The sequence below is a fragment of the Anomaloglossus baeobatrachus genome, chromosome 9 (genome assembly GCF_048569485.1).
Source record: "Anomaloglossus baeobatrachus isolate aAnoBae1 chromosome 9, aAnoBae1.hap1, whole genome shotgun sequence".
In the NCBI taxonomy this organism is placed as follows: Eukaryota; Metazoa; Chordata; class Amphibia; order Anura; family Aromobatidae; genus Anomaloglossus; species Anomaloglossus baeobatrachus.
Genome location: NC_134361.1, coordinates 37,105,060 through 37,249,238, shown reverse-complemented (window position 1 = coordinate 37,249,238; position 144,179 = coordinate 37,105,060). Strand labels below are relative to the sequence as shown.

Below are 144,179 nucleotides of genomic sequence, written 5' to 3'. Positions count from 1 at the left end.
CAATCGTCTGGGTCTCCCAATAGGAGCTAGAAGAAAAGGAATTTACGGTAAGTAACAAAATTCCCTTCTTTGTTTAGGATTCATACATGGACCATGGTCTTAGGATTGTAGCTGACCGTATAGAATAGATGCCACCCCACCTCATAGCCCAGAGTCACACTTGCGTATGACTCTGCGAGTCTTGCGTCGGGATCACTCGGGGCAGCCGCACACTCGCAAGTGTGACTCTGGCCATACACAGACGCTCATGCACGTGGCTTATACAGTGTGTCCACCCATATCCTGTCCACCGCCATTAACTTGAGAACGGCGGCAGCTATAGGCATAGAAGTAGTGTCTAGGTATAGTAAAGTATCCATGCGCTACGCAATGAAATCACCTATAGCGCCACCTGGTGGAAAACAACGGAGTTAGCATTTTTATCTCAAAAAACAGAACGAGAGAGAAAAAACGTGAACTAAAAAATTGTAGGGCATCATCAATTCAATACGAATCGACACCTTGCATACAGAAATGCTATGCTTAGAAGGTGTAAAACTCACAAGGCTGCGGACGTGAAGCGATACCTCATGGAGACCTTCCTACAAGTCATTGGGTATGGTGGCTGCGTGGAGTGGCCTCCACACTCACCTGACCCCATTGGACTTCTTTCTGTGAGGTCACATCACACAGCAGGTGTATGCGACCCCTCCACCAACATTGCAGGACCTACGACGACGTATCACAGATGCTTGTGCAAACGTGTCACCTACCATATTGCACAACGTGCAGCAAGATACAGTATGCTGTGCAGAGGCCAGATGTGCATTGCAGCTGACGGGCGACACTGAGCATCAAAGTTAAATGAGCGCCATATGCGTGACCAGCATTCAATGTTTGGGGGGGATCATGGGTTTCATATCATAGCATTTCTGTATGCAAGGTGTCGATTCGTATTGAATTGATGATTCCCTGCAACTTTTTACTTCACTTTTTTCTCGTTCCGTTTTCGAGATAAAAATGCTAACTCCGTTTTCCACCAGTTGGCGCTATAGGTGGTTTCATTGCGTAGCGCATGGCTACTTTACTATACCTAGACACCACTTCTATGCCTATAGCTGCCGCCATTCTCAGGTTAATGGCTGTGGACAGGATATGAGTGGACACACTGTATTAGGAGAGGGGGGTCGGGCCAGCTGTTGGAGACGGTTTATCCTTCTGAACAATCCTACACCCCGGACCCTATACACATCCCTGAACAGATAAGATGGAGCCTGTTTCATGCTCCAGATTACGGCGCCGAATTATTGTCAATGTCTATAGTCTTACGCAGCCTCGTACTTAAAGGGCACCATCACTTTTTACTAATATGCACTATAATCAGCTCAAAGTTGAGCACCTACCCCAAGGGACAAACCCCGATGACCTCAACCACTTTAAAAAAACACTGAACATGCGCTATATCTAAGATGTCCTACAACATCAATGGTCTGTTATCTCCTCGTATAGCCTTACTTTAAAGAAATTTCCACACTTCCAAAAATAAGCTCCTCCTTCTGAAGATCGACGGCGTGTACAGACCAGTGTGACCCCCCGAGAATCCAGCCCAACAGCTGCGGAGATGTATAGGACAGATTGTTAGGGTGTAGAACGGCGGCTGCATCTTACGGGGGCAGAGGATGACGGCAGGTTCCTTTTTCAAGGGGTTGTCTATTACTGGAACACTTACTAAAAAGACCCAAGGAGGAAAAAAAAAGAAGAAACAACCTTCCACACTGGCATCTGTCCTCCATAATCCGAACTGCATCTCCCATCGGTCTCCAGCCATCAACAAGGTGTGGTGATGGTACAGCAAGGACATTACAGGGTAGTGATACAGCGCTGGACATTACGGGGTGGTGATGGTACAGCGAGGACATTACAGGGTAGTGATACAGCGCTGGACATTACGGGGTGGTGATGGTACAGCGAGGACATTACAGGGTAGTGATACAGCGCTGGACATTACGGGGTGGTGATGGTACAGCGAGGACATTACAGGGTAGTGATACAGCGCTGGACATTACGGGGTGGTGATGGTACAGCGAGGACATTACAGGGTAGTGATACAGCGCTGGACATTACGGGGTGGTGATGGTACAGCGAGGACATTACAAGGTAGTGATACAGCGCTGAACATTATGGGGTGGTTGTCACAAACCACCGGGGGGGGTCACTCAGAAATCCCCCGCGCTGGCTACCAGTACGTCACAATCGGGGGGTAGCAAGGGGGTGTCACCCCTCCTTTATACCTCCCGACAGACAGAGCACATGACGCGCTCTCTAGCGCCCCTCTTATAGTCGGGCCAATTATGGAATTGCCCGACAATAAGCAAGGAGGCCGCTATACTACTTATGCCGATTATCGAAGGGTCCCCGGTGAGAGTAAGGTATATATTCCCCCGACCTCCGCGGGCGGAATATATAATATCTTCCCGAATCTCACTGGCCTCCCCACAATAATCCTTGGCACAACTCGCTGCCACCAACCGATTTACGGTAACTATTAGCCGAACACACAGACGTGGGATTCTAGATCGAGATAACAGAACAGCCCAAGATTAATTATATAATTTAATCAGCCTAAAGCACACTAGAACTACAATATATACAATAGGGAATCTACAGAATATACATATGTCAGAGTACAGTTACAGATAAAGCATGGGTTACAAACAGGTATACAATTACATCAGTTACCTTGTGTGTCTGGCCACAGGGGGGCGCTGTAGACCAGGTTTCTAGGATTCTTCCCACAGATGTTTCCCAACCAGGCCCCCGAGCAGAAGAACACTGGAAAATGGCCGAAGTAGGGTTATCAACCTGGGCAGATCCAGGTCCCCTCCTACCTTAGTGACCTCACAGGGAAGCACTGCCACTCCCCCTGCATGGATCAGAATTATCCAGCAAAGGGGATATTGGCCATAACTTTGCCTGGGAGCGTCGTAGGCAGACGCCAATGCTCTCATTGTGACAGTTATGAATTTAGCTACAGAACGAGGGGACTCATGACCTGTCTACGAGTTCCCATATGGCTGATATCACGCCTGGGGTATTTCCCAAGCTCCCCCTTCCATAAAAAAGGTGTGCCAGCATCGTCCGCCTGCGCAAACACCATTTTTATGGTTGCCATATTTATCGGAGATATGGCTTGCGAGATATGAACCATTTTTTACTGGAGTCGTTCTGTCTGGCTACTTCCAAGCCTTGCTAATGAGATACAACTCTTGTTACAGGGTGACGGCAGGGAGTCATCCTGGGTCCATTGTCCTCACATCATCTCATCTCCATATCAGAGGAGTTGGCTGTTGGAGGTGTAAGTGGGATGTGACACCTTCACAGATGCTGGACATTTGAGCACAAGAAGGGAGGGGGGCACTGCCAGGGAGTGATGAGAGCAATTATGACTTCTAGTCATAATTCCTCTTCATATCCCAGGATTTACCTCACACCTCCCCCCTTTTGAGGGCGCTAGGGGGCAGCACACTCCGGTGTTCCCCCGTGCGCCCGTCCGCGACCTCTCCTTGTCGGGACAGCCCGTCTGCGTTACCGTGGTCACGGCCCCTTTTGTGGCGAATGGTGAAGTCGTATTGCTGGAGCGCAAGGCTCCATCGCAACAATCGCCCATTCGTCCCAGAGACGGTGTGCAACCAGCTGAGGGGATTGTGGTCCGTCTCCACGATGAAGTGGCGCCCGTATAGATAGGGTTGCAGACGCTGCAGGGCCCACACTATGGCCAGGCACTCCTTCTCCATTGTAGAATAGGCCACTTCCCTTGGTAACAGCTTCCTGCTCAGGTACAGGACTGGGTGCTCTTGGCTCGCAGAGTCCACCTGGCTGAGCACCGCACCGAGGCCGAAGTCACTGGCGTCGGTCTGTACTACAAACGGCCGCGTGAAGTCGGCTGCCTGTAGCACGGGCGGGCTGGACAGGGCGTCCTTTAGGGCCCGGAAGGCTGTCTCGCAGTCCACTGTCCAATCGACTGCAGAGGGCAGCTTCTTCTTGGTGAGGTCCGTCAAGGGCTTTGCCAGGCTACTATAGCGTGGAACAAACCTCCTATAGTACCCAGCGGTCCCCAAGAAGGACATCACCTGCTTCTTGGTCCTGGGGGTGGGCCAGGATGCGATGGCCCCCACTTTCTCAGGCTCGGGCTTCAGCGTTCCCCCACCTACCCGGTGACCGAGGTACTGGACCTCGCTCATGGCCAGCTGACACTTTCCCGGCTTGATGGTCAAACCTGCCCGGTGGATCCGCCTGAGCACCTGTGCTAGATGCTCTAGGTGGTCCTCCCAGGTGGGACTGAAGACGGCAATGTCATCCAGGTACGCGGCCGCGTACCCTTCAAGTCCCTTGAGCAGGGTGTTGACCATCCGCTGGAAAGTGGCAGGGGCATTCCTCATCCCGAATGGCATCACCGTGGACTCGTACAGTCCAAATGGGGTAATAAAGGCAGAGCGTTCCCTGGCCTTGCGAGTCAGGGGGATCTGCCAATATCCCCGGCTCAGGTCCATGATGGTCAGGTACTGAGCCCCGGCCAACTGATCGAGCAGGTCATCGATGCGTGGCATTGGGTACGCATCGGCGACCGTGACAGCATTGAGCCCCCTGTAGTCCACGCAGAACCGAGTGGTTCGGTCCTTCTTAGGGACGAGGACTACAGGCGAGGCCCAAGCGCTGTTGGATGCCTGGATCACCCCCAGCTCCAGCATCTCGTCAATCTCCTGGCGCATGTGTTGCTGCACCTCCAGGGAGACCCGATATGCTGAACGCCGGATCGGGGGATGATCCCCAGTGTCCACGTGCTGGACAGCCAAGTCAGTCCTTCCGGGCTGGTTGGTAAACAACCCCCGGAAGGGGAGGAGGGTGGCCCACAGCTGGGACCGTTGGTCCTCCAAGAGCTGGTGGCCAACCTCCACATCCTCAATGGATCCGCCTGCCCTAACCTGGGCTAGCATATCCAAGAGGGTTTCCGCTTCTCCCTCCTCGGGCAGGTTGCACACGGGGAGCGCACATGCCTCCCGCTCATGATGTGCCTTCATCATGTTCACATGGAAGGGCTTTCGCCTTCCACGGGCGGGGTCCAGGGTGACCAGGTACGTTACAGGGTTGAGCTGCTGGTACACGAGGTATGGGCCTTCCCAGGCTGCCTGAAGCTTGTCCTGTGGTACGGGGACCAGTACCCACACCTTTTGACCCACTTGGTAGGTCCTCTCACAAGCGTTCTGGTCGTACCAACGCTTCTGATCGGCCTGGGCTTGAGCCATATTGTTGTGTACCAGTTGCGTCAAGGCCTGCATTTTGTCCCGGAAGCGCATGACATACTCGATGACCGACACTCCAGGGGTGGCCAAATCCCCTTCCCAAGCCTCTTTCACCAGAGCCAGGGGGCCCCGCACACGTCGCCCGTACAGGAGCTCAAACGGTGAGAATCCTGTTGAGGCCTGTGGAACCTCCCGGTAAGCAAATAACAGGTGTGGGAGATACCGCTCCCAGTCACGCCCATGGGAGTCGACCAACATCTTAAGCATCTGCTTTAAGGTGCCATTGAACCGCTCGCACAGGCCATTAGTCTGTGGATGGTACGGGCTGGCCACCAGATGTCGCACCTGGACTTGCTTACAGAGGGTCTCCATCAGCTGGGACATGAATTGGGTCCCCCGGTCGGTGAGCATTTCCTGGGGAAAACCCACTCGGGAGAAAATCTCCAGCAATGCGGTGGCCACCTTGTCAGCCCGAATGGACGACAAGGCCACTGCTTCTGGGTACCGGGTGGCATAGTCAACTACCGTCAGTATGAAGCGTTTCCCGGAGCTGCTGGGGATGGCCAGCGGGCCGACCAGATCCACAGCCACCCTCCTGAAAGGCTCATCGATGATTGGCAGAGATACTAGTGGGGCTTTGGGGTGTGGCCCCGCCTTCCCCACTCTCTGACAGGTTTCACACGAACGGCAGTAGGCAGCCACATCGGCCCCCATTTTTGGCCAGTAGAAATGCTGGTTTAACCTGGCCTTGGTCTTAGCGATCCCTAGGTGTCCGGCCATCGGAATCTCATGTGCGATCCGCAACAACTCCGTCCGGAACGGATAGGGTACCACCAACTGTCGGTCCCTGGGCCACGCCTCCGGTGAACCCTGCTGGACCGTGGCCCGGTACAGCCGTCCTTGGTCCCAGACCACTCGCTCCGGGTCCGAGTCCGAGGGAGGCTGTGCCGCCTGCTCCTTTAGAGCTTTCAGGCTGTCGTCAGCTTCTAACGCTGCCTGAAACTCCTGACTAGATGTGGCCAGAATCGACGAGACTGTCACATCTTCAGTCAGTACCCCGGGACCTGTGTCCTGGCCTCCACCTGACTCGGCTGCCACTTGGTCAGAAGGGGAAGAGCTATCGGACCTCCGGGAGGCCCCTTGGCTTCCAGCACTCCCACTGCGGGTGACAGCGGCCACAGCCGCTGCGACCGTGGGTCGTGCCTGCTCCTCCTCCGTTCCTGACCAAGTCGCCGGTTCAGGCAGACCTACCTGGCTTCCTGACACCCCGGTTGTGGGGGAACCATGCACCGAGATCTTACCTGGGAGCACTTCCGCTCCTGGACCGGCCCCAATCTCACCTGCCTGTTCCCCTCCTGCAGCAACAGAACCCCGGTGTGAAATCTCTGGGGACCCCACATTTGCTGTGGTAGCCCCCACCCCACACACTGGTCCTCCCCCTGCAGCACCCTGCTCTCTGCTTATCCCTGCAGAGGGCAACAGATCCCAGCTCACAGGCTGGTTACTTGTAGAGGCATTGTCACACCTTTCTCTGACCCCCTCCCCTGTCACAGCTGCAGCTGTGTGTGTGTCTATGGTGTCTGTGCAAGCAGAAATATCAGAGTTCACTCCCTCCTCCCTTACATCATTCATAGATAACACATTAACATTGTCCGGAGGCACGTCAGCACTGGCTGAAGGTTCAGCCTTTGGGGCGGGGCCAAACTGGGAGGTTATTTGCCCCAAATCTGTCCCAAGTAGCACGTTTGCAGGGATCCGATCAGTTACCCCCACCTCCCTCACCCCTCGCCCTGCGCCCCAGTCCACATAAATGTCAGCAACAGGCAGCGCCGGGTCAATGCCTCCAATCCCGGAGACAGCGAGGGTTTTTCCAGGGATCAAGTCTTGGGGGGACACCATCTCAGGCCGCACCAGAGTCACCTCCGAGGCGCTGTCTCGCAGTCCTATGGTCACAGACTGGCCGACGGTGACAGGTTGGAAGCTGTCCAGGGACCTACCACCACCCCCACCCACACAATACACCTTGGGCGGCCCTTGGGACGGGGACGGAGCCGGGGCCTTGGGACGCTGAGGGCACATGGCCTTGAAGTGTCCAGGTAGGTTGCACTGGTGGCACCGTCTTGGTTCTGCCACGGGCCTGGAGAGGGGAGTTGAGGGGGACACCCCCTGCAGTCTAGGGGCAGGTGGGGCAGTCGCAGAGTTCATCTTACCCCCTCTCCAGGTGCTGCTGGTGGCTGCTCTCCTGGCTTCAGGAGCCCGATTGTTGGTGTAGTCATCTGCCAGGGCAGCTGTAGCCGTGGATCCCTTTGGCTTCTGGTCTCGGATGAACTGGCGGAGATCCTCAGGGCAGTTCCACAAGAGTTGCTCCGTGATGAACAAGTCCAGGATCTCCGGTCCGGTGGAAAGCTGCAGGCCTTGGGTCCAGTGGTCGGCAGCTCGGGCAAGTGCCCGCCGGTGGTCAGCCCAGGAGTCCTTTGGTCCCTTCTGCAGCGTCCGGAACTTCTTGCGGTAGGACTCCGGGGTGAGGTTGTACTGTTGGATCAGGACCCGCTTGATGGTGTCGTAGCCCTGATCCGCCTCAGCAGGCAAGTCCCCAAGGATATCCAGGGCCTTACCCCTTAAACGGGGGGTCAGGTATTTGGCCCACTGGTCCTTGTTCAGATGATGCTGCAAGCAAGTCCGTTCAAAAGCAGTCAAGAAAGAGTCCAAGTCTCCATCCTTCTCCAGCACTGGGAAGTCCTCAACACGGACCTTTGGAAGTTTGGTGTCTGGAAGGTCACGGGTGGCTGATGAGGGCCGGAGCTGAGCTAGCTGCAGCTGGTAGTTACGCTCTGCCTGGCGCTCTTCACGCGCTGCTTGCCGCTCACGCTCGGCCATGAGTTCCTTGTAGCCCTCCCGGTCTCCAGCCTGGCGTAGGGCCATAGCCATTTGAAGAAGGCTATCCGAGCCTCCCAGGCTCGGTGGAATGGCACGTGGTGATCTGCGGCCCGCTGCGGAGCCTGGTGATTCACTGTCCATTGCAGAGCGGAGGGCTGGCATCTGGCTCGTTGAGGACCCTTGGGCGAGCTGCTCCTCATCTTGTCCAGCAGTGCCCGGTTGTGCAATGTCCTCTGCAGAGCTGTTTTCTGGCGTCGAGCTCCTGGAGGACTCGTGGGCAACCTCCTCATTACTGTCCACAGCACCGTCCTCCAGTCTCTTCGGGGGCGTGGGTTCGAATCCCACCGCTGCCACCAATATGTCACAAACCACCGGGGGGGGTCACTCAGAAATCCCCCGCGCTGGCTACCAGTACGTCACAATCGGGGGGTAGCAAGGGGGTGTCACCCCTCCTTTATACCTCCCGACAGACAGAGCACATGACGCGCTCTCTAGCGCCCCTCTTATAGTCGGGCCAATTATGGAATTGCCCGACAATAAGCAAGGAGGCCGCTATACTACTTATGCCGATTATCGAAGGGTCCCCGGTGAGAGTAAGGTATATATTCCCCCGACCTCCGCGGGCGGAATATATAATATCTTCCCGAATCTCACTGGCCTCCCCACAATAATCCTTGGCACAACTCGCTGCCACCAACCGATTTACGGTAACTATTAGCCGAACACACAGACGTGGGATTCTAGATCGAGATAACAGAACAGCCCAAGATTAATTATATAATTTAATCAGCCTAAAGCACACTAGAACTACAATATATACAATAGGGAATCTACAGAATATACATATGTCAGAGTACAGTTACAGATAAAGCATGGGTTACAAACAGGTATACAATTACATCAGTTACCTTGTGTGTCTGGCCACAGGGGGGCGCTGTAGACCAGGTTTCTAGGATTCTTCCCACAGATGTTTCCCAACCAGGCCCCCGAGCAGAAGAACACTGGAAAATGGCCGAAGTAGGGTTATCAACCTGGGCAGATCCAGGTCCCCTCCTACCTTAGTGACCTCACAGGGAAGCACTGCCACTCCCCCTGCATGGATCAGAATTATCCAGCAAAGGGGATATTGGCCATAACTTTGCCTGGGAGCGTCGTAGGCAGACGCCAATGCTCTCATTGTGACAGTTATGAATTTAGCTACAGAACGAGGGGACTCATGACCTGTCTACGAGTTCCCATATGGCTGATATCACGCCTGGGGTATTTCCCAAGCTCCCCCTTCCATAAAAAAGGTGTGCCAGCATCGTCCGCCTGCGCAAACACCATTTTTATGGTTGCCATATTTATCGGAGATATGGCTTGCGAGATATGAACCATTTTTTACTGGAGTCGTTCTGTCTGGCTACTTCCAAGCCTTGCTAATGAGATACAACTCTTGTTACAGGGTGACGGCAGGGAGTCATCCTGGGTCCATTGTCCTCACATCATCTCATCTCCATATCAGAGGAGATGGCTGTTGGAGGTGTAAGTGGGATGTGACACCTTCACAGATGCTGGACATTTGAGCACAAGAAGGGAGGGGGGCACTGCCAGGGAGTGATGAGAGCAATTATGACTTCTAGTCATAATTCCTCTTCATATCCCAGGATTTACCTCACAGTGGTGATGGTACAGCGAGGACATTACAGGGTAGTGATACAGCGCTGGACATTACGGGGTGGTGATGGTACAGCGAGGACATTACAGGGTAGTGATACAGCGCTGGACATTACGGGGTGGTAATGGTACAGCGAGGACATTACAGGGTAGTGATACAGCGCTGGACATTACGGGGTGGTGATGGTACAGCGAGGACATTACAGGGTAGTGATACAGCGCTGGACGTTACGGGGTGGTGATGGTACAGCGAGGACATTACAGGGTAGTGATACAGCGCTGGACGTTACGGGGTGGTGATGGTACAGCGAGGACATTACAGGGTAGTGATACAGCGCTGGACATTACGGGGTGGTGATGGTACAGCAAGGACATTACAGGGTAGTGATACAGCGCTGGACATTACGGGGTGGTGATGGTACAGCGAGGATATTACAGGGTAGTGATACAGCGCTGGACGTTACGGGGTGGTGATGGTACAGCGAGGACATTACAGGGTAGTGATACAGCGCTGGACATTACGGGGTGGTGATGGTACAGCGAGGACATTACAGGGTAGTGATACAGCGCTGGACATTACGGGGTGGTGATGGTACAGCGAGGACATTACAAGGTAGTGATACAGCGCTGGACATTACGGGGTGGTGATGGTACAGCAAGGACATTACAGGGTAGTGATACAGCGCTGGACATTACGGGGTGGTGATGGTACAGCGAGGATATTACAGGGTAGTGATACAGCGCTGGACATTACGGGGTGGTGATGGTACAGCGAGGACATTACAAGGTAGTGATACAGCGCTGGACATTACGGGGTGGTGATGGTACAGCGAGGACATTACAAGGTAGTGATACAGCGCTGGACATTACGGGGTGGTGATGGTACAGCGAGGACATTACAGGGTAGTGATACAGTGCTGGACATTACGGGGTGGTGATGGTACAGCGAGGACATTACAGGGTTGTGATACAGCGCTGGACGTTACGGGGTGGTGATGGTACAGCGAGGACATTACAGGGTAGTGATACAGTGCTGGACATTACGGGGTGGTGATGGTACAGCAAGGACATTACAGGGTAGTGATACAGCGCTGGACGTTACGGGGTGGTGATGGTACAGCGAGGACATTACAGGGTAGTGATACAGCGCTGGACGTTACGGGGTGGTGATGGTACAGCGAGGACATTACAGGGTAGTGATACAGCGCTGGACGTTACGGGGTGGTGATGGTACAGCAAGGACATTACAGGGTAGTGATACAGCGCTGGACGTTACGGGGTGGTGATGGTACAGCGAGGACATTACAGGGTAGTGATACAGTGCTGGATATTACGGGGTGGTGATGGTACAGCAAGGACATTACAGGGTAGTGATACAGCGCTGGACGTTACGGGGTGGTGATGATACAGCGCTGGTCATTATAGGGTGGTGATGGTACGGTGAGGACATTACGGGGTGGTGATGGTACAGCGAGGACATTACAGGGTAGTGATACAGCGCTGGACGTTACGGGGTGGTGATGGTACAGCAAGGACATTACAGGGTAGTGATACAGCGCTGGACATTACGGGGTGGTGATGGTACAGCGAGGATATTACAGGGTAGTGATACAGCGCTGGACGTTACGGGGTGGTGATGGTACAGCGAGGACATTACAAGGTAGTGATACAGCGCTGGACATTACGGGGTGGTGATGGTATAGCGAGGACATTACAGGGTAGTGATACAGCGCTGGACATTACGGGGTGGTGATGGTACAGCAAGGACATTACAGGGTAGTGATACAGCGCTGGACATTACGGGGTGGTGATGGTACAGCGAGGATATTACAGGGTAGTGATACAGCGCTGGACGTTACGGGGTGGTGATGGTACAGCGAAGACATTACAAGGTAGTGATACAGCGCTGGACGTTACGGGGTGGTGATGGTACAGCGAGGACATTACAAGGTAGTGATACAGCGCTGGACATTACGGGGTGGTGATGGTACAGCGAGGACATTACGGGGTGGTGATGGTACAGCGAGGACATTACAGGGTAGTGATACAGCGCTGGACATTACGGGGTGGTGATGGTACAGCGAGGACATTACAGGGTAGTGATACAGCGCTGGACATTATGGGGTGGTGATGGTACAGCGAGGACATTACAGGGTAGTGATACAGCGCTGGACATTACGGGGTGGTGATGGTACAGCGAGGACATTACAAGGTAGTGATACAGTGCTGAACATTATGGGGTGGTGATGATACAGCGCTGGTCATTATAGGGTGGTTATGGCGCAGCGAGGACATTATGGGGTGGTGATGGTACGGTGAGGACATTACGGGGTGGTGGTGATGATGGTATAGCGACGACATTACGGGGTGGTGGTGATGATGGTATAGCGAGGACGTTACGGGGTGGTGGTGATGATGGTATAGCGAGGACGTTACGGGGTGGTGGTGATGATGGTATAGCGAGGACATTACGGGGTGGTGATGATGGTATAGTGAGGACGTTACGGGGTGGTGGTGATGATGGTATAGCGAGGACATTACGGGGTGGTGATGATGGTATAGCGAGGACGTTACGGGGTGGTGGTGATGATGGTATAGCGAGGACATTACGGGGTGGTGGTGATGGTATAGCAAGGACGTTACGGGGTGGTAACGGTACAGCGAGGACATTGCAGGGTGGTGATAGCGCAGCAAGGACAACAAGGGGTGGTGATGGTATAGCGAGGACATTACGGGGTGGTGACGGTACAGCGAGGACAATTCAGGGTAGTAATGACGCAGCGCCGGACATTATGTGATGCTGTTGCCTTATTTTACAGCTCCAGCTTAAAACTGGTTTTTCAATTTCAGAAAACTTGTCCTCACTCACATTGTTTAACTCACTCTCCCCCGGTCCAGCAAAAAGTCTCCACTGCTGCACCCGGTGTCTGTTATTGTATGTAGCACTGATTTCATGTCAACAGCGCTGCATCCAATCAGGAAGCTCAGCAGCTCTGGACTAGTTGACGGCATGAGCCTCTGCGCTGATTGGCTGCAGCGCCATCTTCAGTGCTGCAGACCATTATCTGTCTTGTGATGTAAACTTGGGCAGAGGTCCCTGATTGGCTGCAATGCTTTCAAAGCGACATCACTACTGCAGACTATAACACATGGCAGAGACCTGATGCTGGGGGTGGGGAGTAAAAACTAGTTTGATTGGTTTTTTTTAAAAAAACAAACTGCAGTTTTCCAAAATACTTGAAACAAGCAGTCTGATGGGCCGAGTATCCGAGTGTGATGGAAGTCAATGGGGGCTCAAGCAACCTTCTGGAAAAATGCTTGTTTCCCGTTGACCTCCATTATACTCAAGTGCTCCTGTCGCGTCCATCCAGGGCCGGATTAAGGTTGGTGGGGGCCCCTGGGCAGAAAATCTGGTGGGGGCCCCATAACGTTAACAAACATTTTTAGCCATAACAGTAAAGCGCGAACTGTAGCATTTAGATATAAATCCAATGAACATGTGTCTTATCCTGTTCTGCCACATTCAGATTTACAGTACTACAATACAGACACAGTCCAGGATCACTCACAGCTGTCCACTTACACACAGAAAGATCGAAGATCGCGCTGTTCCCTGCCGCCATCGGTGGCCCCTTGACACGATCACGGGAAGTCGATGGTTGCTATGGTAGCGGCGGGCCATGTAATGACCCCTGTTGCTATCATGACATATTTCTTCGGCGCTCCATTGGGAGACCCAGACGATTGGGTGTATAGCTACTGCCTCCGGAGGCCACACAAAGCATTACACTAAAAAGTGTAAGGTCCCTCCCCTTCTGGCTATACACCCCCAGTGGGATCACTGGCTCACCAGTTTTCTGCTTTGTGCGAAGGAGGTCAGACATCCACGCATAGCTCCACTGTTTAGTCAGCAGTAGCTGCTGACTATATCGGATGGAAGAAAAGAGGGCCCATATAGGCCCCCAGCATGCTCCCTTCTCACCCCGCTTGTGGTTTGTAAGGTTGAGGTACCTATTGCTGGTACGGAGGCTGGAGCCCACATGCTGCTTTCCTTCCCCATCCCCCTGAGGGGCTCTGAGGAAGTGGGATCTTACCGGCCCCAAAGCCCTGAGGCCGGGCTCCATCCACAGACCCATTGAACCTGCTGGATACGGAGCTGGGTACCGTTCAGGGACATGGCCCTGCACCATTCAGGTACTCTGTGTCCCCGTACACACAGGCACAGCACACTCCAGACTTGCTGGGTGTGCTAGTGCGCCGGGGACAGTAAAGGGTTACAGTCACTGCAGCCTAGCTGAGTGACTTTATGTATTGGGAACTACCGCGCCGGACGCTCCGGGAGCGGCGGCGCGGCTGGGACTTGTAGTGCGCCGGGGACTTAGCGCCGACCGCGCTTTTACGGCGGCGGCGCTTTTAAATCCAGTCCCCGGCTTTTGCGGCCTAGCTCCGCTTCGTTCCCGCCCCCACCCTGTCAATCAGGGTAGGGGAGAGACGCTGTACAATCAGCAGCGCCGAGGGCTGGAGCCTTATTTACATGCTCCAGCCCTCTCACTGGACACTGTGGGACGCCGGTTTCCCGCTCTGACTTGGGGCACGCCCACGGCCCGCCCCTACTCACACGAGCTGGAGAAGGACGCCGGCAGCCATTCCTGCAGTCCGAGCTGAGAGAACGGACTCTGGGCAACCAGGCACAGGACTAGGGCGACCACACACCCGCTTATAGGCGGGCGGTAAGCGGCACCTGAAGTGCTGACCCCACTAAATACCGCAGTTGTCCATTTGTATTTTATGCTTACACTGCATAGGTCGCTATTTTTGGCTATATGCCCTCTTAGATGGCGACACATCAGCAGCAGGAAAGCAAGGGTGCTAAGGCACAGGCTTTCTATGCTGCTTGTATTGCATGTACTGAAGTGTTCATGTGTATTTATGCTTGTCTGCTATACACTGCACTGTACGGTCGCTAGTCTTGGCTATTTTCGCCTAGAATGACTAGACTACAGCAGCAGAAAAGCAAGGGTGCTGAGGCACAGGTTTTTTCTATGCTGCTTGTATTGCAGGGGTTGCAGTGTTCATTTGTACTTATGCTTGTATGCTATACATTGCACTGTATGGTCGCTATTCTGGGCTATATTCCCCTAGATGGCTAGTCTACAGCAGCAGAAAAGCAGGGGTGCCAAGGCACAGGCTTTCTATGCTGCTTGTATTGCATGTGCTGCAGTGTTCATTTGTACTTTATGCTTGTATGCTATACATTGCACTGTACGGTCGCCATTCTTGGCGCTATATCCTAGATGGCTAGTCGGCAGCAGCATATAAGCAACACAGGCTTTCGATGCTGTTTTTACGGCATGTGATACTGTTCCACGGCACTGAACCCCATTGTGTGCAATGCTCCCCTGTAGCACTTGGTCAGCCGGGGTCTCTACTAGACGTGGCCAAAGGAACCACCTGTCAACCCTGTCCAAGGACAGGGACGGAGTTGCAATGGGATAGAGACTTGCAGTCCGGACAGGCCATGGGCAATCTGGATCATTGCTCCCTGGCCACCCTCATTTGGAGTAAAATCGGTGCTCCGGGGGGGGTCCCAGGAGGCTCTCTGTATGATGAGGCAGACGTAGCTCATCAGGACTTTGATCCTGACACCGCTCTCAATCCGGATACACCGGATGGTGACGCCATAAGGAATGATCCTATAGCGTGCATCAATGGAATGTTGGATCTTCCTCCCTCAGGAGGAGTCAGCTTCACAGCAGGAGAAGTCCCATTTCAGTAGCTCAAACGTATATTGAGTATTTTTCTGGCCACGCTGACTTCAGAGCAGCAGTCCAGGAACACCACGCTTACCAGATAAGCGTTTTCTCCAAACGTATTAAGGATACACGTTATCCCTTTCCCCCTGACGTGGTCAAGCGCTGGACCCAGGGTCCAAAGGTGGATTCTCCAATCTCCAGGCTTGCGGCTAGAGCCATAGTTGCAGTGGAAATGGGACTTCACTTAGAGATGCCAGACAGATGGACTCTGGTTGAAATCTGTCTATGAGGCTATCGGCGTGTCGGTTGCTCCGGCATTTACAGCTGTATGGGCACCCTAAGCTTTTCAGCTGTTTTTGCACAGCTGGTCTTGAGCATATGTACATTGTGCCGCAGGGGCGTCCGTAACCTCGCAATGTCTGCATTGCGACTTACCCTATTAATGCTGTCCTGGAAGGACAGTCGAGGTTTCGGTCCTTCCCAAGCTCGGGCAGGTCCCAATTGTCCTCGTCCAAAAGAGCTGAAAAGCCTCAGAGGGGCTCAGCTTCCGGCCGGGCTCAATCACGCCCAAGGAAGGCAGCCGGAGGAACCGCTACCAAGGCGGTCTCCTCATGACTCTCAGCTCTCTCATCTCTCCGCATCGGCGGTTGATGGCAGACTCGCTCGCCTTTGGCGACATTTAGCTGCCACAGGTCATAGACCGGTGGGTGAGGGACATTGTGCCCACGTGCACAGGACAGAGTTCTGTTCTCGTCCTCCGACTCGATTCTTCAGAACGTCCCCACCTCCCCACCGAGCCGATGCTCTTCTGCAGGCAGAAGGAGTGGTAATCCCTGTTCCTCTTCAGGAACAAGACACGGTTTTCCTCCAATCTGGTTGTGGTGCCAAAAAAGGATGGCTCTTTCCGTTCCGTTCTGGACCTAAAACTGCTCAACAAGCACGTGGAGGCCAGGCGGTCCAGGATGACACCCTCCGCTCCGTCATTGCCTCAATGTCTCAAGGAAATTTCCTAGCATCAATAGACATCAAAGATGCTTATCTCCACGTGCCGATTGCTACAGAGGACCAATGTTTTCTACGTTTCGTGATAGGAGACGACCATCTTCAGTTCGTAGCTCTGCCATTCGGCCTGGCGACAGCCCCACGGGTGTTCACCAAGGTCATGGCGGCAGTGGTAGCAGTCTTGCACTCACAGGGACATTCTGTGATCCCTTACTTGGACGATATACTTGTCAAGGCACCCTCTCCAGAGGCAGGCCAACTCAGCCTGAATGTTGCGCTAGAGACTCTCCAGACGTTCGGGTGGATCATCAACTTCTCAAAGTCAAACCTGTCACCGACCCAATCACTAACGTATCTTGGCATGGAGTTTCATACCCTCTCAGCGCTAGTGAAGCTTCCGCTGGACAAGCAGCGGTCACTACAGACTGGGGTGCAGACTCTCCGTCAAGGTCAGTCGCACTCCTTAAGACGCCTCATGCACTTCCTCGGGAAGATGGTGGCGGCAATGGAGGCGGTTCCGTTTGCGCAGTTTCATCTGCGTCCTCTTTATTGGGACATTCTCCGCCAATGGGACGGGAAGTCAACATCCCTGAACAGGAAAGTATCCCTTTCACAGACGGCCAAGGACTCTCTGCAATGGTGGCTTCTTCCCACCTCTTTATGACAGGGAAGATCCTTCCTACCACCGTCTTGGGCGGTGGTCACGACAGACGCGAGTCTCTCAGGGTGGGGAGCGGTTTTTCTCCACCACAGGGCTCAGGGATCGTGGACTCAGCAGGAGTCCACCCTTCAGATCCATGTTCTGGAAATCAGAGCAGTGTATCTTGCCCTCCTAGCCTTCCAGCAGTGGCTGGAAGGAAAGCAGATCCGAATTCAGTCGGACAACTCCACAGCGGGGGCATACATCAATCACCAAGGAGGGACACGCAGTCGGCAAGCCTTCCAGGAAGTCCGGCGGATTTTGATGTGGGTGGAAGCCACGGCCTCCACCGTATCCGCAGTTCACATCCCCGGCGTAGAAAACTGGGAAGCAGACTTCCTCAGTCGCCAGGGCATGGACGCAGGGGAATGGTCCCTTCACCCGGACGTGTTTCAGGGAATCTGTAGCCGCTGGGGAAGGCCGGACGTCGACCTAATGGCGTCCAGGCATAACAACAAGGTCCCAACCTTCATAGCACGGTCTCGCGATCACAGAGCTCTGGCGGCAGACGCCTTAGTGCAAGATTGGTCGCAGTTCCGGCTCCCTTATGTGTTTCCACCTCTGGCACTCTTGCCCAGAGTGCTACGCAAGATCAGATCCGACTGCAGCCGCGTCATACTCGTCGCCCCAGACTGGCCAAGGAGGGCGTGGTATCCGGATCTGTGGCATCTTACGGTCGGCCAACCGTGGGCACTACCAGACCGACCAGACTAAAGGCCCTGTCACACACAGAGATAAATCTGCGGCAGATCTGTGGCTGCAGTGAAATTGTGGACAATCAGTGCCAGGTTTGTGGCTGTGTACAAATGGAACAATATGTCCATGATTTCACTGCAACCACAGATCTGCCAAAGATTTATCCGTGTGTGTGACAGGGCCTTTACTGTCCCAAGGGCCGGTTTTTTCCATCGGAATTCTGCGGCCCTGAACCTGACTGTGTGGCCATTGAGTCCTGGATCCTAGGGTCTTCAGGATTATCCCAAGGGGTCGTTGCCACCATGAGACAGGCTGGGAAGCCCACGTCCGCTAAGATCTACCACAGAACGTGGAGGATATTCTTATCCTGGTGCTCTGCTCAGGGAGTGTCTCCCTGGCCATTTGCATTGCCTACCTTTCTTCTTTCCTGCAATCTGGGTTAGAAAAAGGTTTGTCGCTCGGCTCCCTTAAAGGGCAAGTCTCGGCACTATCCGTCTTTTTTCAGAAGCGTCTAGCACGACTTCCTAAGGTGCGCACGTTCCTGCAGGGGGTCTGTCATATTGTACCCCCGTACAAGCGGCCGTTAGATCCATGGGATCTGAACAGGGTACTAGTTGCCCTCCAGAAGCCGCCCTTCGAGCCTCTGAGGGAGGTTTCACTTTCTAGACTATCACAGAAAGTGGCTTTTCTGGTAGCGATCACATCTCTTCGGAGAGTGTCTGAGCTAGCAGCGCTGTCATCCAAAGCTCCTTTCCTGGTCTTCCACCAGGACAAGGTAGTGCTGCGCCCCATTCAGGGTTTCATCTTAATCAGGATATCTCTTTGCCTTCTTTTTGTCCTCATGCAGTTCATCGGTATGAGAAGGATTTACATTTGTTAGATCTGGTGAGAGCACTCAGAATCTACATTTCCCGCACGGCGCCCCTGCGCCGCTCCGATGCACTCTTTGTCCTTGTCGCTGGTAAGCGCAAAGGGTCGCAGGCTTCCAAAGCCACCCTGGCTCGATGGATCAAAGAACCAATTCTTGAAGCCTACCGTTCTGCTGGGCTTCCGGTTCCATCAGGGCTGAAGGCCCATTCTACCAGAGCCGTGGGTGCGTCCTGGGCATTGCGACACCAGGATACGGCTCAACAGGTGTGCCAGGCAGCTACCTGGTCGAGTCTGCACACTTTCACCAAACATTATCAGGTGCATACCTATGCTTCGGCGGACGCCAGCCTAGGTAGAAGAGTCCTGCAGGCGGCAGTTGCCTCCCCGTAGGGGAGGGCTGTCTTCGCAGCTCTAACATAAGGTATTTCTTTACCCACCCAGGGACAGCTTTTGGACGTCCCAATCGTCTGGGTCTCCCAATGGAGCGCCGAAGAAGAAGGGAATTTTGTTACTTACCGTAAATTCCTTTTCTTCTAGCTCCTATTGGGAGACCCAGCACCCGCCCTGTTGTCCTTCGGGATTTTTGGGTTTTTTCGGGTACACATGTTGTTCATGTTGAACGGTTTTTCAGTTCTCCGATGTTACTCGGAGTGAATTTGTTTAACCAAGTTATTGGCTTTCCTCCTTCTTGCTTTTGCACTAAAACTGGTGAGCCAGTGATCCCACTGGGGGTGTATAGCCAGAAGGGGAGGGGCCTTACACTTTTTAGTGTAATGCTTTGTGTGGCCTCCGGAGGCAGTAGCTATACACCCAATCGTCTGGGTCTCCCAATAGGAGCTAGAAGAAAAGGAATTTACGGTAAGTAACAAAATTCCCTTCTTTCTGTCAGTCACAGTCGATAGAGCGCCGACTCACACAGGAATGCTGTATTTCTGCTAATCAGAGCTGTATAGCTCTGATCAACAGGGATGCACAAGCGATCAGACTGCTGATCCTTATAGCTCTCAAGGGGACAAGTAAAATAAATACAAAATGTAAAAAAAATAAATAAAAAGTTCAAATCATGCCTCATTCGCCCCACTGAAAATAAAACAGTTAAAAAATATACACATATTTGATATCTCAGAGTTCAGAAATGCCCGATCAATAAAAATATAAAATCAATTAATCAGATCGGTAAATGGTGTAGCGAGAAAAAAATCCAAATGCCAAAATTATGTTTTTGGGTCGCCACAAAATTTTTAAAAAGATCCAATAACGGGCGATCAAAAAGTAGCAACTACATAAAAATTGTATAATTGAAAACACCAGCTCAAGACGCAAAAATATTAGGAGTCACTGGGCCTCACATCCCAAAAAATTAGAACACTACGGGTTTCATAAAATGGCACCAAAAGCACAATTTTTTTTTTAACAAACTTCTGAATTTTTTTTAACCCCTTAGATAAAAGTAAGAGTATACCTGTTTGGTATCTATGAACTCGGCATCATACTGACATGGTAGTTTTACAATATAGTGAACATGGTGAATAAAATAACCCAAAAACAATCGTGCAATTGCACTTTTTTTGCAATTTTATGGCACTTGGATTTTTTTCCCTGTTTCCTAGTACAATATATGGTAAAACTGATGATTTCACTCAAAAGTACAATTTGTCACGCAAAAAATAAGCCCTTATATGGCAAGATTGATCGAAAAATAAAAAAGTTACGGCTCTCAGAAGAAGGGGAGAAAAAAAACAAACAAAAAAAACCCGGAAAATCGGGGTGAAGGAGTTAAATTTCGAGTACTATAATACTATGACAAAAGTTTATGAAGTCAATATGAATAACAAAACTGATAGCTGTCAGTGAATGGCACTCAGCAATACGTCTGGCACATGTACATGGAAAGAACACATTAAACTCCGGGGGGGGCATCATTTTACTGCAAGGGGTGTATGTAATTATACTCCAGGAGGCGGTTATATCACAATAAGGTAGTGTATGAATATACTCAAAAAGGGGATAATGATTATAGTCAAAGGGATGGGGGACATTGTTCTATGATTATACTCCACTCTAGGGAGGGGGCGTTATTTTATGATTATACTCCATTAGTGAGGAGTTTTACTCTATTATATTCCAGGGGAAGGGGGGGGGCATTATTTTATGATTGCTCTCCATGTGAGGGGAGTGTTATCCTATGATTATACTCCAGTGGGGGAGGGGGCATTATTATATGATTATAATCTCTGTGGGGGCGTTATGCTATGATTATATATTAGTGTGGGGAGGGTGTTATTGTATAATTATACTCCAGTGGGGGAGGGGGCATTATTATATGATTACAATCTAGTGGGGGAGGGGGCATTATATGATTATAATCTAGGGAAGGGGCTTAAGGCCCCGTCACACTAAGCAACATCGCTAGCAACATCGCTGCTAACGAACAACTTTTGTGACGTTGCTAGCGATGTTGCTGTGTGTGACATCCAGCAACAACCTGGCCCCTGCTGTGAGGTCGTTGGTTGTTGCTGAATGTCCTGGGCCATTTTTTAGTTGTTGCTGTCCCGCTGTGAAGCACAGATCGCTGTGTGTGACAGCGAGACAGCAACAACTAAATGTGCAGGCAGCAGGGAGCCAGCTTCTGCGGAGGCTGGTAACCAATGTAAACATCGGGTAACCAAGAAGCCCTGTCCTTGGTTACCCGATATTTACCTTTGTTACCAGCCTCCGCCGCTCTCACTGTCAGTGCCGGCTCCTGCTCTGTGCACATGTAGCTGCAGGACACATCGGGTTAATTAACCCGATGTGTGCTGTAACTAGGAGAGCAAGGAGCCAGCATTGTGCGCTGCTCCCTGCTCTCTGCACATGTAGCTACAGCACACATCATCGGGAAATTAACCCCATGTGTGCTGTAACTAGGAGAGCAGGGAGCCAGCGCTCAGTGTGCGCTGCTCCCTGCTCTCTGCACGTGTAGCTCCGTGCGGTGGTAACCAAGGTAAATATCGGGTTGGTTACCCGATATTTACCTTAGTTACCAAGCGCAGCATCTTCCACGCGGCGCTGGGGGCTGGTCACTGGCTGCTGGTGAGCTCACCAGCAACTTGTGTAGCGACGCTCCAGCAATCCCTGCCAGGTCAGGTTGCTGGTGGGATCGCTGGAGCGTCGCAGTGTGACCTCTCACCAGCAACCTCCTAGCAACTTACCAGCGATCCCTATCGTTGTTGGGATCGCTGGTAAGTTGCTTAGTGTGACTGGACCTTTACATTCTGATTATATGAAAAGGGAACAGTGTAATTAAGGAGGTGTAGGTAGGTTTAAACAATGATGGGTGTCAGTGACTATACTGCAATGTAGCTCCTATGTAGGTCGTTCATACACACTTCACCTCTTGCAGTAAAATGACCCCCCCCCCCCAAACTCCAGGAACAAAATATACACCACTTGCAATAAAATGTCCCTGTCTCCACCTTTCATGCACAGCTATATGCAGTTATTCCCCCTTACTGATAGCTCTGTTTTGGAGTTACTTGGAGGGCACTGTGGCCCCCTCTACATCCCCCTGCCCTGCTCAGTGACCTTACTCTCACAGCTGCCATCGTCCTTCTATCACAGCCTGCATCTCTCATGGACGGTGCAGGCTCTAGCTGCATCCACAGCAGCAGAATGGCCGGTGACACATCAGAGACGATGAATTTCCCGCCCCCACAATCCTCTCGGGCAGATAACAGCCGCGGCAGAGAGGAAACTGAAAATCAAAATGACATCTGTCTCCCTGCACCGCCCCCCTCTGGAGCCTGGCGGACGGCACCCTGTGCAACTGCACTACTCACATATAGATAAAGCCAGCTATGATCATGGGGGCCGCCAACACAGGGAGCCGAAGACAGATGGTGGTGGGGGCCCCCTTGAAGGCTCTTGTGGTGGGGGCCCCTGGGCGGCAGCCCCGCCTGCCCTGCCTATAATCCGGCCCTGCGTCCATCCGAGCATCAACTGCTTATTTCGAGTACAGTGCCCCGCTCATCACTAGTTACGAGTACCGAGCATGGTAGTGCCCGCTCATCACTAGTTACCAGTACCGAGCATGGTAGTGCCCCGCTCATCACTAGTTACGAGTACCGAGCATGGTAGTGCCCGCTCATCACTAATTACCAGTACCGAGCATGATAGTGCCCCGCTCATCACTAGTTACGAGTACCGAGCATGGTAGTGCCCGCTCATCACTAGTTACGAGTACCGAGCATGGTAGTGCCCGCTCATCACTAGTTACGAATACCAAGCATGGTAGTGCCCGCTCATCACTAGTTACGAGTACTGAGCACCCGAGCATGGTAGTGCCCGCTCATCACTAGTTACGAGTACCGAGCACCTGAGCATGGTAGTGCCCGCTCATCACTAGTTACGAGTACCGAGCATGGTAGTGCCCGCTCATCACTAGTTACCAGTACCGAGCATGATAGTGCCCCGCTCATCACTAGTTACGAGTACCGAGCATGGTAGTGCCCGCTCATCACTAGTTACGAGTACCGAGCATGGTAGTGCCCGCTCATCACTAGTTACCAGTACCGAGCATGGTAGTGCCCGCTCATCACTAGTTACCAGTACCGAGCATGGTAGTGCCCCGCTCATCACTAGTTACGAGTACCGAGCATGGTAGTGCCCGCTCATCACTAGTTACGAGTACCGAGCATGGTAGTGCCCGCTCATCACTAGTTACGAGTACCAAGCATGGTAGTGCCCGCTCATCACTAGTTACGAGTACTGAGCACCCGAGCATGGTAGTGCCCGCTCATCACTAGTTACGAGTACCGAGCACCTGAGCATGGTAGTGCCCGCTCATCACTAGTTACGAGTACCGAGCATGGTAGTGCCCGCTCATCACTAGTTACGAGTACTGAGCATGGTAGTGCCCGCTCATCACTAGTTATGAGTACCGAGCATGGTAGTGCCCGCTCATCACTAGTTACGAGTACTGAGCATGGTAGTGCCCGCTCATCACTAGTTACGAGTACCGAGCACCTGAGCATGGTAGTGCCCGCTCATCACTAGTTACGAGTACCGAGCACCTGAGCATGGTAGTGCCCGCTCATCACTAGTTATGAGTACCGAGCATGGTAGTGCCCGCTCATCACTAGTTCGAGTACAGAGCACCTGAGCATGGTAGTGCCCACTCATCACTAGTTACAAGTACTCAGCACCCGAGCATGGTAGTGCCCGCTCATCACTAGTTCGAGTACAGAGCACCTGAGCATGGTAGTGCTCGCTCATCACTAGTTACGAGTACTGTGCACCCGAGCATGGTAGTGCCCGCTCACCACTAGTTACGAGTACCGAGCACCTGAGCATGGTAGTGCTCGCTCATCACTAGTTACGAGTAATGAGCACCCGAGCATGGTAGTGCCCACTCATCACTAGTTACAAGTATTGAGCACCTGAGCATGGTAGTGCCCGCTCATCACTAATTACGAGTACCGAGCATGGTAGTGCCCGCTCATCACTAGTTACCAGTACTGAGCACCTGAGCATGGTAGTGCCCGCTCATCACTAGTTACGAGTACCGAGCATGGTAGTGCCCGCTCATCACTAGTTCGAGTACAGAGCACCTGAGCATGGTAGTGCCCGCTCATCACTAGTTACCAGTACTGAGCACCTGAGCATGGTAGTGCCCGCTCATCAATAGTTACCAGTACTGAGCACCTGAGCATGGTAGTGCTCGCTCATCACTAGTTACGAGTACCGAGCACCCGAGCATGGTAGTGCCCGCTCATCACTAGTTACAAGTACTGAGCACCCGAGCATGGTTGTGCCAGCCCATCACTAGTACCGAGCATGGTAGTGCCAGCCCATCACTAGTTCGAGTACAGAGCACCTGAGCATGGTAGTGCCCGCTCATCACTAGGTACGAGTACTGAGCACCTGAGCATGGTAGTGCCCGCTCATCCATAATTTTCACAAATCCCGATTTTCCTACCAGAATCCCCCTTTATAAGGATTTGTAAACCATCCCCTACAATAATGGCTCATGCCATGCACATGACCGATCCGTTTGTCCTGGTCAGTTCCTGTTTTTTGCAGACCCACGGACAGGACCATATTTTCAATGTCTTTTGTGTAGGATCGGATGGAACATAGAAGCACTTCCGTGTGCATCCGATCCTACAAAAAACCACATCGGATGCAACATGTCTGTTCCGTTATTACGGAACATGTCCTATTCTGTTCCGTAATAATGGACCGTGATTCAATACAAGTCAATGGGTCCGCAAAATCCCCGGAATCCGCAAGGAAGCACTTCCGTGTGACCTCCGTCGGGTGCCCGTGCCCTCTGTGTCCCGCTCCCCCGCCAGCCCCATGGCTGCTTGCACAGCAGTGTGTCAGCATTTGCCCGCACTGCAATGTCAGCATTTGCCCGCAAGGCAGTGCGAGCAGCCGCTGGTTTGATGAGTGTTGCCGTCAGGAGGTCAGTAAAGTTCATTAATTGTGGTGATGAAGTCCTGCCCTCCTGATATCACCGCTCATCACTGACTGACGCATTCTCACATCTTTTCTCGCGGGTGGCCTGAGACTGTGACTAGCGGTGATGTCACAGGCTGCTCGCGAGAGGTGATCTGAGAACGCGGTGGGCATAGAAGTCAGTGACGAGCGCTGCCGTCAGGAGTGCAGAGGCTTCCATCACCGCAGGTAATGCACATCGCTAAACTCCCGAAGTCAGTGCTGGTCATGCCCTGCAGTGACCTGGGCTGACCTCATGATGTTAGCTCGGGTCACTGCACTGCTCTCCCAGCCAATGGGGAACGTTCTGTTCTTCATTGACTGGAACAGTGACTATGGTACGGATCGTCATGGGACCTCCTTATTGGATTACGCCGGACCCGGATTTGTTTTTATTGTTTAATAAATTGGTGAAAGAGGGAATGTGTTGAGTTTTTTTCCCCAAATAAATTATTATTTTTTTTTTTTAAATTATTGACTGGGTTATTGATGTCGGGTATCTGATAGAAACTATAAAATGCATACAGCTGCACACTGAAAAAGCCAAAAATTACAAGGGAAAATATGGCACTGTTACTGCAAAAGAGAGATATTTAGTTTATGTATTGGCCAATACATAGACGCCGTGACATCATAACCCCAGGGCTTGATGCTAGGTGACATTACACATCTGGTATCAACCCAATATATTACCCCGTTTGCCACCGCACCAGGGCATCAGGATGAGCTGGGGCAAAGCTCCAGGATTGGCACATCTAATGGATGCGCCACTTCTGGGGCAGCTGCGGCCTGCTATTCTTAGGTTGGGGAGGGTCCAAGAACCGCAGATCTCCCTAGTCTGAGAATACCAGACCACAGCTGTCCGCTTGACCTTTGCTGGTGATCCAAATTGGGGGGGGGGCCCACGTTTTATGTTTTAAATTATGTATTTAATTTAAAATAACAGTGTGGGGTGCCCTCTGTCTTGGATTACCAGCCAAGGTAAAGCTGCCAGCTGTGGTCTGCAGGCTGCAGCTGTCTGCTTTACCCGAGCTGGCTACAAAAAATAGGGGGGGACCCCCCACGTCATTTTTTTTATTTTAAATTTAAATTATTTATTTTTTTGGCTAAATACAAGGCTAAGCACCCTTTAGTGCCACATGAAAGGCACCAAAGGGTGCAAGATTACAAAATGCTGGGGAGTGGGACATTACATGTCTTTCCCATCTATTATCTATCTATCCCTCTAGCTATCCCTCCATTCATTTATCCATCCCTCTATTTATCCCTCTATCTTTCTGTCTCTCTATCCATCCCTCTATCTTTATCTAGCTATCCATCTGTTTATGTATCTAGCTGCTTCCGTGTTTTGCGGTCCGCAAAGAAAAATGGAAGACAAACGGATGACACACGGCCTGTATATGGAACGGATGTCACACTGATGCATCCATGAAAAATACGGACCTTGTTTTGCGGACCGCAAAAACGGACCGGTCATGTGAATGTAGCCTTAAGGAAACTTCCTGATCACAGAGACTTCCGCAAACCCCTGTAAAATTACTGACTGGGTTAGTGATGTCAGGTATCTGATAGACGCCGTGACATCAGAACCCCAGGGCTTGATGCCAGGTGCCATTACACATCTGGCATCAACCCCATATATTACCCCGTTTGCCACCGCAGCAGGGCATCAGGATGAGCTGGGGGCAAAGCTCCAGGATTGGCACATCTAATGGATGCGCCACTCCTGGGGCAGCTGCGGCCTGCTATTCTTAGGTTGGGGAGGGTCCAAGAATAAGAGGGTCCAAGAATCGTGGACCTCCTTAGTCTGAGAATACCAGACCACAGCTGTCTGCTTTACCTTGGCTGGTGATCTAAATTGGGGGGGACCCCACGTTTTATGTTTTAAATTATTTAATTTAAAATAACAGTGTGGGGTGCCCTCTGTTTTGGATTACCAGCCAAGGTAAGGCTGCCAGCTGTGGTCTGCAGGCTGCAGCCGTCTGCTTTACCCGAGCTGGCTACAAATGATAGGGGGAAACTTTCAATTCTTGAATTCCCCCTGTAAGGCCATGTCTATATGGAGGATTTTACAGACCTACATTCTCGTGGATGAAAATTTGCAAGACCTCACACTGTAAAGTGTAATTGATCTTAATATCGTTCACTGCGATCCTACGACGGGGAAAGGTAGTGACAGTGCCTGATTACCAGATTTTCTGGATTAGGATAAATCCACAGGAAACAGATTGTGTATATACTCAAAATGCTGGTTTTGTTGCAAATTTCATTTTTTTGCGGATAAAAAAAGTCAAGAAAATGGCCAGGAATAAAGAGGTTTATCAAAACTGATGCAGGTACACAAAAATGGAGGCGTCTCCCATAGCAACCAATCAGATCCCAGCTTTCATTTATTAGAGGTCCTTTTGTAAATGAAAGTCACGATCTGATTGGTAGCTCAATGTTTCCTTTACACAAGGGAGAAATACTAAAAGGAAAAACATGAGTAATGTATTTTATATTTTAATAAACTTGCCAGGTAAAAACTAAAACTGGCAAAGATTGGGGTGAGGTAATAGTATATGATTTACTGATATAAAATCACCAACAAGACGAGACCCAGCGGCCGCGGAGGAAATGGGAGTAGCAAGGTGGCGCCGGCTTAGCTATATCATTTCCTGGGTGTAGCAAGATGGCCGCTGTCGAACTTCCGGTTATATAAGGGCAACATCCGGGTGGAGAAAGATGGCGGCGTCCAGGCCGGCCTGTCAGGAGGTGGCTGAGAAATTGGACTCAGAAGCAAAAAATAAAGAGAAGAAGGAGACAGACGGTAAGTGAGGAGCTCAGGCCTCACCATGGAGGGTGGAGCCCAGGAAGCGGCGGACACTGCAGAAGTATGGAGAAGTGTCCTCGCACATAATGTATCCTCCATAGGAGTCCAGATACATCCACTTGTGTGGAGGATGGAGCAGCCTTCATGGGGCTGAGGGGAAGATTCGAGCGTCACATCTATAGTACACCGAAATTAGGGAGCTTTAATTTCACACTGGCCACCAGGGCTTCATTAGTGTCCTGCTACCTGTCATTCCAGGAGGTTTCCAGCACTGTCCTTATCATCTGAGACAGGGTTACAGTGACTGATTACACCTCTATATTTACAGTAGATACTAGAGTATTGATACTAGGTGATGTCACAGCTCACCTCCTGCTGATAACATCTCTATATACAGTGAATAATACAGGATCCACTGTTCACTATAGATGTCACAGCTCACCTCCTCCTATACAATGACTGATAACACCTCTATATACAGGAGATCACACAGGAGCCGCCATTCACAATCAGTAATATCGGCTCACTTCCTTCCCCTGTACTATGACTGATCACACCTCTAGTAGATAACACTGGATACACCATTCACAATAGGTGATGTCACAGCTCACCTCCTCCTTCTGGACAATGACTGATAACACCTCTATATACAGCTAATAACACAGGACCCAGTAATCACAATAGGTGATATCACAGCTCACCTCCTCCTGTTCAATGATTGATAACTCCTCTATATACAGCTGATAACACAGGATCCGCCAGTCACAATTGATGCCACAGCTCACCTCCTCCTGTACAATTACTGATAACACCTCTATATACAGTAGAGAACACAGGATTCACCAGTCACAATAGGTGATATCACAGCTCACCTCCTCCTCCTGTACAATGACTGATAACACCTCTATACACAGTAGAGAACACAGGATTCATCATTCACAATAGGTGATATCACAGCTCACCTCCACCTCCTGTAGAATGATTGATAACGCCTCTATATACAACTGATAACACAGGATCCAGTAATCACAATAAGTGATATCACAGCTCACCTCCTCCTCCTGTACAATGGCTGATAACACCTCCTATATACAACTGATAACATAGGATCCAGTAATTACAATATGTGATATCACAGCTCATCTCCTCCTTCTGTACAATAGCACAACCAAAGAGAAACAGGGGCAAAGCAGTCATTGACCCATGACTGCTTTGCCCCTGTTTCTCTTTGGTTGTGCTTATGTATACTGGGTGCAGTCACAATAATATGGTAAAATTGGTCGTACATCTTGTCCTTTTTTGTTTGATCCTTCTGTACAATGACTAACACCTCTATATACAGTAAATAACAAGGATTCACCATTTACAATGGCTGATATCACAGCTCACCTCCTCCTCCTGTGCAATGACTGATAACACTTCTATATACAGTAGATAACACAGGCTCCACCATTCACAATAGGTGATGTCAGTTGTATATAGAGGTGTTATCACAGCTCACCTCCTCCTGTACAATGACTAACACCTCCTATATACAGTAAATAACAAGGATCAACCATTCACAATAGGTGATGTCACAGCTCACCACCTCCTCCTGTATAATGACTGATAACACTTCTATATACAGTAGATAACACAGGCTCCACCATTCACAATAGGTGATGTCAGTTGTATATAGAGGTGTTATCACAGCTCACCTCCTCCTGTACAATGACTAACACCTCCTATATACAGTAAATAACAAGGATCAACCATTCACAATAGGTGATGTCACAGCCCACCACCTCCTTCTGTATAATGACTGATAACACTTCTATATACAGTAGATAACACAGGATCCACCAGTCGCAATAGGTGATGTCACAGCTCACCACCTCCTCCTGTATAATGACTGATAACACTTCTATATACAGTAGATAACACAGGATCCACCAGTCGCAATAGGTGATGTCACAGCTCACCTCCTCCTCCTGTATAATGACTGATAATACCTCTATATATAGTAGATAACAAAGGATCCAACAGTCACAATTGGTGATGTCACAGCTCACCTCCTCCCTATCGTGTACATTGACTGATAATACCTCTATATACAGTAGATAACATAACACAGGATTCACCATTCACAATGGCTGATGTCACAGCTCACCTCCTCCTGTACAATAGAAAGGGTCGGTGTCTGTTCTTTGCTGATATTGTACTTGTATTTCTTGAGAAACTACAGCACATTAAGCTCAGTGATCAGTGTGAAAATTGGGGGCCGATAGCGGACTGTGTAGGGGGCTTATTAGAAATGGGGACGCTTGATGTCCCTCTCACCTCCAGGCTGTGGTTGTCCTCGCAGGCCGGGGCTGGAGGCTGCACCACAGACGACTCCTCATGACACTTTCTGACTTCATCTGTTTTTTGTTTAAGATGTCGGATCAGAACCTTCTGCGGAGGCTGAGAGCCAAATAACACAAGAAGACGACGAGATGGACATCCGCCTAGACGATGGCAGAGTGCTGGCCAAGGCCCTGAAAGTGGCCAGGTGTTTGGGCAGCCGTGAGGACCCCATAAGTCAGGCGCCGGCCCCCGTCACCGGCCGTCTGTTGGATATGTTTACTGAGATTGGCACAAGCCAGGTGCCCATCCGCAGCCAGCAGATCGGAGAGCCCGAGTTCAGCCACGAGCAGAAGATGGCGATGCTCCTGGACCTCTACAAGACCAAGCCTCTCGTCTTCCTGGAGCGTTTCCGGAAGGTTCTGAAGGAAGAACATCTGGACTGCTTCAGCCACTTGTCTGGTGACTACACCGCCGACTTCTACTTCAAGGAGATCCGCAAAGCCTCGCTGAAGAAAGTCCATCACACGCGGGTCCGGAACAAGAGGTACGCCGCCCTGCAGCAGCTGATCTCAGGTACGACGCCCGCCGCCACTCACCGCTCCTACATAGGACAATGGCAGGGACTGCGGAAAACCTTCTATCTCCAGGGACCGCTGCAGACAGTCACTGATTACCCTGCAGCAGCTTCTGTATGTACAGTGTAACCTCAGTTTACGAGTAACTTGGTGTGCAAGTATTTCACTATACGAGCAAAGCTTGCTGTACATTTGTAACTCTTTACGAGCAAGCTATGCTGTACGAGCAAATACTCACCGCACACACTTCCGGGTCTGTAATTTCACCGCGCTCTAACCTGCTGTTGCAGTCCGCACGAGCCCACACGCACAAACCCACACAAACACGCACATATTATGCTCACCTTACTTTCTGTTCCATCGCCGGCCTCCTGGTTCTTGTAGTTCGCCAGTACAGCATATGTATCGAGTATGGAGGAACTTCTGCTGTCAGCCGCTACCCAAATGCAGTGCGCTGACCAATCACAACAAACGCGCACGCACAAACACACGCACAAACGCTCGTACGCACAAACGCACACATAAACGCTCGTACGCACAAACGCACGCACAAACAAACGCACGCTCGTACGCACAAACGCACGCACATATTATGCTCACCTTACTTTCTGTTCCATCGCCGGCCTCCTGGTTCTTGTAGTTCGCCAGTACAGCATATGTATCGAGTATGGAGGAACTTCTGCTGTCAGCCGCTACCCAAATGCAGTGCGCTGACCAATCACAACAAACGCGCACGCACAAACACACGCACAAACGCTTGTACGCACAAACGCACGCATAAACGCTCGTACGCACAAACGCACGCACAAACAAACGCACGCTCGTACGCACAAATGCACGCACATATTATGCTCACCTTACTTTCTGTTCCATCGCCGGCCTCCTGGTTCTTGTAGTTCGCCAGTACAGCATATGTATCGAGTATGGAGGAACTTCTGCTGTCAGCCGCTACCCAAATGCAGTGCGCTGACCAATCACAACAAACGCGCACGCACAAACGCTCGTACGCACAAACGCACGCATAAACGCTCGTACGCACAAACGCACGCACAAACAAACGCACGCTCGTACGCACAAACGCACGCACAAATGCTCGTACGCACAAACACACGCACAAATGCACGCACAAACAAACGCACGCTTAAACGCACGAACAAACGCACGCACACACAAACACACACACATTATGCTCACCTTACTTTTCCCTGCCGCCCATGACAGCACCACATGAGGAGAATAATCTCCTCATGTGGTGCTGTCATGGGCTATTGAAAATCCCATTACCGGTGAGTAATTAAGATTTTCCGTTCCATCACTGGTCTCCTGGTTCTTGTAGTTCGCCAGTATAGGATGTGTATCGAGTATGGAGGAACTTCTGCTGTAAGCCGTTACCCAAATGCAGTGCGCTGACCAATCACACCAAACACGCACGCACAAACACACACATAATATGCTCACCTTACCTTCCGTTCCATCGCCGGCATCCTTCTTCTTGTAGTTCGCCGCTACAGGATATGTATCGAGTAACCATCGCGACGATAGAGGAACATCCACTGTCTTCCGCTTCTCAAAGGCAGCGCACTGACCAATCAGAGGCAAGCAATGATGCCTTTGACGGCAGCACTCTGGCAGCGGAAGGTCCAGCATCGGTTGCGATGGTTACCCAATACACATTCTGTACCGGCATACTACAAAAACCATGAGTTCGGCGATGGAACAGAAGGTAAGGTGAGCATAATCTGTGTGTGTGTCTGTGTGTGTGTCTGTGTGTGTGTCTGTGTGTGTCTGTGTGTGTGTCTGTGTGTGTGTCTGTGTGTGTGTCTGTGTGTGTGTCTGTGTGTGTGTCTGTGTGTGTCTGTGTCTGTGTGTCTGTGTGTCTGTCTGTGTGTCTGTGTGTCTGTGTGTCTGTGTGTGTCTGTGTGTGTCTGTGTGTGTCTGTGTGTGTGTGTGTGTCTGTGTGTGTGTGTGTGTGTGTCTGTGTGTTTTCTGTGTGTGTGTGTGTTTGTGTTTGTGCGTGTGTGGAATGGCACAATAGGGGACCAGGATGGGACATTGCAGAAGTTGTGGAACGAATTGTCTGAGCTTGCATTATTTCCTATGGGAAATCTTGCTTTGCTAGACGAGTGACTTGGTTTACAAGCACACTCCCAGAACGGATTGTTCTCGTAAACAAAGGTTCCACTGTATTGTCTTTCGGTGCCCAAGCAGAAACAAGGCGCTCCGCCCACTCCCTTTAAGATCCTGATGTGGCACTACAGACTCGCATCTTGTGATAGTGAATGCGTTTGGTGTGACTTGTAAATCCTCGCTGCTGACGTCTTCTCTCTTCTTTCTTCCAGCCGGGGAATATTTCAGCGACGAGCAGATGCGAGCCCGGGACCCCCTGATGTACGAGCACTACGTGGGCCAGTACCAGAGCGAGGAGGAGATCATGTCACAGAACAGCCGGGACATGGCGCAGGCGACCTCTCTGTCTGACGTCCTCCTCAACTCGTGCGAGGAGCAGTCCCTACAGAGGAGGCTGGAGGCCCAGCGGGAGATGGAGCATAACTGTGAGGAGGAGGAAGAGGACGAGGACAGTGAAGAGCAAGGTAAAACACACATCCCATAGTGCTTCAGGGTGGACGCTATAGAGAGCGTACCTCTCCTTCAAAAAAAAACAAAACAAAGCATGGTCTCCCCTTGTATGCCCCTTATAGGCCGGGTACACATATCCGGCTTTTCGCCGGTTTGATGGAAGCGGCGCACGCCAGTACAGTGTATACAGTACACTGGCAGCGCAACAAGCGCCGGTCACATGCTGTCATGTGACCAGAGCATGTCACCCAGAAGTTGCGGCGCTGCCATTGTACTGTATCATACTGTACTGGCGTGCGCCGCATCCGGCGAAAAGCTGGATATATGTTCCCATCCTTACTGTTTGAACTCTCTTTTTGAGTGGGTGGCTCTACTAAAGGTCAAAGGGTGATAAATACAAAAAAGTCAAGTTCCAGCATTCTGTCAGCCCTATAGGTGCTGGAACGTCCTTTCTCCTATATATGACTTCTTAACATTTTAGCAGAGCGGTATCACACAGAACAGCACACGATGTGTTCAAAAACTGACTTTAACCCTTTTAGGTTTTGCACCTGCCTTTAAGTATTACTTACGGGGTCCTTTATCCTCCAGAGTCTGAACTCCAGTCTGATGATGAGCAGGAGGTGGACACCGAGGAAAAGGCTCTGATGAGGGAAGAGTTCGTCAGCCGAATGCATCGGAGGTTTCTGGATGGAAAAGATTGGGATTTCGACTACAGGTAAGTGATGGGGGGGGGATTCATCAGAATCCGCACTAGAGAGTGATTGATTTACATACGGCAACAAAGGAAAGTCTCATTTACTTATTAGATGTTGGGCACTGGCTGTGCGCCCCCCACTGGACCGTGCATGTTCCTGCATGACCATGGCTGCCCCCACACACATTTCATATGACCTCCCTTCACTGTGGATGCACTATGGAATCCGATTTTCAGCAGTCGGACCCCCTCAGATGTAACATTTAACACTAGAAGTCCCAGAGAGGGGTCATTTGACATTTCTACCATTGGAACCCTATGGAGCTCGAAATTCCTGAGACTTCTAGTGTTAACACTTAACCAAAGTGTAGGTGATAAATATTCACAGCTGGAATATCTGCTCCCTCTCCTTTCTTTTATTAACCCATCTGTTGTGGTTGTATGTTGCAGGCTCGAGAACAGAGCCCGCTTCATATACAGACCCTTAAAGGGAACCCGTCACCACTTTTTTGGCCTATAAGCTGCGGTCACCACCACCGGGCTCTTATATACAGCATTCTAACATGCTGTATATAAGAGCCCAGGCCGCTGTGACAACATAAAAAACACTTTATAATACTTACCTAACAGTCACGCGGTGGGCCTAATGGGCGTCTCCGTTCTCCGGAGCCGGCACTTCGTCTTTCGGCCATCTTCGTCCTCCTTCTGACTCCTGTGTGCATGACGCGTCCTACGTCATACACACTCGCCGATCCTGCGCAGGCGCACTACAATACTTTGATCTGACCTGCTCAGGGGCAGGCGAGTGAATGCCGGCGAGTTTGGATGACGTTGGACCCGTCATGCACCGCTGCTAGAGAAGGAGATCAAAGATGGCCAAAAGATGCGGCGCCGGGAACTGGACAACGGAGACGCCCATTAGGCCCACCGCGCAACCGTTAGGTAAGTATTATAAAGTGTTTTTTATGTTATACCCCCGGCCTGGGCTCTTATATACAGCATGTTAGAATACTGTATATAAGAGCCCGGTGGTGGTGGCCACAGCTTATAGGCTACAAATCTGGTGACGGGTTCTCTTTAATAGCAGTGATCAGAGGCAGCTCCAATCACTGCTGTTTTGCTCTTATATTTCACTGTGCATGTCTTACAGTGACATGTAATTGGTCCAACTGTTCCAGTGCACCCCGAGCAACGCAGTTGCAAGTGGTTGTGACAGCTGGGGACTTCAATTAGACTCTCGGCATCATCATATTTGCACTTTCTGAAGCTCAGCCACCGGCTGGGCTTCATAGATCATCACTTCTACAGTGGTATTGCAGTATACACTGTGTGCAGAATTATTAGGCAAATGAGTATTGTGATCACATGATACTTTTTATACAGGTCGTCCTACTCCAAGCTGTATAGTCTTGAGAGCCAACTACCAATTAAGTAAATGAGGTGATGCATCTCTGTAATGAGGAGGGGTGCGGTGTAATGACATCAACACCCTATATAAGGGGGGCTTAATTATTAGGCAACTTCCTTTCCTTTAGCAAAATGGGTCAGAAGAGAGATTTGATGGGCTCTGAAAAGTCCATATTGTGAGATGTCTTGCAGAGGGATGCAGCAGTCTTGAAATTGCCAAACTTTTGAAGCGTGATCACCGAACAATCAAGTGTTTCATGGCAAATAGCCAACAGGGTCGCAAGAAGCGTGATGGGCAAAAAATAACTGCCCATGAATTGAGGAAAATCAAGCGTGAAGCTGCCAAGATGCCATTTTCCACCAGTTTGGCCTATTTCAGAGCTGCAACGTTACTGGAGTATGAAAAAGCACAAGGTGTGCCATACTCAGGGACATGGCCAAGGTAAGGAAGGCTGAAAACCACCACCTCTGAACAAGAAACATAAGATAAAACGTCAGGACTGGGCCAAGAAATATCTTAAGACTGATTTTTCAAAGGTTTTATGGACTGATGAAATGAGAGTGACTCTTGATGGGCAGATGGATGGGCCAGAGGCTGGATCAGTAAACGGCAGAGAGCTCCACTCCGACTCAGACGCCAGCAAGGTGGAGGTGGGGACTGGTATGGGCTGGGATCATCAAAGATCAACTTGTGGGACCTTTTCGGGCTGAGGATGGAGTGAAGCTCAACTCCCAGACCTACTGCCAGTTTCTGGAAGACAACTTCTGCAAGCAGTGGTACAGGAAGAAGTCGGTATCGTTCAAGAAAAACATGATTTCCATGCAGGACCATCACATGCATCCAACTACTCCACAGCGTGGCTGGCCAGTAAAGGTCTAAAAGATGAAAAATAATGACATGGCCCCCTTGTTCACCTGATCTGAACCCCATAGAGAACCTGTGGTCCCTCATAAAATGTGAGATCTACAGGGAGGGAAAACAGTGCACCTCTCAGAACAGTGTCTGGAGGCTGTGGTGGCTGCTGCACGCAATGTGGATCGTAAACAGATCAAGCCACTGACAGAATCTATGGATGGTCGGCTGCTGAGTGTCATCAGAAAGAAAGGGGGCTATATTGGGCACTCATTTTTTTAGATTTAGTTTTTGCATGTCAGAAATGTTTATTTCTAAATTTTGCGCAGTTACTGTATATTGGGTTACCTGGTGAAAATAAACAAGTGAGATGGGAATATATTTGGTTTTTATTAAGTTGCCTAATAATTCTGCACAGTAATAGTCACCTGCACAAACAGATATCCTCCTAAGATAGCCAAATCTAAAAAAAACCCTCTCCAACTGCCAAAAATATTAAGCTTCTGGGTTGATTGAGAACATAGTTGTTGATCAATAATAAAAAAAAAATCCTCTAAAATACAACTTGCCTAATAATTCTGCACACGGTGTAAAACAAGACTTCATGCGGCTGCGGGGGCAGAAAAATATAATATGGGGGTTCTTTGGTTCTTGGGAGGAAAAATGGAAATGATGTTGATCGTGTGTCTTGCGTTTCTCTTTAGTGCTGTCGACGATAACCCGGACTTTGATAACTTGGACATTGTCAATCGGGACGAAGAAGAGCGTTACTTCGATGATGACAATGATGAAAGCAAAGATGAGATGGAAGAAGAAGAAGAGGATGAGCGGGTGAACGGGCCGGACAGGGACGGCGCTGAGTGATTATATCATCCTCCTCCACCAACTATTAATACATGGGCAGGAACAAGCACAGGGCCGATGAAGCTGCAGAACTGAGTCTATGCATCTGTCCGGCCACTGGATGGCAGCACACACCCGCGTCTGCGATCGGCCGCTCCGTAGTTGAGGTATTTTGGACTTTTCGCTGTTTTTGTCGCATTCACAATCGTTTCACAGACAATATCTGAACGTTTCAATGAGAAAAATGACTGGTCACAAGATGTACAAAAGACACTGGTTTAAAAATTTGTTTTATTGTTTTTTTATTACATTCTTCATGTTGTAAGAGGCAGCTGCGGTCATCTCCCGTTAGGAAACGGCGAGGATCCGCTTCTTCTGCGGCCTCTTTAATACAATTTCTACTTGTGGAAAAGGAAAAGAGCAAATAATAAAAAAAAAGTTGGTTTGGTAAGTGATGTTTTGAAGGTCTGTCCGTATACCCATCCAAATTCTTTGTATTGGAAAGCTGTGTGACGACTGATGGGACCACCCCAATGTCCCCCAGATGTCCCATAGGCATAAAAACTGCTAGAATGATCAAAGATTGCACTGGGCGCTGGCGCATCGCTCTGTGCAGAATGAGGTTGTTGCGGTCTGCGTGATATACAAATTGCAAAATATGTAAATGATTATTTTTTAATAGGTTACTTGTGGTGACGACTTGCTTCATAAGCACATTTACCTATGTGGAGGCAACTCACTCAAGTCTTGGGGCCGCTCGTCCGGTCTTGGGGCCGCTCGTCCGGTCTTGGGGCCGCTCGTCCGGTCTTGGGGCCGCTCGTCCGGTCTTGGGGCCGCTCGTCCGGTCTTGGGGCCGCTCGTCCGGTCTTGGGGCCGCTCGTCCGGTCTTGGGGCCGCTCGTCCGGTCTTGGGGCCGCTCGTCCGGTCTTGGGGCCGCTCGTCCGGTCTTGGGGCCGCTCGTCCGGTCTTGGGGCCGCTCGTCCGGTCTTGGGGCCGCTCGTCCGGTCTTGGGGCCGCTCGTCCGGTCTTGGGGCCGCTCGTCCGGTCTTGGGGGCCGCTGGTCCGGTCTTGGGGGCCGCTGGTCCGGTCTTGGGGGCCGCTGGTCCGGTCTTGGGGGCCGCTGGTCCGGTCTTGGGGGCCGCTGGTCCGGTCTTGGGGGCCGCTGGTCCGGTCTTGGGGGCCGCTGGTCCGGTCTTGGGGGCCGCTGGTCCGGTCTTGGGGGCCGCTGGTCCGGTCTTGGGGGCCGCTGGTCCGGTCTTGGGGGCCGCTGGTCCGGTCTTGGGGGCCGCTGGTCCGGTCTTGGGGGCCGCTCGTCAGGTCCTGGGGCCGCTCGTCAGGTCCTGGGGCCGCTCATCAGATGTCGCTGCCGTGTAGCCACATTTTTGGTGTCTATGTTCCCTGCTGGCATGCTCTCCTATAGAAGAATACTGCCTCTATAGTGACACCTATAGATATGTATCCCATTAGTCCACGTCTGGTGCCATCCTGGGATATCGGCCACAACTGGAGCAAGAACCATCTACAGATAATTCGGGAATTGCTGGATTATCATGGCTGCAGGTCAGTGATGATTTTTGCAAATTTTCACCACTAAGCGAACAAGACATTTACAATGTTATAGATATTTTCATAAACTGGAGACCATATGGTGAAACTGCTCTCGGCTGGTGGTTACTGGCACCTAGAGAATCAGAGTAATATCTTCTCCCAGTAGAGAGGAGGCGGCGGCGGCTTGTTTTACTGGTATTCGTGCCGCCCGACGCCTCCATAAACTGTGTTCCAAAGTTGCATGCTGGGCCAAGGAATTTAAGCTGGGAAGAACATCGACGGAAGATGAACATCGTGAAGGACGCCCATCCACGTTCCTCAATGAAGAAAACGTGAAAAAAGTTTAAGAAGTTGTATTGGCAGATGGAAGAGTGACTATCAGGCATGTAGCGGAGGTCACAGGGATCTTATGGCAGTATTCAAAGAATCCTTGCAAAAGAATTGCATATGAGAAAAGTCTCCGCGCGTTGGGTGCCAAAAATTTTAACCGTCGAGCAAAAGAAGAAATGAGTTGACATTTCAATAGCAAATCTCGAAAAGTTCCAAGCAGACAAGGAGATTTTTTTTTTTTGTCACGTTTTTTTGACCATGGACAAGATCTGGATCCACCACTTTGATCCCGAAACTAAACAACAATCGATTACATTGAAACGAGCCGACGAACCGACGCCGAAGAAATTCAAAGTGTCAAGCTCAGCAGGGAAGGTTATGGCGTCCGTTTTTTGGGACGCTGAAGGAATTATGGTGGACTATTTGGAGAAGGGAGTCACTATTACGGGCTCCTACTACGCAGAACAAATAAGATTGCGGGAGGCTATCAAGGAGAAAAGGCGCGGCAAACTGCGGGCTGGAGTGCTGTTTCACCAAGATAACGTGCCGGCTCACAAAGCTGCAGTTGCCATGGCAACCATTCAAGAAGCGGGCTTTGAACTGGTGGAACACCCCCCCCCCCACCCCCTATTCGCCAAATCTAGCCCCCAGTGACTTCTTTCTCTTTCCTCGCCTCAAGGAACACCTCCAGGGCAAGAAATTTGATGACAATAGCGACGTGATAAACGCTGTTGGGGATTTTTTTGAGGATCAAGATCAAGAATTTTTTTTCGAAGGGAATTCTAAGTTTAGAAAAGAGATGGACTAAATGCATAGACTTGTTAGGAGACTATGTAGAATTTTTTTTTTTATTAAATATATTCATTGTGTTTATTATTGATTATCATTACTTTTGGATCGCCCCTTGTAAGTGCATAAAACAAATAAATAAAAAAAAAAACTATGCGGAAAAGAAATGCAATGTCTGAACAGAGCCTTAGGTCAGGCATTACTTATTCACAGCGGGAGGCTACAGTGTCTGGGCATGTTGCGCTTTTAAGAGGGGGGATATACGGCTTTTAGAGCCAGTGACCTTCATTACATCAGAGCTAAATCATCTTCCCTGTAGGGACGACAACGACCCATTGATTGTCCGGTGACAGTGGCTCCTGGGAGGATGGGATAGATTAGGCAGCAAGCGGACTGTCCGTTCTTGAATTTGATGTGTTGGAAGAATGGACGAGCGTAAGATGTGAGCGATTCTGACCAGGAAAATTAAATTGTCTATAGGACTGGGTCAGAGCGTGTCCAATATGGCAGATATTGTACTTTGACAAAAAGTGGTTTAAAGGAGAAGAGTCATGGACGACCAAGTCTGTTTCACGCATATGAGGAAGATCTGCAAGAATAGAAGAGCCACTGCAGCAGATATGGATGAAAAAGTCACTCCAACAATGACCGATAGGTGTCCGAAGAGGCCGAACACCACATCGCACTGTGTATTGGTAGTCAGAGATCCGACAGAATGGCCATACTGGCCACACGGGACCATGGAGGAAGGAGGACTGGTCTGATGCATCCTGGATGACTAAGAATAACATGGCACCAGGATGGGAAGAACATCAGCCAATGGGGCAAAGATCCGCTGCAAACCTCTGCTCCTGGTACCATGGGAATGTGACCCATATCACCTACCTTACCCTTAGGCCGGGGCCACACTGGGATCTACTGCGATCCCCTCACATGACACTTGGCTCGCGCTGGCAGTACAGCAGGAGCCAAGTGTCATGCGTGTGTCCCTGCAACTGAGGTCTGACTGTGCGACCGGACCTCAGCTGCGGGGGGTCGGGCCGGCACTCAGGAGGGGCGGGCAGGTGCTGAGGAGAGGTGGGAGGGATTTATCTCCCTCTCTCCACCATAGCCGGCTATTGCGATTCTCGCACTGCACTCGCGGTACACCAGTGTACTGTGAGTGCAGTGCGATTTTTCTTTCGCCCCATAGACTTGAATGGGTACGAGAGAAAGAGTCTCGCATTACAATCGCAGCATTCTGCGATTGTTTTCTCAGTCCGATCAGGGCTAAGAAAATAATCGCTCATGTGCGCTGACACACGGGCTAATATTGGTCCGAGTGGCATGTGATGTTTTATCGCACTCCACTCGCACCGTTTTTCTCGCAGTGTGGCTTAGGCCTTATAGACCAACTGGCCCCTTCATGGCAGAGGTATTGCCTAATGGCATCGCCTCTTTCCACAAGAGAATATCGGTCAGGATTGTTCTGAGGGACATGAGAAAGATCAAGTGGCTGACTTGTCTCCACACTTCACAGATTTCAAGTCCGATTTAGTCATCCATGGGATATGCTAGAAGCAGAAACCGATCCATGGAGGCCGCACCGAGCAGCGCACAAGACTCATAGGATCTGCTGATAACATTGGGGCCGATATTTCAGGAGCCTTCAGAGGTCTTGTGGTGTCCAGACCTCAGAGCTGCTTTGGTGGCACAGAGGGGACCTATGTAATATTAGGCAGGTGGCATAACTCATCACTGTAAAGGCTAAACCTAATGAACCTAATTTTGAACACTCGGGCTTGTCTGATGACGTTAGGCTACAGATGAGGGATAACATGCCTGTAACACTTGGGTGTCTTTCTATCGTCGGCCATGTAATGGGGGGCACGATAGATGGTAGGTTGTAGGTTCGGACGGCTGTGAACGACCTGAGTCTCATTCATCCCATGACATCCAGAAGTTTAAAGCAGAAACATGTGCGGGACGTAGCCGACCCCCTCCTGGCACGGAGCACATGTTTTCTGGTAATGTAGCTGAATAATAAAATCATCTCTCCTTTTACTCTTTTTCTCATACCCCCTGCTGTGCCCCCAACGTAGCTGGCATCATCTGTGGTGAGTCACTAAGGTCTAATTAGTGACAGATGTAACTTCACCCCTCACTCCCAACCCTTCCTATGTTGTAAACAGACAACGGGACCAAGCTCCGCTCTCCATTACCGGGTGATCACCTCGGCACATGTAGAGAGTCAGGCATTTCACCTTCCCCCTAATACACAGGGGCCACCTCACCCGTCCTTAAGGGTATGTTCACACGTGACAGATTTACCATGGGCAGATCTGACATTTACTGCGATAAAGGCCGACACTTGGACTTCTAGTGAAGAATTGACTTAGATTTTGGCGCAGAAATCATGTCGACTACTGAATGTGTGAACGGAGCCATAAGGTGATGACAACTGGCCAATGTGTGATTGACAGAAGCGCCATCTTGGTGCCTCTTAAAATATATGGTAGGAAGGAAATTTTGAATTTTATGAGTTCCTGCCCTAAAATTCAACCCAGTACACTTGTTGGATAAAAATAGTGACCAGATAATCTCCCATCTGGCAGATTACAAAAATGTTCTGATGCCAACCTCTCCTCCCTCCTAATACAGACATCGGCTCCATGTAACGTACGATATCTGGATGCGGGACTCCCTCCTCCGAGAGACTACCAATCCATTCTATTCCGTAAAGTCCATACTGAAGGCCTTGTGCACACGGAAGATTGTTTATGGCGGCTCATAGAGTCCCTAAGGCTCCATACCGGGCGCTCTGAATGTTGCTGTACGGCGTTTGCATGCAGTGTTACGGAGGTGCGATACTGCCAGGAGGCCCTACTTATGGAGGTATATAAATGTAGTATATGACGTCTATATTGCACATATTATGGCTCTTTAAAGCTTCTGTGGAGACAAATTACCATATACTGGCTTATTTTTGTGGACATTTGGGTGACTCCTGGAAAAAGGGAAAACTTCCCAAAAGAGAGAGAAAATCTGGATACGGCCAACGCCTCTTGAAGATTATCGAAAAACAAGTGATTCTAGACAATTTTTCTATGCAATTAACCAGGTTGTTTCTTTATCGGGTGGTAAACTGGTGTCACGCTAGGTATGAGGATATACCAATCGAACAGCGAAAGGGAAGAGGGAAACCCTGTGTCTCTCTAGAATGGGGAGATGGTGAACCCTGTTCCAACCTGTCGCTGGCCTCTGGCTCCCCTGACCACCTTAGATATATTCCGCACGTATGCGCTAAGCCGGATACCTGGCCCTGGCTGACCCTGAACTGAGCCCTAGGTAAGGAACGGATGGGATGAGCGCTTAGTCAACCCCACTAAAAACTATAGAAGACACAGGGAGTACAAACAGGAGGAAGTACATGAACAACTTATCTTCAAGAAGACTCAGAGAGAGGAACAGCAACAAACAGCAATGCTTCTTCAGATGAATACAAGCCGACTGCTTGCATCCAAGACTTGTATGGGAATATAACTCTATCACCAGCAAACGCCAAGGGGAAATGTGGATATATAATGACACATGGGTGTTGTAGCTGTTCTGGTCTGACACCATCACACTAGTATATACTAAAACAAAGTGTGCTAATTAAAACTAAATGTAATAATAAAGTATTTAGAAAATAGAAACTATTAACACTTCTATATCAAGGGGAAGTGATGCTGATTAACAGCTGAAAGGTGAGGATATCTACAGGGCCCTAAAAGGAAAGGGTACCCCAAGCAGAGAAGATACATAGGATACTATATACACCACAGCAGGAAGAATAGAAGGTCAGAAAGCCGCTTGTGTAGCCAAATGCTGCAACCTTCTACAGCCGGACCCCACAGGACTGTCTGTCAACCGTGACACACCCGTGACTACTGAGTGCCTAAAGGGGTGTGCCTACTAAAAGAAGGATGTGATTATGTCAAAGTTTTCCAGGGACCACACTTCGGTCCAATGCATGACCAATCTGAAAAGTTCTAAGGAATAAGTTAAAGCCACCATACACATAAGATGAAATTCAGCCAAACCAGCATATTTCAGCCAGGCTAGCGCTTGGCTGAGGGGGAGTCACAAGAGGGGTCTTTCTGCTGACCCCACATTCAGCTGACCACTATTTAATGTCAATGCTCCTTAAGATTCTTGTGTGTAATGAGGCCTCTGCAATTCAGACAATCCCGGTGGTATGGAAGGGGCTCATCGAGAAACGGCTGATGACAAAGTGACACCTGCTGGGACCATCGGCGATCAGCTCTGATCTGTAGGGAATCCTGGTATAAAGTGTTCAGTTCCCCTGCAGTGCCCCCACAGGGGAAGTGAAGAAAAGCAATGGCCTGTCTGTGTAAGGTCCTCCTGAGCAAGAGACTCTTCATAACCGGTCTTCAGTCAGGCCGAGGATTTAGTTGACCCTCATTTATTAACTCAGAATTTACTAATAAGGTCTAAGAAACTGTTCTAACCTGGCCGGTGTAGACCACCGTGCACAGACAGGGCCCCGGCCTCTCCGCATTCACAGACAGAAGACCGGCTATCACTTGTAAACACGTGGGTACAGTAGTACGGGGGGAGCTGTATACACACAAGGAGAATATTTTCCTGGCGTGCCAAGCTGGCTTTGTGGTTTAGCTCTGTTATTACACTGGCATTTTACTCTAAATATAATCCTGACTAAGAGGCGGATTCTGTCTGTGCCCGTACGTGATCATTACACCCTGGCACCTTCACCCCAACCAATCCACCCTACTGTTCAGAAATAGAATATTGTTTGTCCTATCTTTCCCCCCTATCGAGTAGACCATGCGATGGATGCTTAACTACGCCAACAAGACATAGATAAGTGATCTCCCCCAAAAGAGATCCCTAGAGGCACCTTATGTAGTAAGTCCATAGCACACAGTGGCACTGTGCCGTTCTTGGATGGTCATCCTCATCTCTAGGTCTTCTCTGTATTTTCTCATCTGTGGTCGGCTTAGAGGCATCAGATGTTCTTCTCGCTGCCAATTAGAGCCCAGTGGGTATTCGTGGGCAGCGTCTGAAAAATGTGGGCATGAATACACTGATTACTGGGTGCGAGATCTTTCAACCATAGCTTGAATTAAATAGTGCCATCATTTCATACCCCGCAGTCCAAGACGAGGTTTTCTGTAGCGTCTGAGGTTTTTAAGGTCCCCTCTGATTTTATGAGGGTGGTAGGACGGAAAGACCTCGGAACCACAGCGCAGAATCTCTGGTGTGAATATAAGACGTACGGCGACAGGAAGGTTCTGCGGACGAGACAATGTTGTCTATGCTGCAGGGATTACTTATTTTTGGACAATATTGCTTAGAAGGTTGTACAGTCTGATCACCCTATCATCTAATTTGAAGGAAGGAAGGGGGAAACCAGGCAACTTTGAGAGTCTTCTTCTCTCTAGGCTTACCATACATGGTTCATTTTGTATTCCAGTTGAGTCCTGACCCGGTAATCCATTTTTTATCAGATGATTGACTTTAGGCCACTTGGAGAAGATGATCACACAAGTGACAAAGTCATAGAGTTCTGAATTATATTAAATAACCCCAAAGATGACACGGTCCAAGTAGACAGTAGTGTTTTCTTAATATATCTTAAAGAACGTTTTCCACTGTCTGCAAAATTCTTGGGATGATCAGGATACGTGTTACTCTGTCACTATCCCATCTCCTTGTCTCCATGTCCTCTTTTTCCCCACTTCCTTTTCGTCATTTTATTTTTTTCGTTCTCTTCATTATCTGATTTTCTCATCTGTTTGTTGCCTTTATGCCCTTCCCTATATGTTACCCATGTCTTCATTTGCCTAGTGCCTTCTTGCCCCTTCCTGTATATTATCTACCTGTCTCCCTTTTTGTGTCTCCTTTATGCCTCTCCTTGTATTACCTCCATCTATGGTTTCTTCTTGCCTTTATGCTCAACTCCTTGTATTATCTTTGTCTTTCGGTGCTTGTTGCCTCCATGGCTCTTTATCTGTTACCTCCTTGACTCCTTTTATCATATTGCCTTTATGCCTCTTTCTACTTGTTGTCTCCCTTTTCTTCTCTCCTTAATGCTTGTTTCTGTAGTTTATCTCCCTGTTGCTGTCTTCTTCTTGTCTTCATTTTTATTTGTGTGTATTACCTCCCTGTCTTCTGGTGCTTGTTGCCTTCTTGGCTCTTTACCTGTTTTGCCTCTTTGCCTCCTTTTTCTTTTTGCCTTTTTTTCTTTTTGCCTTCATACCCCTCTAGGTTGTCTCCCTTTTCTCAGCTCCTTCATGCTAGTTTCTGTATATTACCTCCCTGTTGCTGTCTTCTTGCCTTCATCCTCCTCTCTGTGTATTGCTTTTCTGTCTTCTGGTGCGTGTTGCCTCCATGGCTCTTTATCTGTTACCTCTTTTTTGCATCTATGTTGTCTCCCTTTTCTTCTCCCCTTCATCCCCGTTTCTGTATGTTATCTCCCTATTGCTGTCTTCTTGCCTTCATCCTCATCTGTGTATTACCTCCCTGTTTCTGTTTCTTTTTGCCTCCATTGACCATTTAGCTATATTCCCTCCTTGCCTCCTTTTTTCTTCTTGCCTTCACACACCTCTCTGGGTTGTCCCCCTTTTCTTCTCTACTTCATGTCTGTTTCTGTATGTTATCTCCCTATTGCTGTCTTCTTCTTGCCTTCATCATCCTCTCTGTGTATTGCCTCCCTGTCTTCTGGTGCTTGTTGCCTCCATGGCTCTTTATCTGTGTTACCTCCTTGCCTCTATTTTCATTTTGCCTTCATACTCCTCTCTGAGTTGTCTCCCTTTATTCTTCTCCTTCATGCCATATTCTGTATGTTACCTCACTGTTGCTGTCTTGTTCTTGCCTTCATTCTTATTTTTGTGTATTGCCTCCCTGTCTTCTGGTGCTTGTTGCTTCCATGAACCTTTAGCTATATAACCTCCTTGCCTCCTTTTTTTCTTCTCACTTTCATATCCCTCTCTGTGTTGTCTGTCTTTTCTTCATGCCCGATTCTTTATATTACCTCTCTATTGCTGTGTTCTTCTTGTCTTCATACTCCTCTCCGTATTGCCTACTGTCTCCCGGTACTTGTTGCTTCCATGGACCTTTTAGCTATATTACTTTCATGCCTTTTTTTTTTTCCTTCTTGCCTTCATACCACTCTGTGTTGTCTGTCTTATGTTCTCTCCTTAATGCCCGTTTCTGCATGTTACCTCTCTTTTGCTATCTTCGTCTTGCTTTCATGCTTGTCACTGTATTGCCTACTGTCTTCCGGTACTTGTTGCTTCCATGGACCTTTAGCTATATTACCTCCTTGCCTCCCTTTTTCTTCTTGCCTTCGTATCCTTCTCTGTGTTGTCCATCTTTTCTTCTTTCCTTCACGCCCATTTCTGTATGTTACCTCTCTTTTTTGCTGTCTTCTTCTTGCCTTCATGCTTATCTCTGTGTGTTGCTTCCTGTCTTCCGGTCCTTGTTGCTTCCTTGGACCTTTAGCTATATTACCTCCTTTTTCTTCTTGTCTTCATATCCCTCTCTGTGTTGTCCATCTTTTCTTCTTTCCTCCATGCCCATTTCTGTATGTTACCTCTCTTTTGCCTTCTTCTTGCCTTCATGCTTATCTCTGTGTATTGCCTCCTGTCTTCTGGTACTTGTTGCTTCCATGGACCTTTAGCTATATTACCTTTTTTTTTTCTTACCTTTTATGTCCTTTTCTTTTTGTTTTGCCTCCTTTTTTTATTACTTTTCTGTCCTGCTATCCTCATTCCCCCTTTTTTTTTGTTTCTTATTCACATTTATGCCCTCAGTGGTGCCCATCTTTCTTACGCATCTCCCTTTTTCCTTACCGCCGGTCTCTGTATCTCATTTCGCCTCTCCTCTGCTACTCTCGGCACCCATTATATAACTTTTCTCTTTATCACAGCTTCCTCCCTGCCCTGACACGATGGATCGTCTGAGATATACAGTATGTGACAGCTCGGATCAGGAGCTGGAGATAATGATGCTGGAGGCTATTAATACTTTTGGTATAAATCTCTGGGTCGGCTGTAATGATGTGGCGAGTGTAATGCCATTTTTCCAATCTCTAGTTTAATATTTCAGTTATGGATATCTCCTTTTTGGGTTATAAGGTTCCCTGGGATTGTGTGGTCTGGTCCAGATACATTGCACAGCTCTCAGCAATGTTCCCCTGCACGGCCTGACTCCTCCAGCTGAGTCACTCTTGGTGTCATGCACTAAGCAATGAGGTCCCATGGGTGGCCGTGTCCATTACCACTCATCATGAGCTAATGTAATCTTCAATTGACCATTTAGAGCATGCATGATGGGGCTTGTAGTCCCCCCCCCACTCCCCACCCCCCCTCCCAACTGCAGCAAAAGCAAAGGATCAGCAGCTGAAAAGTAATGCAGGGTTAATTTTTATATGTTCAAATTATCTCCATTATCCGCCCACGCCTCACCAGCCACTAAATATGATATTACCCTGAGAATTCAGAACATACCTCCATACCCCCCTTCTCTGCCCTGGGGTGGGAATTAAAGAATTTTTGGAATCCGAGTTATTTCAAACACCAAGGAAGAATCATCGGAGCGACATGATGATATACTTATATTTATGGATATTTATAGATATGGTTTCCAGCAGGTTATTAATTACCTTGTGTCCTGAGACATCTTGCAAGAATATTGTGAGACCGCAGCCAAATGTGTGGATATAGTTTATTTTTTATTTTTTTCCCCAGAAACATATTCTGTTAGTTTCAGAGATATTCAAAGGCAAACTCGGGGATTAGAAAAACAGGGTTGTTTTTTTTCCTTTCTAGAAACAGCGCCACTCTTGCCCACAGGCTGTGTTTGGTATTACAACACAGGCATATTTACCTGAATGAGGCTGTACGTGTACTAGAAGCTGCATTTTTCTAATATACAGTTGTGCTCAAAAGTTTACATAACCTGGCAGATTTTTTTGCTTTTTTTGGCCTTTTTTTCAAAGAATATGAATAACACAATATTTTTTTTCCCACTCATGGTTAGTGGTGAGTGAAGCCATTTATTGTCATCTACTGTGTTTTCTCTTTTTGAATGACAACCAAAAATGTCCAAATGTCCCTGATCAAAAGTTCACATACCCTGGTGATTTTGGCTGATAACATGCACAGAAGTTGGCACAAATGGGTTTGAATGGCTAATAGAGGTAACATCCTCACCTGTGACCTGTTTGCTTGTAATCAGTGTGTGTGCATAAAAGCTGAGCGAGTTTCTGGGATCCGGACAGACTCTTGAATCGTTCATCCAGCCACTGACATTTCTGGATTGTGAGTCGTGGGGAAAGCAAAAGAATTGTCAACGGATCTATGGGAAAAGATAGTTGAACTGTAAAAAACAGGAAAGGGATACGAAAAGATATCCAAGGAATTGATAATGCCAGTCAGCAGTGTTCAAAGTGTGAATAACAAATGGAAAATCAAAGGCTCTGTAAAAACCAAACCACGATCAGGTAGACAAACAAAAATTTCGGCCACAACTGCCAGGAAAATTGTTCGGATTGCAAAGAAAAACCCCAAATAACATCAGCTAAAATACAGGACTCGCTGAAAACTAGTGATGCGGCTGTTTCAAGATGCACAATAAGGAGGCACTTGAAGAAAAATGGGCTGCATGGTGGAGTCACCAGAAGAAAGCGATTACTGAACAAATGCCACAAAGTATCTCGCCTACAATATGCCAAACGGCACAGAGACAAGCCTCCAAATTTCTGGAACAAGGTAATTTGGAGTGATGAGACCAAAATCAAACTTTTTGGCCACAACCATAAACGTTACATTTTGAGAGGTGTAAACAAGGCCTATGGTGAAAGGAACACCATTCCTACTGTAAAGCATGGAGGTGGATCGCTGATGATTTGGGGATGTGTGAGCTACAAAGGCACAGGAATCTTGGTCAAAGTTGAAGGAAACACGAATGCAGCACGTTATCAGCAAGTACTGGTGGCAAATTTGTAGTCATCAGCCCAGAAGCTGGGCATGGGAGGTACTTAGACGTTCCAACATGACAGCAATCCAAAATACAAGGTCAAGATGACATGTCATTGGCTACAGCAGAACAAAGTGAAGGTTCTGGAGTGACCATCTCAGTCTCCTGACCTCAATATCATTGAGCTACTCTGGCCAGAACTCAAGCGCGCAGTTCATACAAGAAAGCCCAGGAACTTACAGGAACTGGAGGCCTTTTGCCAAGAAGAATGGGCAGCTTTCCCATCTGAGAATACAAAGTGCCTCATCCACAACTACCACAAAAGACTTGAAGCTATTATTGATGTTAGAGGGGGCAATACACGGTATTAAAAACTGGGGTATGTGAACTTTTGATCAGGGTCATTTGGATGTTTTTGGTTGTCATTACGATTTAAAAAGAAAAAACACAGTTGATGACAATAAATGGCTTCACCCAGCCACTAACCATGAGTGGAAGAATAAATTGTGTTATCATTCATAGTCTCTGGGAGAAAAAAAAGGCCAAGAAAGCAAAAAAATCTGCCAGGGTATGCAAACTTTTGACCACAACTGTACTTTTAAAGGGTTACATACTTAATAAAAATCTGCACTGCCAGTTGCGTCCTCTAAGGGGAGTGTTCTGTATGCAGCTCCCTTTCAGGTTAGTAGGGCTCTACACAAACTTGCCAACTTGACTTTTTTTTTTTTTTTTTATGGACCGTTTATCAAAACATCATTGACAATGTTTTTGGTTTTTTTTTGGTATATAAATATTTTTACAAATCCGATTTGTGTGTGATGCATCACCACTAAATAGTCTAAGTTGGGGAAGAAACAAAAATATAGGAAAAATTGTAATTTATGGGATAAAATTTTAATTTGCATATGTTTTCACCCCTTTTTGCTATGAAGCCTCTAAAAATTTCTGGTGCAAGCGATTTCCTTTGTAAGTTACATGCTTAGTGAAGGGAAGCCCACCTGGGTGCAATCTAAGTGTCCTGGGGTCTGTCAGTATATTCACACCTTCTTTGAGCCACAGAGGCTGCAACACCAATAAGCAAGAGCCACCACTAACTAAACATGAAGACCAAGGAGCTCTCCAAACAGCACCATGAAGACCAAGGAGCTCTCCAAACAGCACCATGAAGACCAAGGAGCTCTCCAAACAGCACCATGAAGACCAAGCAGATCTCCAAACTAGTCAGAGACAAAGTTGTTAAGGAGTACAAGTCAGGGTTGGGTTCTAAAAAAAATAATTCCAATCTCTGATAATCCCCCGGAGCACCATCCAATCTATTATCATCAAATGGAAAGAACATGGCACCAGAACAAACCTGCCAAGAGTGTCACCCACCAAAACTCTCAGACTAGGCAAGGAGTGCATTAATCATAGAGGAAGCGCAGAGACCAAAGGTAACCCTGAAGAAGCTGCAGTTCCCAAGCAGAGACTGGAGTATGTATCCATACCACTACAATAACCCGTACACTCCATAGAGCTGGCCTTTAGGGAAGAGTGGTCAGAAAAAAATTGCTACTGAGAGCCAACAATTGGAAAGCTCTTTTTGATTTTTCCAAAAGACATATGGGAGACTACCTAAATGTATGGAGGAAGGTGCTGTGGTCAGATGAGACCAAAATTGAACGTTTTGGCCATAAAGGGGAACTGTATGTCTGGCCAAACCAACAGAGCTCATCACCCCAAGAACATCATCCCCACAGTGAAACATGGTGGTGGTGACAGTATCCTGCTGTGGGGATGTGTTTTTGCGACAGGGAAAATGGCCATAGTGGAGGGGAAGATCGATGATGCAACATAGAGGGATATTCTTGAGCAAAACCTGTTTGTCAGTGATTGGAGACTGGGTCAGAGGTTCACCTTCTAAGACGACAATGACCCAAAGCTACTGCTAAAGCAACACTCAAGTGGTTTAAGAGGAATCGTTTAAATGTATTGAAGAGGCCGAGTCACAGCCCAGACCTTAATCCAATTGATAATCTGTAGTCAGACTTGAAGATCGCTTTTCACCAGAGGAAGCCATCTAACTGGAAGAAGCTGGAGCAGTTTTGCCTTGAGGAACATGTGGAAAGCTCAAAGGGACTTATCCAAAGCAACTTTCAGCTGTAATTACTGCAAAAGGAGGATCTACAAAGTACTGACTTTAAGGAACGTTTATTATACTGAGACACAGGCTTAGTATCTCCTCATTATACAGACAGTCCTGGGTCCCTTCTTCATCCCCAGGGTAGATGGCAGGGAGATCCACTTTTCTTTCTCTCATGCTCATGGACCACCGCGATTAAGGGATTAAAGAACCAAGATCAGGAGGTTCCTTCTATCCATGCAAGGACAATCCGAATCTCTCAGTAGCATGAGGCTTTGGGCAGTGATTTCTAACAATTATATCTCACCATAGAATTAAGATCAAGCTTATCCATTGTCCCAGAGTTTCCAAAAGAGCATGAAAGCTCAACCCCCCCATCTTGCAAAATATACTCATGTCTCCCCTTTCTTTCTGCGGTCATCCTTTTGTAATACTACTGTATGTTCTGAGGATTTCGATAGCGTTAGGGCAATGACAGAGACGAGTTCTTGGTACAAGATGTTATATAATATGTAACCACGGTAGATACACAACGGGAATAAACACAGTAAAACAACACACAAAACACTTTCACGAAACGGAGCGAAGGGGATTCCCGGGGCCACGCACCGGACTCCCCCAGGGAGACCACCAGAGCGAACCCCTATACAGGGACTGTCCGGCAATCAACCCCGGAAGGCCTAAATGCGCAGCAGCCGGTACACAAGGGGCAAGTGGTATAGTCCAGGAGTGTCCGTACGGGATGATTGTCCAGAGTGGTTACGAACCGGGCAGAGTGCTGATCAAAGACGGCAGACTGAGTCCGGGCACAGCTTGAAGAAAACCGGGTATGGTCCAGAGTCGGTCGGTAGAGTTTCAGGAAAATCCAAGGCAATCAGGAAGTAGAAACAGCAAAGCAGGAGCACACAGCAAGCAGTATACTCAGGCACTGGACTAGGCTTAGAGGCGGCCTTTTAAGCAGCTGGACAGGAAGTAGGGCAACAGAACAGTAAACTCCATGTTAACCGAGGGCAAGCTTCTTCAACAGAGAACTGGAAAACCCGGAAACCTGACACCTTTACTCCTTTGCCCTGCAGTCTTGAAGATGGGATGATGCACAGAAGTGAAGAAGACTGCAGCAAAGTAATCATAGAATTGTAGAGTTGGAAGGGACCTCAAGGGCCATCAGGTCCGACCCCCTGCGAGTGCAGGCTTTCCTAAATCATCCCAGCTATATGTTTCTCCAGATTCTGCTTGAACATTTCCATTGAGGAAGAGCTCACCACCTCCCGTGGTAGCCTTTTCCACTCCCTGACTGCCCTCACTACCCCCCGTGGTCTCCTGTTCCACTCCCTGACTGCCTTCACTGTCAGAAAGTTTTTCCTACTGTCTAATCTGAATCTTCTTCCTTTAAGTTTCATCCCATTGCTTCTTGTACTTCCTTGTGCTAATGAGAACAGGGTAGTTCCCTCTGCACTGTGACCGCCTTTCAGATATTTGGAGACCGCTATTAAGTCTCCTCTCAGCCTTCTCTTTTTTTCAAAACATCCCTAGTTCTTTTAGCCGCTCTTCATATGACATGGTTTGCAGACCTTCTACCTTCTTGGTTGCTCTTCTCTGGACTTGCTCCAATATATCGATGTCTTTCTTGAATTGGGGCGCCCAGAACTGCACACAGTATTCCAGGCGGGGTCTGACCAGGGCAGAGTACAGGGGAATAATTACCAACCTTGATCTAGATTCAATGATTATCTTGATACGTCCTATAATTTTGTTGGCCTTTTTAGCTGCAGCTCCGCATTGTTGGCTCATGTTTGAATCTGGGATCTACTATAGGAGCGTGCTCAGGATCTGCACCTGAACATCAGCAACAATGTAATCTATATTTTCAGAAAAGTCTGCTTCTTTCTCCTTCTGGACTGATCTTTTACTCTCTTCATGGGTAAAATCTGTATTCAGTGAAAATTAGATTTTTTTTTCACTTTACCTAGAGGACCATTAGTGCTTATAAGATTGCGTGAAGAGGGTAGGGGTCAGTGACAGACACAGACATTCTGCTGCAAGTTTTCCTAAAAACGGCGATGCTCATAAAGGTCTATAGAGAACTGCAACTGTTTTCAGGAAAACTTGCAGCAGAATGTCTGTGTCTGCCACTGGCCTCTTTATCCCCTCTCCATAGAATCTTTTAGGCACCAACTGTCATGTCCTATCTTGTTAATGGGGAAATCTATCCTTACTGAATTCAGAATTTAAGGATGATTACTCTTTATGCCGTCCCCGAGTGCTCTTGTGTCCTCTATGAGAGCACTGCTGTCAATCACTTGTTATTTGTTAGGGGGTGAATCGGGGACCCCCATGCACGAGATCTGAACCCATCTATCTCAGCAGGAACAACAAAGAAATGCACAAGTGAGTGTGCGGGATCAGTGAATGTACGGTTCTTGTATTACTCGCCCGCTGTCACTTTCTCCTAAGAGTTTGTTTTACCGCAAAAGCCAGAATCTAATTGTGTTTGTGGGAAACATCCTGCGCTGATGACTGCGCCCTCTCCCCCTCCGCCTCGGTGGTGTCTGATCTGTGCGCTCACAGACTGACTGTATATACACAAAGATTGGGACCCACCAGGGAGAGACCTGCCCGGCCTCCCACGTGTCTCCCTGTCCGGTCTGACACATTCCTCTTTTCATCCAGATGCCAGGGGCATCCCAGCTTTTTAGGGGAGAGACGGATGAATGAAACATGGCCTCTTAGTAAAAGTCTCCATCCAACATTGTATAACGATTTGTAAGATGGAAATTAAAGGGGTTATCTGGTGTAGAAAGACACTTTTCAATAACCCTATTAGAATAATTTGACATATAGGGTGGGCATTCATTTAGGATCCTTATATAATGGCCATTTTGTCTACGTAAAGCACCTTACACTCTGGAGGACCCAACATCTCTGTGCTTTACCACTGTGTGTTCACTGTGTTATTTCATTCCTCGTTTAGGGATGCTGTTTGGAAAATGAATACTTGCCGGTAGGTTCCCCTATAATTTCAAGGGTTTCAGATGCTGTAGGAAGATCCTTCTGAAAATGCAGACAACCCCTAAAATTCAGGAATGTATAATTCTTACAAATGTTATTAAAGGGGTTGTTCACTATTTTGACATTGATCATCCGGGGTCCAACACGTCAAACCCCCACCGAATAGCTGCCCTTGGTCCTAGCGGCGGCAGCAGGCAGCTGGAAATGCTCAGTTCCGGAGCTGCTCCATCTTCTGATAGTGGCCATGGGCAGGTACTGCACATCCGCCTGCTTTTGATTAGAATAGGAAGCAGATGTGTAGTACCCAGCCACGGTTGCCATCAGAAGACGGGGCAGCTCCGGAACTGAGCATTTGCTGCCACCGCCTAGACCAAAATTAGTGTATTGGCGAGGTGCAGCGTCTCGGACCTGGCCGATCACACATCGATGACCTATCCTAAGGATAGCTCATCAATGTCAAAGAAGTGGACAACCCCTTTTGAGGTTACATAGGTCCTCGTGACCGCTGTGCAACATCAGGACTTTCCATACTGGCTCATAAAAGAGAGGTCAAAGCAGGTGATCCCGCTCTATGGTGTCCATATTCCCTAATAGTGTAGTTGTCACTTCTTGATGCTCTTTATAGCGACTTTTCAGCTTGGGTGATCCACAAGGGGTCTGAAGAGAGAACCCCTCTATTAACTTTTATTTTGTGGAAATTCTCTTTAAAAGCATATTCCTAACCATGATTTATCCATGGATGACGCAACCAAGGAATCTGCTACTAACCTTCAGACATACACATTACACCTAAAAGGGCTTTTCTGACCTCCTCTTCTTCAGCCATAGATATATGGAGTCGCTCCTCTGAAAATATAAGAGCTCCTTCTTTTCTGGGAACAATTTATGCAAGATTTTAGAGGCGTCTGTGGGAATGTTAGGAAGAGCATTTGTGAGGTCTCACACCGAAACTGTCCCCACAAAGCTGGCATCTACAATTGTACAAAATGCGCCTAATGCCAAAACATTTGGACTTCCCTTCACTTGCATGAAGCGGTAGAGGCTGACCTTTGCAAAATCAAGCCCATAGCATTATTGTCATGGTTCGGCTTAAGGATTTGATCCATTGGCCTGTTGTTGCAAGGTTGGTTCTGTTGTCTATTGGGCTATTGCCTTTTCTCCCTTGTCCACATGCTGATGGTTGCTATTATCTTTGTTCTCCTTTCTTGGTTCGCTCCTCTTCAAGTGTTTCTCTTTTGCTGTTTAGTCTGCCCTATCACATTCTGGGTTAGATTATATATGTTCACCTTTCACTGCTTTTCTTTTCTGGCTATAGCTCTAAGTGGACTTGTATCTATATGTTCCAGCCCCCCAGGATAGGGGTCTACCGTTGAGTAAATACCAGTTGACTTCCTACTGTGAAGCGATTTGTTCTCCTTCCCAACATCTATTCTTTTCACCTTTTATATGAACGTTGTTTAGTGTTCTCACTTTGGGTTTTTGTGTCTTCTTGCACACCCTCTTCTCCCATTGTAGACCGTGTGTTGTGGCATCCCCTCTGGTCCTTCAGGAGGTACAAGAAACCCCTTGATGGCCTTTTAGGGAGTCATGTCCTAGGTGGTTGTGTCAATGGTCTTTTCTAGTCTGTACAGGGACCAGTTGGGCATGGGCACGTCATCTCCCTGTAGTAGATCCTTCCCTTTTTGGTTATCCGTGTGTGTGTTTTTGTTTATAACATTTATCCCTCCTCCAAACTGTAGAGCGGGCACAGCTCAGTCACATAGGTTACGTTCTCCTACCATTTCCTCTGCATCGACCACTTCAGAAATGTAGTATTACACGGCAGTTGTGAATATTCAGATTGACTCTCCATTTTGGCTCTGGGTCACGAGTAGTTGTTCCCCTACGTACATATTGCCTTATGTGGTATATTGACAGGAGTTGTATTCACGCTATTTAATAAAAATACATGACCAACAAAATAGGAAAACCCAGGATTGTTTAGCAGTGGCCATGGTATTGCTAACATTTAGGAGAAGCATACAGTAGACTTCCAACTGTGTCTTCACCACCTACCTTTTTTTACAGATCATGCCCATTTCTCAACCACTTAATGAACATTTGCTGACAGGAAGTCCCAGTGCCACAAACGAGAAACATTACGGAATCTGTTGCTTTCAAGGAAAGTTTTGAGAAGCTTTAACAGTGCCTGGGAGACTTGCCAGCTCTCTCTAAAGTCCAGGAGAACATTTGGCAAGTTTGGTATGTAGATAATGGTGGCACCATTCCTGAATTACTGAAGAAGAACCCATGTAGGAAATCTAGAGAGTCCAGTATTTCCTATATTAGAATATTGCGGGGATATGTGGGAGTAGGACAGATTAACATGTGGTCGGCTACATTAAATTCCTCAGCTGTTGTAGAGACTTCTAGATCAACCGTACCTAAACCTGCCAAGTATTACCTAAGTCCACTACCATTGGTGGTGTTACTGGAACTTTCAATCTTTGAGTGAAGAGCTTTGGAATTTGGCAGTGTCTCTGTGGGAAATAAAGCTCTAGTGGTTGGTGGTCTTTTCTCCAAATACCTGTTCCTTTGGGTGGTCTCCCACATGATGTCTGTGTCATGAATCTTAAAAACAATTTTGATAATTAACTAATGAAAGTCTCATGTCTTATCCCAGACCTCAGCCCTCACATCTCACAGCCTTGAGGGACAGCAGGCGAATTTATGGATAAGAAAATGATATCTCTCTCCAGCTCATTCTGAGGTCAGATAAGTTGAGAGCAATGTTAACTCTTCAAGTGTTCTCCATAATACAGATGTTGTATTTCAAGGTTTAGGAATTAGTTTTCTTAAATTGAAGAACAGAGATTATTTTTTTTTTATTACAAGGAAGAAGCCAAATAAGTAGAAGGTCTTGCGGTAGAGGAGTGTTGGGTAATAAGATTTCATCAGGTGGTTCTGATAAGGAGATGTGGGGGAGATGAGGAGAACCGGAATGAAGCATTCCTATATTCTGACATGATCTTGACACTGACCAACACAATGCCTGTATATATTGTCGTGAAGAAATCACAGACTCGTATAAAAAGGTTCTTTTCTTCAAGTCCAAAAATTCTCGAGTTCTCCAAGCTTCAATTTAAACTCATTCGTAATTTGTCAGTCTTTTTTCCAGACACCCTATCCCACTTGGTATTTACACTGACAAGCAAAAGGGTAACAATGTTTTGAATTTTTTGACTTTCAGGTTCTATATTTCACCATCCACTACAGCTTTGAGTGTGGGACTATCTTCATTCTATAGACAATCATCTTGGCTGAATCATATAAATTTGACTTGCAACTATTTACACAAAGGTCCCCAACCTTTTTGACCTTGAGAGCCACATTCAGCTTTGAGAGAGGGTCATGAGTCACATCCAGTTCCCACTGCCATCACAGTAGTGGAACGCAGAGCCCCCATTACGGTATACTGACAACCAAAGCTTTTCCACAGAGATCACACAATGGCAGTATACCAATATCCTGGGGTTCCTACTTTACCCCCATTCAGATCTACTCTTCTGTAGAGATGAGACAACCTGAGTGCGAGCTGCATGCAGTGTTTGAACGGCTCGCACTAGGGGTAACAACAGCATGATCACATGTAATGTGCAACCCCCCCCCCCCAAAAAGTGAAAATTCTCACCCACCATCCCCCGGATTTGATCCGCTTATGGCTGGCTCTATGTGGGAGAAGACTCAAACTGCCAATCAGTGTTTCTGAACCTTCCCGGACAAGGTTCGGCCACGTGGAGGATTGGTTCATTTGCTGCTGGCGAGCCGAACCTCCAAAGGTTCGCTCATCTTTACTTTTCTGTGCAGGAATACTCACATAATTCACCATCTGGAGACCTGCTCTTCATAGCTGTTTGCTAGAACTGGTGCTAATGCGTCAACCTGGCAGAGAGCCGCGAACTACACATCACAGGCCTACAAGCCACATGTGGCTCCCAATTTAGCATATGATTAGTTATGCAGATTCTTGTCATGTCACTGCATTGTTACTGTTTTGCTCCTAGTATTAGGAAAATCTTTTTCTTCCTGTATACTACAAATTATAATCTGTTCTCCCATTCTCTAATAGCTCAGTGTGTTATAAGATTTATTCCCAAGCCAAAGGTCACTGGTTCGAAACGAAGAGCAGCAATGAAGAAGATTTCCCAAAGAAAAGAGAAACAACATCATCCACCTCATCGATATCGGTCTCTCGGCCAAGAAAATTGCCAAACTGCATCATGTGAGTGCTATGAAGGTTGGAAAAATATGAAATGAAGTCCATTGATCGATTCAAAAGCCAAGCGGCTGCTGGATGGGAGCTGTAGAACCATCTCTTATCTCCTGGCGTCCATGACTCTACTCTTGATTGGCCCGACGTCCTTGTTCCGGTGTGACACAAGACATTGTGCCAGACAAGCTAAACAAAAGAAGAGCTGTGGATGCCATCAGGTGAGAGGTGGCTCCCATCCAAAAACTATTGTGACGGATGGATGACATTGTGCAAATCGATTAGTACGAACTCTGTTTTTGTAATTCAGGACCGACCCTTTAAACTTCTGCTACTTATAAGTCTCATCTAAAACAGGTTCTTAGAGAATTTATCCTGCTTTTCTTACACCTGATGTATACCTGGGCCTGCTCATCTGTTGGGGGAGGAAAGGATGATGGAATTTCAATACCCGCTCTTTTTTTGTTTTCACGGGGGATAATCCTCTGCCAGACGTATCTCTGTTCTCTCTCCCATTGAAAACAGGGGAGTATAGGGGTCAGGAGAGATCGCTCTCTACCGTACAAATGGTCGTCCGGCAACTATTTCACGTTTTGTCCATTGGGAATTTTACCTTTAGCTAAAGACTTGACATGATGGGGTTCTGCTCCCTAAACTTATTGAAAAGACTGGTTGTTAGGGAACATATCCTTAGCAACCAGACTCTCAGATACTGTTGTTCATTAGAGGCTCATTGGTTTTGATATTGTGCGGACAGCCAAAGTCATGTCTTGTCTTGTCTTTTTCATTAGTGAGATTTTCAAAATCTAAACAGGGAACCTCTTTAGATCGTAGCCATTAGGTTGGGACATAAACCAAAGGCCTTGATGGCCGATTATTTCTGCACTCGGTGACCAAATCTATGGGATGGAAGCAACAAAATAAGCAGCTATACTCCCCTGAGTAGTTTAGTGTTATTTGGTTACCGTATGATTGTATTATTTGAGGACTACATGGCAGGAACATTAATAGAAGGTATCATCCAGGGTTCTAAGAACCCTAAGGGCGGCCATATTGTATATGAAACACATCATATACCAGCATGTTCTTTACTCCATGGTCCCAAGCAAGTGTGCACATGATGACTACACGCACGCTTCATCCACGTTGCTGATTTGGTTACTAGGGAAACCTACGGAGTTGTTCTGGGCCTGATAATTCCATACAGATGTGGGTGAAGCTCCGGGGGTCCGGCAAGGCTGCGTGTCACAATGCTTTTTGAAGTCTTATTTCCTACAATCAAACAATGTCTGGGATTCCCATCTATCACAGGTGCATCTCTTTCATGTGGTTTTATTTCTATTTGTGTATAAGGGGCAGCTGCTCTTAATAGAGACTTGCCTGGTCTTATGGCAACAGCTGGTGAAAGTATGTATGGGAGGCGTTCTACAGGAGAGGGGATCCTGGACATAAGAGCTGACGCTCTACAGGCGAGAGGATCTTGGCCATAAGAGCTGACACTCTAGTGGAGAGAGGATCCTAGCCATAAGAGCTGACACGCTACAGGAGAGAGGATCCTGGCCATAAGAGCTGACACTCTACAGGAGAGAAGACCCTGGCCATAACAGGTGACCTCACCTAGAGAGAAGACACTGACCATAAGAGCTGACACTCTATAGGAGAGAAGACCCTGACCATAAGAGCTTATATTCTACAGGAGAGCGGATTCTGGCCATAAGAGTTGACACTTTACAGGAGAGAGGACCCTGTTCCTAAGAACTGACACTACGGGAGACAAGACCCTGACCATAAGAACTGACGCTCTACAGGAGAGAGGATACTGGTCATATGAACTAACACTTTACAGGAGAGAAGACCCTAGCCATAAGAGCTGACACTCTCCAGGAGAGAAGATGCTGACCACAAGAGCTGGCATTCTACAGGAGAGCGGATCCTATAGATAGAGCCGACACTTGCCAGGAGATCTGATCCTGCCCATAAGAGCTGACACTTGACAGGAAAGAGGGCTCTGCCCATAAGAACTGACATATGACAGAAGTGAAGACCCTGAGAGAGGATCATACACATAAGAGCTGACACTCGACAGGAGAGAGGATCATACACATAAGAGCTGACACTTGACAGGAGAAAGGACCTTGACCTTAAGAGCTCACACTCTACAGGTGGGGGGAGAAGTTCTGGAGACAGTTGTAAGAGAATGTAATAAGAGAGGATGAGAGTTAAATCCATGAGTAGGCGGGTGGATGGAGATAAGAGGGGAGATGTATGACGGTACAGCATTGTAGACTGGTAGGGGAGTGTGGTAAGTTTGGTAGAGTCACGGCTGGTTGGCAGTGTGGGTGTGATATGATACAACTGGCCAGACTGAGATGTGGGGCAGTGAGTGGAGGCTGATCATAGAGGAGATGCTGAATAATATCTGATGATGGAACATCTGAGGACCCCACCGCTCTTCTGTATACAAGTAAAAGTGCATTTGGGAGTTCCTAGGGCGGTCAGTGACTCAGAAATATTTTTGGAGCTGGTGAGTCGCTTCTGTGTGATTGCACAGGATGGTACAAGAGCTGCTGAGTGTGGGAGACCGGAAAGGCTGGAGCCCAGGAGCGTGCAGACCCCATACAGCCTGGAGCTTTGTTTAGAAAATGCAGTAGATAAGACCCTCCTATACCCCCTGGAATCCTAAACGTACAGTATCCTGCAAATTCTCTCCGGCGTCTGAATAAATTATACCCATATATACTCAGTCTTCCTAAATAAGTGACCCCCCCCAGTAGTGGGCACATTATTGTCCCAGCTTGTTATATGGCTAAAAATATTTTGGAAAATGGAAGGCGGCCATGGTAGGTGCTGCATTCACTTTCCCCCACATCCCCGGCACATCGCCCCTTCCTGTGGTTACAGCTCACTGCATTACCTGATAGAAAACAGATGTGAGAGGAAAATTTCTACATATCATGGAAAGTGCAGAGTCATGAATGATGGCATTTAGCAATGCCCACCCCCCACTCAATAAAGTGCTCCACCATGACAGGACGGCAAGAAGACAGATCCAATGCACAGGTCCAATATGTACAATACTACGTTGCACACATATTGTATGGAGAGAAGTATTGGGACACACGGCGTAGTCATTGCATTCAGGATTTTTAATCAGCCCCATTGCCCTCGGTGTAAAACATCCGGGCCCTCGTCCTCGGTGTATAACATCAGGGCCCTCGTCCTCGGTATATAACATCCGGGCCCTCGTCCTCGGTGTATAACATCCGAGTCCTTGTCCTCGGTGTATAACATCCGGTCCCTCGTCCTCGGTGTATAACATTCGGTCCGTCGTCCTTGGTGTATAACATCCGGGCCCTCGTCCTCGGAGTATAACATCCGGGCCCTTGTCCTCGGTGTATAACATCCGGGCCCTTGTCCTCGGTGTATAACATCCTCGTCCTCCTCCTTGGTGTATAACATCCGGTCCCTCATCCTCGGTGTATAACATCCGGGCCCTCGTCCTCGGTGTATAACATCCGGGCCCTCGTCCTTGGTGTATAACATCCGGGCCCTCGTCCTCGGAGTATAACATCCGGGCCCTTGTCCTCGGTGTATTACATCCTCGTCCTCGGTGTATAACATCCGGGCCCTTGTCCTCGGTGTATAACATCCTCGTCCTCATCCTCGGTGTATAACATCCGGTCCCTCGTCCTCGGTGTATAACATCCGAGTCCTCGTCCTTGGTGTATAACATCCGGGCCCTCGTCCTCGGTGTATAACATCCGGGCCCTCGTCCTCGGTGTATAACATCCGGGCCCTCGTCCTCGGTGTATAACATCCGAGTCCTCGGTGTATAACATCCGGTCCATCGTCCTCGGTGTATAACATCCGGGCCCTCGTCCTCTGAGTATAACATCCGGGCCCTTGTCCTCGGTGTATAACATCCTCGTCCTCAGTGTATAACATCCGGGCCCTCGTCCTCGGTGTATAACATCCTCGTCCTCATCCTTGGTGTATAACATCCGGGCCCTTGTCCTCGGTGTATAACATCCTCGTCCTCATCCTTGGTGTATAACATCCGGGCCCTCGTCCTCGGTGTATAACATCCGAGTCCTCGGTGTATAACATCCGGGCCCTCGTCCTCGGAGTATAACATCCAGGCCCTTGTCCTCGGTGTATAACATCCTCGTCCTCAGTGTATAACATCCGGGCCCTCGTCCTCGGTGTATAACATCCTCGTCCTCATCCTTGGTGTATAACATCCGGGCCCTTGTCCTCGGTGTATAACATCCTCGTCCTCATCCTTGGTGTATAACATCCGGGCCCTCGTCCTCGGTGTATAACATCCGGGCCCTCGTCCTCGGTGTATAACATCCGAGTCCTCGGTGTATAACATCCGGTCCGTCGTCCTTGGTGTATAACATCCGGGCCCTTGTCCTCGGTGTATAACATCCTCGTCCTCGGTGTATAACATCCTCGTCCTCATCCTTGGTGTATAACATCCGGTCCCTCGTCCTCGGTGTATAACATCCGAGTCCTCGTCCTTGGTGTATAACATCCGGTCCCTCGCCCTCGGTGTATAACATTCAGTCCCTCGCCCCCGGTGTGTAATATCCAGTCCCTCGTCCTCAGTATATAACCTGCACTCCCCCGCCTTGCCGTCTGCCTTTTCTACCATGTAACAGAACGGCTGATGGTGCAGACCTCCCTGATACAAGCACAGTTCTGTAATAGGAGCCACCGGGGTAACAAGTCCGTTCATGACAATTTTTTCCCTCCTAAATCTGACCCCATCACCTGTGAGTGATATTATTAAGAAGTGGAAGCAACCGTAGCAACTCAGCCATGAAGTGGAGACCCTATAAATATTACTGAGCGGGGGGCCGAGTGCTGAGGAGCAAAGGACCAAAATGTCACAGTGCTCTACTGACTCCATAGCTGTAGAGTCCAGACCTCCACTGGTAACATCAGCACAAACACTGCGCCCGCCAGGAGCTTCATAGCCGAACAGCTGCAGCAGCCAAACATCACCAAACACAATGCCGAGCCGTACATCACCAAGCACAAGGCCATGGAGCGGATGGAGCGATGTAAAACCGCCACCACTGGACTCTGGAGAAGACGTGTCACGTGCAGTGATAGATCACACTGCTCTATCTGGTCTCTAATGGATGAGTCTGGGTTTGGTGAATGACAGGCGAATGATACCCACCTGACTGCATTGTGCCCACTGTACAGATTGGTGGAAGATCGATAATACCATGAGCTTGTGTATCAAGAGTCAGCCTTGGCCCCTTAGTTCCAATGAAGAGAAATCTTAATCCTGCACCACAATAAATTGTAGACAATTGTAGCTTCCAGCTTTGTGGGAACAGTTTCGGGAAGACACTTTTCTATTCCCCATGACTGGGCCCAGTGCACAAGGTCCATACATACTTGGTTGAGGGAATTTGATGGGAAGAACATGACTGGCCTCATAGAGACCAGACCTCAACCCCATCCAATGTGTGGCTCTGAATAAAAATTAGAAATAGGGTCTTGCATGCTAACAAATTTTCAAATTGGATCATTGTGAGTGCCATGACAGTTGAAAAAAGGCGAAAAGAAGTCCATCCATTCAAAAGTCAAGAGGTGGACATCCGGCCAAAATATCAAGAGTCAACAAGTCTCTCATCACAAGGTCTATCATTCTGGAGACACCCGGCAGTGGAGGCGGCTCATATGCTTCGTAATAGTGAGATCACAGACGTCCATGGGATACATGTTGCACAAGTCTAAAGTGGTGGCCCAAAAAAAGGTGAAGAAGCCTCGACTCCAATATCATCATAAGAAGTGTCAGCTCGACTTTGCAAAAAAGAACGAAAATTGGACAGTAGATGATTGGAAACGGGTGATTTGGAGAGATGAGATGAAAGTCAATAGACGGTTCTGATGAGGACAAATTGGTCTGGAAGAAACAAGGGAAAAAGGGACTAACTATTGAATAATTGAAGAAACTGTCAAGTTCGGTGGAGGAAGCCTCATGATATGGGGTTGTTTCACAGCCAAAGGCATTGGATACTTTACCATGATCGATGGTGGTCTCAATGCTGAGCTATAATGTGAGTATGCTACAAAATGAGTTACTTCATACACTCGAGTGCTATAGGTATGAAAAGGACACCATAGTCTTCCAGCAGGACAACGACCCATAGCATATGCCTAGATTTGAGAAGAAATGGTTCAATGACAATGAAGTAGAGGTGCTGGATTGTCCCCACAGTCCCCAGACCTCAACCCAATCCAACACTTGTGGGTAGAGTCGAAGAAAAAGCTGTATACAAACCCAAGTGAGGCGACCAGTATACACCAACATTGGGAACGTGGAGAAGAAACCTGGAATCAGATTTCGGTGAAGACATGCTTGAATCTGATTGAGAGCCCAGAAAGATTCAGGCAGTGTTGAAAGCCAAAGGAGGATTTACAAAATACTAACAAAATAATAAAAATTAAGATTTAGATTTTTAGGAGCAAAACAGTAACAATGGAGTGACCTGACAAGAATCTGCATAACTAATCATATGCTAAATAGCTGCAAGTGAAATTTATGTATGAGATAGCCAAGATGATTGTGTGTAAAACGAAGGTCATCTCACGCTCAAAGTTGTAGTGGAGGATGTGATGTGGAGCCTGAAAGTCAAAAGTGCAAAACATTGTTACCCTTTTGCTTGTCAGTGTATTATATATTACACACACACGCACACATATATATATCCCATGCTACAGATAATGTTACACACATTTCATGTTACAGACGACGCATTTTATACACACTACATGTTACACACATTATACATACACACCATGATAGACATATATACTGCATGTTACACACATACTGTATGTTATACGCTGTATATTGCACACACTGAATGGTACAGATATACCGCATGTGTTTGCGATGAATATTTTTATATCCCATATAGTCCCTGTATAACATGCACGTGTATGGACCGGCTTCGGTAACACGCTGCCCCCTCCCTTGTGGTTTTGTAGCCGGAGGCAGGAAGTCCACCACGTGACCTTCTGTTATTGTAGCTAAAAACAGCTGTTTCTTCTCTGAAGCCCCCACAGGGCCCGACCTCTCCCAGCCCAGAGCCCCCTATATAATGTATACAGGGCCACAAAGGAGAACACAGACAGAAACGCTTTGATTTTTACATACAAGACAAAGGTGAGGTGTTCCTTCCACAGCTGACACCTAAAGATTGTTCCCTGAGGGGTGGAGGGGATTTGTAGATGGAAAATATGATATCACAACGCGGGGTCAGGAGGTGACAAGGAAGCGAGAGAAAATACACAACTGTTTCTTAGCTGCGATCCAGGACTGTGTCACTGTAGGTTTATTACCCAAGATGGGGGGAAAGGGACATATAGTACATGCTGGTGGCTGTGCAGTCTCCGTCACAGTGCCTCCATAGCAGTGCCAATCACATAGCCTGGCTTACAGAGCCAGCTATAGTGCCCCCCTAACAGATCCTCCCTATAATAAAATCCACCCCGGAACAGTGCCAATGTGACGCCCCTGGACTATTCAGGTCGTCACAGGGTACTGCACAAACTATCCTATCCGTGCAGTATTCAACCACCCATGGTTCTGGGTCTCCATCCTGCAGTGCTGCCTCCATCAGCATTCACAAATCCTAGATACACCTTGGACCACACCTGTCAGGCACACCAGTGGGCTGCTTAAGCAGGAATAGGGCCGCCCACCTAGGGGTCAGACAGGGAGGTGGGAGGTGTCAGTTGAGCTGGGTGGTAGCCCTCGAGCTGTGAGAAGCTCTGAGGAAGCTGGGAGTTGCAGCTCCCAGGGGAGAAGTAAACTAGGTCACAGACGGTTGTCTGGACCTAGAGGCGTCGGACCCCCGGTCACAGGCCATTGAGGCTAGGTGCCTGGAACCCGTCGAGGAGGCCGGCCGGCAGCTTGGTCCTATCACCGGTCCGGGACCGAAGGCACGACGGAGTTCACGGTCCCTGGGTCAGGGAGAAACTTCATGCGACCTGGCAATTAACCTGAGGCGAACGGGGCCTTTATGGACTGTTCCCACCAGCTCAGAGATCGGGGGCACTAGCGCAACGAGGGGGCTAGGGCTTTCCAAACAAGCGGCCCACTGAAATCCCAAGCGTGAGCTCCTGAGAGCAGGCTCCTTCACTTAGCCATGGTGGGGAGCGGGGCCCGGATAGCTCCAAGCTACCGGACCACAACAGACCATCTAAAATTTAGTGCCAGTAGGCAGGTTACGGACCACCGGCAGTACTGTAGGGGACGGGACCCGGACAAGCTCCCCTTGAGAGGCAATGGCGTTCAGAAACTTGGTTTACCTTGTTGTCTGCTTTATTGCTGAGTGAGTACCCGACTGACCCCTGCACTGTCTCCCCGCATCCCCATCCTGAGTCCCGGGGCCTACCCCTACCCGTGGAGGGTAACGTCACCTAGCTGCCCCACTCCATCACCCCGGGTACTCCCAACGGCAGCAGCGGTACTCCCAATTACTGAACACTACGGGTGGCGTCATGAACTATACCAAATCCCTTGTAAATAGTCCCTTTCTCATTTGAGTGTGGCCCCTAAGCCCCCGGGTCCGGAGACCCTCGAGCCACGACTGGACACCACCCCCGGATTCGAGCGGTTCGATCCGCTGCTGGGGCGGCACACCAACATTAGAAAGCCAGCCTGCCAGAAGACATTTATACCAGTATGAGCTCCCTTCAGTGCCCTCATAACAGATCCACCTGCAACAGTGCCAGCATACCAAAGCCATCCTGTGACTGTGCACTTACAATAGTGCCAGCTTCTCCCAAGCCCATACAACAATGCTCCAATGAAAAAAAACAAGCCAGTAAGAGGACATGTACAATAGTCTCAGCTTCCTACAGTCACCTCATTCAGAACTGCTACACAACAGTGCCAACATAACAAAGCCACCCTGTTACTGTGTATATACAACAGTGCCAGCTTGTTCTAGAGCCCTACAACAGTGCTTCAATGAAAAAAAACAAGCCAGCAGGAGGACACGTACAAGAGTCTCAACTTCATTCAGATCTGCTACACAACAGTGCCAACATAACAAAGCCAGCCTGCAACAGTGCTTTCTGCAGCGCCCCCATTACAGATCCTCCTGCAAAAGTGCCAACATAACAAAGTCAGCCTGTGACTGTGCACTTACAACAGTGCCAGCTTCTCCAATAGCCTCTGCTGCACAACAGTGCCAACATAACAAAGTCAGCCTGTGACTGTGCACTTACAACAGTGCCAGCTTCTCCCAAGCCCCTATAACAGTGCTCCAATGGGAAAAAAGCAAACCAGCAGGAGGACATGTACAAGAGTCTCAGCTTCCTACAGTCACCTCATTCAGATCTGCTACACAACAGTACCAGCATAAAAATGTCAGCCTGTGACTGTGCACTTACAACAGTGTCGGCTTCTGCAAGAGCCTCTGCTACACAACAGTACTCCAATGCAAAAAGCAAGCCAGCAGGAGGACACATACAAGAGTCTCAGCTTCCTAAAGTCACCTCATTCAGATCTGCTACACAACAGTGCCAACATAAAAAAGTCAGCCTGTAATTGTGCATTTACAACAATGTAGGCTCCTCCAAGGGCACCTGCTACACAACAGTGCCAACACAATAAAGCTATCCTGCAACAGAGCATTTATACCAATATGAGCTGTCTGAAGTGCCCCCATAACAGATCCACCTGCAAAAGTGCAAACATAATAATGTCAATCTGTGACTGTGCACTTACAACAGTGCCAGCTTGTCCCAGAACCCCTATAACAGTGCTCCAATGAAGCAGGACAACATATACAACTGTCTCTGCTTCCTACAGTCACCCCGTTAACACAACACATCTGCCACACAACAGTGCCAACATAAAGCCAGCCTACAACAAAGTATTTATACCAGTATGAGCTCCCTTCAGGGCCCTCATAACAGATCCACCATGCAACAGTACCAACATACCAAAGCCAACCTGTGGCATTGAATTTTTCAGCTTCCACCAGTGCCCATATATCAGATTTATCCTATAACAGTGCCCACAGGAGTGCACTTGTAACAAGTCAGCTTCTACCAGTGCTCCCATAACAGATACCATTCACCAGTGCCAACATAACAATGTCAGTGTAACTGTGAATTTACAACTGTGTTTGCTTCCAGCAGTGCCCTTATAACATTGCTCTGAAACAAAGCAAGTCATCAGCAGAGCATGTACAACAGTGTCAACGTCCAGTAGTGCTCCCATAACCGCTCAGCCATGCAACAATGCCAACATGACAGTGCCAGCCTGTGAACATGATATAATAACAGTGTGCAATTTAACAGAAGAACCGTTCAACAGTGCCCTTACATCAGAGCCAGCCTACGCCAGTGCCGCTTAGAGTCCATCCTTCAAATATGCCGCATTTCGAAGCCAACCTACAACAGGACAAGTGCAGCAGAGCATGTATAGCAGTGCCATCTTCCATCAGTGCCTCCACAACAGTGCTCCAACAGAGCACATCTCCCCCTATTAGGGTTAATTGACCGAAAAGAACTTATGATCCCACTGCTGCAGTCATTGGGGCGGAGCACAGCCCTGAGGAGTCCCGGCTGTTCTTATACAGTAAGCTCCCCCTAGTGGTGGCTGCAGGCAGACATGGTTTTATCATGAAATTCTGTCTATGTATCTATTTTGGATAATTGTAGTAGACAGCATTTGGAGCACGCAAATTTGTAATTTAGGGATGTAGACTTTCCCTTCGCAAGCAGAGATCTTGAAAACGATGTGAAAATGAAATGCAAAGTACGTGCATGTGGAGAGAGTCCGTCTTTTGGGCTGTCAGCATATCAGGATTGTGCAGAAAGTCACCATTTCCTGGATTGCACTGACACGAGGGATGAATCAGCAGATGGAGGGGACGGGATGCTCCTGAATGAGGCCGATAAAGGCTGTCACATCCCTTCTGGAGCTATATATAGCTCACACAGCTGCCTCTATGTCCTTTGAAGAGCGATATTTGTCAGGGGGGCAATGCCGGGGTGTAATGTCACAGAGGAATGAAAGCGGGCATGGTTGACTTTGTACTTTACATTAAAGGAATGCCAACGATCCAGGAAAATGAAAAGCTTGTGATTCTCATTTGTCATATTGGTCATGATTACACTAGAACCAACAAACCATGGGCACGATGCCGGTGAGTCACCACATAGCAATGACGGGCACTTGAAGCCTGTAACATTGCCAGGACTCAATTACAATGTCTCAGCACCCTCCTGTCTGTGTTACCCTGTTGGACAAGGGACAACAGACTTCTTGACTCATCGCTCCAACCTGCCACCTCCAGCTCGAAAATATTTACAGAATCCGCCCGTTCCTGAACCCTCAGTCTACGAAAATGCTAGTGTATGCCCTCATCATCTCCCGCCTTAACTACTGCAACATCCTCCTGTTTGGCCTCCTTGCAAACACTCTTGCTCCTCTCCAGTCCATCTTTAAAGGGAACCTGTGACCACTTTTTTGGACAATAAGCTGCGGCCACCACCACCAGGCTCTTATATACAGCATGTTAGAATGCTGTATATAAGAGTCCAGGCCGCTGTGTAGAACATAAAAATCACTTTATAATACTTACCTAACATTCGCTCTGCGGTGGATTCTAGTCTGATGGGCGTCTTCATCCTCCGCTGCCGGCACCTCCTCTTTCGGCAATCTTCATCCTCTTTCTGAAGCCTGTGTGCATGATGTGTCTACGTCATACACGCTCGCCAATCCCACACATGCGCACTACCATACTTTGATCTGCCCTGCTCAGGGCAGTTCAAAGTGAACCTGCGCAGGACCTGAATGCCGGTGAGTGTGTATGACGTCGGACGCGTCATGCACCGCGGCTTCTGAAGATGGAGGACGAATATGGCCAAAAGAGGAGGCGCCAGCACCGGAGGATGAAGACGCCCATCTGAGCCACATCCACCGCAGAGCGACCGTTAGGTAGGTATTATAAAGTGTTTTTTATCTTCTCACAGCAGCCTGGGCTCTTATATACAGCATGTTAGAATGCTGTATATAAGAGCCCGGTGGTGGTGGCCGCAGCATATAGTCCAAGAAATGGTGACAGGTTCCCCTTAACTCTGCTGCCCGAATAATCCACCTCTCGCCTCGCTATTCCTCCGCTTCTCCACTCTGCAAATAACTTCCTTGGCTCCCAATTTCCCAGCTTATCCTATTCAAACTACTGACATTGACCTATAAAGCCAAAAGCCGTCCACAATCTGTCTCATCTATGAACTAATCTCCTTATATACTCCAAGATGTAAGCTCCAGTCCTCCCAAGATCTCCTACTCTCCTCCAAACTTATCCTTTCTTCATCCAACCACCTTCGAGACTTCTCCCAACTATATCCCATCCTCTCGAATTCTGTGCCCCAACATGTTCGATCATTTGCTACATTTGGAATCTTCAAACGAAATTTAAAAAACCCATCTCTTCAAGAAAGAAACAGCCTGCAATGACCCCACTGCTACCACCGTAGCTGTTGCAAATTCTCCGACCTACTGTCTCGTCCCCGGTATCCTGTAGAATGTAAGCCACCCTGCAGAAACAGGAGCAAAATAAAAAATATTATAGCCCAATCTATACCAACCTGCAGAAAGAGGGGAAGAATAACAGGATTAGCTTCAATTCATACAACCCTACAGCAGATGGGGCAGATGCCACCCTACAGTAGATAGTCTATAGTTCCTGGCATTATAGGTCTAGTTTACATCATCCTGGTGAAGTAGGGCTATGGTTAACTCTCGGACACATAGAAAAGGACCCCTGAACAATAAAAATGTATGGGTCCTTTGCAACCCAAGAGCTCATCATAATGCACAATTACATATGCTTTGGAGGTCGAAATGGACCCCCTTACCTCTTGGGCCTAGATTGTATCAATGATATATTCATTCCTGCATAGCTCCTACCATACCGCAGGGGGGACGTATTCTTGTACGATGGTGGTGGAGTGGCCTGATTCGAAACTATTGCCAGCTAAAGTAGGTTGAAACAAAAATTTTACTGTTACCAGATACTTGATGGTTACACTTGTCTTGGAGGGCACTAGCACTTGATAGTTGCATTTCACACTAGGTGGCTCTGTTGTTTGAACAGTCCAGAACATATTTAAACAGACTTTATTACACTTTGGTTCTAACACTTGTTTTCTATCCTGGGATCACGATTGGCTCCACAGGGCCCTCAAGTCTGAGTTAATTCACACAAACCTCAGGACAGTGGTGACTTCAAAATGCTCAAGAAAATTTCTCACTTTAATATCATCTCGCAATTCAGTAGTAAAACAGTCATTCCTGGCCCTTTTCCTGAGAGCCTTTTCTGTTCCGACCTTTCACGCCTCTGCTGCACCACAAAACTGAACCAACCCGGCCACATCACAGCCAACTCTCCGGTACACGCTGCTCACTAACCCCTACTAGATCAGTACTGCACACAGCTGTAGCCTCCAGTGGATATGAATCCTGAATCACCCAAACCACATTGGATTGATGTCGCTAAAATCCTTCGTAGATTCCCTAAAACTTGCCCTTTTCCATGATAACAATGTGCCAAGCTCACGTGACATCAGTCATCGTCAACTGCGCTAAGTTTTCACAAAGCTGCCCTTATCCATGGCTAGGCTATCTGAGACTTCTACAAATATGGTCACAGATCTCTAGGTTAGCTCATCATCGTTGGTCTGTGACAGTCTTAAGACCTGGACTATTGGTTCTTCCTAAGAACACAAGCGTCTCCACAGGCCACAGGTCAGGTTCTTTGGCATCCAGCCACCGATGCTGCATAGATGAACAAGTCAATTTTGACCAAAGCTCCTCTGATGGACAGGCCATATATTTAACACTCTTCACAAGCGTCACCGTAGGCCATGGGTCACATTCTTTGGCTTTCAGCAATCGATGCTGGCCGGATGAACCAGTCAATTCTGGCCAAAGCTTCTCTAATTTACAGGCCACATATTTAACACTCTTCACAAGCATCTCCACAGGTCACGGGTGACGTTCTTTGGCTTTCAGCCACCGATGCTGCCCGGATGAACAAGCCTATTCTGGCCAATGCTCCTGTGATGGCTAGGCCACATACCTAACACTCTTCACAGGCCAACCCAAGTACATTTGGCACCTCTGATCTATAATCTAATGTCTATTGGGGGTCTTTGAAATCCACCCGGTCACTGGACCCTGTGTACAGTCCGCCTCATGAAAGTCTTATAGAACCCTTTTCCTTTTGTATCTTGTTTATGTAATTAGACATAAGGGACAAGAAGCGAAACTATTCTAATGTCTCATCTAGTCTTTTATCAGAACTGGAAATTCCGAAATTTTAATATATATTTATCTGTATCATGGCTGAGTCACACCGTACCTGGGATTTTCAGAGCGATGATGTCACTTGGCAGGAAGCAAAGGATTTTAACAATTCAAAAAGTCTACAAGTTCCTGTGGTTGAGGCTTATACAGTAGGAATAGCATCCGGCCATCTTATTATAAGGGCTATTTTGCACATAATTTACAGTAAATAATATATTATCAACAGATTGAGTTACAGCATCATGTACATATCAGATATGTCTTCATTGTTTTCGATGAGGATTAATTTTACATGAGTTAGGGGTCATTTATTGATTCCTAGATTACGTCAAAGATCATAGTACTGTGAATGATACAAATGTTTAGGCGGTCCCATGCTAAAGCCTAAATCCCCTGACTTCTATGGGGTAGTATTGCTATGTCCACAGGTAATGATTGACATCACAGTTTAATGGTGTTCCCCTATTTGACAAATCAAGTTGAGATCAACGACAAAGAGTGTCTTTCTCACTAGAGAAACCAACATGTCCACCAGAACTTGGACAGTCGACTGATTTTTCCACTGTAACTGTAATACTTTAATTCCCCTGTGGTGGCGCTGCAGATATATTGCTCACTGTTTCTCCACAAAATACAGGGAACCCCTCTTACAGAAATATGGGCTCATCTAGTTAGGTGGATTCTCTAAGACGCAAGTTAAGAGAATAAGAGAACTGTGGAAAAAAGCGCAAAATAGGGTCTTACCCCAATATATATAGGGTCAAATGCGAGCAGAACTACTCACCAAATGAAGTTGTGACAGTCACAACTCCTATAAGTGCATGGAATCCAGGTCAACGGCAACAGCACCCCACAGGCAGATAACAGAGAGAAAATAGAGACGGGCTTTTCATACCGCGCCAATGACCACTGATGAACGTTGTGAGATCAATGTCACTTTATTCCAGGTCTACGCGTTTCAGGAGTCTCTGCTCCCTTCCTCAGGACAAAACAGGCATAAGGAACATCAAATCTTCCTTCCTTCGATTTGATGTTCCTTATGCCTGTTTTGTCCTGAGGAAGGGAGCAGAGACTCCTGAAACGCGTAGACCTGGAATAAAGTGACATGAAACTCACAACGTTCATCAGTGGTCATTGGCACGGTATGAAAAGCCTGTCTCTATTTTCTCTCTGTTAAGACGCAAGTTAGGGAGATGGCACCTGAAATGGCGACATCCAGGGCAACAGCAGGGAACCCCAGTAGACAGAGAACCAGGAGGGGGACACAAACACAGAGGAACTGAAGATAGATTTTTTTCTGTTGTAATATGAGCAAATCCACACAAAAAATGTTAGGCTCACAGAAAATGAAGAGTTAATTATAAAATAAATGGATAGCTACCAGCAGCAGAGATGAACATGTAAGCTCGTTTATACAGAACATATCCTTTGTTGCAGCAGCGTTTATAGCGTGAACAATGCCAGAGAAGAGTTTTCTTTTTAGGTTTACAGCGGACGAAGGATTAGTTGCAGGTCTGAGCCAAGAAGTAAATGTAGATCGTAGAAACAAACAGAAGTCTGATGAGCTGATTCCAGCTAAGAGATCTGTTGGTGAGATGAACTCCATGGCAGAAGGTAAGTGGACACAAGGCTTATCCAATACTCAGACACATAGGTGAGAGAGTCAGCTTTAAAAGGTCTTGTGTGATGACTAGAGATGAGCGGACCCCTGGAAGTTCAGGTTCTGCTGGTCCAGGTGAAATTTTTTAAAGTTCGGTTCTGGATCTGGACTTGACCAGAACTTCATTTGAAGTGACTAATTGGGCATTTTGGGTCACAAACCAGATGAAACCAGCCATTAAACAGATCACTTCCAGGGGAGAGTGAGCGAGGTTTTCCCATTTTTTTTGGGGGGGGGGGGGGGTGCACACAACATCTGATCATGCTATTGTTTACTCCTAGCGCGAGTCGATCAAACACTGCAAGTGGCTCGCACTGGGCCAAGGACCGTGCATACCCACACAAGTGGTTTGCATTTGTAAAGCACCCAAACTCCAAACCCAAACTTTGTTTTCTTGGAAAAGTCTGAGTTTGTACCAAACACCGTTTCGCTCATCTCTAGTGATGACTAATGATGGGCAAGCGTGCTCAGCAATCAATCAAGCCTCGGGGTGCTCGGACGAGTATCACAGGTTCAAAGGTGTGTCGTTCATGAAACATTGAACGCAAAGCTCAGGCTTGCTTCACTAAATGATGCGAGCGGTAACCTCAGGGCCAGTGTCACTATTCAGCGCACCAGGGCAAATACCGGGGCCCTGGACCAATAGGGGGACCCGCTCGCTGTTGGGAAGACAGTCAGCGCTGTCTGCCCAAAGGTGTCTTAAGTCCTTTATGATGTATGGGGCCTGGGTAACTGTCCCCCCCCCCTCTCCCTGTGCACTCTTTCGTCCCGTGCACTATTTCTCTGCACTATGTGCTGAGCCAGGAGCAGAGATCAGTGATGTCACCTGACACCTGCGGTAAGCAGCACTGATCTCCTGTATCGCTAGGACACTGCTCAGTGGTAAGGACGCTGCACTCATCTCAAAGCACAAGGAGGAGAAGACAGAGCACAGTATGACAGACGCACAGGTGAAGAAGAAAGAGCATAGGGTGAAAGACCACACAGGGCGAAAAAAGAGAGCACGGGGGGGGGGGGAGAGACTGCACAGGGGAAGGAGAGCACGGGGAGAGGAGATTATACTGGGGAGAGACTGCACAGGGGAGAGACTGCACAGGGAGAGAAGAGAGAGCACAGGGGAGAGCCAGCGCACGGAGGAGAAATCGCACAGGGGAGAGAGCGCATAAGGGGAGTAAAGAGAGCGCACAAGGGGGGGGATTATTTTTACGGGAATATGCATATATGCGTATATATGTATTGTATAACCCTGTAACCTCTATATTCTAATCATGAATCGTGGTATGTGTTAAAGGGGCCCACTGGGACTCTTTTGCCCAGGGCCCACGAAAACTTGCAGGTACACAGTGTACAGAGCAGAACACCACAACTCCACACACTGTGTAGTGGCCATTCTCAGGTACTGCAGCTGAGCCCACATTCACTTCAAAAGGAGTTGAGCCGCAGTACCCGAGAAAAGTCTACACAGTGTGCGGAGTTGTGGTGTCCTGCGTAATTTTACTATGTACTTGGCAACTGAAGGACCTGCAAAAAGCTGACCGGTGGTGGTTCTGGGTGTCGGATCATCTCAAATCAGATTCTGATGACCTCTCCTGAACAAACAAAACTACCCGAATATTTTTACATTTCCACGTACCTCTTTATTTAGGAACTTTTTGAACTTTTTCGTTAAATAAGAAATACAAACTATATAAAAAAAACACATTAAAAACAAATGACAATTTGATTCATAATAGAAATGATTTGTCTTCTTATACACTGAATTATACAGACTTTTTTTTTTTGCCGGGTGTTTACTCCCCACCCATGAATGTATCCACCACTGAAAAAAAAAAATTTAAGTGTTTTCTTTCTTTTTTAATTTTGTACGAACTTTTCCCTGAGTAGACACCATTTCAATTTCCATTTCTCCAGCCGAGCCCACAAATGTGCAACACAAAAAAAAGCTGCCTTATGCTGAATGGGCCTTGGCTGCCATACCGGACGCAACCTATGTACAAGAATGGCTCTAGTTTTGGCTCTTGTTTTGTTTTCGAAAATTGTTCAACGCCTTTAATGTCACTTGTTTTCCAATGTAAATGATATGCGGTCAATAATCCCTACTTTCCAAAAGAAGCTACATGTATAATAACACCTTGGTATGATCTCTTCTCTGAAAAGACAACTACTGACATAAATTACAGGCCAACTTATATATTCTATATGTTCCTTAATGGTTCGATAATTGTACTTGGCCAGTTTATAGAGATGAGCAAAACATTTGGAGGACCCTTTGTCAAGAGTCCACATCAGAACTCCTCGGCAAGTGGACCAGGTCGGTGCAGACTTTCTCAGCTGGCTTGAAAGCCAACATGTTGGGTGCCCATCACGATTACTAGGCCCACAAAATGCCATGACAGCGCACAAAACAAGCCAACTGACTTATTCCATATGTTCCTTACTGGTTTGATAATTGTACTGAGCCCGTTTATAGAGAGAAGCAAAAGGTTTGGCAACACCCTTTTGTCAAGAGTCCACATCGGAACTCCTAGGCAAATGGACTTGGACGGTGCAGACCTCCTTGGCTAGCTTGAAAGCCAACATGTTGGGTGCCCATCACGAATACTAGGCCCACAAAAATGCCATGATAGAGCACAAAACAGGCCAACTGACTTATTCTTTATGTTCCTTAATGGTTTGATAATTGTACGTGGCAAGTTTATAGAGATGACCAAATCATTTGATGGACCCTTTGTCAAGAGTCCATGTCAGAACTCCCTAGCAGATGGACTAGGATGGTCCAACCTTCCTCGACTGGCTTGAAAGCTGACATACTGGTTTCCCATCACTATGACTAGGCCTACAAAACACCATGATAATGCGGCAGGGATTGCAGTGGCCTAGTAATCATAGAATGGTAGAGGTGGAAGGGACCTCAAGGGCCATTGGGTCCAACCCCCTGCAAGTGTAACCTCTCGTAAATCATCCCAGCTACATGTTTACCCAGTTTCCGCTTGAAGGTTTCCCTTGATGGAGAGCTCACTACCTCCCATGGTAGCCTGTTCCACTCTCTGACTGAGTGGTGCCCAAGATCGCGGCATTTGAATTAGTTTGCAGTGCCTTAATCCAACTGCCTTAGTCCAACTGCTAGTGTTTCCCCTAAAATCTTTTTTTGGATATTTAGGTTTATTTGTCCTCCATATATGAATATTAGAGTTGTAACTTGAATGCAAAATCATACAAAGGCCCCCACCTATAATACTGGTGTCCTCCATTGTGGCAGAAGGACGTTTAAAACCTTCTAAAGCTCCAGAGTTTGGGAACAACTACTACTTTTGCACTCCAAAATCAACGCCCGGCCTGAATGTTGAAATCTGTTGGCTGCTACCTTGACGCCTTAAAGGTTGGACACTGCACTTTAATTTCCTCATAGCTTAGTCTCAGAGGAAAACCCATCTAACACTTGAGGACCAAGCATGACCATGTGTTACACAGATAGTTCAACAATATTAATGGGAACTTGGGCGTCATGCTTCATTCGTCTTGTAGTGGCGCTGCGATGAAATCAAACCCTAATCGAACCCTCACCAGATTACAGGCGATCACTAGGATTTCAGCACCAAGACAGCCTGTGGTCAACTTATCATCAGGAGCCTCTTCTAAACAAAATATTTTCGGCTAAAGTGGACAAGGAGGACGTAGCAGAACCCAACTTGAAAGTTTTCCATTCTTAGAAGAACAAGTTATTTTTTCCTGATTTTAACCGTGGAAGACGACCCAAGTTTGCCTCCTACCCAGCTTACCTTCTTCTCCATCTCAGGTGTCATGGCTTGTCTACGGGTAAGGTCAGGACTTACTCTACCGGTAGAACTGTCTATGTACAAATGCATCAGATATGGCACGATTATGTCATGTAAAAAATGTGTGCGTATATATACCAAGTGATAGCTACAGGATTGGCAGTATTGGAGGCGTTAGATGGAACTTTTTTCCAAATGTCACACCAAGGTAGGCGGATAAAGAGCAATTAACATTATTGAGTTGGGTCCAAAAAAGTTCCAAGCTGGGCGTCTATGTGGCCCATATATGTGTTATAGTGCGATCCACAGTCCTGTTCTTCATAGCTGGTACCACTTGACACATATGAGGGTCTCTTTTTTCAAGCGTGGTGGGTCCTGTTTTTTGCTGAGCTATGGGTAGGCGGGTAATCACGCCCTCTCTATATGGCATGGAGGAGGGGGATCATCACTCCAGTACTGGAATCAGGTGCTCTGTGTGAAAGAAGAGTCTTTGCTGCTCTCTGGCCTCTAATCCAGGAGGATCCTCGCAGTTGACCTCAGGTCTTCAACTTTAGGTTCAGGTACAAAGGAGTGAAGAGTGAGGACAAGTGTTGACCACAGGTCATTCTGACTAAAGTATGTGTAAGAGTCCAGTACCAGGTTGTTTTCATAACCTATAACCTCCAGTTACGAGGTCTCAGCTGCACTGACAAGATCGCACCACCATGTTTGACAGTTTTTCCACCTTTGGTGTTCGGCCAACATAGTAGATAATAGGGAGGGGATCCAAGGCATCTGGTACGCAGCACGGGGAGATGGAGGCACCCGGATTGTTCTGGTTATAGAGGGACAGGACCTGAAACAATGTTATTATATGTTAATATATATTCTCCAGGTCTCATAGGCCCTAACATACAACAATACATTTCTTGATCTGGACATAGAAATTGTGCACTGATTAGTTTCTTCCTTGGCTGGTGGTCAGCTAAAACCTTCCCCCATAGTAAAGAGGGCAGGGCTTGCTGATCATTGTTCTGCTGCAGCCAGTTGTCCTACAGCCACACACCGGACAGTAATGAGGAGGAGGGGAGATGGCTGAGCTACTTAGGCACTAAAGATTTCTTTCAATTGTTACATGAAACAAAATAGGATAAAAAAAAGGAGGATTTTAAAGGCAACCTGTCAGGCAAATCATGCTCCGAAACCTGCGGACAGCATGAATCAAAGGCCGACTGCACGATTCTAGCCAGGTGTGTTATTCTCTGAAGTGCTCCGGCGACTGATAGAAGTATCCACGTGTACACGCAAGGGAGAGACCTGCAATGGCACAGGGAAGAGCCGGCCTGGTCTCCAGCTTTGGTCCCTGACCGGATCATTAAGTAAACAGTCTGGTATTTCAGAGAATATTATACCTGGCTGCAGTCATGAGGTTTGGGCAGCATGAAGTGCCTGCAAGGTCCCTTTAAAGGGCACCAACCAGCAGGATCTTCATACATAAAAGTAAAGCCAGTCCTATACTGACTTTATTAGTCAGAATGTGAGCATACCTTTTGTTCTGAGATTGGATGTTTTATTTCAGAAATATGAGCAAGTAAAGTTCGATCAATGCGCTGCTATTTGATTGACAGGTGCAACAGGAAGGGAATATGTGGGTTGGGTCTTGCTATCTATTCCCACCGCTATCTGCCTGCCTGGCTTTTCTCACCCTGTCACTGTCATGGACGTTAATTCCAGTGCAGGCAGACAGGGGTGGGAATAGACAGCAATACCCAACCCACATATTCCCTTCATGTGGCACCTGTCAATCAAATAGCAGTGGGTCGGGTCTTGCTATCTATTCCTGACCCGGTCTGTCTGCCTGCGCCAGAATTAAGGTCTATGATGGAGACAAGGAGAAGAAGGCCAGGCAGACAGACAGGGGCGGGAAAAGATGGCAAGACCCAACCAACATATCCCCTTCCTATTGCACCTGTCAATCAAATAGCAGTGCATTGCTGGGACTTTATTTGCTCATATTTCTAAAATAATACATCAAATCTCAGAACAAAAGGTATGGTTACATTCAGCATCCTAGCCCCTGTATAGCCCTGGCTTTACTTTATATATGAAAATCCTGCTGCTTGATTCCCTTTAAGGCAGTAATTGCTGGGATATTTTTTATTTTATTTTTTTTTCAGTGCATTTTGTGTGTTTTGTATTGCTTTAATGTCTCTTCACTCACTCTGCTGTACTGCTTGTCCATGCTCCAGATAAAGGGGCAGTTCCCCAGGCAATAATTCGCTTCATAGCCTTTAGGTTCATGAATCCACTTCCACCCAAGGTCCTTTCGGAAGTTAATGTACAGCGGTTTCACGCAGCAGTTTTTTCCAGTATTCCTGTAAATTAGACATATTAGATTAGATCAATGACTGCTCTGCAACACTTTTCACTATGTGGGTCCATGCACAAGGCCTCATCTTCCACCGGGTGTCACAGATCGGCAGGATTCCCCCGGTGCGCTGTTTTTCGGAGAGAATGAAGGCTGCTGCCTCACAGGATGCACAGTGGTGATCTTTCATTGGTAATCATACAAATGCAACTCGTTCGGACGCTGTACTGGAGCCTTCGTTAGAAATTAAAGAATTGCTTTTATCATATATTGGATATTTATTAAAACCATGTCCCCTTTTCTATGGGTGTTTTACCACTATGGCACCTTTAAAACTGCAAATTGTGCATTACAGTATAAATAACACCTGCCAAAGGCTCCGGCCGCAGCTGAACAGCCTGTGTTTCTATGCTGATCATTACCAATATAGGTGTCAGTAAATCCTTTGGAGTAGTATCCTTATAGGACCACCACTGTGCCAATAAATCCCTTGGAGTAGTATCCTTATAGGACCACCATTCTGTCACTAAATCCTTTGGAGTAGTATCTTTTTTGGACCACCATTGTGTCAGTAAATCCTTTGGAGTAGTGTCCTTATTGGACCACCACTGTGTCAGTAAATCCTTTGGAGCAGTATCTTTTATCCTCCCTGATAACAGCGTGCTCGATGACCCCTGCCTCTCCATTGCATTACATGAGGATTGGAAACCAGGACAAGAAAGAGCTGCAGATACTATTTCACTTTTTACATCTCAAACTCTCATGGCGTTTATCACACCAACTACTCCTCCTCCCACTACACGGCCTACATTACTTTCTATGAGAGTGGCCTTTTCCAGGGGCGGAACTATAATAAGGGAATGTGTGCAATCACACATTGGCCCTGGAGCCTAGGGGGCCCAAACGGTCAGATAAAAAGACCATTACTATTAAAGGGCTGCAATAATTAGGGGCCCTGTTGGAGATTTTGTACTGGGGCCTATGAGCTTCAAATGATGCCACTGACCTCTTCCCATCTCTCCCAGACAACTCCCTCCACACAGTGCCCCCTTATATGTCAGCTGATAGCCACCATGTCTGTCAGCGCAAAGGTAAGGGACCCCGATTTTCATTTCCTGACAGAAGAAAATGGGGGGTCCCAGCAGTGTGATATCCTATAAATATGTACCGTATTTTTTTGATTATAAGACGCACTTTTCCTCCCAAAAATTTCTCTCTCAGCATTGTGCTGTGGGGCTCTGCATTGTGCGGTGCGGCGCGGCTCTGTGCTGCTCTGCATTGTGCGGCTCACTCAGCATTGTGCGGCTCTGCTCTGCTTGCAGTGGCGGGCGGTAAAGCACCAGCCATTCTGAAGATGTCAGTGGTGAGGGCTTCTTCAAATAATGGCGCGAGTCAGTGCGTGGACAGATGGAGCTCTCGGCTCAAGCTCTCATCTGCGCACGCGCACCATTATTTGAAGAAGCCCTCACCATTAACATCTTCAGAATGGCTGGTGCTTTACCGCCCCGCTGCACAGAGGATCCCCAAGGCAAGCAGCCCCGCGGCGAGTAGAGCAGCCCCGCACAGAGCTGAGCAGAGCTGCCCCGCACAGAGCAGAGCCGCACAGAGCAGAGAAGCCCCGCACTGAGTATCTGGGCCCCCCCTGTACCACTCGCAGCATCGCCATACTCCAGTACCGCACCTGCCACCTGTGACCCCTCACTCCACTGCCGGACCCCCTCACTGGTAAGACAACACCGGATTATAATACGTGCTTTTTTTTTCTCCAAATTTGGGGTGCGTCTTATAATCCGGTGTGTCTTATAACACGAAAAATACGGTATGTAAAAAAAAATCCATGTAAAATATAAAGCCAGAAGTTGTTATACTGACGTGCGGCAGTATTCCTCGTCCACCCCGCGCTTTCTTCGGCTGCCGTGTCCTTCCTGATCCCGTCCCTTGGGAGTGTATGTGATTAGGAGAAAAGGTTCATGTTTCTGATCTCGGCTGAGAAGTTTCATGTCGCCCCGTATGTTTGAAAAGCCTGGAATATAACAAAAAGATGGCATTTTAATTTTGAGAAGGAAAAATATTGGGCTGCAAGTCTTAATCATTTACCTCTTCACCACCGGGCAATTTTTCCATTTTTTTTTTCTTCCCCTTTTTCCAAGAGCCATAACTTTATTTTTCCGCCAACATAGCCGTATGAGAGGTTGTATATTGTGAAACGAGTTGTACTTTTGAATGAACCCATTAATTGTACCGGAAAATGGGAAAAAATTCCAAATGCGGTGAAATTGCAAAAAAAAGTGCAATTCCACAATTATTTTTTTGGGGGTTTTTATATACCATGTTCACTATATGGTAAAACTGACCTGGCAATATAATTTCCCAAGTCGGTACAAGTTCATAGATACCAAACATAAATAGTTATATTTTTATTTAATTGATGAAAAGAAGGGCAGAAAGTTTTTTTTAAAAAAAAAAAAAACTAAAAATTTCCAAGACTCTTAATGTTTTCATTTTTCGGGATCTGAGGCTGTGTGTGGCTTATATTTTGAGCCCTGAGCGGACGTCCTCACAAATACTATTTTTTAGGATAGATGTGATGTTTTGATCGCCTTTTTGTTGTTTTTAATTTTTTTCCTGCTACGCGGTGAACCGATCGTGTTACATTCTTTATATTTTGATAGATCGGACAATTCTGAACTCGGCAATACCAAATATATGTTTTTTTAATGTTTCATTTTCAATGAAACAAAAGGCGGGTGATTTGAACGTTTGTACTTGTTTTCATATTTTTTTTAAAAAAAAATGATCTAATTTTTTTTTTGTTTTTAGTAGTCTCCTTAAGGACTTGAAGCTGTGATCATCTGATCGCTTGTGCTGAACAGAGCAAGGCATTAGCACCGCTCTGAACAGCAGAAATGATGCTCTATGGATGGCGGCTCACATCTGCTGTTCACAGGAACATTGTCATGATAGACACAGGAGTCATCAGCGGACCCGATTGTCATGACAGATGAAGGAGTCATCAGCAGACCCGATTGTCATGATAGACACAGGAGTCATCAGCGGACCCGATTGTCATGATAGACACAGGAGTCATCAGCGGACCCGATTGTCATGACAGATGAAGGAGTCATCAGCGGACCCGATTGTCATGATAGACACAGGAGTCATCAACGGACCCGATTGTCATGATAGATACAGGAGTCATCAGCGGACCCGATTGTCATGATAGACACAGGAGTCATCAGCGGACCCGATTGTCATGATAGACACAGGAGTCATCAGCGGACCCGATTGTCATGATAGACACAGGAGTCATCAACGGACCCGATTGTCATGATAGACACAGGAGTCATCAGCGGACCCGATTGTCATGACAGATGAAGGAGTCATCAGCGGACCCGATTGTCATGATAGACACAGGAGTCATCAGCGGACCCGATTGTCATGATCGACACAGGAGTCATCAACGGACCCGATTGTCATGATAGATACAGGAGTCATCAGCGGACCCGATTGTCATGATAGACACAGGAGTCATCAGCGGACCCGATTGTCATGATAGACACAGGAGTCATCAGCGGACCCGATTGTCATGATAGACACAGTAGTCATCAGCGGACCCGATTGTCATGATAGACACAGGAGTTATCAGCTGACCTGATTGTAGTGATAGACACATGGGTCACAACTAGGGATGATCAAATACCTCTCATATTCGGCTTCGCAAATATTTGCCGAATAAATCGCCACTATTCGTAAATATTCGATGTGCAATGTAAGTCTATGGGAAACCTACTAAATAACTATTCGGAACTATTCGGGCTTCCCATAGACTTAAGGCCGCTTTACACGCTGTGATATCGTTACCGTTATTCGTTGCCCCCATCGGTTGTGCGACATGGGCAAATCGCTGCCCGTGGCGCACAACATCGTGCGGTTCCCCTCACACTACTTACCTGCATAGCGACGTCACTGTGACCGGCGATCCGCCTCCTTTCTTAGGGGGCGGTTAGTTCGACGTCACAGCGACGTCACTAATCGGCCGCCCAATCAAAGTGGAGGGGCGGAGATGAGCAGGACGAACATCCCGGCCACCTCCTTCCTTCCTCATTGCTGGCGGAACGCAGGTAAGGAGAGGTTCGCCGTTCCTGCGGTGTCACACATAGCAATGTGTGCTGCCGCAGGAACGACGAACAACCTGCGTCCTGCAGCAGCAATGATAATTGAGAACAGGGGGGCATGTCACGATTAGCGATTTTGAACATTTTTGCAACGATTCAAAATCGCTAATAGGTGTCACACGCAACGACATCGCAAAAGCAGCCGGATATGCGCCACAAATTCCATGACCCCAACGAGATCGCTTTAGCAATGTCATAGCGTGTAAAGTGGCCTTTACATTGCGCATCGAATATTTGCATAGCGGCGACCTAGTCGGAAAATATTCGTGAAGCCGAATATTTGAGGTATTCGATCATCCCTAGTCATAACCCATTGGCACCCCATGATCACGTCACATGGTCGCTGATGGGAAGAAGGCACTCTCCACTGGCATGTGTTAAATCGTGGCACTGTGTCAAAGATTGACGGCGGGATTTAACTGGTTAACAGCCGTGGGCAGATTTCTGATAAACCCGCAGATGTTAGAGGCACATGTCGGCTGATCAGATGTGCAGAGAAAGATGTGGGCTCGGCTTGTGAGCCTGCATAAAAGGGGAGGGACACACCCTTGGATGTGCCATAACGTCCAAGGTCGTAAAGGGGTTAAACACAGGTTTTTCAATTGGTCCCTATGTACAACATGCTGTTATATCTGCATAATAAATGGATATAGAATTGGAGGACAGAAAATCTCCTGTAGGTGGAATGTGTGGGGACACAATACTTTTGTCCATATGAGCTCTCGATCTATCTTATATTTCTGTTACCATCCTGTACTTACCCCATATTATCACCTGTGTCTGACTTTTCTGGCTACTACAGGAACACGGCTCTTGCAATGTGAAGGTCTCGTTCTCACCTGGAAAGCAGAGCAGGGAGTCTGTGAGTGGTTGCTATAGGCAACAAAGGACATTCTTAGTATAAGAAGCTTATGTGTGAGGTAATAAGATATCAGTGGAGAAAGGGATAGAGAGACAGACAGGGAGAGAAAGAAAGAGAGATACAGAGAGAGAGAGAAACAGAAAGAGGCAGACAGGGAGAGAAAGAAAGAGAGATACAGAGAGAGAGAGAAACAGAAAGAGGCAGACGGAGAGAGACAAAGACATAGAGAGAGACACTGAGATAGAAAGATATAGACAGACACAGCGAGACAGACAGAGACAGAGAGACAGACAGAGAAAGACAGACAGAGAAAGAAAGATACAGAGAGAGGGAGAGAAACAGAGAGAGAGGAAGACAGAGACATAGAGAGAGACACTGAGATAGAGAGATATAGACAGACACAGAGAGACAGACAGAGAAAGACAGACACAGAGAAAGAAAGAGATACAGAGAGAGGGAGAGAAACAGAGAGAGAGGGAGAGAAACAGAAAGAGGCAGACAGGGAGAGAGACAAAGACATAGAGAGAGACACTGAAATAAAACGATATAGACAGACACAGAGAGACAGACAGAGAAAGACAGACACAGAGAAAGAAAGATACAGAGAGAGGGAGAGAAACAGAGAGAGAGGAAGACAGAGACATAGAGAGAGACACTGAGATAGAGAGATATAGACAGACACAGAGAGAGCGAGAGACAGAAAGACAGACAGAGAGAGATAAACAGACAGACAGAGACAGAAAGAGAGATACAGAGAGAGCGAGAGACAAAGAGAGACGGAGAGAAAGAAAAAGAGATACAAAGAGAAAGACAGACAGTGAGAGAGAGAGACAGACAAAGAGACAGACCGAGAGAGACGGATAGAGAGAGAGACAGACAGACAGAAACAGATAGGTAGATATGGAGAGAGACAGTGTGAGAGAGACAGAGCGAAAGACAGAGACAGACTGAAAGAGTTGCATAGAGAGACACAGAGAGGGAGAGAGCGTGAGAGTGCGAGAGACACACTTAATACCGGGCAACGCCAGGTACTACAGCTACTGTAGTAAATAAATAAAAAGCAGCCATCACTCACTTTTTCGGGTCAGCCACCATTTCACCGTCTCGGTGACGTCAAAGGACAGCCACTCTCCTGATCTTCCTGGAAAGACGAACCTACTGTCCAGGTATCGGGAAGATGCGTTGCTTTCTACCTGTGTGAGAAGAAGGGAATTTTGTTTACTTACCGTAAATTCCTTTTCTTCTAGCTCCTATTGGGAGACCCAGACAATTGGGGTGTATAGCTTCTGCCTCCGGAGGCCACACAAAGTATTACACTTAAAAAAGTGTAACCCCTCCCCTCTGCTATACACCCTCCCGTGCATCATGGGCTCATCAGTTTTGGTGCCAAAGCAGGAAGGAGGAAACTTATAAATTGGTCTAAGGTAAATTCAATCCGAAGGATGTTCGGAGAACTGAAACCATGAACCAAAAGAACAATTCAACATGAACAACATGTGTACACAAAAGAACAACAGCCCGAAGGGAACAGGGGCGGGTGCTGGGTCTCCCAATAGGAGCTAGAAGAAAAGGAATTTACGGTAAGTAAACAAAATTCCCTTCTTCTTTGTCGCTCCATTGGGAGACCCAGACAATTGGGATGTCCAAAAGCAATCCCTGGGTGGGTAAAAGAATACCTTGATAAAAAGAGCCGAAAAACGGCCCCCTCTTACAGGTGGGCAACTGCCGCCTGAAGGAGTCGCCTACCTAGGCTGGCATCTGCCGAATCATCGGCATGCACCTGATAGTGTTTCGTGAAAGTGTGCAGACTCGACCAGGTAGCCGCCTGACACACCTGCCGAGCCGTAGCCTGGTGTCGCAATGCCCAGGACACCGACTGCTCTGGTAGAATGGGCCTTCAGCCCTGCAGGAATCGGAAGCCTAAAAGAACGGTAGGCTTCAAGAATCGGTTCCTTGATCCACCGAGCCAAGGTTGACTTGAAAACCTGAAATCCCTTACTCTGGCCCGCGATAAGGACAAAAGCGCATCAGACCGGCGCAGGGGCGCCGTGCGAGAAATGTAGAGCCGGAGTGCTCTAACCAGATCTAATAAATGCAAATCCTTTTCACATTGGTGAACTGGATGCGGACCCAAAGAGGGTAAGACGATATCCTGATTGAGATGAAACGGGGATACCTTAGGGATAAAGTCCGGGACCGGACGTAGAACCCCCCTATCCTGGTGAAACACCAGGAAGGGGGCTTTGCATGACAGCGCTGCTAGCTGAGACACTCTTCTGAGTGATGTGACTGCCACTAGGAAGGCCACCCTTTGCGAAAGGCGAGATAGAGAGATCCCGCATCGGCTCGAAAAGTGGCTTCTGAAGAGTCGTCAGCACCCTGTTGAGATCCGAGGGTGTTAACGGACGCTTATAAGGTGGGACCGGAAAGCGCCGATACTTGTCCCTTGAGAGAGCCGAGAGACAAGCCCTTGTCCATTCCGGATTGAAGGAAAGAAGAAAAGTGGGCAAGGCAAACGGCCAGGGAGTAAAACCCTGATCAGAGCACCAGGATAAGAAGATCCTCCAAGTCCTGTGATAGATCTCGGCGGACGTTGGTTTCCTGGCCTGTCTCATGGTGGCAATGACATCTGGAGATATCCCTGATGACGCTAGGAGCCAGGACTCAAGGGCCACACAGTCAGGTTTAGAGCCGCAGAATTCAGAAGGAAATATGGCCCTTGAGGCAGCAAGTCTGGTCGGTCTGGGAGTGTCCACGGTTGATCCACCGTGAGGTGCCACAGATCCGGGTACCACGATCACCTCGGCCAGTCTGGAGCGACGAGGATGGCGCGGCGACAGTCTGACCTGATCTTGCGTAACACTCTGGGCAGTAGTGCCAGAGGAGGAAATACATAAGGCAGTCGAAACTGCGACCAGTCGTGAACCAGCGCGTCTGCCGCCAGAGCTCTGTGATCCTTGGACCGAGCCATGAATGCCGGGACTTTGTTGTTGTGCCGAGACGCCATTAGATCGACGTCCGGCGTTCCCCAGCGGCAACAGATCTCTAGAACACGTCCGGGTGAAGAGACCATTCCCCTGCGTCCATGCCCTGGCGACTGAGAAAATCTGCTTCCCAGTTTTCTACGCCCGGGATGTGAACTGCGGAGATGGTGGAGGCTGTGGCTTCCGCCCACAGCCGAATCCGCCGAACTGCTCGGAAGGCTTGACGACTGCGTGTGCTGCCCTGGTGGTTGATGTACGCAACCGCCGTGGCGTTGTCCGACTGAATTCGGATCTGCCTGCCCTCCAGCCATTGCTGGAACACCTTTAGGGCTAGATCCACTGCCCTTATCTCCAGAACATTGATCTGAAGGGAGGACTCTGTCGGAGTCCAGGTTCCCTGAGCCGAGTGGTGGAGGAAGACCGCTCCCCACCCTGACAGACTCGCGTCCGTCGTGACCACAGCCCCGGCTGGGGGCCGGAAGGATTTTTCCTTCGCCCAGGAAGTGGAAAGAAGACACCACTGAAGAGAGGTTTTGCTGCAAGGGAAAGAGAGATGTTCTTGTCTAGGGACGTCGACCTCCTGTCCCATTTGCGGTGTCCGATAGAATCGGACGCAGACGAAACTGCGCAAGGGAACTGCCTCCCTTGCTGCCACCATCTTCCTTAGAAAGTGAATGAGGTGCCTCAAGGGGTGACTGGGCCCGAAGGAGAGATTGCACCCCTGTCTGTAGTGAACGCTGACTATGCAGCGGAAGCTTCACTATCGCTGAGAGAGTATGAAACTCCATCCCGAGGCAAGTCAGTGATTGGGTCGGTGTCAGTTTTGACCTTGGAAATTTGATGATCCACCCGAACCCCTGGAGAGTCTCCAGAGCAATGGTTAGGTTGTGTTGACATGCCACCCAGGAGGGTGTCTTGACTAGAAGATCGTCTAGGTAAGTGATCACCGAGTGGCCCTGAGAGTGTAGGACCGCCACCACTGCTGCCATGACCTTGGTGAAGACCCGTGGGGCTGTCGCCAGGCCGAATGGCAGTGCCACGAACTGAATTTGTTCGTCCCTGATGGCGAAACGCAGAAAGCGTTGAAGCTCGGGTGCGATCGGTACATGGAGATAAGCATCCTTGATATCAATTGATGCTAGGAAGTCTCCTTGTGACATCGAGGCTTCAGAGTGTTCACCGCCTGAAAAAGTGCATCGGCTCGCTCGGGGGGCGGAGATGTTTTGAAGAAACGAGTCGGAGGACGAGAGCAGAGCTCTATCCTGTAACCGTGAGACAGAATGTCTCTCACCCATCGGTCTTGGACATGTGGCCACCAGGCGTCGCAAAAGCGGGAGAGCCTGCCACCGACCGAGGACGCGGTCTTGGTGAGGCCGAAGTCATGAGGAAGCCGCCTTGTGACTTAGACCGTCATGCAGAAGAGTTCCTCTAGCCCTCCTCTGACCTGTTGGACGTGGAGGAACGTAACTTTGCTGAGGACCGAAATGACCGAAACCTTTGGACTGGGGCAAGGACGAGACCTTTCCCTTGGACTGTCTAGTAACTTCATCCAATTGCTCGCCAAACAAACGGTTGCCAGAAAATGGCAAACCGGTTAAGAACTTCTTGGAAGCAGAGCCTGCCTTCCATTCACGTAGCCACATGGCCCTGCAGACTGCCACCGAATTGGTGGATGCTACCGCTGTACGGCTCGCAGAGTCCATGAACGGCGTTCATGGCGTAGAACGAAAAAAACCTACGCCTGAGAAGTGAAGGACACAACCTGCGGGGCAGAGGTATGTGCAACCGCAATAATCTCAGCCAGAGAAGCTGAGATAGCTTGGAGTGCCCTCACGGCTGCGAAGGCTGGAGCAAAAGATGCGACTATGGCTTCATAGATGGATTTCATCATAAGCTTTATTTGCCTGTCAGGGCATTCGTGAGAGATGGACATCTGCCACTAATACTACGGATCTAGCCGCCAGCCTAGAGACTGGAGAATCCACCCTGTGACACTGAGCCCAACCCTTAACAACGTCAGGGGGGAAAAGGGTAACGCGTGTCCATAAGGCGCTTAGTAAGCGCTTGTCCGTAAAGTTCTGTGCTTCTGGACGGCCCCTCTGGAGTTAGAGTGATCGAAACACGCACTCCTGATGAAGTCGGGGAAGGTTCCCAGCGGGCCCGCTTAGCCTATCAGAGGCCGCGGTCCGTGACGGAGTTCTCACCGTGGGATCTGGGTGTTACCCCAGGAGCCCCTTGTTGTACCGACCCAGAGGGACCCGGGAGCGATGAACTCACAGCTCCCTGGCCCTGTGTTCTCGGTCTGGACTGCAAGGCTTCCAGTATCTTAGCAGACCCTCTGTCCATAGACTGAGTCCTGGAATGTGAAAGCTACTCAGAGATTTGCTGATTCCAACATGCAAACTCTGTCCCTGTCATCTGTGCAGTGGAAACCGGCGGTACCACCTGGCCGAGGGTCCCACCAGTGCCGGAGGCTCCGGCTGAGTGAGTGCCCTCGGGGCCAAGCATTGTACACAATGAGGGTATGTGGAACCTGCCTGTAATATGGTACAGGTTGCAAAATAAGCCAGTGCCTTGGCACCCTTACTCTTTAAGAGCAGACAACAGCATGTCGTCCGCAGAGTATTCAGTGAGGGTATACAGCCAAAAGCAAATAATGCTGCCGGACAGTGAGATCATATACCATATAAATAAACATATATATATACACTGCGGCACCAAGGGGGGTCAGCACCTGAAAACTGGTGCCCCACAGTGCTCAGTGAGGGGGAAGGAGGATACCAACGTATGCTCCAGCCCTCCCTGCCGACGTCCAGTCGGCCGTCCCGTCGTTACCCCTGACTGGCAGGCCTGAGAACGGGAGTATATGGTACTAGGCCGCAAGAGCCGGGGACTAAATTTAAAAACGCGGCCGGCAAACATGGCGCGGTCGGCGCGGTAGTCCCAGTCTCACAAACCACTCAGCAACCGCTGCGGCATTTGTAACACAGATGCTGCATGCACCGTCCCTCAGGGGACACAGAGTACCTTATGATGCAGGGCTCTGTCCCTGATGATGTCCAGTCTCCTGTCCGTCAGAATCCCCCAGGGGCTGCGGATGGAGCCCGGTCCCTGCATGGCGACCGGTTAGGATCCCCCTCTCCCAGAGCAGTGGGAAACCTTTGCAGATTCTGAGATCCTCCACCGGCAGAATTATAACAATGGCTGCCGGCGTTCCGAGGGGAGGAGAGGGCCGTGGGCGGCACCGCCAAAGTGCGGGAACCTGGTGGCCCATAGAGATCAGTGAGGGGGGCGGAGGACAGCGAAGTGTGCTCCAGCCCTCACTGTCGGCATCATACCGACCGTCCCGCCTTTCTCCCTGACTGGCAGGCTCAGGGGCGGGAGTTTAACACAGTAGGCCGCAAAAGCCGGGGACTAAAGTATAAACCGCGGCCGACAAACAGGCACGGTCGGTGCGGTAGTCCCAGACAAAAAATCCACACCGCAGTCGCAGCTGCGTCTGAGGCCAAGGTGCTTCATGCGCCGTCCCAACGGGGACACAGAGTACCTGTAGATGCAGGGCCATGTCCCTGACGATACTCCGTCTCCTGTCCAGCAGATTCCCCCAGGGGCTGCGGAGGGAGCCCGGTCCCAGTGGCTGGATGACCGGTTAGGATCCCACTTCCCCAGAGCCCCTAAGGGATGGGGAAGGAAAACGGCATGTGGCTCCTGCCTGTGTACCCGCAATGGGTACCTCAACCTTAACAACACCGCCGACCTGAGTGGGGTGAGAAGGGAGCATGCCGGGGGCCCTGTTAGGGGCCCTCTTTTCTTCCATCCGATATAATCAGCAGCTGCTGCTGACTAAAATGTGGAGCATTGTGTGCATGTGTGCCTCCTTCAACACAAAGCATAAAAACTGATGAGCCCGTGATGCACGGGAGGGTGTATAGCAGAGGGGAGGGGTTACACTTTTTTAAGTGTAATACTTTGTGTGGCCTCCGGAGGCAGAAGCTATACACCCCAATTGTCTGGGTCTCCCAATGGAGCGACAAAGAAATAAATTATGTCTTTTATGGGTGTAACAAAGCTAATAAAGTCAGAAAGGTTTCTCAGATCCAAGCAGCATGCAGCAAAGGGCCGATGGACGCCGAAACGACGGTTGCCTTTAAAAGCAGTGGACTTTCTACAGAGCATTCTGCTGTGCCCTGGCAGCCAAAGGAAATACGTAAAATAAACTTTGTAGTTTATCCTATAGGAGAAACATTTTTTTTTTTGCTTCACTTATGAGCCTTTTCTCCTCCTGTCTCTTGAAACCCTGCTACAATCAAGCTCCCAGTTCACAGAGGGGTCAGATTACAGCTTCATATTGAAGTCATGGGATGAGGGAGAGAAGCAAATAGATGCACATTGACCCCTTCTGATTTCCAGTAAGTGTTTATCTCCCATCAGTGCTGGATCCACAACTACACTACTCATTATTGCTGTACATGTTGCTTCACATGTGATACAGGAGAGCAGGAATCTCTCATGACTCTGTGTGCGGAAAATTGGGAACATCATAGCAGATAGTTTCCACCCACTAGCTCAGAGACAACTGAAAATCAGATATAGAGCCTGATGAAGGGAGAACTGGTGAAACATACAGGATACAGGTCATATTGTTGACAGAAATAGACTTTTTTCCTCATGCACACATATACTTGACATAGTTTCCACCCACTAGCTCAGAGACAACTGAAAATTAGATATAGAGTCTGCTGAAGGGAGAACTGGTGTGAAACATGGAGTATACAGGTCATATAACGTTCAGAAATAGTATTTTTCCTCATGTACACATATACTCAACATAGTTTCCACCCACTAGCTCAGAGACAACTGAAAATTGGATATAGAGTCTGTTGAAGAGAGAACTGGTGAAACATACAGTATACAGGTTATATAATGGACATAAATAGTGTTTTTCCTCATATACACATATAGTCGACATAGTTTCCAACCACTAGCTCAGAGACAACTGAAAATTGGATCTAGAGACTGCTGAAGGGAGAACTGGTGAAACATGGAGGATACAGGTCATATAACGGACAGAAATAGTGTTTTCCTCATGTACACATACTGTATACTCAACATAGTTTCCACCCACTAGCTCAGAGACAACTGAAAATTGGATATAGAGTCTGCTGAAGGGAGAACTGGTGAAACATGGAGTATGCAGGTCATATAATGGACAGAAATAGTGTTTTTCCTCATGTACACATATAGTCGACATAGTTTCCACCCACTAACTCAGAGACAACTGAAAATTGGATATAGAGCCTGCTGAAGGGAGAACTGGTGAAACATGGAGTATGCAGGTCATATAATGGACAGAAATAGTGTTTTTCCTCATGTACACATATAGTCGACATAGTTTCCACCCACTAACTCAGAGACAACTGAAAATTGGATATAGAGCCTGCTGAAGGGAGACTCAGAAACAACTGAAAATTGGATATAGAGCCTGCTGAAGGGAGAACTGGTGAAACATGGAGGATACAGGTCATATAACAGACAGAAAGTGTTTCCTCATGTACACATACTGTATACTCAACATAGTTTCCACCCACTAGCTCAGAGACAACTGAAAATTGGATATAGAGTCTGCTGAAGGGAGAACTGGTGAAACATGCAGTATACAGGTTATATAATGGACAGAAATAATGTTTTTCCTCATGTACACATATACTTAGCTTATTTATCTTTGTTGACAGGTAAGCTGTAAAGTACTATGCTATGGTGTATGTGACCTAACCACCATATTGGAAACAGATACTGGGGTGTGGATAAAGGCCATGAAAAAATGGTGTAGTAAAGATAATGCCTCTGCCGTCAGCTCCGACTTACCCTGTACAGCTCCAGCCTGATCTCTTCTTTGGTATCCATATTTGTATTTTCTTTCCGAAACATGCGCAGTTCTGCATGGTGTAGAAGGTTCGGGCTTTCCACAGTCTCCCGTGCCAGAGATGCATTAAAAGTGAAGACATATTCATTTTTGTTCTCGGTTTCATCTTTTTTGTTATCTGAATAAAGAATCAATAAATCCGTACATTAATGAATATTTATCAAGTGCAAAACTTTAGGGTGCTGGGATACAAATGACTTTAAGGGTATGTGCACACGCTGTAGAAATTTTCTGCACCAAAAAATGCACCTTGTGGTGAAAAAAGCACCAAAAAACGCATGCGTTTTTGGTGTCTTTTTTTTTTGAGGTGCGTTTTCTTTAGTGAATTCAATGGCGTGAAGGGCTAAAATAAAAATGCACCAACAATTCACACACTGCTTCTTTTTTCTGCACCAAAAACTGCAAGGAAAAAAGAAGCAACATGTGCACAGCACTTCAGATTTCTCATTGACTTTGCTGGGATAAGGATAGACATGCAGATTTGGGCACCAAACTGCGTGATAAACTGCACCGAAAACGCATCCTTGTGTACGCAGTACAGTTTTTGATGTGTTTTTTTTTGGTGCAGTTTGTGGCCCAAATCTCCATGTCTATCCTTGTGCTAGCAAAGTCAATGAAAAAAATCTGAATTGCTGTGCACATGTTGCTTCTTTTTTCCTTGAAGTTTTGGGTGCAGAAAAAAAATCAGCAGCATAAATATTACTTCTTGGTATGTTTTTTTGCCTGCGTTTTTTAGCCCTAACAGCCATTGATTTCACAAAAAAAACCGCATGAAGCATATATGCACCAAAAAACGCACCAGAAACCGCGTGCGTTTTTTTGTGCATTTTTCTGCCATAAGGTACGTTTTTTGGTGCACAAAATTTCTGCACCAAAAAAATCAGAGTGCGTATATAGTCTAATAATGCACCAAAAAGAGAAGGCTATGGTCAGGGATTATCTGTCAGGCAACTTCTGTGGTAGCAGTAATGGCAACCGTTTGCAAAGTTTAAAGGGACTCAGTCACCAGGTTTTTGCTCCCCCATCTGAGAGCAGCATAAGGCTGCTTTCACACCTCCGGTTTTTGCTATGCGGCACAATCCGGCACTTTGCAGGAAAATCGCAACCGTTTTTTTTTTGCTGCCGGTTGCGTTTTTTCTGCATAGACTTTAATTAGTGCCGCATTGTGCCGCAAGGCCTTGCGTTCCATCCGGTTTTTGCCGCATGCGGCAGATTTAGCCGATGCGGCGGCCGGATGGAACGTTGCCTGGCACGTTTTTTCGTGCGGCAAAAAAACCCGCATCGCGCCGCATTCAGCCGATGCGGCGCATTTTTCAATGCATGCCTATGGCGGCTGGATGCGGCAAAAACCGCATCCGGCCGCCGCATGCGGTTTTTGCCACTGCGCATGCTCAGTAGCATGCCGCAAGCGGCAAAAACCGGACTGGCCGTATGGGAAAAACTTATGCAAAGGATGCGGTGTTTTCACCGCATCCGTTGCATAGCTTGCACAGCCGGATTGAGCCGCACAGCTCAAGCCGGATGTGTGAAAGCAGCCTAAGGTAGAGACACAGACCTGGATTCCAGTGATGTGTCACTTACTGGGTTGTTTGCTGTCATTTTGATAAAATCGATGTTTTTTCTAGCAGTTATACAGAGCTCATGCATATCCTGGACTAACTGCAGCACGTCAAGTAGTCCTGTAATGATAATATCCTGCTGATTAAACAGTGATTTTATAAAAGCTACACTAAGCAGCCAAGTAAGTGACACATCGCTGGAATCAGGATCTCTGTCCCTACATTATGCTGCTCTCAGATTAGGTGGCAAAAACCTAGTGACAGATCCCCTTTACGCTCTCTACCTTCCCATACACATGCATGCTCCTCTCAGCCAGGAGTTCATGTCGTCTGCATGGGGGGAGTGAGGTTAGCTGTTGTCAGACTCCCTGAGTGGACGTTTACCTTCTTTAAAACATAAGAAATAAATGGATGATGCGCATCCTCCCAGACATCTACAGTTCGGGGAATGTTGGGAGACCCCATACACATTTGGTGGTCCTCTTGTTATAGGGCCAGGTTTCTTTCTAGGGTATTAAACATCGTACCTTTATTAATGGCTAACTACTGAAGAAATGTCTTTAGAACTTAAGAAGCCGAGTGCTGCAACAGAGTCATATTGGTTGTTACCTAGTTCTTTCCAAAACAAATGTAGTTCAAGAAACTGTCTCAAGAAGACAATCCCGGTCAATGGGGAATGTGGAAATCATAAGGGAGAGCCATCTATGTATTTCATTGAGAGCACAGCTACCAGATGACTAGACGTCAATGCATTATATGGACAACCTCAGCAGCTTCAGTCCACCGGAGTGGGAGATGCTCTTGTATGCGGGGGAGGGGTCTCTTTTATAACTCAGAGGGGGCTCCAAGCTTTGACACCCAGATAGACAAAGAATCAAGCAGTGCTAGGATAAGACAACCTCAATCTGTCCGAAATTAAGAAATCCAAAAATTCAACCTAGGAGCTTGACCCCGTGACTCTGATAAGACAACTTCAACCTGCCCGAAGTGAAGAGATCCAAAAATTCAAGCTAGGAGCTGGACCCCATGACTCTAAAGGGTGCTTTACACGTTGCAACATCGCTAGCGATCTCGTTATCAATGTGACATGCCAGATCGCAGCTAAGATTTGCCCAGATCGGTAGCGATGTTGCAGCGTGTAAAGCACCCTTAAGACCTCAACCTTCCCGAACTGAAGAAATCCAAAAATTCAAGCTAGGAGCTGGTCCCCGTGACTCTGATAAGACAACTTCAACCTTCCCGAACTGAAGAAATCCAAAAATTGAAGCTAGGAGCTGGACTCTGTGACTCTAAGACAACTTCAACCTGCCCAAAGTTAAGAAACCCAAAAATTCAAGCTAGGAGTTGGACCCCATGCCTCTAATAAGACAACCTCAACCTACCCAAAGTGAAGAAATCCAAAAATTCAAGCTAGGAGCTGGACCCCGTGACTCTGATAAGACAAATCTTAACCTGCCCAAAGTGAAGAAATCCAAACATTCAACTACTTTTTTTTTTTTAAAACTTCTTCTCTGATATTCTCGTTCTTCCTCTTAAGACACAACAAAACCAAGCAACAAAACAGCAATGAAGTGGTTAAGAAAGTGGTTTACTGAAGCCGGGAGGGTTCCCCGGCTCAGGAGTTCTGCGTTCGCTTCCATCCTGCTCAATTCGACATGGAAAGAAGAAAAAGTTGATTTAACGAGGTTGCTTCTTATTTTCCATCCTTGATTAGTCAGGATGTAAGTGAACCTCGGAGCTAATGAAGGCTGTGGACTTCAGTTAATCTGTGCATCAACCTCCTAGCTTCTCGAAGACGGTTTGAAGGGAAACCTTTGTAGGGAAGTTAGAGGCAACTCTTGAGTAAAATCGCTAAATTGCAAATGATACAAAAACTCTACTCTCCTAAAATCTACCCTGACATAAGCGTAGGACAAAATCCAGAGGAGAAAGCCGACCATAGTAGACGTGACTTTTTGAGTGGTCTAAGAATTGGACAAGAATCAGATGCCTTAGGAGACCTCCTCTACTATAGGCATCAGTCTTGTGTAGCACTTATCTGCCCACAGACTCCATTTGTCAACAATGTCCACCCCATATGACACTCTGACAAAGAACAGAAAACGGAGGAATGGATGCCCAGGGGGATCAAGCCTTAAGGTTGTTTGATCCTGTTCGTGCCTGGAGTCTAGAAAGCTAATACACATTGTATGTGTGGCAGATATGTTTACTCCTGGCACGCAGATGTTCGAAAAACTGCATCCAAGGAGCGAAAAATCCGATGTGACCACGTATCATCGACCGTATCAGTAAAGATGGAGATGTAGGAAGCTGCTTTATGACCGAATCACTTTATACGGTAGCATTCGACCACTGTCTCTTTCAGAAGCTGTATCGATACCTGGAACCAAGAGTGTGCCTTACTCTAAAGGATTTACGAAGTTCCTACATGTACACAGAAAGCCCATAAATCTTAAAGGGTTTAATGTAGGGCTCCATTTTCCCAGAGTTCACAGAAATGTACCACTTGCCACTGGAGTTTTCTCGTTGAATACAACTGATCACTGGGGTCCTTGTAGAGGGAGAACTTTAGCGAAAACTGATGTGGAGAACCCCTTAAATTCTTATCTTACCATTTCACAAGACCTCCTTCTCACCTCCTATCTTATCTCCTCTTCCCACAATTACATACAAGATTTCTCCCGTGCCTCCCCCATACTCTGGAATTCTCTACCCCAATATATCAGACTCTTACCTACCGTGGAAACCTTCAAAAGGAACCTGAAGACATATCTCTTCCGACAAGCCTACAACCACTATAGCCTCGCTCGACCAGCTCCGCCCCCACCTACTGTATCCTCACCCATCACCTGTAGACAGAGCCCTCACGGGCAGGGTCCTCTCTCCCCCTGTACCAGTCGGTGCCTTTTATTGTTCACAATTATTGTACTTGTCTATATATGACCCATTTTCATATGTAAAGCGCTATGGAATAAATGGCGCTATAATAATAATTACCTTATTTTTTGAAGAAATGCTCAATTCTTTAAAATAAAAAAAATAAATTAATTGATCTCTTTTGAAGTGTAACTGCACTTTTAAAATAATCTGACATGTCAAAGTTTTGACCGGAGTGGACCCAAGTCCTAAAAATCCCACGAAACACTCAGAAAGGCTGAGTTTGCTGAAGACTGTCTAAATCGGAAGCTCATGGGCTGTCTTCATGTAACCCCTCCCCCGAGGAGCTCACCATTTAGCTGAACGCTTCTGCTTGTTCATTTCAGTGTTGACGCAAACATTTTTTTAAAGTACAATTGCTCTTACAATAACTTTGCCCGGTGAGGTGCCGCTGCTGATCTTGGTGCCAGTATTCCCCTGGAGGAGCCATTATGAATTTTTAGCCATGAAATCTGCATACTTTAGTCTACAAATACAGTTTTTCATTTTTAGAAGCGGTAATAACTGTATCAATTCATGACTTTAGTAACAATACAAAATTTTGCTCAAGACTTTATTGTATTTCCAGAAATATCCATTTGCAGTTAATGCTATTGGGTTTTAATTCTTGGAAATGTTTTATCCTTGAAATGTCCATGAATTTACTATTTGCCCCCAAATATCCGTCTCTTTCCATGTTGTGTAATTTCCTTTAGTTGATTACGTAAAAAAGTACTAAAAGTGTATCATTTTTATGATCGTGTTTAGAATTCATTTTGTGAAATCGCGGGTAACAAACTCCCATGAGATGCTTATATAATGGACTAGCTGTAGTACCTAAGTGTCTCTCTGTCTCTCTCCCTTTCTCCCACTCTCCCTCTCTGTCTGTTTACTTCTCTGTCTAACTCTCTCTCTCTTTTTTTCTGTTTCTCTGTCACTATCCTTGTCTCACTGTCTGCCTCTCTGTCTCTATTTGTGCCTCTCTTCTCTGTGTGCCTCTTTCTGCGTGTGCCTCTTTCTGCGTGTGCCTCTTTCTGCGTGTGCCTCTTTCTGCGTGTGCCTCTTTCTGCGTGTGCCTCTTTCTGCGTGTGCCTCTTTCTGTCTGTGCCTCTTTCTGTCTGTGCCTCTTTCTGTCTGTGCCTCTGTCTGTGTCTCTGTCTGTGTCTCTTTCTGTGTGTCTCTTTCGGTCTGTGCTTCTTTCGGTCTGTGCTTCTTTCGGTCTGTGCCTCTTTCGGTCTGTGCCTCTTTCTGTCTGTTGCTTTGTGTGTGTACCTCTTTCTGTGTGTGTGTGTGTGTCTCTCTTTCTGTGTCTCTTTCTGTGTGTGTCTCTCTCTTTGTGTAGGTGACTCTCTTTCTGTGTGTGTGGGTCTCTTTCTGTGTGTGTGGGTCTCTCTCTGTGTGTGGGTCTCTCTGTGTGCCTTTTTCTCTGTCCATAATAGGAGTCTATAATACCAGATCCGTTCCCAGCTCCATTGACTTTAATGTAAGTAGGTTTTTTGGCGAATAACAGTAAAGCGCGGGGTTAAATTTTCCCCTCAAAACATAGTCCATGACGTTCGCTGAGTCACATGAGGCGGCTGTGCTGTGCAAAGATCCGACGGTGTGGATTACTTTAGTGCACATACACATACATACACATACACCATACCCACACCCCCACATACCCACACTCAGCTTTATATATTAGATGTATAAGGTGCATAGCTGTAGAAGTTACAGTTGCCCTAATCCTGAAGGGGCTGACAAGAGAAGGGACCAGTATCAATGGTGCCTAGAGGTGGGGGCCCGGTTACAAAATACGCACTAGGGCTCAAAGCTTCACGTTCCGCTTGTCGTCAAGTCTTTTTTTAAATATTGACACTGATGAAACCTTCGGAAAATCTCATTTACTCGGTGCTGTTTGTACATAGTAGTGCAATGGTGTCGCCATGAGAGGCCTGCTCCACACGTGTGCTCCAGACGGGCTCATGTTTCAGGTGTGGATCAGACGGCAGCTCCCGTGTGTTTATAATCAGGGCGGTTTGGGAAGTCTCTGTAACAATCGCTTCATAGTCTAAAGCCCTATGGGACGCAGGGCATGGGGGCTCAGACAGACAGTCAAATAAATAGTTTACTATTCCCAGGTCTCCCCTTGGACGAGCGATTGAAGGCACTTTGCTGCACCGATGCTCGGCGGAATTTCCTCTAAATCAGGTTCCACCGATTATAGAGTTCCCTGACGCAAGCGCCCGTGGTGGCAAAATAATCTCACGAGCGGTTGACTCATGGCTCTAATATCCCGCACTGCGCACCGGAGGATACTGAGGACGGCTGTCATATCTGCAGTAAATGCATTCCTCACAGTATTCCTCGAGGGAAGATTCTGGGCAGATCGGACCGTCATCTGACTCCGATTTCAGCCGTCTCTCATTATAAAATATTTAAAAAAAAAAAAGAATTTATTTTTCCTAAAATTTGCTGACTACATTGGGATTGCCTTTCCCAGCAGCTTGTAAGGACGGGGGGCAGGCGAATATCAGGGAAGATCGCGCTCCCTGCAGCCAGCTGTTATCAGGCGTCAACTCCAGAATCCCCGTGGCTGCCCAAACGGAAAATCCTTTATCAGGGTATCCCCCTCTATCCTTTATCGGGGTATGCCCCTCTATCCTTTATCGGGGTATCCCCCTCTATCCTTTATCGGGGTATCTGCCTCTATCCTTTATCGGGGTATTTGCCTCTATCCTTTATCGGGGTATCTGCCTCTATCCTTTATTGGGGTATCCCCCCTCTATCCTTTATCAGGGTATCCGCCTCTATCCTTTATCAGGGTATCCCCCTTTAGCCTTTATTGGGCTATCCCCTCTCTAACCTTTATCGGGGTATCTGCCTCCATCCTTTATCGGGGTATCCCCCCTCTATCATTTATCAAGGTATCCCCCCTCTATCCTTTATCAAGGTATCCCCCCTCTATCTTTTATAGGGGTTATCTGCCTCTATCCTTTACCGAAGTATCTGCCTCTATCCTTTATCAGGGTATCCGCCTCGATCCTTTATCAGGGTATCCCCTCTCTAACCTTTACTGGGGTATCTGCCTCTATCCTTTATCGTGGTATCTGCCTCTATCCTTTATCGAGGTATCTGCCTCTATCCTTTATTGGGGTATCCCCCTCTATCCTTTATCAAGGTATCTGCCTCTATCCTTTATCAAGGTATCCCCCCCTCTATCTTTTATAGGGGTTATCTGCCTCTATCCTTTACCGAAGTATCTGCCTCTATCCTTTATCGGGGTATCCGCCTCTATCCTTTATCGGGGTATCTGCCTCTATCCTTTATCAGGGTATCTGCCTCTATCCTTTATCAAGGTATCCCCCCTCTATCCTTTATATGGGTTATCTGCCTCTATTCTTTATCGGTGTATCTGCATCTATCCTTTATCAGGGAATCCGCCTTTATCCTTTTTCGGGGTATCCCCGTCTATCCTTAATCGGAGTATGCGCCTTTATTCTTTATCAGGGTATGCCCCTCTATCCTTAATCGGGGTGTCCTCCTCTATCAACTGGACCTTAAAGACCAAACCCCTTAAGATTATAAAGGAACGATTAATCAGAAAATATCCTACGGTTAAAATATTTTTGTGTGTGTGTTTTATATATATTTTTTCACTTTACTTTTTGGCAAGGTTTTTTCCTGACCCGAATCTGCATCATAAATCAAAAATACTGCAATTTTCACACCGGTCACTGAGGATTTTTTTAGCGTCTAACTTACTGCTGTTTCAGGAAATAACACTTGTGCATTAGCAGCAATGAACGGGCTCAGAGCCTTTTTATTGACGCATCTAATGAGCATGTGCAAAAGGTCATTCTGATGGGAAGGAAAGCAAGGTGATCTGTAACATCTCCTATTGTGATTAGTGGATCCTGTGGTATATACTATATATAGAGGTGTTACCTGTCAATGTACAAGAGAGGGAGGGGGTGAGCTGTGACATCATTATGAATGGAGGATCCTATGTTATCTACTGTATATAGAGGTGTTATCAGTCATACAGGAGGAGGTGAGCTGTGACATCACCTATTGTGAATGGAGGATCCTGTGTTATCTACTGTATATAGAGGTTATATCTATCATTGTACAGGAGGAGGAGGTGAGCTGTAATATCACCTATTTTGAATGGAGGATCCTGAGGTATTTACTGAATATAGAAGTGTTATCAGTCATTGTACAGGAGGAGTAGGTGAGCTGTGACATCGCCGATTGTGAATGGTGGATCCTGTGTTATCTACTCTATATAGAGGTGTTATATCTGTCATTATGCAGAGGAGGTGAGCTGTGACATCATGTATTGTGATTGGTGGATCCTGTTATTAGCTGTGTATAGCGATGTTTTCAGTCATTGTAATCCTGCCTCTGATGATAATGAGCCCGCTTTAAACTCTTTCTAAAAGGAACAGAAACTATGAGTCTAAAAAAGCTGCAGTGACCAGTATGAAATGTTCAAAACTATTTTTTTTTCTTTATAATAAAGATCATGATATGAAAACAAATTGCCAACATTTTTTAAAAATAAATGTAACAAAATAAAAATAGATAATTTTCTACTAATAGCTTTTCTTTAATGAATGTGAATCTCATGTGATTAGGTGACCCCCCCCCCCCCTCCCCCCTCCCCCCTCCAACAGCCTTTTTCCTTGCAGTGATGACGCCATGTGCATCCACTTGACCACTGCAAGCAATCACTTACATGCTAGCATCACTGAGGCCAGTGACTGGCTGCAGCAGTCATATATATGTACAGCACCAATCCTGGCATTTTAAACTTATTTTCTTCCATTTTTACGTTTACTGATTGGGATATTTTAATATTTTATTAGGTAGGACAAATATGCACACGACACTACTAAATATGTAAATATATTATTATTAATTTTTATTATTATATGTTATTTTATTTTAAATAACTTTTTTGTACATGTTTACTATTTTGTTTCGGAGAATGAGGGTGCCTTAATCTTGTATATATTGGCTTTTATATCATATATTGTTGTTTTTTCTATATATATATATATTTTTTTTTTTTTATTTATTTTTTTTTTTCCTCATACTTATATTATATCATCTAATAGTGTGTCATGTGTAGTGTTTCTCTCCCCACGCACGTGGAAAATATACCATGTTTGCAAATAACATGGATCTAATGAATTTTGACAAATACACTGCAGCTACTTTCTACTAAATGAATTGCTGCTTATTACTATATTTATACACAAAGTAATTTAAAAGCAATATTTATTGGGTTGGTATACCTTCATTAAATTAAATACTATGATTATGTGGGTTTTTTTCTACTTATAATCAGTATAATAATTTGTTATGAAGAACTACTTTTTTGCTCATCTGTATTATGCCTACTAATTATGTACTGTAAAAAAACTTTTTGAACTCAATTCGAATGATGAACAACACTGATTGAATTCATTTATTACCTGCATGCATCTCTGTCCCTCATAGGAATGAATGTCTGTTTAATGTACTTTTGAATGTTTGACTTTTTTGATTCTTATATGAAATTTGATAATTAAAATATTTATTCATGAATTTCCTGTATCCATTGTTTTATTATAATAAGGGTATTGTTGTATATATAATATATATATATATATATATATATATATATATATATATATATATATATACTGTATATATGTGTACATATATATATATATATATAAAAATAAAATAATAAACAAAATCTCTCTATCTATCTATCTTTATATATATATATATATATATATATATATTATATATATATATATATATATATATATATATATATATATATATATATATATATATATATATATATATATATATATATATATGATTTTTGATTTTTTTTTTATCTTTTTTTTTTTTGTTACTTTATTAGTCCTTTAAAAGGGACTTGAACCTCCAAATACTACTCACATTCTCCAATGGATGTGTGTGACTCTGTTTTCGGAGGATGGCACCCTTAGATTCCTGAGCCAATAAGCACCTGTAAAGGGAGTCTGTCAGCAGTTTTTCAGATCTTACGAAACTTTTCTTTTTCAGAAACTTGCTGACTATATTAAGATTGCTTTTCATGATAATGGATTATCTACATCATCAAACCTTGTCTCTGGTATTAGTCGAAGTCTCCTGGTGGAACATTGCAATCGTCAAAACTGTGGACAGACTTCCCGGTATTCCCAAGAATTCAGGACCTTGGGGGAGTGTTACTGTCTTATCGCTAATGTCTTCAGTATAAGTTCCTAAACATCTGCCATAAGTTCCGAACGCTCCACAAAACCTGCCATATATCGGGGGCACCCACAAAAAATGCCATATATCAGGAACACAGTAGAAGACCTGTCGTATACTGGGAACACTCCGCAAGACCTACCGTATACTGGCAACACTCCGCAAGACCTGTCATATACCAAGAACACTCCACAAGACCTGCCATATATCGGGAACACTCCACAAGACCTGCCGTATACTGGCAACACTCCGCAAGACCTGTCATATACCAAGAACACTCCACAAGACCTGACATATATCGGGAACACTTCACAAGACCTGCCGTATACTGGCAACATTCCGCAAGACCTGTCATATACCGGAAACACTCCACAAGACTTGCTGTATACCGGGAACACCCCGCAAGACATGCCATATACCGGGAAGACCCCACAATACTTGCTGTATACCGGGAACATCGCACAAGACCTGCCATATACTGGGAACACTAGACAAGACCTGCCGTATACTGGGAACACCCCACAAGAGTTGCCGGATACCGGAACACCCCACAAGACCTGCCATATACCAGGAATATCCCACAAGACCTGCCGGGTACCGGAACACCCCACAAGACCTGCCATATACCAGGAATATCCCACAAGACCTGCCAGATACCGGAACACCCCACAAGACATGTTGTATACTGGGAACATCCTACAAGACCTGCTGTATACTGGGCTGGGAATACCTCACAAGACCTGCTGTATACTGGGCTGGGAACACCCCACAAGACCTGCCAGATACCAGAATACCCCACAAGACCTGCTGTATACTGGGAACATCCCACAAGACCTGCTGTATACTTGGCTGGGAATACCTCACAAGACCTGCTGTATACTGGGCTGGGAATACCCCACAAGACCTGAGGTTTACTGGGAACACCCCACAAGACCTGCTGTATACCGGGAACACCCCACAAGATCTGCCGTATACCGGACCAACCCACAAGACATGCTGTATTGCGAACACTCCAAAATATCTCCTGTATACCTGGAACACCCCACAAGACCTGCTGTAAACCTGGAACACTCCACAAGACCTGCCATATACTGGGAACACCCCACAATATCTGTCGTATACCTGGAAAACCCTGCAAGACCTGCCGCATTCCTTGAACACCCTGTAAGACCTTCTATATACTTAGAGCACACCATAAGAGCTGCTGTTTTGGAAAGGCTATGAACCAGTCATCTGCACAGCACAATGCAGCCCTTGTCAGCGACTCTGATCTTTTCGCTTAGCCATTTTCCTGCTTCCAACTTAGCAACGTTGAGAACTAACTTTTGCACTTGCTGCCTAATATTATCCAAGATGTGACAGATGACATTGTCACCTGCCGACTGGTGGCACTAAAAGACCCGCTGACCAGCAGTTGATTGGCGCTCGACTAATTGCCTGTTTACACCTTTGGCTGCCATTGTTCTCGAAAGTGCAGGTTCTTTTTACACAAGATGATGCTCTGCCAAGAACGATGATCTTTTAAGCAAACCAAATGATCATTTCACCCAACGAAAAAGCACTTTCCTTGATCATCGGGTGATCGGCAGCCTGTACGATTACTGTGAAACGACAGTTCCTAACATTGTGTCCAGGAACTGGTCCTATAGTCACATCACCTGTTTATTGTAATTTTAATGTTATAGCTGATCAATGTATAAATTAACTAGGCTATTGCCATAAAGACGTTTTGTGAGGCATTTGTCACCATTGTCCTCAGTATATAACCATTAATATAGAAATTGAGTGTGAGCATGTTTTTCAACATTGTAAGAAGGTGGCCTCAGAAAAATATAGGTTGTTTGAGGTTGTTCCTATATATCACTGGTTAACATCTACCATGTATGTATAGACCCCTGAGTGAATGGATAGCGTTGCTGTAACGCATCATCCATATTTATCACACAATGACTCAAATGTCTGACTGAGAACTAGTAATACTCTACACACGACGCGACATGTAACATGGTCCAATGACGACAGCATCTACGGAGCATTTCCTGATCATGTGCCAAAATAGGGGAAGGGGAAGAGAAAATGAGGAGAAAGGCCTAAAACTTATATTGAGGAAATACTAAAGAGCATGGGATTCAAGTCCAAGAATAATAGGGGAAATCCAAAAGGGAAAACAAGGAACAGAAAATGAAATTAAGAAGAAGGTGATGACAAGGAAGACGAGAGGACAGAGGAAGAGATAGAATTAAGGTAGAGTGAATATAGATAACGGGGTCGAATTGAGAAGAAATCAGTGTAGAGAATGATGGAACAGAAAGTAGGAAAGAGACAGAGACCGGTCTACAAAGGTGGGAAGGAAGGATCTACAAGAACTCAAAGAAGAAAAAGAAGAAGAAAAAGAAGACTTATAGAGAAAAAGGTACAAGAAAAGTTCTTGTAGATCCTTCCTCGTCATCACCTTCTTCCTAATTTCATTTTCTGTTCCTTGTTTTCCCTTTGGCTTTCCCCTATTATTCTTGGACTTGAATCTGTCTACGAAGGTGGGAAGGAAGGATCTACAAGAACTCAAAGAAGAAAAAGAAGACTTATAGAGAAAAAGGTACAATAAAAGAAAGATGAATGAGGCAATATACAAAATAAAGACATGAAAAAATAAAAAAAAATGAGTGTCAAGATACAGAAATAATGGAACAGATCAAAATGATGAGACGTGAAGAGAAATAAGTCATTGGATGGAAGTAATTGGATAAGGAGAAAGCCTTAGAGAATGAAAGACTAGATAATAGATGATGGACATACGCCAGAAGATGGCCTTGAGAGGAACATAAGGAATGGGTGAAGTAGAGAAGAAACAGACACAGAAAAGAATAAGATGGATGGGATAGGAAGGGGAACCTAGAAGAAAATGGGCTTCATAGCAAAGATTACTATGCTGCAGGATATGGTCACCTGGGATGGAACGACCTGGTCTTTTTTTTCCTACATGTTTTTCCCGGGCCTCCTGCCAACCCGATTAACAAATAATGTAGTTTTTCATTAAATCAGGAGTTCCCAACATGTGACTCGGGAGACAAATTTGTCTCGCGGGCCCATGATGTGTGGCTTGCAGCTGTCTGCCAGCTAGGTGCGTAAGCACCAGGTCTTGCAAAAAGCTAAGACTTGGTCTTCAGATGGAAATGTTTATGAGTAGCGCTGCACTGAAGAGCAGATCTGAATGGAGGTAGGCACCCCTGGATCTTGGTATACTGCTTTAGTGTGGTGATTTCTGTGAAATACCTTTGGCTGTCATTATACCAGTAATACGGGCTCTGGGTGTCACATCTGTGGGGGGCAGAAGCTAAATGTGGCTTGCGACCCTCTCTCAGAGCTGAATGTGGCTCGCGACCCTCTCTCAGAGCTGAATGTGGCTCGCGACCCTCTCTCAGAGCTGGATGTAGCTTGCGACCCTCTCTCAGAGCTGAATGTGGCTCACGACCCTCTCTCAGAGCTGAATGTGGCTCGTGACCCTCTCTCAGAGCTGGATGTAGCTCGCAACCCTCTCTCAGAGCTGGATGTGGCTCGCGACCCTCTCTCAGAGCTGAATGTGGCTCGCGACCCTCTCTCAGAGCTGAATGTGGCTCGCGACCCTCTCTCAGAGCTGAATGTGGCTCACGACCCTCTCTCAGAGCTGAATGTGGCTCGCGACCCTCTCTCAGAGCTGAATGTGGCTCGCGACCCTCTCTCAGAGCTGAATGTGGCTCGCGACCCTCTCTCAGAGCTGAATGTGGCTCGCGACCCTCTCTCAGAGCTGGATGTAGCTCACGACCCTCTCGCAGAGCTGGATGTAGCTCACGACCCTCTGTCAGTGCTGAATGTGGCACGCGACCCTCTCTCGGAGCTGGATGTGGCTCACGACCCTCTCGCAGAGCTGGATGTAACTCGTGACCCTCTCTCAGAGCTGGATGTAGCTCGCGACCCTCTCTCAGAGCTGGATGTAACTCGTGACCCTCTCTCAGAGCTGGATGTAGCTCGCGACCCTCTCTCAGAGCTGAATGTGGCTCGCGACCCTCTCTCAGAGCTGAATGTGGCTCACGACCCTCTCTCAGAGCTGAATGTGGCTCGTGACCCTCTCTCAGAGCTGGATGTGGCTCGCGACCCTCTCTCAGAGCTGGATGTAGCTCACGACCCTCTCGCAGAGCTGGATGTAACTCGTGACCCTCTCTCAGAGCTGAATGTGGCTCGCGACCCTCTCTCAGAGCTGAATGTGGCTCACGACCCTCTCTCAGAGCTGAATGTGGCTCGTGACCCTCTCTCAGAGCTGAATGTGGCTCGCGACCCTCTCTCGGAGCTGGATGTGGCTCACGACCCTCTCGCAGAGCTGGATGTAACTCGTGACCCTCTCTCAGAGCTGGATGTAGCTCGCGACCCTCTCTCAGAGCTGAATGTGGCTCGCGACCCTCTCGCAGAGCTGAATGTGGCTCGCGACCCTCTCTCAGAGCTGAATGTGGCTCGCGACCCTCTCACAGAGCTGAATGTGGCACGCGACCCTCTCTCAGAGCTGAATGTGGCTCGCGACCCTCTCTCGGAGCTGGATGTGGCTCACGACCCTCTCGCAGAGCTGGATGTAGCTCGCGACCCTCTCTCAGAGCTGAATGTGGCTCGCGACCCTCTCTCAGAGCTGAATGTGGCTCACGACCCTCTCTCAGAGCTGAATGTGGCTCGTGACCCTCTCTCAGAGCTGAATGTGGCTCGCGACCCTCTCTCGGAGCTGGATGTGGCTCACGACCCTCTCGCAGAGCTGGATGTAACTCGTGACCCTCTCTCAGAGCTGGATGTAGCTCGCGACCCTCTCTCAGAGCTGAATGTGGCTCGCGACCCTCTCGCAGAGCTGAATGTGGCTCGCGACCCTCTCTCAGAGCTGAATGTGGCTCGCGACCCTCTCTCAGAGCTGAATGTGGCTCGCGACCCTCTCTCAGAGCTGAATGTGGCTTGCGACCCTCTCTCAGAGCTGGATGTGGCTCACGACCCTCTCTCAGAGCTGGATGTGGCTTGCGACCCTCTCTCAGAGCTGAATGTGGCACGCGACCCTCTCTCAGAGCTGAATGTGGCTCACGACCCTCTCTCAGAGCTGGATGTGGCTCACGACCCTCTCGCAGAGCTGGATGTAGCTCGCGACCCTCTCACAGAGCTGGATGTAGCTCGCGACCCTCTGTCAGTGCTGAATGTAGCTCGCAACCCTCTCTCAGAGCTGAATGTGGCTCGCGACCCTCTCTCGGAGCTGGATGTGGCTCACGACCCTCTCGCAGAGCTGGATGTAGCTCGCGACCCTCTGTCAGTGCTGAATGTGGCTCGCGACCCTCTCTCAGTGCTGGATGTGGCTCTCAACATCAGAAATGTTGGGGACCATTGCTTTAAAAGAAGACTTGCACAGTTTTGATGTGCAATAAGTCAAACAAGGGTTGGGCCCCCTCTCTCCACAGGCCTCATTTGTTAGCAACTGTATAGACTTCTATGGTGATATGTTTTTATGGTAGAAGAACGAGCAAAGAGACAAAAAAAACAAAAAAATAATAGGTACGTGACTACATGAACGGTCTCTCAAGGAAATTATATTTTATGTAAGTGTTAAAAGATAGTGAATGTTGGAAATTTGAGAAGGGAGATATAAAACTGAAGACATGAACTGAAGAATCATGAGGAAATGAAGAAAAAGAGACTGTGTATTGACACTAAGGAGAGAATAACCACAAGGCTATGAATATGAGCACGGAGCAAGTAATCCCATAGAGGCATAGCATGTGGCCCCTGGGGTACACTTAGAACAGGTAAAAAAAACTGTCTGGCGGTTGTAGAGAATTTCTCAAGAAGAATAAGAAAGAAGTGGAAAGTAAAAAGAAAATAAATAAGACATGGAACCTGATCGTGAACGGTGGGAAGCTAACGATGACCGATGAAGATCGAAGTAGAAGTTATCGTAACAGAGATGTCAAACTATTACAGATATGAGAGCAGTAGAGGGAATAATGTAAAAGTGATCAAAGGAGAATTAAAAACCCAAAAAGGAAGAACTGGGTCACCGATCTTGGGAACATGTCAGTGGTATTCAAGTAACGATAAGAAACACAACTTAAAATACACATGGAAAGATCTATAGAAAGGGAAGCCGCGAGGGAATGAAATGAGAAAAAAAGACAACGAAGACATGGGAATAAGATGGAACAGAAGGAACACAATAGCAACAAGGTTAATGCTAATAATTGGGAGTGACAACAGATAAAGGGGAGAGAGTCACCCTGGAGAACATGGACAAGATATTGTTGACAGGAAGAGGAATGGTAATAGGGAGTAATGGAGTTACGGAGAAGGTAAACAGAGAGGTTGGAGACAGAGGAGATGATGGATATGACAGCAAATTAGAGCACAGTACACACTATCACAAAGAGAGAATGAGCGGGATGAGTGAGGGAGTGAAGAGGAGATGGCAGGAGATAAGGAAAGGTGCCTGGTCACAGATCTGGAGAAGGGAGGGTGGTGGAGGCAGCACTGAGAGGAAGGGGAGATGATGTGGAAGTAGTGACAGGACATACAGGAAGAGATGCAATGTGCTTACATCTGGCTCATTAACCCTTTCATAATAACACAGTATATACCCAACTATTAATATTGTAGGTGAATCGTCGAGGTTTAAAATAAAATGGAAAAAAGAGAATTTGTAGAAATGTACAGAATCAAAAACAATGGTGGCATATGACTAGGACATGATAATGTCCGATGGGTGGAGGCCACAGAACAGGTACAGGGTAAGCATCTTTCCACTTTGTTGCCCATTAAGTAAGCTTGAATTTCTCTCTCTTTGGGTCACCTGACGAGACAAAGTACAACTCCAAGGTCTTTATCGAACGGTGGTGATACCACATTATTGGGAGAGCCAATTTTGGGTTTATCTTTATCGAAATCTGGTCAAAAACCGATGACAGGTCCTAACAATAGGCCAACAATGTCCTTGATTAGGTGGAAGAATTGATTTGCCAGGGGTGTAACACAGAAGAAATCAGGATGCAAATAAGCGGTGGGACAAAGTTTCAGGTGAAGTGACAAGTTGATGGTTGACATAAATATATCCGTACTCTCGAATATAAGACAACTTTCTTAGTAGACCCATAAATGTTATTTTAGGTGGCAACAACGGACATAGTCTGCCTATAATATAAGATATTTGGTAAGGTGATGCTTACCTGTATACATGTCAATCCTCTTCACCTGTTCGGAGTAATATCCCTCCACAATAGGATTCTCCTTTTCAGTTTTTTCTTTAATTGCCTCTATGGTACTATTATAAAGAGAAATTATCTCGTCCGGGATAGATATCTGTTCGCTCTCTAATTTTGGAGGTTCGGTGAGCATTAATTTACTAAGAATTTGTCCTCTGATGGCTTCAATCCTCCTCTTTTTCACCTCTTCCATATCCACCGCCTTGCACGTTGACATCGACATGGCCACATGAAAAAGATCTAGCAACAGAAGCATCAAGTGGATTTTCATGTTCTTGGTTTCAAAAGGGGTTTCTTGTTGACTTCAAACTTTCAGGATTTCCGTAAGCTCTCCCAAGTCCTGCCAACTCTTCTCCAGCTGGACCAAACTATATGAAAGTTTTGTTTAAGTGCTCTCGAATCATTACCTAAAAACTCCTAACGTATCCATAAAGACAAGTCCAAGTTCAGGGACGAGATGATGTTCTCCAAACGACTGGTGGACCCCACAACATAACTCGAGAAACTAAATATAGTTTCAGAAGAAAGTCGTAACCGGTTTCACATCGAAAGGAGTTGTAAATTTTGGATGTTCTGTCAAGGTTTTAGGTTGACGATGAGTCAAGTTCTGAGACGTCTTCTTTGACTCGTGCCTCGTATGTAGCTAGCTCTTTACACAACTTGACGGCCTTGTCTCTCAGCTTGCTAGAACATGCTTCTCGCGTCCCCCCTCGTTCCTTCCTCCTGTGTTCAGTAACAGGCAGAGGTTTTTTTTTTATTGCTTTTTCTGTAACTTCAGGCTCCACCCAGGATATGATGGTACTTTTAAGTTTGACACAGAGAGTAGTTTAAGGAACTGCCGCTGAGTCCTGGGGGTGGTGGTGGTGAGGGTTAAAGCTGAAATCTGATAATGTTTTATTAGAAAATAGTCAAAGCATATGGTACTCATACTTGGCATATACTGTTTCACAAAATCACTGGGTTCTGAGAAAGAGAGGGCTGTTTGGCAGACAGAAAAGTATCTGACATGATGAGGAAGATGTGCAGGAGAACGGTGCGTGAAGTCTAACAGGCACAGAATATTCGACTGAAAAAAGGGAGGATTATCAGCTCACCTTAACCCTTGGAAGATCTATTGCTCGGATGCTGTAGTGCCAGACAGGGAATTGTACAAGATAAAGAGACCCAGCAAATTATCTTCTAAAAGTGTAAAATCTTTATTGTCCAAAAATTAAAATCATAGGAATGGTAGTGCAAAAAAACAGACGCGTTTCAGAAGTTGTTCCAACAATGACTAAAGGCCCCGTTACACGCAACGACATCGCTAATAAGATATCGTTGGGGTCACGGAATTCGTGATGCACATCAGGCCTCGTTAGCGACGTCGTTGCGTGTGACACGTACGAGCGACCGCTAACGATCCCAAAAATGGCACAAATCGTTGATTGTTGACACGTCGTTCCTTTCCCAAATATCGTTGCTCGTTTTGGACGCAGGTTGTTCGTCGTTTCTGAGGCAGCAGACATCGCTACGTATGACACCCCTGGAGCGACGAACAACAGTGTTCCTGCGTCCTCCGGCAACGAGGTGGGAGTGACGTTACTGCGGCTGCTCTCCGCCCCTCCACTTCTATTGGCGGGCCGCTGTGTAACATCGCAGTGACGCCGCACGAACCTCCCCCTTAAAGAAGAGTTTGTTCACCGGCCACAGCGACGTCGTTAGGAAGGTATGTTCGTGTGACGCGTGCTAGCAATATTGTTCGCCACGGGTAGCGATTTGCCCGTGACGCACAAACGACGGGGGCGGGTGCGATCGCTAGCGATGTCGCAGCATGTAAAGCGGCCTTTAGGAATAATGTCCGAAATGCGTTTGTTATTGATATCAATGGCTTACTGTTTTTTTGCACTACCATTCCTATGATTTTAATTTTTGGACAATAAAGATTTTGGACTTTTAGAAGATCGGTTGCTGGATCTCTTTATCTTTTACAGAATATTCGAGGGATATAAAGTTATAATCTGATCTAATATAAACCACTGAAGGAGTTTTTTTTAACCTCCATGCACGCAAAACCTATTTTCATATACTCTATTAGGGAACTCTGGGTTAAAGGGAATTTGTCAGCAGGTTTCTGCTATGTAATCTGAGAACACCATGGTGAGAGCCTGATTCCAAGGATGTGTCACTTACAAGTCTGTGTGTTCTTGTTTCAATACAATCAGTGTTTTATCAGCAGGAGATTATCACTACAGGACTAGGTGTCTCCTGCCTCCTAGTCAACTACTCAGTGTAACCCCGCCCCCACTGATCAGCTTTCTGCCTATGCACAGTATACAGAAAGCTGCTAATCAGTGTTGAGGGTGGGGTTATACACAGCTCAGCTATGATAGATCTTCAGTAAATAAATAGATCTTTATTTTTGTATAGCGCTATCATATTCTGCAGCGCTTTACATACATCAGGAACACTGTCCCCATTGGTGCTCACAATCTAGAGTCCCTATCTGTATGTCTTTGGAGTGTGGGAGGAAACCGGAAAACGCAGAGGAAACCCACGCAGACACAGGGAGAACATACAAACTCCTTACAGATGGTGTCCTTGGTGGGAATTGAACCCAGGACCCCAGCGCTGCAAGACTGCTGTGCTAACCACTGAGCCACCACAAGACTGCAGTGCTATCCACTGAGCCACCACAAGACTGCAGTGCTAACCACTGAGCCACTGTGCCAAAGAAAACAGTGATTGTATTAAACTGATAGAAGTGACATAACGCTGGAATGAGGGTCTCCGCCCCATCATGCTGCTCTCAAATTACATAGCAAAAACCTGCCTACAGATTCCGTTTAAAAGTATTTTTCAGGAATGTGATACTTATTAATTTTACTTGCTTCCAAGGCAATTTACAGACATCATCACTGCCCCCATTGGGGCTCACAAGCTAAATCCCTTATCAGTATTATCTTTGGAGTGCGGGAAGAAACCGGAGAACCCGGAGGAAACGGCACAAACAGGGTGAGAACATCCAAACTCCTTGCAGATGTTGTCCTTGAGATTTTGACTGTAATCAGTGTCAGATCTTTAAGGGTCAAACATCTGGCTCCCCAATTAAAGGGGCCTAATTAAAGGGGCTTGGTTAGCGCAAAGAGCACCTCTCGCTTTGGGGCACCAGTCTGGCATTATAAAGACTCAAGAATCGGAAAAGGGAAGGGGAAATCTAGCTTACCCATGTCCCTTGAACCAAACGTGGATATCCGGAATAAAAAAAAATTCCAGCCTCTAAAATTCAAAAGTTTATTTATAATATTATATATATATATATATATATATATATATATATATATATATATATATATATATATATATATATATATATATATATATATATATATATATAATGGATATTAAAATCATGATGAAAGCAACGCGTTTCAAACGTTTGAAAACTGACACACTGTAGCGTTTGAAACGCGATGCTTTAATCATGATTTTAATATCCATTTTTATTTTTTATAATAAACTTTTATTTGGAAATTTTTTATATATATATATATATATATATATATATATATATATATATATATATATATATATATATATATATATATGACTATATTTATATAGACTGCCCTCTGATTTGAATAAGCATTTTGTAATGTTTAAACAGTAGTCATAATTTTAATAGTTTTCTTATAAAACAATATTACACATGAAAATAAGAAATTTTGATTCTATGAGAGAAATCTGCTTCTTTCTCCCCCTGGACTGATCATTCATTCTCAAAAGCCTCAAGGTTCTCAAGTAAAGTTTGTCGTCAGTGAATATTACTGAGAAATGAGATGACAGTTGGTGCTCATAAAGTTCTATGGAGCACAACTGTCGTTTCAGAAGAAATTGCAGCACAATGTCTGTGGTGCGCTCTCGTTCCTCCCCATAGAATGTTAAAAGCACCAACTGTGACCTCCGTAATGGGAAAACCAAACCTTTCTTCATTAAATAGAGATGTTACTCATGAGTTGAAAGATCAGTCTAGGAGGAGCAAAAAGCAGATTTCTTTGATAAGAATGTAAGCCCGCAAGGGTAGGGTCCTCTTCCCTCTGTACTAGTCTGTCTATTGTAATTTGTATATGTATTCTGTAAGTAACCCCTTCTCATGTACAGTACCATGGAATCAATGGTGCTCAATAAATATTAATAATTATTATTAAAATATTCTTATTTTCATCTCATTTACCTTGTAACTGGGGCTGGTATATTGTCCCCAGTTACAGTGAAAATGCAGCCTCTTGGTTATGTAGCGGAGCTGTCTGGGTCTCTTAAGACCCATCAGCTCCTGGTCTCTCCCTACACACTACATGACCACTATGCATGGAGGAGGCTGCACCATCAGCGCTTCGTATTAATGCATATGTACCGCCCCGCGGCCTCGGCTGCGGCCGCCGAGACGCTCGGATCCGTGCGCACGTGCTGCGGTTGGTGGCTTGAGCCTCTCACAGACCCAGGGGTCATGTTGCTCTGAAAGGGGTAGTGGCGGTGCACGCAGGGGTTTTGGGTGGAATAGGTAAAGTTCGTGACGCCACCCAGGGGTTGTGGTGATTGTATGGTGGACACCACCGCTGCGGTGAAGGTGGGGGCTCCCAGGAGCGGTGTAGCGGCGCAGCTTGGCGTTAACCCAAGTTAACCCGGTAGTGAGGTTGCAGGGCGCAGGGTTGCGGTGCGGTGCCTGATGGCACTGTTGTACTCACGATAAAATCAGAGTCACTGGTAAACCAAGTTCGGTGAAGATCGGTGCCCGCAGCCGGCTGCGTGAGTCCCCAGTAAGGGTGGTGATGTCGCCTTTCTCCTGCACCTCTAATTGTGTATTTGACTCCTATGCTTCAGCAACGGTAGTCCGCTCCCCGACTTTTAGATGCCAGAGGAGCCCGTTGCCCGCAGGCGCCGGCCCGTTGGATCTCTGGCCTCTGGCGGTGGCTCTTATCTGGAATCGGTGGGCTTTTGCTGTCAATCGGAACTTTGGGTGGGAATGAACCCCTGAGGTCCAGACCGCAATCAGTAAATGTGACTACACCTAGTAGCTTCTAGGCTAGTTCGGGGTCTGAGTACCCTGCCTGGTGCTCCGGTAAACAAGTTAGCTCCCCGGTTCAGGTCCGTCGGGCCACGACCCGGTCACGGTCCCTACGGTTCCGCAGTTTTGTCCTCCCAGACTCCTGCAGGCGGCCACCACCGTCTGCCTGCCTGACTGATCGGGGGGGTCCTAGGCTCCAACCAAGGCCCCTCACAGAACTGCCTTCCTCACTCCTCTCTTCCTCTCCCTGAACTCGACTCCTTGTATTTCCTGCCTCAGGCCAGCAGACTCCTATGAGGGTGTGTCTATCCGCCTGGCCCCACCCACCTGGTGTGCCTGTCTGACTCTGAGGGAGGCAATCAGGTCTTTGTTGACTGATGGTACCTTACTGGGGTGGGAGTGTGTATGGTGTGTGTAGTGACCTGTGACCCTTGGGGGTCCAGGGCGTCACACGTACACAACACTAGTTTAGGGCTGTGTACACAGAGATAGAAAAGGCAGAGATGGTGATAAACCATCTCTGCGTTCTCTGTGCGGGAGGGCACTGCAGAGGAATTGAACAGTTGCTTCCAGGTTTCCCCACAGGTTACAGGTGATCGCTGAGGATCACAGCAGGTGGAAGCTTTGTGGGCTGCTAATTGTATAGGGATCTGATGTGGCAAGTAGCTTTGCCTCTACAGCATATGAGGAGCACAGATGACAAGGATCAAACGCTGACAGTGCACTTCAGCCATCCTGGTCAGCGCTTACAAGTTCTATTGGAAAGAGCTGTGCATGTTCTGCCACCACTGCAGTAGTGGCCAGTAACCTAGGCAATGGGTAGTTAACCATAAAGTAAAAAAGTATAGATAGCTCGAGAACGGGCCAAAATTTAATCTAATATATAAAGCTCAGTGTATGTATGTATGTATGTATGTATGTATGTATGTATGTATGTATGTATGTGTGTGTGTATGTCCGCTAAAGGAATCTGCACCGTCGCATTTCCAATCACGAAATTTTACACAGACACTCCATGTTTGGGCGGGAAAATTTAACCCCGCCCTTTCCAGTTACTCTACAAAAATCCTGCAGCTATTAAACTGAATGGAGCTGGGAGCTATAGGCTATAAATAGCAACTGTCAGTGGTTGCTTTAGGAACAAAATAAACTGTTAGTATAAGAAGCTTATGTGTGAGGTAAAAAGATGTCGGTGGTGAGACGGATAGAGAGAAACAGAGACACAGACAGAGACAGCCGGGCAAACAGACAGCCAGGCAAACAGATAGCCAAGCAAACAGACAGCCGTGGAGAGAGACAGCCGGGCAAACAGACAGCCGGGCAAACAGACAGCCGGGCAAACAGACAGCCGGGCAAACAGACAGCCGGGCAAACAGACAGCCGGGCAAAGAGACAGCCGGGCAAAGAGACAGCCGGGCAAAGAGACAGCGCGGCAAAGAGACAGCGCGGCAAAGAGACAGCCCGGCAAAGAGACAGCCCGGCAAAGAGACAGCCCGGCAAAGAGAGAGCCCGGCAAAGAGACAGCCCGGCAAAGAGACAGCCCGGCAAAGAGACAGCCGGGCAAAGAGACAGCCGGGCAAAGAGACAGCTGGGCAAAGAGACAGAGAGAGAGAGACAGACAGATATGGAGATTGAGACAGACTGATGTAAATACAGAAACAGACTGACAAGGAAAGAGACAGACAGCAACACACAGACAGAGACTGGGAGAGAGACAGTTACTATCCCGGGCAACCCCAGGTACTACAGCTAGTAATGAATAAACTGTTACATTTTTAAGCACTTTGCAATTCTACCCATTGAAGATCAGAATAAACCATTAAAGGGAACCAATCACCAGGATTTTCGCATATAACCTAAAGCCAGTGCTATACTGGCACTATCAGGCTGAGTCTATACATACCTGTAGTGGTCAGCTCGGATGTTTAGGTTTTGAAATCCAAGAAAGTGAAATTTGTAAAATGAGCAGCTTCTTGAGTGACAGCTGCACTGGAGCAGATAATATATTCATAGTTATCCCCCTGTTAGAATTAGCATAAGTATTATACCAATATTCACTTTGTCTAGCAGGACCTGTGCTGAGGTCATACCCATGTGACCTGGTATCCATCTTTGGTGGCTGAGGCCCCGCCCCTTCTGGTCACATGGGTATGACCTCACCACAGGTCCTGCTAGATAAAGTGAGTCATTTGTATAATACTTATGCTAATTCTAACAGAGGGAGGGGATAACTATGAATATATTATCTGCTCCAGTGCAACTGTCACTCAAGAAGCTGCTCATTTTATAAACTTTACTTTCTTGGATTTCAAAACCTAAACATCCGAACTGACCACTACAGGTCTGTATAGAATAAGCCTGATAGTGCCAGTATAGCACTAGCTTTAGGTTATATAGGAAAATCCTGGTGATTGGTTCCCTTTAAAAACAGGGGAAATGTAGAATTCTAGACTAACCCCACAAAGTTGGGGTTGCATGGCGCTCAGTCTATGTAGCAAGTCTTCATTCTGGCTAGTAAAGAGGGCCCTGTTCTATGATGTCCATATTAGAAGACCAGGCAACAGCGTACGCTTTAGAGAAGAGAACATATCAGATATGATGGTTTTACTTACCCTGAGTGCACAATTATTAGGCAATTTGTGTTTTTGATTATTAATTTTATTATTGAATTACTACAGTGCTGTTGGTCTGTCTCAGAGGTTAATAAACCTGAAGATTTAAGAAAGTTAAAGTGCTGTTTTATCTTTCTTAGGGCAATATCTCTGTGTGTAGCATCATTGGGCCACTATTACTGTGCAGAATTATTATGCAAGTAAATGAAAAATGTAAATTGCCCCATCTCGATTGTCTATTTTCATCTGTTACAGTGAAAATAAAAAAACAAAACTCAAAATGTACAAATAATACATTTAAGAAAAAAAATATCAGTAACCAATATATCTGTCCTTCTTTTCAAAAACAGTCATAAGCCTTCCATCCATGGAGTCTGCCAGTTTCTTAAAGGGAACCTGTCACCACTTTTTTGGCTATAAGCTGCGGCCACCACCACCGGGCTCTTATATACAGCATTCTATTATATATATATATATATATATATATATATATATATATATATATATATATATATATATATATATATATATATATATATATATACATATATACATATATACTGTATATATAAGCCCAGGCCGCTGTGAGAACATAAAAAACATTTTATAATACTTACCTAACGGTCGCACGGTTGGCCATATGGGAGTCTCTGTTCTTCGGTGCCGGTGTCGCCTCTTTCGGCCATCTTCGTCCCCTTTCTTCTCTAGCCGCGGTGCATGACGCGTTCAACGTCATCCACACTCGCCGGCATTCAGGTCCTGAGCAGGGCAGATCAAAGTATTGTAGTGCGCCTGCACGAGACCGGCGAGTGTGGATGACGTAGACGTGTCATGCACACAGGAGTCAGAAGGACGAAGATGGCCGAAAGAGGCGGCGCCGGCATCGGAGAATGGAGACGCTCATCTGGCCAACCGAGCGACCGTTGGGTACGTATTGTAAAGTGTTTTTTATGTTATACCCCCGGCCTGGGCCATTATATACAGCATGTTAGAATACTGTATATAAGAGCCCGGTGGTGGTGGCCGTAGCTTATAGGCCAAAAAAGTGGTGCCAGGTTCCCTTTAATCTGCTGACGATCATCTCTTTGGGCAGCACCAGCCTCCCAGACACTGATCAGAGAGGCGACTGTTTTCCTTCTCCGTAAATCACCTGTTTAGGAAGGACCCACACGTTCTCAGTAGGGTTTAGGTTTGGTGAGGAAGAAGCCAGGTCATTATTCTTTCATCTTTAAGGCCTTTACTGGCAGCCGAGCAGTGGCGACTTTGATGCTGCGATGGAGGATGGATGGAATTGTCCTGTATGAAAATCATGGTTTTCTTCAAGGATGCAGACTTTTTATTGTACCACTGCTTGAAGAACGAGTCTTCTAAAAAGTGGCAGTAGGTTTGGGAGTTGATTTTGAGTACATCTTCAACTCGAAAAGATCCAACTAGCTCATCTTTAATAATCCCAGCCCATAGCAGGACTCGCCTCCATCTTGCTGGCATCTGAAAGGAAGAGATCTTTGCCCATTACTGATCCAGCCACAGCCCATCCATCTGGTCCATCAAGAGTTCCTTTCATCTCATCAATCCATAAAACCTGTGAGCAATCTGTCTTCAGATATTTCTTGACCAAGACTTGACATTTCCACTTCTGTATCTTGCTCAGTGGTTGAATTTCAAACTCCTCCCCTTGGCCATATATCTGAGCACTTTTTACACCTTGTACTTCTGTGTCTTGCTCAGTGGTGGTCAGGTTCAGCCTCCTCACCTTTGCCGTGCCTCTAAGCACTGAACACCTTGTACTTCTGTGTCTTGCTCAGTGGTGGTCGGGTTTCAGCTTCCCTCACGTCGGCCATGTCTCTGAGCACTGAACACCTTGTACTTCTGTATCTTGCTCAGTGGTGGTCGGGTTTCAGCCTCCCTTACCTTTGCTGTGTCTCTGAGAACTGAACAGCTTGTACTTCTGTATATTACTCAGTGGTGGTCAGTTTCAGCCTCCTCACCTCGGCCGTGTCTCGGAGCACTGAACACCTTGTACATCTGTATCTTGCTGAGTGGTGGTCAGTTTCAGTCTCCTCACCTCGGCCGTGTCTCAGAGCACTGAACACCTTGTACTTCTTTGTCTTGCTCAGTAGTGGTCGGGTTTCAGCCTCCCCTTCCTTTGCCGTATCTCTGAGAACTGAACACCTTGTACTTCTGTATATTACTCAGTGGTGGTCGGATTCAGCCTCCTCACCTCGGCCGTGTCTCTGAGAACTGAACACCTTGTACATCTGTATATTATTCAGTGGTGGTTGAATTCAGCCTCCTCACCTCGGCCGTGTCTCGGAGCACTGAACACCTTGTACTTCTTTGTCTTGCTCAGTGGTGGTCAGTTTCAGACTCCTCACTTTTGCCGTGTCTCTGAGCACTGAACACCTTGTACATCTGTATCTTGCTCAGTGCTGGTCAGTTTCAGTCTCCTCACCTCGGCCGTGTCTCGGAGCACTGAGCACCTTGTACTTCTTTGTCTTGCTCAGTGGTGGTCAGTTTCAGACTCCTCACTTTTGCCGTGTCTCTGAGCACTGAACACCTTGTACATCTGTATACTACTCAGTGGTGGTCGGATTCAGCCTCCTCACCTCGGCCGTGTCTCGGAGCACTGAACACCTTGCACTTCTGGTGTCTCCAGGGAGTCTTCAGTTCTTGAATACGGCAGCACTGGAGGATAATGGCTTCCTGATCTCTTCACATTTGACTCTTCTCACATCTTTGGCAGTTCATGTCGCCTTTTTTTCTGAACCCATTTTTTGCAACAGGACTTTTGATGGCCTTGTGATGGCACCCCGATATCTAAGCAATTTCAAGAGTGCTGCAGCCCCACTACGAGTCTAAGGCGGGCTTTGCACGTTGCAACATCGGTAACAATGTGTTACCGATGCTGCAGTGATAGTCCCGCCCCCGTCGCACGTTCGATATATAGTGAAAGCTGCTGTAGCGATTATTATCGCTACGGCAGCTTTACACGCACATACCTGCCGTGCGACGTCCCTCTGGCCGGCGACCCGCCTCCTTCCTTAGGGGGCGGGTCGTGCGGCGTCACAGTGACGTAACACGGCAGGCGGCCAATTGAAGTGGAGGGGCGGAGATGAGCAGGATGTAAACATCCCGCCCACCTCCGTCCTTCTCATTGCAGCCGGGAGGCAGGTAAGGTGAAGTTCCTCGCTCCTGCGGCTTTACACACAGCGATGTGTGCTGCCGCAGGAGCGAGGAACTACATCGTACCTGTCGCTCCCCCGGCATTATGGAAATGTGGGAGGCTGCAGCAATGATACGATGACGACGATTTTGCGCTCGTTCATCGTATCATCTAGGATTTACACACTACGACATCGCAAGTGACGCCGGATGTGCGTCACTTTCGATTTGACCCCACCGACATCGCACCTGCGATGTCGTAGTGTGCAAAGCCCGCCTTACTTATTTTTTAGATTCAGTCATATCCCTTTTTTGGCCCATTTTGCCTGAGGAAAGCAAGCTGCCGAATAATTCTGCTCACCTTGATAAAGGGGGTTGTATCCTTAGGCTGCACCCCCTCCCTCCTCATTACACAAATACACATCACCTGATCTGCTTTGTCCAATAAGCATTCAAGTTTGGGGGTCGAAAATTTGCATTATGATGATGATATGATCCAAATAGTCACTTGCCTACTAATTGTGCACAGTGTATTGTTTGTATGTTGGTTTTCAAATTAGTTTTCTGTAGCGCCCCTGAGACTATCTGGGCACTACAGGGAACTGCATCCTCACAGGGGGCCTACACCTGGGACCTGGAGCACCAGTGCCAGCAACACCTAGACCCACCAAAATCCTAGTTCCCACTCCACACCAGGGGTAATTGGTTAGTCAGATACAAGGGGATGCCCACCTAGAGGGCGGAGCCAGACCAGGGGACTAGACACCCTGGTGGGAGGGGAGAGCAGACAGTCTGAGTAGGAAGTGAAAGTGGACAGCCGTGCCTGAGAGCTGGGTCGTGTAACGGTGACCAGAGGGCACAGGCGAGAGGTCGCCAGGGCAGGTACACCCAGGTACCGCCGGGACCAGAGCACGCACGGGGCACAGGGCCCTAGGTCAGGTGACAGTTTCAGACAGCCTGGCAAATACCTGCACAGTGAGGGAACCTTCAGAGACTTCACTGACCCACAGATCCGGGGGCATCAGCAGTAAAGCAAGGATCAGGGTTTGGGACACAGGCCAGCCCTACGGGCTCCACACTGCCCGCAGTACAGACAAGGAGACTGCCACAAAAGAAACAGTCGGGCCACAAATGCTCCATTCTATGGCGACCCAACCACACTGAGGGTGCCGGGGACAGTGCAACCGAGTCATCAACTGGCACTGGAAATACAGGGACCTGAACCAGCCGTCCGAGGGTCCGGAGTGAGTAGAGACTGTTGACTACAACCCACGGTGTGGTCTCCCTTATCACTCCATAATACATCTCCCAGGCTCAGCCCTACCTGTGGAGGGCCTACCACCACAGCTGCCATCACCACCAGCCCTGGGGGGATAATCAACTCAGCAGGTCCCCATCTTGGTAAGAGGTGATGTGGGTTCATCTGGCCAGCGCTTGCGCAGAACGGTGGAGGCAGAGGGGAAAGCGCGGGTACTTGCTGATGAAAATCACAGCGCCGCCCATAATCTCACGCCTGCGCAACACGTCACCAGCGGTTACACTGTGCAGTCCTGCTAGAGTGGCACGGCGCATGCGCGAGACCTCGGGCGCACTGGGCGGCATCCTGAAGTATGAAATTGAGCGATGGGGGACGGCGTAAAGCAGCAGGAGGCAGGATAACGGACACCAGACAGCCCGCCCCCGTGTACGATTAACAAGATTTGCATAGGAAAAGGTACCACTTTATAAAAGTATTTATTTTGGTCTAAAAGGGGGCACAAAAACAATAGGAACTTTGCTAGAATACAGGCCAGGAGCTGCAGAGGGGGAATCTTTTAGGTTTAGTGCAAAATTTCTGCTGACAGGTTCCCTTTAATCTCCCCTGTAAATACTCCCCATTAAAAAGCACCCAGGGCACAGGACCGGGCAAAGACCATCAAAGTGACATTCCCCAGTTGTACACTGCCCGGGACAGAGTGCCCCATTCCCTGGGCGACACATTTCAAACAGTGCGATATCCAGAGCGCCACCCTCATCAATGGTGGTGTTTGGTATTGCACCGGAATCCTATTCACTTGAATGGGGCAAAGCTGCGATTGTTGTAACAAGTTATAGACAAAAGGTGGAAAATAAGGTTTATCTAGGTCTGTTTTCTCTATGTAACGCTACATCCCAGGCATTTGTCCTCTGCAGCCCCGTAATACAATACATAGCGCAGGCGTGAAATAGATCTGCCCCCTTGCACACGCATCATGAGGACATGGTGACCATAGTTAATGAGCCGAAGCCTCGTCCATCAGTCTATTACAAATTGCCTATGAAACATAAGTTGTAAATGGCCGGGATGGATTAGGTGGTCAGGTCTGAGCCGCCACCTCCTGTTCCACTCGCTCACAGGGTGTAGATGCAGGACTCTAAATTAGCGGGATCAGCTCTCCTGGGCTGGGCACACACCAACACATGTCAGATCATGTGTCTAGAGCAGATTTTATTACAGCTCTAGAAAAAAAAGGGCCCTGCAGGCTGGAATATCCCAGGAACCTCTCACACCCAGCAATGCAAGAGCAGCGCTCATTAACCCTCTGTTACCCATGTCAGCTGGGGTATCCCAAGGTGCAAACACTTTAAAGGGAGTGTTTCAGCCCAAATTGACAGCATCAACTAGTCTTGTAGGGGATATAGCCCTTATAACAATCGCACCTTTATTGTTCTAATCGCTGCCTCCTTTCTGTAGAAATTAAGGTTTAATTAAATATGCTAATTAGGGTGCTCAGTGCACCCTGGGTGTGGCCAAGAGGCACAGTGCACTGTTCAGTCCACTGGTTTTTGCATGTCTCCGCCTACCTCACTCTTGATTGACAGCGCTTGGTCCCTTCAGGCAAGTCACCCTTATCAATCACCAACAATGAAGGCGGGGACATGCAAAAAAAATAGTGGGAGCAGTGCACTGTGCCTCTTGGCCACACCCAGGGTGCACCGAGCACTCTAATTAGCATATTCAATTAAAACTTCAGTATTTGCATAATGGAGGTAGCAAATAGACCAATATAGGTGCAATTTTTATAGAGGCTGTGTCCCCTGCAAGGCTATGGTTCTAATTTACACTGTCAGTTCTATGGACATCAAATATCATATACTAAAAGACATACTATTAACACTTTATTGCCACCTTTATTAGGTACTACCCACTGTATACAGGAACATCCCAAAAAGCCAGCCATTTTGGAGATTCCCTGACCATCTAGAGTGGACGTCACTCAAATCCTTATGATCACCGATTTATCTTGCTTCCTACAGTGGGGAAAATAAGTATTTGATCCTCTGCCGATTTTCCAAGTTTTCTCACCTACAAGGAATGGAGAGATCTGTAATTTTTATCGTAGGTACACTTCAACTATGACAGAATAAAAAAAAAAAATCCAGAAAATCACACTGTATGATTTTTAAATAATTAATTTGCATTTTATTGCATGAAATAAGTATTTGATCACCGAGCAACCAGCAAGAATTCTGGCTCTCACAAACCTGTTATTTTTTTTTTTTTTTTTTTAAGAAGCTTCTACTCTGCACTCATTACCTGTATTAATTCCACCTGTTTGAACTTGTTACCCGTCTAAAAGTCACCTGTCCACACAATTAATCAATCACACCTTTCCACCATGGCCAAGACCAAAGAGCTGTCTAAGGACACCAGGGTCCAAATTGTAGACTTGCACAAGCTGGGATGGGATACAGGACAATAGGCAAGCAGCTTGGTGAGAAGGCAACAACTGTTTGTGCAATTATTAGAAAATGGAAGAAACACAAGATGACTGTCACTCTTATTCAGTCTGAGGCTCCCTGCAAGATGGGGAAAGGATGATTCTGAGAAAGGTCAGGAATCAGCCTACAGCTACACGGGAATTCCTGATCAATAAGCTGAATAGAGCTGGGACCAAAGTCTCAAAGATTATCATTAGTAACACACTACGCCGTCATGCAGCGTCGGACTGGCTACCGGAGGAATCTCTAGTAATGCCAGGCCTGGATTCAGTTACCTGCACTGAACTCCGAATCTCTCACCTGAGCTCCGGAGTGCAGCCTAGACTGCACCGCGAGCGCATAGTGATTGATTCCCCAGCAATTATTGCGGTTCAGGTCATGACAGCTGCAGACAGGCCGGGCTGATTTCTGATGCTCTCACCTGAACTCTGGAGATCAGCCCGGCCTGTCCGCAGCTGTCATGAACTGAACCGCAATCGCCGGGGAATCAATCACTCGGCGCTCGAGGTGCAGTCCTGCAAACTCTGAGATCAGTCCAGGCTGCAGGTGAGAGTTCCAGAGTGCAATGCAGGTAACTGAATCCAGGCCTGGCATTACTGGAGATTCCTCCGGTAGCCAGTCCAACGCTGCCGTCATGGATCAAAATCCTACAGCGCACGCAAGGTCCTTCTACTCACATGAGCACATGTCCAGGCTCGTTTGAAGTTCACCAAAGACCATCTGGATGATCCAGAGGATGCATGTAGTCAGATGTGGCCAAAATAGAACTTTTTGGTATCAACTGCCCTCGTCGTGTTGAAGGAAGAAGAAGGATGAGTACAACCCCAAGAACACCGTCCCAACCGTGAAGCATGGAGGTAGAAACATCATACTTTGAGAGTGCTTTTCTGCAAATGGGAATGGGACACGACTGCACGGTCTTGAAGAGTACTTTGAAATTTTGGCCAACAATCTTCTTCCTTCAGTAAGAGCATTGAAGATGGGTTGTGGCTAGGTCTTCCTGCATGACAATGACCCTAAACACACAGCCAGGGCAACTAAGGAAAGGCTCCGTAACAAGCCTTTTAAGGTCCTGGAGTGGCCTAGCCAGTCTCTAGAGCTGAACCCAACAGAAAATCTTTGGAGGGAGCTGAAACTCAATGTTGCCCAGTGACAGCCCCGAAACGTGAAACCCCAAAATCGGCAGTGTATCAAATACTTATTTTCCTCACTGTACCTCAAAAACATATCCCACCCCTTGAAAGTCTTCATTGCCACCCAATAATTAATGTTATTGCCTGTACCTACTAGTTCTTTTATTGTTACGGCTGATAACGAACTACGAAGACTGAATATAATTTTTAATATGGAATGGTTTCTTCCTAAAAGCTAAAATAATGCACGTCAGACGCCAATGCAAAAAAAAGGAAAGATTAATAACCCACTGTTTCCATATACTGAAAATTCCTGATGAAGGAGAAAAGTTTGCTTCAGAGCAAAGACCCGCCTCATCCTATTAGGCCCAAACTTATAACAACATGAGACACTTATTACAAGTGCGATGTCTCGGAACCATAAAAGAAAGGTTCTAGCATTTGGCCTTCCATGAGTGAGCTCCAGCCAAGCTTCTGGCAGGATCCGCTGTGAAGATGATTAACTCTGCAATGTCTCTGAAGACTGATTGATGCCAAGCAAATTTTTCCCCTTCTCTTCTGCAAGCACAGGGGCTATCCAGCTGTATATTGACCAGCAAGTTCATTTAAAGGGTGTGTGTAACCTCCTCAATGTTTTCTTTCTTTCTAATTGTGGTTTTAATGTATGTAAAACGAAATACAGTCAAAAATAATACTATATATCCATGGTAACAGACTACAAACAAATCTTGCGTAGTCAGCTTCTAATAATGAATTAGAAACATGGATATTTCAGTCTGATTGCCATTCCGACGACATTATACTGTATATACACATGTGTGGACAATGGTCTGGTAAAAACTAAAATGAATTTTTCTATCTGATATGTGAGCATACTGAATAGAGAAGCTGACAAATGATGAAATAGTTCTCTGCTCTTTCTGTATGGGAACTTTTGAAATACACCGCTGCCAATCAATTCACCAGGGAATGGGGCAATTACTGTACAGTAAATCACTCGATCCAGTATTTTATTATTCAAAACCTTTTAAAAGAGCCAGAAATCATTCTTCTCTACTTTCGGGGTACGACGAGTTGGCCTCTTAAAAAGAAGGGCTACCTCCTGGAGTCCCAAAGATTTGGCAGGTCTCTCGGGTTTTGCACAACCCCAGGGTTTTCTTCACCGTGAGGCTGAGTGATGCTGGCGGCCAGAAACAAATTGAGTAAGAAAGCACAGGGTTTGGTCAAAAAAGGTGTGGGCTTGGTTTAAAAAAAAAAAAAAAGGTACGTTAATGCCAAAAAATTCAACAAAGTACTTGGGGCACAAGAAACCTCAATTCCAAAAAGTTGGCAAGTATACCTGAAATTGTGGTCAGCATGTCAAATGACACTATGCTTGCCCTGTAGCTTCCTAGGTGAAAAGTGAACAGTTTTTGTTCTTATCTTAAAGGGGTTGTCCATTACTAGGACAACCCCTTCTGATTCCACGTGTTTCCCCCAGGTAAAATAATAAAGCTTATACTCCTCTCCTGTAACGGTACTCCTCCAGTGGTGTCCGACATCGCGGTGCCAGGGCTGACGTCACACAAGCTTCACGTCCAATCTAGCATAACTAAGAATCAGACATGAACTGCACATCTAAAAATCATCAGTTGATCTAGTGCCGCTAGGCAAAAATGAAATACCTGAACATGAGGTTCTTGGTTTAATATTCTGATCAGACTGTATGAAGCCCACTGCCACGTCACGACGAACCTCTGAGTGGGTCCCTAACTTGTATGAAGCCTTAATGAAGCCACGTCCAATCAGAGCCAGCTTCCCTCTTCTCGCCTTCGGACCAAATGAGTTAATCAACAGGAAATAAACACTGCAGCTGCGCTAACTTCCTGTTGATTATTTGTTTGGTCCGAAAATGGGAAGAAGGAAGCTGGCTCTGATTGGACACGGGGTACATGTGACATCCCAACCCTATGTGCGCCATAGCACTGCTGGAACGGCGCATGTACGGGATGTGTGTATAGGCTTTATTATTTTACCTGTGAGAAACGTGGAATCAGAAGGGGTTATCCAAGTAGTGGACAATCCCTTTAAGAAAAAAAACAACAACCTGATTACTCAGTCAACAGCAGGAGTAAAATAAAACAAAAAAACTGCCTACTTTTGATCTGGTGATCGATCCTTTTTAAATTGCTGAATCTCAATTCCTGTATTGACCTTGACACAAGTGTCCTAAGGCCGGTGTCCCACTTGCGATTGCCTCGCGGGTATCTCGCGCGAGTTTCGCGGTGCATCACCCGTCACGGACTCACACTCTGCTCACAGGAGCGGGTCGGCTGCATAGAGATGCATGCAACCGACCCGCTCCTGTGAGCAGAGTGTGAGTCCATGACGGGTGATGCACCACGAAACTCGTGTGAGATACACGCGAGGCAATCGCAAGTGGGACACCGGCCTAAGGGTGGTACCCTATTGTGGACATCTCCATGTGAGAACCATTTCCTAGATAGGGGCCAGCTGGGGGCTCACTGCAGTGTTTATCGCCCCATACAGCATTACACTATATGTAAAAGTGGGATCATAAAGCCGATCTGATTTTTTTCTTAAAAAACATCTGCTTCGTCTTCCCGTCGTTCTATGTGTGTTTGTAATTAGAGTTAATCTTATTAAAGTCAAGTAATGAGAAGCAGTGATATTTCGGTCTGACCGGTCTTACTTTCTGACTCAAAATGGTGTATATGTAAACTGTCGAAACATCACGCCAACTGATGCCAAGTGATGGTGCTATTAGTAAGAACCTTGCTGGTCGGAAATGTTTACATTAAGTGTGCTTGATGTGTTAGTTGATTCTTTCACTTGGACTGAATCAAGACGGGAAATTTTTGTGGTTAAATAGCGCTGGTCTAACTTGCTGGTGCTAATCGCTGTGTTGCCACCAAGTGTCTCATAACGCACGCACAAATTGCCACCAACAAGGTTCCTTCACTGTTATTTTCTGTTAAAATATCAATGCAATTTCTACTATCCTCTGTGGGACAAAAACTCACATAACAAAATTGCATAAATGGAATTTTTATGTCACATCATGCATCTTTGATGGTAATCTGGGAGCTCAAGAGCAGCATGGAGAATGGCCACAAAGATTAGATAAATCTTCGGACAACTTGCTGATTCCACTTGGATTAGCCAATAATCTAACTAATGTGTATGGGGCATCCTAATTTTGCCTTATGACAGATGTCGTGCCAGGTAGATCATGTTGGTGTTCAACAAACACAAACCTATGTTCCCGTAGGATGCGACAAGCTACTAGAGGAACCCCTTCTCCCTTTTTACATAAACATGAACACTTGGTCAAAAATGCATATTCAATGTGGGGTGTCACGCAGTGACTAAAGGGGCTATGCCAGGTACACGGAAACCCCAGGAAAGCGCCACAACACAAAGGGTATACAATACAACAGTGGGCCCTAGTGCCAGGGAAACAGGAGCAGGGTCACCACCTAAACTCACCTGAGTCTGATCCCTACACTCCCTAACGTCCCTATACTGGTTCTTTCACCCCGTTGCCGAACACGTGCCTATCCCTGTCTTTCCCTGAACTGAGCCCTTTATAGTGCGCAGGGCAGCAGGAACGCTAGTCCCACTCTAGGTTACAGACACAGAGAGGATTAGACAGACAAGGGTAAAATAAACAGTAATCATACAAAGCACTCCAAACAACAAGAGGTAACAATGAGGAATGGACCAGAGAGGAAAAAACAAAAAGGACTAAGGAAGGGAAAAACTCAACACAGCCTTCACAAAGCAAATGATCTCTGAAAGTCTTCCTGGTTCACAGCTCACAGATTCCCTTTGGAAGTAGGGTAAGTAGAAACTATCACCAGTGATTACCTGGGCTAGGAGGGAAGTCTTTATAGCAGAGCTAATTCGCAATAGATAACTGCTGGCTATTGCTTTCATTCAGAGTTCAGGAGAGCAGAGGATCTATTTAACCCTAGCAATGCTGGAAAAAGGAGAATCTGCACAGCCAGCAGTATTAACCTGAGCAAGTGTATATGAAGCCCTGCGCTGTGATCTCCTGACACCAGAAATAGGAGGGACCACTGTCCGTTTGTGCTACCCTCGTGACAGTGAGTCGGAAGAAATATTATGTTCAACTGATTGCTATTCCACATGTAAGGCATAACGTTTACAATGGATTGGTCTTCCACTCTTCAGTCTGAGTAAAACCTCCTCTTCCCATAGACTTCAAAAGGCAAATTACATTTGTGTCCAACATGTACAGGTACCTGAAAAAGAACCAAACTCAGATCAAGGAAGGTAAAAGACGAAGGCTTTGTGAAAGTTAAAAATTTTGGAGAATTTTAGGGATATGCTGTACTTTAGAGAAGGCAATGCATATGGCACATGAAGTGTGGGCATTTTATCATTGATGAGGACTACAGCCCTAGTGTTATTGTTTCTATTTCCAAGCTTTTAGGTGCTATTACTTTAGAAAGTTCCTCAGCTTCAGCTCCGCTAAGAATAGTCATGAGAAGGTTATAAGAAAGCAATACTAGGTGTAAGCAACCTCTATGTTTGATAAGTTGGAGATAAAGAATTTTGGGACGTTTTCTAGAAGACCATACAGTGGTGGCACATGCAATATTGGATTGAAGTGATAGCTTTATGGTTTCTGACAAAACATTTTCACAAAAAGTTACAAACTTTGCAGTGATCCTAAATAAGAACTTTGATGTTGATGAGGTTTTGAGAGAAGAAAGTGCTCACTAATGTACAAATTAACTTGGCCCAATTAAGGTCTACTCAACAAACTTCCAGTAACTCTGCGACTAAAATTCCTAGACATTTGTTAGAAGTCCTATGAACTTGATTTACTTAGCCAGGTTAATTCATCTGAAAGGTAACTGGCATAAACAAAGTCTCCCCCTACTGAGATCAGTCACGTTGGCACGCATGGCCATTATGTGTCTTACAATAACCAGAGTCACATGAAAGTAGTTTTCGGAGCCCTCAGGTTCTCCTTATTGGAAACACCTGGTGCCTCACCATGCCTGACCTGTACAGACAGGGATACTTAAGCAATAGGCAACTTTATTAGCTCAGCACAAACTGTAAATTGCAAACTAAGCTGTCGGTAAACCTACAACACTTCATGAAGTGAGTCAAAATTGATGTCGAACCTGGGGGGGGGGGGAAGTGGCAGCCTAGGATGAGGGGTAAGCTTCTAGGGTCAACTTTTTTTCACCAAGTTGGTGATGACTTGTGCCAGTTATAAAGGAACACAGTGAGTTAAGTTAGTGAGTCGGATTTCAAGTTGAAGAAATGTGTGTTTTTTTCCATTTAAATCCAGAGGAACAGGTGTTTTTTTTAGAGCAATCTTTTATGACGGGTGTGTCAAGGTTGTGGTTGTATGAGGCGTAGGCAGCATAGTTTGGCTGAGGCATCCTCAACCGGAGCAGATGACAGTTGCCTGTTATGTTGGGAGACAACTTGGTTAGAGCAGGAGAGGTTAGAGATTAGGGAAGAAAGGGAAGAAGACAGAATTGATAGTGGTGATTCATGGTTTGGAGATTCCTGTGTAGGCGAAAAGGCTTTGAAGGTACTATAGAAAAAACATGGATGTTGAAGATGCAAAGTATAAAGATGCCAATTCGCCTTTGATAGCTTTCAGCCAAATGTTCGTTCATCTGTCAAATGTTCCACCTAACATGCCTCTACACATGTATGCTCTGTTTGGCAGAATGTCAAATGTTTTCAGTCTGGAAATGTTTGGAAGCCCACTGCCAAAAACGACCGGTGACAGCTTATCTCCCACAGGAACAAATGGATTGGGTATTTAAAGTCAACATGCCCAATTGTACTTTCCCTCAAACATAATTTGTCCAAGGAGAATTGGGAGGTCCTCCATAAACAGAAGGGGGGCCTTAAGAAACAACTTAACGGAATAGAAGATTCCCACCTTTTAGGACCTCTTTATCTCATAATTTTGGTTAAAGTCTTGGTATTCTTTCGGCCCCAGGATTGGTGGTATTCCAATCTCATAAATTTATGTTGAGGTAGCCCCAGTCTACATGATTTAGGCTGGGAAAGAAAAGTGGGGAGGCCACTTGTGTAGTTGGTTATCCAAAAAGGCCATGGACGAAGTAGACCAGAGGGGTACAGAGAGCATTATATGCTCATTTAGAGACACACAATCATCGACGCCATCATTTTTTATTAAAAGTAATGATAAAGGGGATGGAAAACTCAACCCCTAAACTCTCAGTATATCATTGCCTACATAAGTAGTATAATTACAAAATTTGAATAGGTTATGAGAAAAACTTGTTTCACAGCAGCCAGTGATTTTGCTCCACATTAGCTTCAAAAAAGTGTAATAGTTAAAGGGAATCTGTCAGCAGGTTTTTGCTAAGTAAGCTGAAGACAGCATGCTGTAAGGGTTAAACAACAAAAAGCAACTGTGCAACTCTTACCTGTGTGTGTGCTATTGCTTACTTAAACTAATGTCTTTATTACCCTGTGATTAACATTGCTAGGTCTAATTGGCATGTGTAAAACTGTCCGAAACAGAGATTGACACCTCCAGTCAATATACAGTCTTTATTGAGAGCCTGGTATAGACAGGGCAGCTCCCTGGGCTCAGCTACAAACTTAAAACTCAGCCCCTGCTGTAATTGTACATTGACAGGGAGGTGGCAATCTCTATTGTACTTTATTCACTACCCTCCATTTTCTTCACTACCCTCCCTTGAGAAAGTCCAACGCAGGACGAAACGCGCGTCGGGCAAAAAACAAGCGAATTCCACGGACTCTACGTATAGGTAATGCACACTTAAATGTATCCCTTATACCACATATTTCAATTGCAGCACTTACATCTCTGAGCACTATGCTCTTTATTTTTTGATAGCTGTTTAAAAGGAATATTTATAGGGAATACTTTACATTTTATTGTGGTTTTCTAGTTAACTTATAAATTGATATTTAGCATCATATGATATATTTGTATTTTTTACCTATTTGTAGTAGCCCCCCCGGTATTTATATTTGCACATACTGCCTTTAGAATTTACAATTTCCCTGTATTATTGAATATTTTGCTCCTCATGCTTAAAACTCAATTCTTTGATTATGTGACAATGGTTGCACCCAGTAATCTATGTGATACACAGCTGGATTCAGAATCTTCTTGCCTATATTCTGTTGCTGTCAGATGAAGTAGCAAAAACCTGCTGACAGGTTCCCCTTAGTGGAGGACCATAAATGTCAGAAGCGAGCCCATCCTGGAGGAGAAGTGGATGAAAAGGTATCATGACAGAGTTGAGTACTAGAAAAGAAGGGAATTTTGTTTACTTACCGTAAATTCCTTTTCTTCTAGCTCCTATTGGGAGACCCAGACAATTGGGTGTATAGCTTCTGCCTCTGGAGGCCACACAAAGTAATTACACTTTAAAAAGTGTAACCCCTCCCCTCTGCCTATACACCCTCCCGTGCATCACGGGCCCCTCAGTTTTGGTGCCAAAGCAGGAAGGAGGAAACTTATAAATTGGTCTAAGGTAAATTCAATCCGAAGGATGTTCGGAGAACTGAACCATTAACCAAAAGAACAATTGAACATGAACAACATGTGTACACAAAGAACAACAGCCCGAAGGGAACAGGGGCGGGTGCTGGGTCTCCCAATAGGAGCTAGAAGAAAAGGAATTTACGGTAAGTAAACAAAATTCCCTTCTTCTTTGTCGCTCCATTGGGAGACCCAGACAATTGGGATGTCCAAAAGCAGTCCCTGGGTGGGTAACAGAATACCTCGATAAAAAGAGCCGGAACCGGCCCCCTTTTACAGGTGGGCAATTGCCGCCTGAAGGACTCGCCTACCTAGGCTAGCCTCTGCCGAAGCATAGGCATGCACCTGATAGTGTTTTGTGAAGGTGTGCAGACTCGACCAGGTAGCCGCCTGACACACCTGCTGAGCTGTAGCCTGGTGCCGCAAAGCCCAGGACGCGCCTACGGCTCTGGTAGAATGGGCTTTTAGCCCTGAAGGAATCTGAAGCCCCGATGAACGGTAAGCTTCGAGAATCGGTTCCTTGATCCACCTAGCCAAGGTTGACTTGGAAGCCTGAGACCCCTTACGCTGGCCAGCGACAAGGACAAAGAGCGCATCCGAACGGCGCAGGGGCGCCGTGCGAGAAATGTAGATTCTGAATGCTCTCACGAGGTCTAACAAGTGCAAATCCTTTTCACATTGGTGAACTGGATGAGGGCAAAAAGAAGGCAAGGAGATATCCTGATTGAGATGAAAAGGGGATACCACCTTGGGGAGAAATTCCGGGACCGGACGCAGGACCACCTTATCCTGGTGAAAGACCAGGAAGGGGACTTTGCATGACAGGAGAGTGTCTGAGCTAGCAGCGCTAAGTGAAGTGACTGCCACTAGGAAGGCCACTTTCTGTGAAAGGCGAGATAGAGAGATCTCCCGCATCGGCTCGAAAGGTGGCTTCTGGAGAGCAGTCAGCACCTTGTTAAGATCCCAGGGTTCTAGCGGACGCTTGTAAGGTGGGACTATGTGGCAAACTCCCTGCAGGAACGTGCGGACCTGCGAGAGTCTGGCTAGACGCTTTTGAAAAAACACTGAAAGCGCCGACACTTGTCCCTTGAGAGAGCCGAGACAAACCCTTGTCCAATCCTGATTGAAGAAAGGAAAGAAAAGTGGGCAATGCAAACGGCCAGGGAGCAAAACCCCTATCCGAGCACCAGGCTAAGAAGATCCTCCAAGTCCTGTAATAGATCTTGGCGGACGTTGATTTCCTGGCCTGTCTCATGGTGGCAATGACATCTTGAGATAAACCTGATGACGCTAGGAGCCAAGACTCAATGGCCACACAGTCAGGTTGAGGGCCGCAGAATTCAGATGGAAAAATGGCCCTTGAGACAGCAATTCTGGTCGGTCTGGGAGTGCCCACGGTTGCCCCACCGTGAGGTGCCACAGATCCGGGTACCACGATCTCCTCGACCAGTCTGGAGCGTCGAGGATGGCGCGGCGGCAGTCGGACCTGATCTTGCGTAACACTCTGGGCAGTAGTGCCAGAGGGGGAAATACATAGGGTAGCCGAAACTGCGACCAGTCCTGAACTAACGCATCTGTCGCCAGCGCCCTGTGATCCTGAGACCGTGCCATGAATGCCGGGACTTTGTTGTTGTGCCGAGACGCCATTAGATCGACGTCCGGCGTTCCCCAGCGGCAACAGATCTCTTGAAACACGTCCGGGTGAAGAGACCATTCCCCTGCGTCCATGCCCTGGCGACTGAGAAAGTCTGCTTCCCAGTTTTCTACGCCCGGGATGTGAACTGCGGAGATGGTGGAGGCTGTGGCTTCCACCCACAGCAGAATCCTCCGAACTTCTTGGAATGCTTGACGACTGCGTGTGCCGCCCTGGTGGTTGATGTATGCGACCGCCGTGGCGTTGTCTGATTGTATTCGGATCTGTCTGCCCTCCAGCCACCGCTGGAACGCCTGTAGGGCTAGGTACACTGCCCTTATCTCCAGAACATTGATCTGCAGGGAGGACTCCGTCGGAGTCCAGGGTCCCTGAGCCCTGTGGTGGAGGAAGACCGCTCCCCACCCTGACAGGCTCGCGTCTGTCGTGACCACAGCCCAGGATGGGGGCAGGAAGGATTTTCCCTTAGACAAAGAAGTGGGAAGAAGCCACCACTGAAGGGAGGTTTTGGCTGCTCTTGACAGGGAGACGTTCCTGTCGAGGGACGTCGGCCTCTTGTCCCATTTGCGGAGAATGTCCCATTGAAGTGGACGCAGATGAAACTGCGCAAAGGGAACTGCTTCCATTGCTGCCACCATCTTCCCTAGGAAGTGCATAAGGCGTCTCAACGAGTGAGACTGACCCCGAAGAAGAGATTGTACCCCTGTCTGTAGTGAACGCTGTTTGTCCAGCGGAAGCTTCACTATCGCTGACAGAGTATGAAACTCCATCCCGAGGTAAGTCAGGGATTGGGTCGGTGTCAATTTTGACTTTGGGAAATTGATGATCCACCCGAACCTCTGGAGAGTCTCCAGGGCAATGGTCAGGCTGTGCTGGCAAGCCACCCAGGAGGGTGCCTTGACCAGGAGATCGTCTAAGTAAGGGATCACCGAGTGGCCCTGAGAGTGTAGGACCGCCACCACTGTTGCCATAATCTTGGTGAAGACCCGTGGGGCTGTCGCCAGGCCGAAAGGCAGTGCCACGAACTGAAGGTGTTCGTCCCCAATGGCGAAACGCAAGAAGCGTTGATGTTCGGGTGCTATCAGCACATGGAGATAAGCATCCTTGATGTCTATTGATGCTAGGAAGTCTCCTTGTGACATTGAGGCGATGACCGAGCGGAGAGATTCCATCCGAAACCTTCTGGTGCTGACATGCTTGTTGAGCAGTTTGAGGTCTAGAACGGGACGGAAAGATCCGTCCTTTTTTGGCACCACGAACAAGTTGGAGTAGAAGCCGTGACCATGTTCCTGAGGGGGAACGGGAATCACCACTCCTTCTGCCTTCAGAGCATTCACCGCCTGAAAAAGTGCAGCGGCTCGCTCTGGGGGAGGAGATGTTGTGAAGAAACGAGTTGGAGGACGAGAGCTGAACTCTATCCTGTAACCGTGAGACAGAATGTCTCTCACCCATCGGTCTTGGACATGTGGCCACCAGGCGTCGCAAAAGCGGGAGAGCCTGCCACCGACCGAGGATGCGGTTTGGGGAGGCCGAGAGTCATGAAGAGGCCGCCTTGGTGGCGGTGCCTCCGGCGGTCTTTTTATGCCGTGACTTAGACCGCCATGCAGAAGGGTTCCTCTGGCCCTTCTCCGACCTGTTTGACGTGGAGGAATGTGACTTGGCCGAGGGCCGAAAGGACTGAAACCTCGATTGAAACTTTCGCTGTTGAGGTTTGTTTTGTTTAGACTGGGGTAAGGACGAGTCCTTTCCCTTGGATTGCTTAATAATTTCGTCCAATTGCTCGCCAAACAAACGGTCGCCAGAAAATGGCAAACCGGTTAAGAATTTCTTGGAGGCAGAGTCTGCCTTCCATTCACGTAGCCACATGGCTCTGCGGACTGCCACCGAATTGGCGGATGCTACCGCTGAACGGCTCACCGAGTCCAGGACGGCGTTCATGGCGTAGGACGAAAAAGCCGACGCCTGAGAAGTCAGAGACACAACCTGCGGAGTAGCGGTGCGTGTGACCGCAGTAATCTCAGACAGACAAGCTGAGATAGATTGGAGCGCCCACACTGCCGCGAATGCCGGAGCAAAAGATGCTCCTATGGCTTCATAGATGGATTTCATCATGAGCTCTATCTGCCTGTCAGTGGCATCTTTGAGCGATGAACCATCTGCCACTGAAACCACAGATCTGGCCGCCAGCCTAGAGACTGGAGGATCCACTTTTGGACACTGAGCCCAACCCTTCACTACTTCCGGGGGGAAGGGATAACGTGTGTCATTAAGGCGCTTAGTAAAACGCTTGTCCGGGTATGCTCTGTGCTTCTGGACAGCATCCCTGAAATTAGAGTGATCGCAAAAGGCACTCCGTGTACGTTTGGGAAACCTAAACTGGTGTTTCTCCTGCTGTGAAACCGCCTCCTCCACAGTTGGAGTTGGAGGAGAAATTTCTAGCACCTGGTTGATGGACGCTATAAGGTAATTTACTATGGCGTCCCCTTCAGGTGTATCTAGATTGAGAGCACCGTCAGGGTCTGAGCCCTGAGCTGCGCCTTCCTCTTCATCCTCTAGAGAGTCCTCATGCTGAGACCCTGGGCAGCGTGATGAAGTGGAGGAAGGTCCCCAGCGAGCCCGCTTCACTGGTCTGGGACTGCGGTCCGAGTCGGAGTCCTCACCGTGGGACCTATGTGTCACCTCAGGAGCAGATTGCTGCGCCAACTGAGGGGGACCTGGGGACGAAGAACGCACAGTGCCCTGCATCTGTGTTGTTGGTCTGGACTGCAAGGCTTCTAGTATCTTAGCAGACCATTTGTCCATAGACTGAGCCATGGACTGTGAAAGCGACTCAGACAGTTTGTCAGCCAAAACTGCAAACTCTGTCCCTGTCACCTGGACAGTGGGAACCGGTGTCTCTACCTGAGCCGGGGGTCCCACCAGTGCCTGAGGCTCCGGCTGAGTGAGTGTCACAGGGGCCGAGCATTGCACACAATGAGGGTAGGTGGAACCTGCAGGTAGCATAGCCGCACATGAGGTACAGGTTGCAAAATAAGCCTGTGCCTTGGTACCCTTGCTCTTTGCGGACGACATGTTGTTGTCCTCCAAGAGAGAAGTAAGGGATCACCGTGATCACTGAGGGATATATATAGCCCCAAGTTAACAGTACAGCCGAACCAGCAAATGTATACAAAGATATATATACAGTTCGGCACTCTGGGGGGTCCAGCACCGGCAGACCGGTGTGGCTTACCAACCGCTCTGTGTGGCCACCAGATTCCCTGCCCCGGGTCTCCCTCAGCTGCAGCCAGAAGTTTTCCACCGCAGAATGTGCTGAAAAAATGGCTGACGGCGTTCTCAGAGGAGGAGGGAGGTGTGGGCGTAGTCACAAAAGTGCGGGAATCTGGTGCCCCAGCGTGAGTAGTGAGGGGGGCGGAGGACAGCTCAGTGTACTCCAGCCCTCACTGTCGGCGTCATACCGACCGTCCCGCCCTTTTCCCTGACTGGCAGGCCTGGGGGCGGGAGAATACTATGCTAGGCCGCAAAAGCCGGGGACTAAAGTTAAAACCGCGGCCGGCCGGCAGTGCACGGTCGGCGCGGTAGTCCCGGACCCATACTCACGCCGCAGTCGCTGCAGCGTCTGGGCCTAAGGTGCTTTATGCGCCGTCCCAACGGGGACACAGAGTACCTGTGGATGCAGGGCCATGTCCCTGACGATACTCCGTCTCCTGTCCAGCAGATTCCCCCAGGGGCTGCGGAGGGAGACCGGTCCCAGTGACTGGATGACCGGATAGGATCCCACTTCCCCAGAGCCCCTAAGGGATGGGGAAGGAAAGCGGCATGTGGCTCCAGCCTGTGTACCCGCAATGGGTACCTCAACCTTAACAACACCGCCGACCTGAGTGGGGTGAGAAGGGAGCATGCCGGGGGCCCCATAGGGGCCCTCTTTTCTTCCATCCGATAAAGTCAGCAGCTGCTGCTGACTAAAAAGTGGAGCTTGCGTGAATGTGTGCCTCCTTCAACACAAAGCAAAAAAGTGAGGGGCCCGTGATGCACGGGAGGGTGTATAGGCAGAGGGGAGGGGTTACACTTTTTAAAGTGTAATTACTTTGTGTGGCCTCCAGAGGCAGAAGCTATACACCCAATTGTCTGGGTCTCCCAATGGAGCGACAAAGAAAAGTGCTAGCTGACTTGTCTGTAAGTCAGAGAAGGGTTATCATTCTTGCATCGTGTTCTGGGTCTACACCAGATCTGATAGTCAGATATATCTCCACAATCTTGAATAGTTATAACCTTGACATCTCCAGAGATCAGGTGTATTCGGCAGTGAAAGTAATTACCGGTTAGTCGTGATGAGTAATTAAGTGTGATGCACTTGTAAGACATTAGGGAGAGTAACAATTATGAGCGGTAAATATTTACTGTAAGTTACTGCGATGTGAAGGGACCTGTTCGGGCGGCATGTTTCAGCAAGTAGAACCAAGCAAAAATACTTTACAAGAGCTACCCGAGGTATGCGAGACACATCTGTTTTACCAATAGCTATGGGAAGATTACGCTGTATACAACACTCCGCGCCCTTGATCTCCACCATAGCTGAGGACTCGGAGCAGTGGGCCCAAGAGGACAGTGTATGGTGATGTCTACAGTAATCATACTTTCCCAGAAGATTGGGAGACCTTCCCTAAAAGCTTGGCAAGTTTTGGGGTTTTTTTTTTACAAGGGAAACTACTTAAATTATAAAGGACGTTGACAACCCCTTGAAGGACTTTTATACTCAATGAGAGGCAGCAGAAGATTCCAAAAGGGAACCTTTTATTTTATGAATCCCTTACATTTGCGTTGGGGGTCAGACTGGTTGGTGTTGGGTCATCGACACTTGGAAGACCCTGCGTTTGAAGAACACAAAAGAATGGAAATAAAGGAATTGAGGGTCTATATATGCTCCTTCCTAAACTTTTATTTATTATGGAGGTGGTGTAATAAGATCAATTCTATATTTATAGGTGCCTGATTCTGAAGGCCCACGTAAGGATCTTCTAGTTGCCGACTCTTGCTGTCATACTTCCCATCCCTAGAGAGTGACCCAACAGTGGGAGGTACACCATTGATTATCCACAGTTTACGTCTGCGTGTGTCATATTTTTAATTCTTCCTCTTATTTTTTCATATGGGAAAACTTCTTTGTATACAGGCCAAACCAGTCTACAATACACTGCATATGTCCATATTTTTAGGAAGATGCTATGGGCCAAAAAGAAATCAGAACCATCAGCGGTAGGAGGAAAGTGAGACATATCATGGGAAGTGGTCACTCTGACCACATAAATGACAGCCCTCTGGTATCAGTAATCCCCCACTCTGAGTAACCTGGCCATGGAAGGGCCGACCCAGTGTCTGACAAGTGGTCAGTATGAACATGATTAACTGCACCAGCTACAGAATAACAGGTTGTAGCTCAGACAGACGGAAATGTTTGTCCTGCTCTAGAGGAGAGATCCAGACACTTCCTTTCCCAGCCAGACGGGACTCACCGGTTCCTGATCAACACTCGCCTATTCTCCACATGCTGCTCCGAGGAGCCATACTGACTACCTGCCCTGATTCTCATCACAGCTTTCTATAGTACAGTGCCTGTGAAATTGTGCTGCCTTTATACGCTGACAGTCATATAGCTAGACAATGCTTTGTTCTCCGTTCAGCACCGATCATGATATCCTTCTCCATATAGTGGCAGCAGTGTCAATCTCCAGTGGCAGGTATAGTGTTTTAATACATACAGTGCCAGCCTGTATATCCTTCTACTATAGAG

At 47.3% G+C, this 144,179-nt stretch overlaps 2 protein-coding genes across 2 annotated transcripts; one reads left to right on the top strand and one right to left on the bottom strand.

Annotated features, from left to right (window-relative positions):
- Positions 1-28,022: 28,022 nt before the first annotated feature.
- CCDC97 (coiled-coil domain containing 97) lies at positions 28,023-37,864 on the top strand. The gene is made up of 5 exons (XM_075322558.1): positions 28,023-28,119; positions 30,538-31,020; positions 33,362-33,613; positions 34,191-34,317; positions 37,261-37,864. The coding sequence occupies exons 1-5, from the start codon at positions 28,035-28,037 to the stop codon at positions 37,418-37,420; spliced, it is 1,107 nt and encodes a 368-aa protein (XP_075178673.1). The 5' UTR covers positions 28,023-28,034; the 3' UTR covers positions 37,421-37,864.
- Positions 37,865-77,075: 39,211 nt separating this feature from the next.
- Positions 77,076-114,217, bottom strand: TGFB1 (transforming growth factor beta 1). Its single transcript, XM_075323549.1, has 7 exons — positions 113,467-114,217; positions 95,465-95,640; positions 87,691-87,808; positions 86,515-86,592; positions 83,451-83,601; positions 81,432-81,585; positions 77,076-80,066 (listed from the first exon to the last, which is right to left on the bottom strand). The coding sequence occupies exons 1-7, from the start codon at positions 113,771-113,773 to the stop codon at positions 79,908-79,910; spliced, it is 1,143 nt and encodes a 380-aa protein (XP_075179664.1). The 5' UTR covers positions 113,774-114,217; the 3' UTR covers positions 77,076-79,907.
- Positions 114,218-144,179: the final 29,962 nt, after the last annotated feature.

Bases quoted from the DNA above. Each gene is read 5' to 3' on its own strand.
- CCDC97 (XM_075322558.1), top strand. From the start codon at position 28,035: ATGGCGGCGTCCAGGCCGGCCTGTCAGGAGGTGGCTGAGAAATTGGAC. The intron at 33,614-34,190 runs GTAAAACACACA...TTTATCCTCCAG, and splicing joins CGAGGACAGTGAAGAGCAAG to AGTCTGAACTCCAGTCTGAT. The intron at 34,318-37,260 runs GTAAGTGATGGG...GTTTCTCTTTAG, and splicing joins GATTGGGATTTCGACTACAG to TGCTGTCGACGATAACCCGG.
- TGFB1 (XM_075323549.1), bottom strand. From the start codon at position 113,773: ATGAAAATCCACTTGATGCTTCTGTTGCTAGATCTTTTTCATGTGGCC. The intron at 87,809-95,464 runs GTAAGTCGGAGC...CTTCTCACACAG, and splicing joins TCAGGCTGGAGCTGTACAGG to GTAGAAAGCAACGCATCTTC. The intron at 81,586-83,450 runs GTCAGTATAACA...TCTAATTTACAG, and splicing joins GACGAGGAATACTGCCGCAC to GAATACTGGAAAAAACTGCT.